General features: G+C 35.0%; 13 protein-coding genes across 18 annotated transcripts; 6 read left to right on the forward strand and 7 right to left on the reverse strand.

Moving 5' to 3' along the window:
• Positions 1-272: 272 nt before the first annotated feature.
• On the reverse strand, positions 273-1823 carry LOC109006604 (probable BOI-related E3 ubiquitin-protein ligase 3). Its single transcript, XM_018985939.2, has 2 exons — positions 1102-1823; positions 273-904 (listed from the first exon to the last, which is right to left on the reverse strand). The coding sequence occupies exons 1-2, from the start codon at positions 1447-1449 to the stop codon at positions 365-367; spliced, it is 888 nt and encodes a 295-aa protein (XP_018841484.1). The 5' UTR covers positions 1450-1823; the 3' UTR covers positions 273-364.
• A 14140-nt stretch (positions 1824-15963) lies between these two features.
• Positions 15964-17057, forward strand: LOC109006606 (heavy metal-associated isoprenylated plant protein 26-like). The gene is made up of 2 exons (XM_018985941.2): positions 15964-16210; positions 16573-17057. Exons 1-2 carry the CDS (start codon positions 16130-16132, stop codon positions 16954-16956), a joined length of 465 nt encoding a protein of 154 aa, XP_018841486.1. The 5' UTR covers positions 15964-16129; the 3' UTR covers positions 16957-17057.
• A 2516-nt stretch (positions 17058-19573) lies between these two features.
• LOC109006605 (basic leucine zipper 23-like) lies at positions 19574-22403 on the reverse strand. Its single transcript, XM_035686699.1, has 3 exons — positions 22089-22403; positions 21060-21863; positions 19574-19996 (listed from the first exon to the last, which is right to left on the reverse strand). Exons 2-3 carry the CDS (start codon positions 21847-21849, stop codon positions 19968-19970), a joined length of 819 nt encoding a protein of 272 aa, XP_035542592.1. The 5' UTR covers positions 21850-21863; positions 22089-22403; the 3' UTR covers positions 19574-19967.
• A 4698-nt stretch (positions 22404-27101) lies between these two features.
• On the forward strand, positions 27102-28089 carry LOC109006602. Its single transcript, XM_018985937.2, has 2 exons — positions 27102-27356; positions 27472-28089. Exons 1-2 carry the CDS (start codon positions 27128-27130, stop codon positions 27891-27893), a joined length of 651 nt encoding a protein of 216 aa, XP_018841482.1. The 5' UTR covers positions 27102-27127; the 3' UTR covers positions 27894-28089.
• A 203-nt stretch (positions 28090-28292) lies between these two features.
• LOC109006601 (probable serine/threonine-protein kinase PBL5) lies at positions 28293-31869 on the reverse strand. 3 transcript variants are annotated; one of them, XM_018985935.2, is made up of 10 exons: positions 31469-31869; positions 31273-31346; positions 31063-31181; positions 30856-30971; positions 30238-30767; positions 29868-30153; positions 29615-29778; positions 29298-29525; positions 29070-29219; positions 28293-28772 (listed from the first exon to the last, which is right to left on the reverse strand). In XM_018985935.2, exons 1-10 carry the CDS (start codon positions 31623-31625, stop codon positions 28512-28514), a joined length of 2085 nt encoding a protein of 694 aa, XP_018841480.1. In that variant the 5' UTR covers positions 31626-31869; the 3' UTR covers positions 28293-28511. The 3 variants fall into 3 exon arrangements, with proteins under 3 accessions (XP_018841480.1, XP_018841481.1, XP_018841479.1); XM_018985936.2 differs by having other exon boundaries at positions 29868-30116; positions 30204-30767; positions 31469-31868; XM_018985934.2 differs by having other exon boundaries at positions 29868-30767.
• A 3963-nt stretch (positions 31870-35832) lies between these two features.
• LOC109006600 (ubiquitin-conjugating enzyme E2 28-like) lies at positions 35833-37227 on the reverse strand. Its single transcript, XM_018985933.2, has 4 exons — positions 37008-37227; positions 36776-36903; positions 36547-36651; positions 35833-36321 (listed from the first exon to the last, which is right to left on the reverse strand). The coding sequence occupies exons 1-4, from the start codon at positions 37075-37077 to the stop codon at positions 36178-36180; spliced, it is 447 nt and encodes a 148-aa protein (XP_018841478.1). The 5' UTR covers positions 37078-37227; the 3' UTR covers positions 35833-36177.
• An 825-nt stretch (positions 37228-38052) lies between these two features.
• On the reverse strand, positions 38053-43083 carry LOC109006599 (rac-like GTP-binding protein RAC1). The gene is made up of 7 exons (XM_018985931.2): positions 42790-43083; positions 41287-41374; positions 41093-41202; positions 40576-40639; positions 38933-38997; positions 38714-38779; positions 38053-38622 (listed from the first exon to the last, which is right to left on the reverse strand). Exons 1-7 carry the CDS (start codon positions 42886-42888, stop codon positions 38518-38520), a joined length of 597 nt encoding a protein of 198 aa, XP_018841476.1. The 5' UTR covers positions 42889-43083; the 3' UTR covers positions 38053-38517.
• A 2853-nt stretch (positions 43084-45936) lies between these two features.
• On the reverse strand, positions 45937-50561 carry LOC109006598 (protein MCM10 homolog). 3 transcript variants are annotated; one of them, XM_035686330.1, is made up of 11 exons: positions 50337-50543; positions 49904-50084; positions 48731-48805; positions 48309-48546; positions 48097-48221; positions 47284-47317; positions 47116-47162; positions 46836-46979; positions 46679-46743; positions 46522-46594; positions 45937-46435 (listed from the first exon to the last, which is right to left on the reverse strand). In XM_035686330.1, exons 1-11 carry the CDS (start codon positions 50428-50430, stop codon positions 46270-46272), a joined length of 1242 nt encoding a protein of 413 aa, XP_035542223.1. In that variant the 5' UTR covers positions 50431-50543; the 3' UTR covers positions 45937-46269. The 3 variants fall into 3 exon arrangements, with proteins under 3 accessions (XP_035542223.1, XP_035542222.1, XP_035542224.1); XM_035686329.1 differs by having other exon boundaries at positions 49904-50093; XM_035686331.1 differs by lacking the exon at positions 48731-48805 and having other exon boundaries at positions 49904-50093; positions 50337-50561.
• Positions 50562-51610: 1049 nt separating this feature from the next.
• LOC109006597 (beta-galactosidase 13-like) lies at positions 51611-57070 on the forward strand. Its single transcript, XM_018985926.2, has 19 exons — positions 51611-51975; positions 52108-52203; positions 52535-52647; positions 52751-52817; positions 52921-53013; positions 53102-53245; positions 53385-53479; positions 53655-53760; positions 53855-53939; positions 54026-54144; positions 54234-54401; positions 54543-54721; positions 54853-54962; positions 55042-55151; positions 55231-55338; positions 55464-55568; positions 55783-55928; positions 56023-56368; positions 56481-57070. The coding sequence occupies exons 1-19, from the start codon at positions 51796-51798 to the stop codon at positions 56607-56609; spliced, it is 2499 nt and encodes an 832-aa protein (XP_018841471.1). The 5' UTR covers positions 51611-51795; the 3' UTR covers positions 56610-57070.
• A 768-nt stretch (positions 57071-57838) lies between these two features.
• LOC109006595 (E3 ubiquitin-protein ligase UPL3-like) lies at positions 57839-69760 on the reverse strand. 2 transcript variants are annotated; one of them, XM_035686612.1, is made up of 18 exons: positions 68441-69760; positions 68093-68203; positions 67857-67973; positions 67597-67767; positions 67298-67459; positions 66756-67004; positions 66547-66668; positions 65007-66438; positions 63612-63707; positions 61891-63420; positions 61552-61776; positions 61344-61448; positions 59405-59485; positions 59237-59305; positions 59012-59140; positions 58728-58850; positions 58406-58604; positions 57839-58169 (listed from the first exon to the last, which is right to left on the reverse strand). In XM_035686612.1, exons 1-17 carry the CDS (start codon positions 69341-69343, stop codon positions 58539-58541), a joined length of 5691 nt encoding a protein of 1896 aa, XP_035542505.1. In that variant the 5' UTR covers positions 69344-69760; the 3' UTR covers positions 57839-58169; positions 58406-58538. The 2 variants fall into 2 exon arrangements, with proteins under 2 accessions (XP_035542505.1, XP_035542506.1); XM_035686613.1 differs by having other exon boundaries at positions 57839-58181.
• Positions 69761-73293: 3533 nt separating this feature from the next.
• On the forward strand, positions 73294-78161 carry LOC109006593 (synaptotagmin-1-like). The gene is made up of 12 exons (XM_018985923.2): positions 73294-73698; positions 74137-74235; positions 74358-74408; positions 74495-74618; positions 74824-74942; positions 75046-75147; positions 76250-76324; positions 76621-76697; positions 76785-77031; positions 77115-77474; positions 77673-77807; positions 77890-78161. The coding sequence occupies exons 1-12, from the start codon at positions 73588-73590 to the stop codon at positions 78016-78018; spliced, it is 1629 nt and encodes a 542-aa protein (XP_018841468.1). The 5' UTR covers positions 73294-73587; the 3' UTR covers positions 78019-78161.
• Positions 78162-78814: 653 nt separating this feature from the next.
• LOC109006594 (L-ascorbate peroxidase 3-like) lies at positions 78815-84730 on the forward strand. Its single transcript, XM_018985924.2, has 9 exons — positions 78815-79077; positions 79800-79924; positions 80710-80759; positions 80941-81006; positions 81083-81131; positions 81593-81675; positions 81767-81846; positions 81953-82055; positions 84284-84730. Exons 1-9 carry the CDS (start codon positions 78965-78967, stop codon positions 84479-84481), a joined length of 867 nt encoding a protein of 288 aa, XP_018841469.1. The 5' UTR covers positions 78815-78964; the 3' UTR covers positions 84482-84730.
• Positions 84731-87026: 2296 nt separating this feature from the next.
• On the forward strand, positions 87027-88720 carry LOC109006592 (myb-related protein 308-like). The gene is made up of 2 exons (XM_018985922.2): positions 87027-87886; positions 88018-88720. Exons 1-2 carry the CDS (start codon positions 87624-87626, stop codon positions 88496-88498), a joined length of 744 nt encoding a protein of 247 aa, XP_018841467.1. The 5' UTR covers positions 87027-87623; the 3' UTR covers positions 88499-88720.
• The last annotated feature ends 19697 nt before the right edge of the window (positions 88721-108417 follow it).

Here is a 108417-nt window from a genome sequence, read left to right on the forward strand (position 1 = left end):
GATATCAATAATCAAATCAAATCAACCTACCACGACAAAAATAGAAAAAAATCTATAAAGGGGAAAGGAGTAAATTTGCATTTAGGAATGGGAAAAAAGATGCTCTGTACTTTTTGTGCAGTTGATTTTTGGTTGTTTAAGGTTGAAATTAAATCTAAAATTCGGGTGTACGGTTTCCTCATATTCAAAAAGGAAAAAAAAAAATTCTAAAAACAGATACCCTCAAAAGTAAAAATAAAAATCTAAAGAACTGAGAACAGTGCATCTGTGCATGTATCTAAACTGGTTCTGTTCATTCATCATATCATCAACACCAACCATATTTTTCGAGTTTGCCTTTCTTTACTTTTCCCGGAAAGTTTGCCTAGGAAATTAAAGCCTCTATGCTAGCCTTCTTTGCCATTCCACAGACGGGGCAAGAATCGAGAAGAGCCTCACAAGCTTTGCATGAACAAAGGTGCCTACAAGGAAGGAACAGCACACACGAATCCCGAATGTTACAGCTTTTACACAACATATACAACCCTTCTCTGTTTTGCTTTTCTTCTTCTTCTTCTTCTTCTTCTTCTTCACGTTGTTCCAGGTTTCTATCTACATCACAGCAAGACTCTGCATCTTCAGCTCCATTGTTGATGCCACAAGGGGACCTTTCTAAAACCTGTTCTAAAGTGTTGTTCAGAGATGCAACCATGGCCTCGTTTTCTTGAGCCACTCTCTGCCAAGCTTGGTTCTCTGCCTCCAATCTTCTCAAGAAAACTTCGAGCTCCATTGTTCTGTTAACCCCTTTTGCAATTTCCTCATCCTTCTGTCTCAGCAAAACTGATGTTTTTGATTCGATTTTCTTCAACAGTCCTGTAAGCTGTTGCTTTCTCTGCTCTTGCAATACTAATCTCAATCTCTCGTTCTGCTTCCAAAAGAAGAAAAAATAAATAATAAATCAGAACGTAAGTAAGAACTGTTCAAATTTGATCAAATGAGACGAAACCCAATGACTCAATTCCCCATATATAATTCGATAATCACATGGGCAAAACAATAGAATTCCAATTTTGATGTTCGGAAAAAGCCTATATATGTGAAAATGCTCGTATGATATCTTACCTGTATTCTAATATACTGATCGATCTCTTGCCTCTGACTCTCAAACTGAGAAGCTATGCTTTGAGAATGCTGCATAATTGGTAGATGACTATTGAAAGTGACGGCATTGGTATTGTTTTTCATAGCAGAAACAAGAGAACCGTTCTCAAAAAACAGATTTTGATTCCTCTGCTGCTGATTTTGTAGCTGCTGCAAGTGTTGTTGCTGTAATTGCTGTTTCTGCTGGGGATTATAACCGAAGTGATTGGGGACACCGACACCACCGCAACCATTGTCAATGATCCAATCCTGCGAGCTGCACAATGGAAACCCAAGATTCTCCGAATACATCTGCGCTTGAATGGCCATATTTGTGAAAAGAAAACCAACCCTCCAAGACCCACAAATTCCAGAACAAGAACAACAAGGCACCAACTATCGAACCACACCAAACCAAAACCAAATGAAAATAAAACCCTCTTTCCTCAGATCTTAAAGCCTTTCTCTCTACCAAAGGACCAAATGGGTTTGCCTGAAGCCTTGTGCTTGACTTGTTCTTAAATCAAAAGGGTTCTCTCTCTCTCTCTCTGTCTGCGTGGTGATTCTTTGGTATAATGCAATGGTTTCACGAAACATATAAAAAACAAAAGGCGGTGACGGTGAGAGCGTGGATATTGAAGATGTGGTTAATTTATAGTAGTAGATAATTCTGACTCAAGTAACTGAAAGCTTTGAAAGGAAAAGAGAGACGGCCTAGGATGCTGCTCTCTCTCTCTCTCTCTCTCTCCATCTTTTAACTTTTCTTCCTCTTTTTTCACGTTCGACCAAGACTCTAAGCATTAAAGAGAGAGATGTATGGGACGCGGTAAGCAACGACGTACACATGCAGATTTTGTGACTAAACAGTCGGGTCAGAGATTTCAGAGGGATTGTTTTTCTTTTCAATAAAGAGAAATTCAATTCAAAATACCAGGTGGCCGTTTGGTTGATAGACCTCCAGATCAGCCCTTTGAATAAATAATATTATTGCTTTTCATTTATTAAAATTGTATATATGAGAGGAAGAAAACCAGAAATTCAATAAATTTGTCGGTTTGGTCTTCTGGAAATTAGGCCAACTAGTAGGATTAGATTAATTTAATCTCTTTCTTTTCTGTTTTTTTTTTTTTATATATTAATTTATATCTCAGTGTTCACATATCAAACATTTAAGAATTTTACGATAATTTTATATAAAAATTAAATAAAATATTATTTTTTAATAATATTATTATTTTAATATTTAAAAAGTTAAATTATTTATTATATTTTATATATAAATTTAAAAAAATTATAATAATGAAATGAAATTATTTTTATATCCAAACAAAACCTTAATAAGATAAAGCATTCAAGTATATCGAAATTTTATTAGAAAAGATTGAGATTAGAAAAAAAATTTAGAAGATGATGATCAGTATTAATTAAGGATTTATTCTGATCACTATAATAATTGCTAGCAGCTTAGGTATTTGATTGCAATAACGACTAACCCCATGCACTACTTCATCCCTTGTCAAAACCTTCTCGAAATTGTTTCTCAATGGATCAAGTCCTATCCTTCTTTCTCTGTCTAAGGAAATCCGAGTGAGAAATATTATATATAAATCTCAAATATATAAATCATATGCATACTTTTATTCTATTAAAAAATAAAAATTTATAGTTTTTTTATTCTGTTGTTCACTTTTTTATAAAGAAATTGTGCATAATTTATTTATTTAGGGTTTGTACAAATCATTTCTCATTCTGAAATTTATAATAAAATTTATTTTCATATTTTTTTTAAGGAAAACTGTCATCATTCATTCATCAGAAAAATTTACATTCATAATCAGATATATTTTAAGATGTCCTCGTATTAAATATGACATCATAAACCAAAATAAATGTTTTTAGAGCTCTACTAATATACTATTTCTTTCTGTGACTGGTCTGATCTTTACTATTGTTAATACTCTCTACAGACAAACGTCCATAAGACAACATTATCTATCTAAACAAAGACTCAATCCTGCTACTCTTCATAAAAAAAGAGGACCCAATCTCTTTAGACAAACCTCTAAGAGACGGACTTTCTTTTTAAATTAAAATAGTTTTATTTAAATTAAAATAGTTTTATTTGAATTAAAATAGTCATATATAAATTTAAATGTTGGCTTTATTGCCTGTATTAATCTTCGGATCATTGATTTAAATGCTAAATGTTCGTTTAATAATTTTTCAAACGGGTCATTGAGGCGTGGAAAAAAAATCGATGACGTTCAGCAATGTAATATTTAACAGTGATTTCTATTTATATTTATTCTATGTATTAAAATGGATGTCTACTCTATGTAAATTGAGTAATGTTATATATATATGTACTTGTGAAGTGCGTAAGTGTCATGCAGTCACTTTAAAAAAAAGTTAAATCTATTATTAAAAATTAATTTTTTTTATATGAATCCTATATTTAATCATTTTTTTAAAGTAATTTCATAGCGCTTACACACTCATAATTGTAATTATTATTTCTCATCTAAATTATGTTTAGAGTTATTTTACTCGATCGGCACTAGTATTACTCTTGCGCATGCACTAAGTAGAATTTTTTTTTTTCTTAATATGCGTGTGCTATTAAGATTGTTGAGTATAGTTTTTCTTATGTTAATTTAATTATTGGTGAAATATTGCTGATGTGACAAGACAGATCATTCACTTGGTAAGTCACGACCAATCCCGTGGTAGTCCGATCCGAAATTGGGCTACAACATACGTGGTGGCCACTAATGCTTGATTTAATTATATAAAATTAAATTATTTTATTTCATATAATTATTATAATTTTATTAAATTTTTATATAAAATATAATAAATAATTTAATTTTTTTAAATTTTAAAATAAAAATAATATTATAATTTTATATTATAATAATATTTTATTTAACTTTTAATAAAATATTTCATCTCATTTTATATAAATTGTATAATCAAATGAGGTCTAAGAAAACCACTCTTGGGTTGGCTCATTGTTATTTTCGTTCTATTTTTAATTTACTTTTTTTTATTAATATTGACCTATTATTGACGCAAAAAGTTGACTGGGCATTTTTTTAAGCTGACTGTTATACATTTGCGACACTTGTTTGCCTGTGATTTGGCAAGTTGATGTCACAATAATAATTTTAATAAGAAAAAAATATAAATAAATTATATAAAAATAAATTCATAAAATGACGTGATTTTATATGATCTATTAAATTTATTTTATAATAAAAATAATTTTATAATCTGATTTATTATATCAATCATCAAATCACTTTAATTTATAAATTTATTTTTATATAATTAATTTATAACTAAAATATCTAAAAAAATAATTATATTTACAATTGTGGATCACACATTTAGTAAAACACAAGATTTTGACATTAAGATGAAACCGCTGGAGGCCCGTAACCAATATAATAATTTATAATCGTCTCCATAATTAAAAAAGTAAGCTGATCAAAAAACACATGAATAGCTGAGATATTTACAACTCATCATTATAACTTTTGGTTTATAAATTTATCTCAATTTATTATTATAATTTTTTAAATTTTAATACAAAATATAATAAACAATTCAAAATTTTCAAATCTTAAAATAATAATAATATTAAAAAATAATATTTTATTATCTCATATAAATTTAACTCAACTTAATTCAACATTCAAACACAATTTTAAATAACCAAGCTATGTTTTTCAAAAGGAGAGTGAAAATATGAGAAATCAACAATAATGCATGGCACGATCTGTTACAACATGCATGATCACAAACAAATTAATGAGGCCCACTGCAATCCATGATATCTTCATGATCAGTACTTATCATGAATGAATATATGGACAACTTCTCATCGGTTCCATTAATTGATGTTCTTTGATTTTTTTTCCACACGAAATTACTATATATATATATATATATATATATAAACTTAGCAGGAAAAGAAAAATCACGAAATATTAATTATAAGGACGTTCATTGTCGGCCTGCATGCAATATGCATGCCTCTAGGAAAATTATGACCCATATATATATATATATATATATATATGTATGTATGTATGTATATCATGGCCATATATATTCACGGCCACGTGCATCAACATGATATTTTTTCCTTGAATATCGCCATATATCGAACCTAATATATACTTTGAGTCTTTATCCACAAATTGGAAACGACCTCTCGGCAGGAAACTTAATTGGTTATCCTTTTTGTCAAAGGAAGTATATATTAACATCATGATCATTGGCTTTTTTTTGAAGTTGTGATTACTCTTTCTCTTTATATATATATATATTTATATATATATATATATATATATATACTTTTGCAGGTAGGTAGGTACAATATTAATTCGTGCGTGACTAATTTGCTATTTACTTTAGGTGGTTGAAACATGAAATCAATGATCATCGATATAATATCATGCCGATGATCATTCTTTTGACAAAAGAGTGTCATGTTATATTCAATCATTCATTTTCACGTACAGAAATTGATTTCCACCGCTCAATATATAAACAGCTTAACAAAAGAGTGTGTTATATCAATTACTGCATATATATATATATATATATATATATGTATGTGCATGCTTTAATTTATTGATCTCCATCTGGTTTTCAAAACCCCATCAAGAACATGAGTTAATATTGATCAAGGGGAGCCTATATTCTTATACTATGACTTAAGAATCTGGCCGGAAGATCGATCGATCCTCTCAAGACTTCTTATTTCTAGCCTACTACGTGCGCACACACACACATTGCTATTTACTTTAGGTCATATGCATTATTTTTATTTTTTTAATTTGTTATACTTAATTCAATCGGTAAAATTTTGGTTAAATGGGGATCAGTAGTGTTATTTGAAGGCCTTTACATTACACACTATCCACTTTGCATAATTTGGTTTATAAGATTCAAATTTTAAAATTTATCTTCCAAATCAAAGTATGTCATATGGATAGTGTGTGGTGTAAAGACTTTTAAATAAAACTATTCATTTCTTTGTAGGTACACTAGTGCTTGGAGGTCCAATTAATTAACTCTTAATAGGGAGAAATGTTTTAACCATAAAGAAATTTCATAAAAGTTAATTCACATACTGACATGATTTTTACATTCCATTGTAAATCTACTTTTATTGTAAATTAGATCTAACATATCATATGAATATGAAACTATGTGTCAATTTATGAATTTTCTTTTGTAGGATCTCTTTGTGGTTGTACTAGTACTTCTCAAAAAATAATTATAATATCATGTTTATATATATATGTATATATTGAGGAATGGTATTCATTGTAATTCTTTTAACCACAATCTTTTAATTATCTTCTGATATATGTATTAGTCAATAATTGAAAAAATCTAGTTAGTAATCAAAATTAAATCATCCCCAATCATATTTATTGATGGAAAACATAGCCTAAATGATAATTACTTAAAATATGTGCAATTAAGGATCATTATTCAAATTTAAAATGAAAAAGAACATCCCTCGCTAAAGAGTGATGAGATATTAAAATAAAATAGACATCTTATAAATTAATCCACAAAGCCATATGGGAGAAGATCAAAATAGAAAATTGAATATAAATATATAATTGAATGGTATGTAATCCATTGGTAAATGGCAATACTCTCATTCTCTTCAGGGAACAGTAGTAAGTACTAACACTTTTTCTTTTTTAGGAAAATGCTACTATTCGTGGAGCTCCCTCAAACTTACCACTCAAACATTTTTTTTTAATTTTTTATTCGTAATAATTAATAATATTACAAAAATACTTTAAAAGATTAAAATAAAAATAATAAAAAATTTATAACTAACGGTATGTCCAACAACAAACGTTGGGCGGCCCACTAACATGATATCCTTTTTTTAATCTCTGTGAATTTTGAGCTCTTTGATGATCACTCTTCCCATTTGGTACTCAAGAGTTAGTTATATAATTAAGGACTCGATAAGTATAAATGTATTTTTTTAATTTTTTTTTTCTTGTTCTTTAATTATTTTTTATATATCATTAAATATTTAAAAAAAATAAATTTATCAATATTTACTTTCTTAATTATTAAATAAAAAATTCAATCAATTCAAGTAGATTTTTCTATAATTAAAGATGGTAGACGTTGCTCAACGGGCAACACACGACGCCATATACCCAGGGCCCAGGCCACGTAGGATGGCACCATGCATGCATGTCATTCGGATTTCAAGGTCCACAACCCAGAAAAGAAGTCATTGGGAAAACTCCCCTCATGCTACATTTCCCCAAGTCTTTTGAAAACGGCCATCATCAATGTTTTTTGAAAGCATATGCATGCATGGTCATTTCTTCCGTTTGCATGCGAGAGAGAGAGAGATCGAGCGAGCCCATATGATGGTGGTGGACCCACGTGCAGCCCACCAACCCTGACCAAGCGAACCCCCTTCACTGCGCTGCTCTCTGCCACCAAGTGTGCAATCCATGTGAACACATCTCTCTCTCTCTCTCTGACCCTTTGTCTCTCTCACTTCATTGAATAGGTGTTTTTCTTTTCTTTTTTGTAATGAAAGACTAGGGTTTTATTACTATTGTTGAAGATGCCTGCCGAGGCGAGAAAAAAGCCAAAACCCATGTCTCGTATTTGATGAAAAGTCTTTTCTGTAACTCCCCAACTACTTTCTTGCTTTTGGCAAAGTGATATGATGCACTCCGTGAGCCTCACTTCCCTGAACAGGCCAACCCCACCAAACTGTTTTGAATTTGTACCGGATTTGGAGGATAACTTCCGAATATTCGGGGTGAAAATTTCAATAATATTGAAGTTTTTACTGTTTTTTTAAAGATATAATAATTGCCTGAATCTGGGGTACTTATGGACTATGAACAGTAATTTGGACATGCTATGATCCACCGTTTAGGGCTAATGGAGTGAGTATATATAAAAATGTGAACAGATCAGCACTTGCTAGCTTAAGCTAATTACATGCATCAGACATTAATTAATTAAATTACCCACCTTGGTATATATAATTTCCGTGAACTTGCATATATAGGAATTAGGACGTACGTACTCTGACAAAAGGGTGCTGGACGTTTATGCTGATCAAAGTCTTTGGAGAGAGATAACATTGAAGGAAAGAACTCTTGTGCAATTTGGAAAGTCATGCTTTTTTCGTTGAAGTTTCTTTCAAAATCCCATTCATTGAATGTTGAAACCATGCATTCTCCTATATATTGACAGCGCCAAAGGGAAAAGAAAAAGCAAAAATCATGAAGACCGTTCACTTCACCACCATCTGCCGTTCAAACTCAACCAACTACCAGCTTAGGCCTTTAAAAAAAACTGCCATCTTGGGGACATGACAATCCAAAGATTGCTGATTATAATCACACTTTATTCAGAACCATACCTTCTTCTCATAACATAGTACTTTTTTTAATTTTTTTTTTTTTAATTTAATAAAGAGAACGGAACTTCAATTTTATTTCCTTCACTTATGGCAGAAGAAAATCGTAATTACAGACACGACACCTGGAAGGTATATATAAGCTAAAAATTTAAAAATCCAGGCATCAAAACCATTAGATTCATATAGAGTACACAGCCTTAAAAAAGACACTTAACCTAAATCCAAACAATCCAAAAAGAGGAACATGCAAAAAACCAAGCACACAAGAAAAAAGAGAAAAACAAATAAACTTACCAGGCACAAACCTTACGTGATCCTCAGGTAGGGCATATCTAATTTGTCCATGTGGAGAAGTCCCCTCAACAGGCTAGGCAACTTGTGAAATTCAGACAAGTCAGAGTTCAAACCATCAACCCCACATTTAGCTAAAAAGTCAGCCACAACATTACCTTCACGAAAAATATAATTCAAAATATACTCCAGGCTATTAAGCTGTTCATGTAATTCATCCCATAAATCTTCTAAATACCAAATGGGACAATTATTATTAGTAATCCAGTTAACATAGTACTTAATCCATTACGCCTAAGCCTTTTTCACTGCGTTTAATGTATATATGTTGATGTCGTACTGAGGTTACAGAGGTACCAAAGCTACGTACGTGTGGTCTTGTATATATAAATACAGTAGAAAAAATATATATACTCGGTTGTGATCCACCAGCAGGACCACCACGAGAAATAAATAAAATAAAAAGGAAAGCTCGTACCACCTCATGACCCTGTGATAGAATATTGAGACTTTTGTGTGTGTGTGTGTGTATCTTGAATAGTATTAATGAATTGTTAAGGGTTGTATGATCTTCAGTTCACAACATTAATCGGAATTTCTGCTTTTCTTTTATTTTCTGTTCCCCAGTTTGTCTCTGTTAATGCAGCAGCTAGCCATGCACATATAATTAAGAGTATAATATAAATATTTGTTTCGGGTTAGTTTTAATATTAAATATATAATATTCATATAATTAGTCAATTTGGAGATATGCCAAACGCGCAATATATGCATGGTACGTACTGAGATTGGATCTAGAAATCTAGATCAATAATTAATGTAATATTAATTGATGCCCATTATATTCAAGTATTATCATCTAATTGATTTGTATATGTTATAGAATATTAATGGATTGAGAAAACAATATATATACAAAGAGGAAAAATCATGGGGGGGGACATAAATATTTTTATTCTTAATTTGTATTTATTAGTTTTGAGGGACTTCATGAAAATTGAAAGGTTGGTTTTATATGAATATATACCTATTGCTTATAAGTAGCTTACCTCTCTCTCTCTCTCTTTCACACACACACATATGCATTAGGCCGAGTACATGCAAGGGCAAGTATTTTAGTTATGAATAATGCTACTATGTCTCTTTATTTTGTCTCTCATTTTGGCCGTTCATACATTTAATTTTTTTTTACTTGATGATTAATTAAATGATTATTAATGTGTATTCTTTTTATATATTTTTAAAAAATGTTAAAAAAATGAATTTTGCCTAGGGGCACGCCCAACAATGACTGTTGGGCGGCACCTAGCAGCATTCTTTAATTATATATATCGTGTCGGGTAAAATTAAGGTTAATAATTATTAGGTTCATCTATTTTTTTAAAATTATATATAATATTTTTTTTAATAGACTTCTCAAAAGATAATTAGATTCTAAGAAGGAAATGAAAACCTCTTGAAGTTTTCATCCATCACTTTATTGCATTTCTTTTTTACTCGATCCTTTATCTTTATTAACTACGTACCTTTTTGAGCCGTGCATGATGCGTCTGATCTCGCGAGCACATGCATGCAAGTACTAGTAAAATATAAATAAACTAAAAGTACTCTTTTATATATATATATATATATATATATATATATATATAGCTCCCTCATAATTAAAGATGAGATCAGAGTTAATGGTTAATGCATGCGATCGGTCAGCAGGTTGATTTCACGATATTTTTCTACATTATTGGAGACCAATCGACACGGAAGTCATGTGAATTGTCTTTGGGGGTGAGGCCCAGATATCTGGTTTTTCTTTTTCTAGGATTGAAACCTCAAAAGAAAGGTAGCAAATTAAAGAAAAAGGACGCTTTGGAGTGCTTCTCGTGCAACTTTGACTGCTTGCTCATTGTTTAATTTTGTTATTCTGGGTCAGTACGCGGTGGGATGTGGATGACTCTCATGTGGGGTATTGAATTATCTATGTATACGACCGTTCGTATCATGCATGTGCATCATCTAACGTCGTACATATTCGCTTTTTCTAAAGCGTACTATTCATAATTCTGCCTTTTAATTTCAAATCTTGACTTGTTCAGCTTGTTTCCAAGAAGCTCATGCATGGCATCTATGCGCGCATGATCTAACACCGTGATTTACTTTCTGGCAAATTGTACATACATATCTTCAATATTATCTTCATTTTACGGGGGGAGAGACTAGAGATCAAGATCTTCATTGAAAGGGATATTCAGGGTCTCGAAGGCATAAACACGTGTTGGAAGGCCCAAATCTAAGATTTCAAGAATCAGGGTTAATATGCAAGCTCAGGAATTCAACCTATGGACATGTGGAGGATATATAATGTAGTGAACAAAAAACCTTTTCATTTGATAAGAAGGTTATCCTACCAATTTATTCGAGGGTTATTCAAGATAGACTTTGAAGTTAGTCATTATTATCATCTTCATATTCCTATAAATAATACCTAAATGTAACGTATTTAGTATTCATTCATATACTTATATATATTGAGACCAATTCACTCTAACTTAGGCATTAAAGTCCACCGGCATCTCTTTCATTGCAAGTCATCCGTGTAGTTGGTAGTGTGAAACATTTACTTAATTAACGTTCATGCGTGAGTAGCCTCTGGTTTCTGGTCTTTGAATGAGTAACGTCTCATGTACGTACGTGTTGCATGCCGGTCATGAGGATCTTCTGATAATTGTACGGGCAACTTCTATTTTTTTTTTTCCGATTTAAATATTGTAGCTGCTACTAATTCTCATGGACTGAACGGATCAGAACATATATATCATGTGATGATGGTTCTATGTAAATTACTAGACTTAATAAATAAATACCGAGAAATAAAAAGAAAATCTACGAACAAGCAGCTTGTAATTAAATAAGACCATGATCAAATGAAGTAATATATATATATATATATATATATAGACGTCTTTTAAAATAAGAGAAAAATCCTAAAACAAATTAAACATGAGTATTACAGAAGGTTAATACTATATATATATATATATATATTCATCTATCATTTTTTTTTTTACCACAGATCGATTCTCTTTCCATGTCATATATTTAATTATAAGCTATTCATGAAAATTATTTGTTATGTATGTTTCACATGATGTTTAACATTAATCATTTGACGTTATATATATATAATTTCATAATTATAAGTTTCGGGGATGATAAATATAACACTTTTCATTATAAACGCACGCACGCATCAATGAAAATCGTCTTTGGTACTGTGATTGACAAATTTACATATTAATTTAATTATTTCCCAATTAACATGATGTTGATCATGAAATTTATAATATTTTGCACTCGTACGTCAGCATGGATATATAGAATGACCTAGCTAGCTGCTAGCTAGATCTCGCTTTTTGATTGGTCGCTCGAATAACATAACCATGCATGGACATGCATGATCATCAAAAATCTCATGATAGCCCTAAACACGTCGGATGCCTCCTCATCAGATGCATGCACCAGGCCAGCTTCTTGATTCTGATCATCAATTAAGGATAAAGAAATTTATATAAAAATAAAAAATAGGGACAAAAAATTGGCATGTCAAACCTATTTATATAAACTGCAAACTTCAGACAAAAAAACATCTAAAAAATTTAATACACCATGCAGAATAGTACTACGTTGCGTTATATATGCATGCACTTCCATATGGCAACATTAATTGATGTTTATAGCCGTTGAAGGGAAACAGACAAGAAGAAGAGTACTTATATGCATTGTGGTATATTATTTGGCCCTTTGTATGTGTATATATATATATATATATATATATATACATGTATTTAATTTGTTGAACATTGACGCGAAAAAAATAAATGAAACCAGGCAAGGACAAGGTAACATTATGTCTCTAACTAGTACTATATATGATCGATGTAGTCATAAAATAAACTATAAGGTCCGTGCATGTTCATGTGAATATATATAATCACCAAACAATAAATTTAACAGACCCTTTATATATATATATATCTATATATATATATATATAGAGAGAGAGAGAGAGAGAGAGAGAGAGAGAGAGAGAAAGAGAGAGAGTCAAAATTAAACCGTATTTTTCGAAACTTCCAAAAGGAAACTTGGCCATTTTGCCATGATCAAAGGAACATAAAACAAATATCTGGTGTGTAATAATATCGATCCATGTGATGATCTGTACGTAGTCATGTATTATGTATATATATATATATATATGTATCCAACTGAATATTTAAGTTTTATTTATAGAATCAAACAACATGGAGACAGGCATATGGATCGATCCTAGGACAAAACGCTGATCTACGTACGTACCTAGAAACTAAAATATATAAACATGAGGTTACAGACCAACGATTACTAGTAGCTTATATATTCAATATAAATATTATTTATAATACGTGTCGACGTGCATGCGCATGCAAATTATGTACAGCCAAATTAATATGCTAATTACATATTCTTGGTTTTGACGATATAATACGTAATTAAAAAATTCTCTTTAATTTGCCTCACCACAGTGCAATATTTAGGATAAATATAGAACAGCAGACTGCTCTGTGACACGTTATAAACTACCGCATGACTTGGAGAGTGTTGAATTGAGTGGGCTGGAATTATGGAGCCCATCTTCTTCTTGAATTGGACGGGAAGCACTAAGCCTACAAAGAGTAGGCCTAAAGTAATGAGGTAGAGGCCCATGTCCAGAACTTGGGTTAAATTCAGAACTGAACGTGCATGCATGCCTAGCTAGATCTTCTCAAACAAGAACTGTCCCCCTTCCCCCCCAAATCAAATCCACAATGATCTAATACCACCTCATAATTAAATTATAAAAATTATATTTTTAAGTCGATTATGTAGAGATTATAGCCTTGTTTTCAGAAAACATCTCATTTCATCTAATCTCATCTAATCATTACAACTTTTCCAATTTCTAATACAAAATAAAATAAACAATTCAACTTTTTTAAATCCCAAAACAAAAATAATTTTAAAAAATATATTTTAACAATACTAACTTTTTAACTTTAATTTCATCTCATCTCATCTCATCTCTGAAAACAAACGAGCCCTATATCTTCTATATCTCTAGCATCTCGCAGATCAAATTATACCATATTAGCAGTACGGAGAGCACACCCTTCATATGGATTACAAGTAATAATACACAATATCATGGACTTAAAAGTATGATATGGGAAAGGGAAAGTGAGAGCTGAACTTATGAGTATGTAATCCTAGGTTTTCTAATTGAACCTACACTTGAGTATCTAAACAAATTCAAAATACGAACTAGATTGACGATAGAGATACTTTATCTATTCAGTTAAGAGGTCTTCTTTGCATGGACATAATTGGTTTTCCTTATTTGAGGTAATCAAAGTGAAGTATTTGGTTTTTGCTTCTCGTTTCTTTATTATTTTCTTATATGTGTAATCTGTTCATTTTCTTGCAAGTTGGTTTTTTAGGATTGTTATTTCTATTTAGTTTGTAATTATTTAGCTTTCTTAGTTTGTGGTTAGTTCTTTTAATTTTTGATTCCTAGATTCTGGTCTTTATGTTTATTTGTAACCCCCATATGTATGGTTGTAACCACGATTCTTCTCTGCCAAAAGTTAGAACTATCAATAAAATTGGGATACTGTTCTCTTCTTAAAAAAAAAAATCTAAACAAATTCAAAATATAATTGATATAATTAAAGAAAACAGAGATGGCCATTAACAATAGTGATTTGTGTTTCTCACCGCATTAATTAGATATTTTTTGTTATCTATATATATATTAATTTGCACTGATTGTCTTGTGAGATTTCAAGATTTGATTAATAGCATCATATTTCATTTATAAAAGCAAAATTTAATTAGATATTTCTTGCTTTGTGAACCGATAATTAATCAAGAAATGGTGGTATGCAACCAAGAGAGCTACGAACGTCTCTTCATCAAGCAGCTAAGCAAGTTATATTAACACTGTCACAATCTTAACGATCTAGTTAATACACAAAAAAGCTTGATCAATTAAGCTCCGAATTTCATCACGCAGTTGACATCATGATCATTAAGAAGCATGTCCCATTTCAAAAAAAGAAAAGAAAAAAGAAGCATGTCAGGAGTATGAACTTCATGATCCATAGATTGTTGTTACTATTCACTATAAATTGTTGTTCCAAATACTCTCTAAAATTCAGGTCCTTATATAGATATTGTTTACCTCATGGTACTTAATGCTAAGATCACAAGTCACTAATAACATTTAATATTATAGGATTCATATTTTATTATAGATAAATGATATTTATAATTTTTAGAATGTGCAAACTTCACACATTCTTTTTTTTTTTTTAAATAAATCTAGAAGTTAAATAATTTTTTTTTAATGATGATCTATTTTTTTTTTCAAAAATTAATTTTTATTTTAATTATCATATATAATATTTATTTAAGAGTAATTATATATATAATTATAAAGTGTGTAAATGTTACATAATAATTTTTAAAAAAATTAAATTTACTATTTAAAAATTAAATTTCTTCTTATAAATCTTATATTTTATTTATTTTTTTAAAACACTTATCGTTACAAATATCTTTTTCCCTTTTTCCTTTTCGAGATATACTCAGATAAACAGATGAATTACTTGACTCGGACCATCACCAACCCATACGCCCTTATCGAAAGACTATCAATTTAAAAGTGGGTCCACCATTCGGGTAACGCACCCCATCACGTGGGACCCATTTTAAAGCTCCGGTCCCACCCACTCTAAAAAGCAACCTAGGGAGCCGTCATTTCAGTTTCGAAAGCGCGTGGAAGTAACCTCTCTCATCTCGCGCCAAAACACTTACGTTGTAAATTGTAACGTTGGGGGGCCACTCCAGGTCGGTTGGTGCTTGGATTTCTCCATACACTGCTCAGTTACCGATATTTCTTAGCTCGACTGTTACCGTGTTGGACGGCTAATCATGACACGCGGCAAAATACCATTGACCCACGTCACAGTTTTGTTTTATTACGATTCTTAAACGGCGGACGATCCAGATTTGAAGTGGGAACGGATGGATGAGATCACACTGCGTGAGGTTGCTTATAAAGGCTGACGACGTCCCCTTCCAAACAACCGAAGTCAAGCATACTATCATCGTCACTCCAGATATTTATTTCTCTCGTTCATTCTTAAAGATTCCATTCCATTACCACATAAACCACTGGTTGGTTGCACAGAAAAGTAGTGGAAAAAAATGGGTGCTTTGGATCATTTTTCTTACCTCTTTGATTGCTCTTCTGGTCGTTCCAAGTACAGGAAACGCAAGCAATTGCAGGTAAATTCTCTTATTCCACCCTTCAATTTCCTTCAAATTTCATGTATTTTTTAAAGGGCCACAAGAGAAGAGTATATTATTTGTGTTTTCTTGCTTGTCGGCTCATCTTCGTACTGGGCCTACTGGCATGGAATCTCATGTGACGGTAGCTTCTCCCCTGAAGTGTGCCGTTCCAAGTACACCCAGTATAGTATTTTACAAAGTAGGTCCCGCCTAAACTAGAATACGAACCTATATTGCCGGACTTGACCGGCAGGGTTCCAGCGTATTCTGAACGAGGCCGGTAGAGTTTTGCCACGTATGGATTTTGTCTTGTTTTTGGGATCTGAAATAGTTGTTTTTTGGTTGATTGATTCAATCAGACGGTGGAGATCAAGGTGAAAATGGACTGCGAGGGATGCGAGCGGAAGGTGAAGAAGGCGGTGGAGGGATTGAAGGGAGTGCAGCAGGTGAACGTGGAGAGGAAGGCCAGCAAGGTGACGATCGTCGGGTACGTGGATCCGGGAAGGGTAGTGGCCCGAATCGCTCATCGGACGGGCAAGAGGGCCGAGCTCTGGCCCTACATCCCATACGACGTTGTCGAACACCCATACGCTCCTGGGGTTTACGACCGGAAGGCCCCATCGGGTTACGTCCGAAACTCGCAAGATCCACAGATATCGCAGCTGGCACGTGCCAGCTCCACCGAGGTTCGCTACACCACCGCTTTCAGCGACGAGAACCCCACCGCATGTGCCATAATGTGATCTTATAAATTGTCAACTTTATTAAATACTATTATTAGTATTAAGGATCAGATCCTTAATGGTTGAATTTTAGTAATTTGCCTGTAAAATTGTTTCAACATTTAAAAAAAAAAAATCTAAACAAAAATAGTAGTGCATTATGTTATTTTTATAAGTATTTTAATTAAATTAAATTAAATTTTAATAGGACGAGATATTTACCGTACTTAAAGCTTAGATTCGAGAATTAAATCGCTATAATATTTCTGGCAGCTACTACCACTTTCTTTCTTTTTGACGTCAGCATGCTCTCTGTCTCTGCGATCCTAGCACCATGAGAGATGTGGAGGACGATACTGATAGCAGTTGGAGACCATTATGACATTGTATACCCTGTCCCTTATTTAATCAAACCAATTATGAGCTGACACACCGCACTACTGTACTAAGCACTTGATGCATCCCACACAGTTTGTCTAGCGAAAACGACCGGATTCAATACATGCGTCGTTTCTAACAAATCCCGAGACATCAGGGCTTGGGGTTGGTTTGTTTTCTGAGATGAGATGAGATGAATTGAAATTAAAGTTAAAAAGTTGAATAAAATATTGTTAGAATATATTTTTTAATATTATTATTATTTTGAGATTTGAAAAAATTAAATTATTTATTTTATTTTATGTGGAGATTTGAAAAAATTGTAATGATGAGGTGAAATGAGATGCTTTTAGAACAAACAAAGCGTGGTAACTTTTGTGCTTGTCAAGACCTTCGGGCTGTTGATGTGATATCTCACCTCTTTTATTATGGGGTCTAGGCTTCTAGCAATGCATTTTTATGTGTTATTTTATTTTTTTATTTTATATAAAATTTTTTAATAATTTTAAATATTTTAAAAAATTATAAAATATTATAATATTATTAAAAAATATTTTTTTATTTTTATAATTTTTTATTTTATTTCGTAATTAATGAAATATTTTTTAATAATTCTTTTAACTTTTTGATTAAAAAAATATTTTCTTAATAATGTTATAAATTTATTTTATTTTCTTAAAATATTTAAAAATATTAAAATATCTATATAAAAAAAATTAAAAAAAATACATATAAAACAATTCTATACCCACCAAGAGCTGTAACATGACACTTTATTATTATTATTTTATTATTTGATTATTTTTTTGTTTTTTGCTATCTGAACGTGTATTAGAAGTTTTAAAACATAACTTTTTTTTATAATTTAAAAGAAAATAAATTGAATCAACTAACTAATTATGTAATTTAATTAAAAATAAATTTAATTTTATAAAAATTGACTTAAAAAATAGAAAAAATGTCAATTTTTATCAAAATAATTTTATTTTTAATTAAATTACATAATTAGTTAGTTGATTCAATTTATTTTCTTCTAAATTATATAAAAAAGTTATCTTCTTAAGATTTTTAATCCAGATTAAATAAGCAAAATGAAAAAAAAAATAGTTAATAGCTCGTTTGGATACAGAAATCATCTCATCTCATTTTATCATTATAATTTTTTAAAATTTTATATAAAATATAATAAATAATTTATTTTTTTTTAAATCTTAAAATAATAATGATATTAAAAGAATAATTGTATAATAATATTTTATTTAATTTATCTAAAATCATCTCATCTTATTTTACTATTTAAATGAGATTTAAATAGTAAAGTAAATAGTAAAAAAATTGTAAGGGTATCAATTACCCACTAAAATAACATGTTCTTTGTACAGGATATGAAAGACCCCCCCACATCTAATATACACGGTCCGGTCCTTCTCTCGTTGAGCAGAATCCATAAAACACCCTCTTCCTTTAAACTCTAGGAATTTTCCCAAAATTCAGGATCCGAATAAAATCAAATCTAAAACACATTGTTCGAAGAAGGTATAGCCATCAAAATAGATCTCTCTCTCTCTCTCTTTGCCGCCACCAATGGGGGGTGTGGCAATCAGGGAGGCCAGATTATTCATTTAAAGCCAACATACCGATCGAGTTGTTTATTTTTCTGTCACAATTCCTACAATCTCTTAGCTAAATTTCACTGAGAAGGCAGTCCTTCCTTCCTGTGAAGAACATCAGGCATACTTTTGTCAGGACGAATGCCAAGACCTTCTTAGCTAACAGAGTTTAACCAAAACAACAATTATTGGAAACAATGCAAGCAGTAAGCTTATTATATCCTTCACACAAATCAGTGTCTGGATCGGATCGCACAAAGTGAGACTTGTTCTCCACTGTTCACAGACTCACAGCCCATGACAATGAAAGCTGTAACTCAGCAGTCGAGAATTTGAGTAACTTAAATATGAAGAACATTGCAAATACATCCACTGAAAAGATAAAAAGTAACGAAAATTCTTGATTACAAACCAAAATCATAACCAAAAAAAAAAGTCCCAACATCTAATGATACCATTTTAATTGACCGACTTATGTGCGGCCATATAGAATACTAAAAGCTGTGTCAGTAATAAATGAGATAATTTTAGATGAATTAAATAACATATTATTTTTTAATATTATTATTATTTTTATATTTTAAAAAAATTGAATCGTGTAGAAATTAAGAAAAGTTAAAATAATTAGATGAGTTGAAATGATTTATGTATCCAAATGAGGCCTTAAAGGCATTCAACTTCTCATAAAATCATAAAGTTGGTCTTAACCACAAGTTCCACGAACTACGTTACACATCTACTAAACTTTTTTTTGATAAGTAACACATCTACTAAACTTTACGCTTTACGAAGCCTTCGAAGTAAAATCTAAACGCCATAAAGTTGCCAAAAACACCAGCTAAAACAGCAGCAAGCCCAGCAAATCTCATGCTTGATTATAGAGAGCCCATGGCAACCCCAAGAACCCAACAGTGGATACAACATAAAACAGAAAAAATAAAATCACAAAAATGACGATGCTGCAGTCCAACAAAACTACTTATTGGTAGACCATATGTACCCTTGGGGATAAACTATTAAACACACTGACAAATAGTCAGCTCTTCAACTCGCTTTTGCTGCCCGAGCTCCTCCTAATAAAACAAACATCATAATGATCAGATCATAAAAAGCTACCAAGCAATATGTTGCAAAAATCATAAACTACATTCAAGTACATTAATTTCTTAATCAAAAGAGACAAAAAGGATCATGCACAAGGCAAGCTAGACAAGTTCATTGCGCACATACCACCCTGCCCTCCCTTCTAGTTTCTCACCTTTCCTCATTTTCAGTTGAAGATAACCAAATAGACCTTTCTCTTCTTGCTGTCTAGTCTCACTTTCAAGCATCATATCCTCACACTCTCTAAGGACACGCTCAATCCAGACAAGTTCATTGCGCACATACCACCCTGCCCTCCCTCTCTAAGGACACGCTCAATCTGATTAGTTACAAACTTCCCGACCCCGACCCCCCCCATAAGTACGTCTGTGTGAGATAGAGAAGACAAATAACTGCAGAGCTTACGATATCTTAGACAGCAAACGAGATAATAATAATTTTTTTTTACGACAAATCAGTGTATTATCGACATTATTTTAAGATCTTCGCGATATATTTATACAACCAAATAACGTCCCTACTCACAAAAGCAAATAATAAGAGCACAACTAAAATTTTACCCGTTACAACTAGCTAGATTGCTTGACCCAATAACCATCAGCTGATTGCCACAATAATAAGCCCCATGCTCTTAACAAGTTATTAAAGTATTCCCCACAGGGGGAAGAAATGCTATACTACTATCAGAGTCATCAATTTGCGCTGCTAGTTAAAAAACAAGTTCCACGTTACAAAACTAATTCAAAGAACACAAGTAAATATATGACACTGATTCAAGATTTGGATTAGAGATGAGTTGAGATAGCTTCAGATAATTTGTAAATAGTAAAATAAAAATTGAATTATTTATTATATTTGGTGTCAGAATTTGAAAAAATTGTTTTGGAATTTAAAAAAATTGAATTATTTATTATATTTTGTGTAGAAATTTGAGAAAGTTGTAATGAAGAGATATGTGAGTTGAGGTACATTTTAAATCCAAACATCCCCTTAGAGATAATTAATCAAAAAGGAAAAACAATGAAGTATCACCTTTCCTCTTATTTGTGCCGGATGAATTGACATCGGATGCTTCATTCCCAACAGCACAACCAGGAAGCTCCTTGGATACCGAATTCTGATTTGCCAAACACTGGAGATTCTCAAATTCACAGCCACTAAAGCCTTGGCCGTTTAATGTTGCGTCTTCTCCACTTTTGCCATCCGCCACTGGATGAAGACAATAGACCTGCTCTCCACTCTGCATGTTACATGGGTTCATCACATATGCGCCAGCCATGTTCGGATTAGGAAAGTTGGGGGGGTTGACCGGTTTTTGATATGGAAACGATCCAATCTCCCCTTCAATTCTTCCTCGAATGTCCACAAGCAAACACTTCAGCCTTGCAATCTCCGCTTCCAATGCAGCTTGACCCTGCAACCTCTTCAACAACTGCTGATTCAAACCCCGTAATCTCTCAACCTCGTCTTCCAGTGATGCAGCTCGAGCCTTCTTCTTCTCACGGTACTTGCGAACCGCTTCCCGATTGCCCAACGGTCGTTTCACTTTCTTCCCTTTTTTTTCGGTGGACTCTGCAGTATCATCCGTCGCAACCTTTTCCTCACTTGATGCGGGAACAATTGTAGTGTGTACATGAACACAGGTGTGGGTATGCGAAGAATCAGGGCCGGGTGGGTTGCAAGTGTGGGTGTGAGTGCAAGCATGAGTGTCCTTGAGAAGTTCATCAAAGAAACTTTCCATCGAGCAACTACTCGGAAGCTCCCCCATATTCGTACTTGAAAACATTTCCTGGTTCGAGAAATCGAGCTCCCCGTCGTCCATTACAATATCAAAATCTACACCAAGCAAAATGTTAAGTCTTGTGGAAAGGTAACAAATTAATGGTTTTGATTTGACCCAGATAAGTTTTGAGCCCAAAATTCATTCTAGGCGGGAATTAAACAATAATCAGGTGGAAAATCGCCATTCCCAACAGATTCAAAAGGCCCAAAATCGAAGACTAAAAATTACTTAATCAAGCCAAGAATAACAGAATTCCAGCTGTAAGGAAAAAGGCTTACCACCACAACTACGGAAGATTCAAATCACAGTTTGAATCGATGGACTGGAAATGCGATTAAGGTTCTGGGAATTAAAAAGTGACGAAAAGAATCGAAGAAAGGTCGAGGCTTTACAAAAAGAACATGAAACCCTACTCGGCGGCTCAATACGAAACCCTAGGCGGGCTGCTAACGACAACATTACCTGACTCCATCAAAACAAAACGAAGAATGGACAATACCAGAGAGAGAGAGAGAGACGATTTGAGCGATTGGTTCAGAGTTCCCAGAGGCGCTTTCGCAGACTCGCAGTCCTAGGAAAAATTCATTAAGCCCTTTGCTTTATACGTATTTGGGGCAGAAGATGGAAAAATTAATGAAATTATGCAGTGAGTGAGGGACTACGATAACGTGATTATTGTGGTTCCCGAGAAGTATGATATATCAGTCAACGTTTGATCTTGACCGTTAATTAGAATGTTAGGACAAAAGTCTTTCTATAGAGATGTGCCTTATCTAGTTTTTTTTTTTTTTTTTGGGTCTTATATTGTGGCTTGTTACACCATGCTAGTACGATAATAATCTTGCCACGTGAGAGTTCTCCAAAATATGAATCAGCATTATGCCCTCGTGTATAAGAGATAGAGAAAAAAGAAAATAGCATATAAGAAGAAAAATTAAATAATAATAATAACAATAATAAAAGAGGGGTCCAATTATATAAGATGAATCTTGCTTTTTAAATACTACGATTTCTTATATTTTTGTTACCTAAGCATGTAGTATAATTCAATGGGAGATAATATCATATACCAAGTTTATTGTAGGGTGGAAGTTGTGTAGCAAAACCCTTCTTCTTATGAATTGTAGAATGTGTTTAGTGCAGAAAGTTTTACGTAATTTCTATCTTATTTCTACTGTTATATATAAGTAATGAAGATATAAAATACGAGAAGACAAAACAAACAATAAAATTAAAAAGAGAAATATTCTAATTATAAAGTGATTATACAAAAGTAATTTTATAAATTCATGTGATTTGATGTAGTTTGTCAAATTGTAAAATTATTTTTATTGTAAAACAAATCTGACAGATCACATGAAACTATACCAGTTAGTAAAATTATTTTTATGTAATTCTTTTGTAATTGTAGTATTTCTCAATTAAAAAATCTTACATGATATATGATGTAAGGATGATAAGTATAATTTTTCTAATAAAATATGGGTCTCATTATTTGTGATGATTCTTAGGTTACTTCCAATCTTCAACTTCTTTGTTTCTTGGAATACTTTAGTAAATTTAATATATATTCATTAACGTTGTAGAGTTGGAAAGTGGGTCACGAGACCAAGTTTTGGGATTTGGACTTTGGAGCTCTTAAAATGATATCAAACGTGTTCCAAACGGCAAGGACCAACATGCTTTTCAACCATCCACGAACGGTTATTCCTTGGAAATCCATGTTAATCTTCAGTGTAAGGATAAAGATAATGACATTTTGGTGTCAAGCATGATATTTGTCAACCAAATCATTTCTATAAAACATGACGACTTCCTTTTATTTATTTAAAGATTAGTTCTTATACATAGGAAGAAAGTCAACAGGGAGAAGTTACTTGGAAGTTAGAGGTTTTGTATTAAATAAAAAAGAAAAATATAATAAGGAAGTCTTACATCACATACTTTCATATAATCTGATATGTCATTTTTATTCTTTTATTTAAACACGTATATATTTAAACATTCAGATAGCCGGAACAAAAATGACAAATCAAGTGGATGTGTGTGGTGTAAGGTTTCCATATATAATTTATCTTAAAAAAATAGTAAGATTGGAGAATAATTATACTTATTATCCTTATACTATACACTACACATAATTTTTTTGATCTTTTGATCTTTTCTACCTTAGCAAATATGTATTTAAATAGAATAATAAAAATAAAAAATTACATGTTAATGTATGATATGGGAATGATGGGTAACATTTCTCATTTTCCTACTTAATACAAGTACCCGTACGTACAAGCCATCTACGATTCATATCAAGTTGGCATGCATTCATTGCATGGATTTCTACTACTATCCTAAAGCAATATTAAAATTTTATGTTTGTTTCGGTTGCTAGCTTGGTCAATATTCTTGAACAAAAGAAGAAAACATCTTGTATGGAAGAAATTGCGCAGATGATGATCGTGGTTAAGATCGAGGTCTTCGAGGAGATCAAGAAATTGCGCAGATGATGATCGTGGTTAAGATCGAGGTCTTCGAGGAGATCAAGGAGCCAGAACGAGTTTATCATGACTTTTGTAAGAGAGCCAGAACGACTTAAAAATCTTTGGGATTCCCCTCTTCCCTTTGTATCCTCCTCCTCCTCCTAGGAGTGGTTGTTTACTTAAATATGTATTTCATCTTACCAATATATAGGGGTTTTTCCCTCCCTCTTTAGTGGGCCCGGAGCAATTAAGAGAATAAGAAAAGAGAGTCTAATTCAGAACAAATAGGCTCCTCGACTTGGCCAAAGGTAGACTCTTCTAGACGCAACTCTTATGTGGGAGCATACTGCAGGGGATGAGACTCGCTGTCCTGAAGATTCCTTGAACAACGTCCAGTCTTTGAGTATCTGTTCACGTGAACGAATGGAAAGTAAGAGGGACCCTCTATCCTCTGATAATGTGACATCGACGGACCACCGATGACACCAACAGGGCAAGACAAATCGAGAACCACGCCATATTAATGATGTCTTCATAGAGGCACGCCACATTAAATGACTCTCACAAAAGGAACAGTAAAGAGGACATGAACTCTACAAGGGCAGGTACGATTTGTCTCCCCCAGACTCTCAGTATAAATAACAATTTTCAGGTACGAGAAAATTCTTTGGTCTCTAGACTCTCTCATTATTTACAAACTTCTAAAATACTTTACTAATTTTGACATTGGAGACTCTCCGGTCTCAAGACCGCCCTCTTCGAGCTACTTTTTTCTTTATTTTCACAGTCTAACTTTGAAGACCTAAGTTGCTAGAATCTTATCTAAAGGCATACAAACAGGACATTAACACATTAGATGTTGATAAGATATATTATTATTAAAAAAAGTATTCATTTAAATAACTATAATAATATGATCATTTATAATGATATAAAATGATATAAGTGTATCATTATTCTAAAATCTCTACACCACACACTGTTTGGATAGTGTGCTATGAAATAATTTATTGTACAAATATCACATCATCCATACTCGGTGGCTCTCATTTACCTTTCAAATGCAGGCTATCTTACCAAACGAGCACCAAAGGGATAAGAAGTAAATCAGTAAATTCCCACATGAATACTTGGGATGTTGAGTTGTGTATGGATGTTGAGTTAAGTTGAATTTTTTATAAATAATAATGAGTTGAATAGGTGGAATGAGATATATAGGATTCATTTGGAGTGGTTTGGATTTAGAGATGAGTTAAGATGGGTTGAGATGGTTTGTGAATAGTAGAATAAAAGTTAAATTATTTATTATATTTTGTATAAAAACTTGATAAAATTGTTTTGAAATTTAAAAAAGTTAAATTATTTATTATATTTTATGTGAGAATTTGAGAAAGTTGTAATGATGAGATGAATTGAGGTGATTTGAGATGGGTTACGAATACAAACGAGACCAAAAATAAGTTTAGATGTTAAGATGTGTTTAATATTATTTATAAAAAATTAAAAAATATTATGAATTCTACATATAAAGACGTGTAAAAAAATTTTAAATTAAAATGAATTTAATAATCTGATAATTAAATAATTAAATATTATATTTAATTTAAAATTAAATTAAACTAAATTTATTACAATTAAATCTTACAACCAAACGGGCCTAAAAGTCACCCGCGATCAAAGCATTCTTTTCCGTGCTAATTCGAACGGCCGAACAATTGTCAAGTCCAAGTCATCTGAAAGCCTCAAACCGACGAAACTCTTCAAATAACAATAATAAAGTAGAAAAAAATCCTGCTATACTCTAATAAGATAAGATAAACCGGCTGTTCCTTTACACATTCTGAATACGAATTACGAAGACCTAAACCTTCGTCATATTCATCTACATATATAGTGACTCTGTAACTCACATAACGTGTCTATTTTAGATTCCGTATGAATAACGATGAGCTTGGAAACCGAGATAGAAACGGTAGGGCCCAAGAAGAAATGATCCTAAGGGCGGGGAACTGCACGTGAAAGAAAAGACTCCAAGTTTAAACAAAGAGGCGTCAGAGAGATGCAGAGAGACTCTGTTTGTCATGTTGAAATTTCTGTTGTAAACCATAATTTTGGGATACATGATACATGTGGAGTGGTTCGCGTTTGGTATTTTATACTTGGAACCTGAAGTACTTTGAGCAGTTCTAATAAAGGGTGTTTGTTGATCGCCTTCAAGTTCTGTCTTTGAGAACAATGTCCCGTTGCATGCCATTCCCTCCACCGGGGTACCTGTGGAACGGTGTGGAGGGCGAGGCCCTTATAGAACTAATTAAGGTTTGTTTGGGAAGTTTGTGCTCTATCGCTACTGATTTTTCATTTCAGACTCATGAGCTTAATGGCCATTAATATCGTGAAAGTATGTGAAATTTGTTGAATAGTAATTATGTGAGAATATCTTCAATGAAGGGAGGTATAGGGTTCATACTCTTTGCATGTATACCTTTGGATGAGACCATGTTAAGAGTGTTGGAGTGGTAAAAAATGAATGATTTGTTCAGTTTAAATCATGTAGGCTTAATATTTAGGTTAAGATGATGCAGACTGCAGGGGTTTCATACCTGAGGTGAAGATTGTCTCATTTGGAGACTTCCCAATTGTTCATCTCTCATAACTGCTTTTTCCTTTTGTCTGTTTGGGTAGCTTATCTCAAAATGATGGTTTTTTTTAATTTTTTTCCTGCTTGTGTCCTGAAGCTCAACAGAGAAAGGGTAGAGGCTGAGAAGGAAAGGAAGAAGGAGAAGAGAAGAAGGGAGAAAGAGAGGAAGAAAAGAAGGAAAGATGATGAGATTATAGAAGAAATGGAGAGTCAGAAAAGTAGGCACAAGGATGACAGGAACAAGAGAAGTCGGGAGAAAAGTGACAATCAAAGGAAAAGGAAACATGAAACCGAAGGGTCGGAGAACAGCAGTCTTAGGTATGAGCTCGAGCAGCCCATGATTTCTTACAGGTCATATGACTCTTCTGACAATAGCCAAAACAGTGAGAGGGAAAAGAACAGATGGTCTGCCAATGGCTACCGTAACCATGGTATGTGTGTTTGCATTTGTCCTCCTTGGAAGTTAATTCGCTACTCTGGTTTACTATCTTTGCTCAGTTACTTGCATATTGTCTTTTTATTTTTTCTCAAAAAATAAAATTGCAGGGTTCATCGTTCATTTCGATTTTCAATGGCAAAAGCATAAGGATCGAGCTGCACAATCCATCAAACCATTTTGTGCTGATCCTACGTGGATGGATATACTTGTACAAGAGGAGTTCGAAATGGATTTTAGAACCAGAAAAGATCAACTTTGTTCTACTTCTCGTATGTCCACAACATTTGCCAAGAAAATGGCTTCTAGTGCTATCAGAGAGAGGTGCCAACCCCCTCCTCAAACGGAGGTTGTTACTGATCATGAGAAGGCTGAAAGTGCACTGCAGGTAGAATCACAATATAGAGCATTGATTGTGAATTGGGTTCCCCCTCCCTTACAGACTGACCACCATAAGTTTGATGATCAAGAGTGGCTCTTTCAGAGAACGCAGCCTAGAAGTGACATGACTCGAGAAACTAATGCTAGCTAGCACTGACTTCTGTCATGGAAGCTACGTCCTATACCCTTAATCTCATAGTTTGCCCTAGTATGGCTTGTAGCTTTGCCTCATTTAACACATTTCTGAAACTGTAAATGGAAGTAGAACTTATTAACATTAGAACTAGTTAGGTTTATTTGCTGTTATATATTTTTGCAAGAGAGTTTAGTGACTGCCACATAATATAGCAAAAACTTATTGGCTATGCCTACATATATGGATGCTGTGCATCTCTGTACCACCCGACTAGATCATATACTCTGGAACCTTGTTATTTTTGCAGTTAGAGATTTTAGTGCCAATAACTGTTAAAAGCTATCTAAGCAGATGCATCTATTCAAATTTGCACAGAAGTATGTTCACCTTTTTTCAGCAAGAACTAGTAGGCTATTAAGCATCCCAAGCTCCAGCATATTCTATTTCGTGTATTACATTACATGGGATTTATACGTTTTACATCTGCAAACCACCTCACTGTCGGGTGCCAACATTTTTCCCCTAACTGTACAAGTACAAACTACCGATCTGACAAAGTCCACCCTTTTATATTTTTGCAAAAAGTAAAACTAGAGCTAATATTTTTCTTCTTCTGTTCAAGTACAACAAAAGCTAATCAGAGCTGGATGATCTGCTCCATCTTCCTTTCAAATATTCCTCTGAAGAAAGACTGTTGCTCCGATCCACACTACTACTATATGATATGGTATCATCGTCAACATCAAGCAATGCGAGACTCAAATGTGACTCTGTGCTAGATTTTGGATAAACCTCATCGTCATTATTGTCCTGGTTTTCTGAATCCTTTATATTACCATTTCGGGAGTCAACCAATTCTTCATCATACTTATGCCCTTTTAGAAGCTTCAGAATCTGGAAAAGGAAGGAATTTAAAAATTCAGGCGGCTTTCATTCTAATATCGAAGAAAACTTCATTTAGAATATTGCGGTGCCATTTGGATTGTGAGTTGAGTTGATATAAAAGTTAAAAGTTAAATAAAATATTATTAGAATATTATTTTTTAATATTATTATTATTTTGGAAATTGAAAATATTTAATTGTTTATTATATTTTGTGTAAGAATTTGAAAAAATTATAATGATGAGATGACATGAAATGAAACATTTTTCCTATCCAAACGGGGCTGACTCATTTGAAAATTTAATACCTGACTCATTTTAGGGCGAAGTCTAGCTGACCGTGTGATGCAGAGGGTTGCTGCTAGAACCATTCTCTGCAACTGAACCTCATCATATTTTCCATCCAAATTTGGATCCAATATGCCTTTCACATTTCCACTCTCTATTATTGGCTTTGCCTGCACTAATTGTGTTAAAATTCATTCATTCACATAAATAATGCAAGCCGAAATTCTATTTATGGAGGAGGTTCTTACCCACATGACCAAGCTCTCTTGTCCTTTGGGAGTCTCAGGACCAATTGATTTTCTTCCTGTTAACAACTCAAGAAGGACTACACCAAAGGCATACACATCAATCTTGTCACTTACTTTCCCATACATGAAATATTCAGGTGCAAGGTAACCAAATGTTCCAACCACATCGCCTTGAGTAACAAATGATGAATTTGTTGGTCCCCATATTGCAAGCCCAAAATCAGATAACTGTCACACAGCAACAACAGTTAGTCATATCACATATCTGGGACAGTTTGTTTCTTTTAATTTTCATCCCTATTTGTCTGGTGGAGTACCTGCGGCTCAAAATCATCGGAGAGAAGAATGTTTGAAGACTTTACATCTCTATGAATAACAGGCTGAGAACATTCATTATGTAGATAATTTAGAGCTTCAGCTGTCCCTACAGATATATTAAATCTCACTTCCCATGATAATACAGATTTATCCTTGTTTTTACCTGCACAGCATATTTAACTCATATAAGTATGTTGTCTGATTATTTTTAGTAGGTGAAAATAACTGCATAAACCTCATTTTAAACTTTACCATGTAGGTTTTCCTCTAAGCTTCCTTTAGACAGGAAGTCATAAACCGAGATTAAAGCATTATCTTCAATGCAGACCCCGAGCAAGGACATGATGTTTTTGTGCTTCAACGAGGAGATGATATCAACTTCAAGGGCAAAATCCTTCCATGCTTCTTTGGTTGACTTCAGAATCTTTACTGCCACTGGCTTGCCGTCTGGAAGAACTCCCTTATATACATGGTTACAACCTCCTTTACCAATCATTTTTTCTGTCACAGAAGCGGTATATTCATGGAGAGCATAAGCCTGAAGGGAAAAGAGATTTGATGAGTAATTCAGGATAAAATGGTACTTACCTGAGGAGAATTGAGAAGTTGAAGTCTTCAGAACCTCACGACCGAAGCGTTTGCAACCTGATGAGTCGGTTTTGAGGAAATCCTCCAAGCCTCTTGGTAGCACACGCAATGCAGATCCACCATTTTGAGTATTCTCATCCAAAATCTCGCCAAGATCTCTTTCTGATGGGCATTCTTTAATGGTTGAACAATGAGGACTTAGCTGTGGGGAACGATCTGGTAAGCTCATTACCCATTGCACCACTGACATTTTTCTTCTAGGTAGGGCTTTTGGAATCGATGAACTAGTTCTAGGGAGTAATGGCCAACCAAGCCTCTGCTCTGAAGGGTCTCCTATGTATAAAGAAGTCGATATCAATGGAAGTTTGTTTCTTTCACGAAAAAGGTTGAAAACTTCATTCTTTAAGCCTTCACCAACATGTCTTAAACCGTCTCTGGAGTTTTGAATTACTTCAGAAACAGATCTCTCAGACTCTGCCTCGGAGTCACCAAATTCAGATCGGCATTCTTTCGAAGCAGGAACTTCTCTTAGATTGAAGTTTGGTTTTGGAACCCCTTTGAGACCTGAAATAATCGAAAGCAACATTATCAAATGATATTTGTGAATGATCTACAACCTTTTTAACCAGGACACTGGATAGGATTACCAAACCTGATAGCTGATTATTGGCGAACCTTCTGAAGACAATTTTCCCATTGTGGATGGCCAAAACATCGGTCGTTGCAGGCAGTCTCTTGGTGCAATATTTGGCCATGGAAGCCCAACTCCTGAAAATGATACCTGTTCAGATTAATAAGAAAAGAATCGCACAATCTACAATAAATGCAGAAGTAGAGGTTCTGGCCCTTCCACTCCTACCCGAGAGCACTTTGCTTGCTTATCCCTACAACTACGGCCCCAGCAGCATGGCTCTTTGCCTCTCTCACCAGAACCTTTCGGATTGAACTTCCAACGAAGATCCGACCGGAGAGACTAACCTGAAACCATGTATGCCAAAGGATAAGCAACCATTAACATTCCAATGAATGAGATAAAAAAGTGAACCTTGAAGCATTACTAAAAACTAACCTTCTTTACAGTACATAGTCCTCCATATACTTCAAGATAATCATCCAACAAGTTCTTGTTTTCCGAAGCCTGATCTGCATTGATAAATCATGTTGTTTTACCGAAGAAGGCACGAGAGTTTGAATTATGAAAGCATGTGTAGAACAAGATCATGATGTCGCTATAAAGAGACAATTTTTCAAAGGGTATTTATTACCAGGACTTCGACAAACATGAACCGCAACCACGCAATCTCCAGGCTTAGCTACTTTCACAAGAGCCCAGATGAGTAGCTCTCTGCTTTGGCTGTCCATTCGAATACCAACTAATACATTCTTCTTATCATTAGTATTAACTTCCACTTCAACTGTCATCTTTTTCCTTCCCTCTAATCAATCTCTTTCGCGCTTTCAAAACATGTATAAATTATGTTGCTTCTTGAACTCTTCTGGTCTCTAACCTTGCCACTTCTGAAATGGATCATTTCCTTCTTCGCATCACAAAGAATGAAACTTCCCAAAAGTCCAAATATTCTTAGCAAAAGATAAACAAGACCCGACAATTAAATTGTACCCAAAAGTTGCATTTCTTGTAACCACACGTTGTTGGAGCCAAACGTGTTTTAAATATTAAAATACCGCCCAAATAGCTTCACCCTAGCTACCTACCTACTGCAACAAATTTCCAGACCCAGAAATTGTATTAAAATATAAAAAAAAATTCTGGATTTTTTTAAATAATGTCTCAGGAGATATTTAGATTTAGAGATGAGTTAAGATGATTTATGAACAGTAGAATAAAAATTGAATATATTTATTATATTTGGTATGGAAATTTGAAAAAATTATAATGATAAAATAAGATGAATTGAGATGAGTTGAGATAAATTTTGAATTCAAACCTCTCATTAAGGCCTCGTTTGTATTTACATCCTATGTCAATTTATTTCAACTCATCTCAAAACATCTCATTACTATTCATTACTATTTAATAATTTTAATTTACAAATTTTATTACTATTCATAACCCAGCTCATTATTATTTATAATTCATCTCAATTCAACTCAATTTATCTTCGAATCCAAACCACGCCTAAGCCAATGGGGATGATTTTTAAAAATCAGAAAATGAAAAAAATGACGAAGCTTGGAATCATGGAGAAGATAGTGTCGGCAACCAAGTGAATCCCCATGAAGAGTGGGCAAAAGTCTTTTGGTGTACACAGAAAGAGTGAAAATAGGGGGGTAATTTTTTTATTTCTGCCCGTGGAAAAAAACCGGCAGTTTTCGCTGGATATCCGGTCATATTCCATGTTCCATAAGTCGGAATTAGAACAGTGGACCGGCTGTTGCGGATCGACAAACCCGGTGCCAGTTAAAAAAAATCGAAGATGAGTTTTAAAGCTACACAATTATTAAAAGTTCATGATAGAATAGATTTGATGTTATGGTAAATGAAAGTATATATAATTCACCTAAGAAAACTAAAATAGGATAAAAACAATTACTGTATATGCATTTTAACTTTAAAGATTAAAGTGGATGGTCTAATGTTTTGTATGAAGTTATCATAATTGCAAATTCATGATCATGAAACACAGTACTACACGTGTACTACTACTACAGTACTACATGTTTGATCACGACCTAAAAAGTTGTAAAACTTCATTGACTGTCTTCTTTCTACAATTATTTTGTCTGGATTTGGTCCCATGCATAAAGGATCAAAGGACCTACACATCTCTTTTTCTTCTTCTTGATCTTGTCTTTATTGTGATTATATGATATATAACACTACAGACGTGTCCACCACTAGCTAGCTAGATGAATGATATGCATCTGCATGTATGTATGTATACATGATGAAAGATGGGCTTTGCTTAAAGAAAATGAAAATCAACTGTACGTTGGGGTTGATATTATAAGTCATGATGCATGCATATATATTGTGCTAGCTTCTCCATTATATATTATTTGATATGCATGTTTGAGGTATGGGGTTTCAGTGAAAAAATAAAAAAAGGTAAAAGAGATGATTATATGTTTTGAATTTGAAGATGGTATGATTGTAAAAGAGTTGATCGGAAAGACAATATTCACAAAAAAGCTATGCCAACTCTTAAAGCTCAAGGAATTTCAGTTCCTTTCTTCTTCCCGTGAATCTTATCTAAAACCTGTTAGAACACCACACGTCAGTGGTTAGATATAGGAACACCCACTTCATCCTCACCGATTTAACTGCATTTATTTGCTTTATTCCATGTCATCTTTCCGTGGACGTTTTTATAGTTTTAAAATGTGTAAATTTTATTTTATTTTATATAAAAAATAAAATTTAAATTAAAAAAAATTATTTTTAATAATAAATTCTATTTTTTTAAAGTGAAACCTCGAGATTGAGGAATCAAAGTCCCTCAGTCATTGGCATTGGCGTAGGTGGTACGTCTCTTTTAACGTGTGTTTCCACGCCAGCATTAATGCCACCGACAAAAATGAAGGTTAGAGAGAGAAATCATATATAGCCTAGCATTAAGAGGGACTTGAAACAAAATTATTAACTTTTGCTTGCCTTTTAAACTTAAATAAATCTCATCTGAGTGCAGCATTGGAAACTATAGGATTGCCGATTGAGGAACAACTTCAATGTGTTTAAATTGCAAGCCTGAAGTGAGACAGGAGACAGGAACAGGTCAGATATGAGACAAACTAAGAAAGGAGGTCGGAGAACTAAGGGTACGTTTATTTTCAAAAGATGAATTGAGATTAAAATTAAAAAGTTAAATAAAATATTATTAAAATATATATTTTAATATTATTTTTATTTTAAAATTTAAAAAAATTGAATTGTTTATTTTATTTTATATGAGAATTTGAAAAAGTTATAATGATGAAGTGAGATGAGATATTTCTTAAAAACAAACGAGGCTGGTTGCATTTATGACTCCACCATCCGGGTAAACAGGTCGTATTAATCGTATTGTCACAGAATTACATTATATTTAAAGTAATTTAGATTTAAAGATGAATTAAGATAGATTGAGATGATTTATAAATAGTAGAATAAAAGTTGAATTATTTATTATATTTTATGTAAAAATTTAGAAAAATTATTTTAAAATTTAAAAAATTTGAATTGTTTATTATATTTTGTGTGAGAATTTGAGAAAATTGTAATGATGAGGTGAGATGAGATGAGTTGAGGTGGATTGACATGGATTACGAATACAAATAAGACCTAAAAGTTTTGACACAGTATGAAAAATGCAGACTTCATAAAAACATGCACGATTTGCTCCTCAAAACATATAATATAAATAGAAGATTTCAGGTATGAAAATATCTCTATGATCCTTAAACTTTTTTACTTATTTACAAACTTTCAAAAATATTTATTAATTTTGGTATCGGGATTATTCGGCCCCAGGCAGCCCTCTTCGAGTTGTCTTTCTCTCAATCTTTTACAAGCCCGTTTTTGAAGATTTAATTTGTCAAAACTTGATTTAAAAGTGTGCAAAACATAACGTTTATATATATATATATATTTTAAAATAAATTTCAAGGTCTAGAATTAAAGAAAAACATATAATGGAATTATTTTGAAAGAAAAAATAATGGAAGGATCTTTAAATTTCGCACTAAATATATCAAATTTTCAATGCTGCATGTATTAATAATAATTAACAGCAGTAATTAGTTTTGTTCTTCCTTGCGGCAGAGTGCGTTGTTGCGTGTATAAATGTTCAAAAATTATGTGTATAAATTAAACGGTACTGGCAGTCCCACTGAAATATTCTCTGTGGCTTGGCTTTACTTGGAATGGAATTCACATTACATTACTGTAAATATCATGTTTCGGTAGATCTGTGAGGCACGCACGCATATATATATATATATATAATATATATAATATTTTATATATATACATATTATGTGTAATAATTTTTGTATACTTTTTATATATTTTATTAATATGATTAATTGTATCATTTTTTTAAATATAAAATAACTATTTTAACCAATCACATTAATTGAATATGTAAAAATTATATAAAAATAATTATATGTAGCAGAACTTTTATATATATATATATATATATATATATATATATACACGTAGAAAGAGAGAGTGAGAGATCAGGGACTAAAGAGTTAAAATACATTTTGGTACTGTTTAAATAATGAGTTGATATGAAAATTTAAATTTAAATAAAATATTATTTTTTAATAATATTATTATTTTATTATTTGAAAAAGTTGAATTATTTATTATATTTCATGTAAAAATTTAAAAATTTTTGTAATAATAAGATGAAACATGTATTATATCGAAACGGAGGATGAATACCATTAATATGACAATCATTATGTCAAAGTTGTGATTGGAATTTTCGACTTTTAAATATTTTTCTGATTAATAGAGCTTGTTTGTCACGTCAATGGTGTTGCGCGAATGTTATGCGCATAGTGTTAGGATTTGTATTACTCTTGTTGAAAACTACTCTGTTTAGAATAATTTTTCCTCTGTATAATAATATTAGATAAGAAAAGGTGAAATGAGACAGTTATCAGGAGTCCTAAGAAGGATTAACCTTAAAACACAGATTCCTCTGTATTTGATAGAAACAGAGTACCAACTTATGAATGGGGTGTCCAACTTTGTAGCTTCCATGCTAAATTTGAAGTCTATTTTCTACCAATCTCAAGCAAAATAAGAAACATCATGCAGATTGGGAGATAAGCTCAAGGTTGGGTTGCCTACGGGTTGCCTACCCATTTATTCAAAGCTAAAAGATGCTCAAATTACAAAATCAAATCCTGACTTGGGTCATTCCTATACCTCACCAAGGCAATATGACAGATAGAAGGGAAGTTTAAAGAGCTGCAAGAATGGATAGAAGGTTTTATGAGTTGTAATAGACATCAGGGTCTATCCCATGGCATACTTTTGTGTCCAGCTCCGAGCAGACGAGTCATATTTCACTTTATCAGTCCTGCACATGTGAGCAATCTCAGGAACAAGTGGATCATCAGGGTTTGGGTCGGTAAGCAGTGAACATATGGAGAGCAAAACCTGAAAGAATCACTCCAATAAAAAAGGGAAGAGTGAGTGAGGGATCAAACTTTGAGCATTTGGATACAGTAAAAGAAATAAATTGATAGCAATCCTATCAAAATTGGAAAAAAAGAAGAAGACAAGGTTGTGATTGAAAGCGCCAGTGTTAGTTAGTACTAGATCAAGCATCTATAGACAATTAAAGAGAGTAATTGCTATGATGTGAGCCTTCAAATATATAACCTTGGATATTGTGAGTGCAGGGCTCCATTGTTCCTTGAGTATGTCCAAGCATATATTTCCATTACTGTTTATGTTTGGATGGAAGACCTTGGTCCTGAAGGCGACCTGCAAGCAATTTTATGCAGCAGAACATCAAACGTTTTTCCTTGTTCGTTTTCTTTTTTTAAGTCAGGTTTAAGATTTGAAGGACTGTAAGCAATGGTAGAGAGCAATGAACTAAACACTATACCTTTGGGGGTTTGAAAGGATAATCAGGTGGGAAATGGATTGTCACAAGGAAAACACCGCCAGCATAGGGACTGTCATTTGGACCAATTATGGTTGCTTGCCAATGGAACATATCCTCAGCCACAGGACCTGAAAATTCACCATCAGCAATCATGTAGTTTTTATTTTATTTTATTCAGGAATAAAACTAGTCCTTATTAAAGCTCATCTCCATTTTCTCTATTTCCTCTAACCTGCACTGCATGAAGTTGGTGGGTCTCTCTGCAAATCCTTGAGCTCCTTCAATATTCTCTTTGATGCCATTAAAGAAAGTTCAGAATTATAATTTCTCAAGCTGGGTATTGAGGAATTGAAGAAAGAAATTGGGTCTGCAAAAGAATGAAAACAAACTATGGGCACACTGCTGAAGGGAAGGTGCCATGTGGTGGTGTATTTAATAGAGGTATTGGAGGAGAGCTGGAAATGAAGAGGTCCAGAAGTCCTTTTGGACGGCTGAAAGTGGGCACAGTATAAATTCCATAATAAAGTTGCAAGGAAAGAACTATTAGAGATACTTGCTATGTTGATTTTTCTTTTCCTATCATACTTTGAATTTTTTTCACGTAATAAGAGATCAGCCAGGAGGCTATCAAAGATCCTTTTCTCTTTTAACTACTGCTGTCAAGCATAAAGAGATCTTACTTTGATACTTTCTCCCCAACTGAGCTGGAATCAGTTGACAGAAACTGATGCCAAAACAAGCGCTGAAAGTTATCGTGTTGGAAAGAAGAAAACTTTTTTCACAAATAAGCAAATCGTGGATTCTAATGGTAAAAGGCAAGACTTTTTATTGGATGACTAAAGTTTTGGTGAAAGGTCCTTGGGTACTCGTATCCCCATCAGATTTCTCGAGAATTACTACTATTGGTAGGCAGTGGATGCAATCCGCGTCCCAAAAGTAAATATATTCGTGCTTAGCTCAAAGAGTTGGCATGTTGAGAATCTCGGGCTGTACACCACAAATAATCTCAAAATCCATCGAAAGGAAAACGGAAGCAATATTCTGTCCATAATGAAAATTTTTTATTGTTCCTTTCCAGGGTAACTTTTTGACAAGCAAATGAAGAAACTGTCATGCTTCAGCAAGTTCCGTCTTGTACTGTCATGCTTCAGCAAAATCTCCAAGCAAATGAAGGAGAAAGGCCGAGGAAGAAGAAACTGGACAGTGCTTACTAACTTATTCGTATTTTTTTTAATATGCTAAACTCGGACCAAGAAACTTAGAACCAAAACCCTGCATTCAAAAAGCCTTGATACATTACTTGATCCAAGAACTTTAGTCCAAGGATGGCTATTTAATATATATTTTGATGCAAATCAATACACGTAGAGCTTAAAATATACTGAATCAAAACATGAACATTAGCATGTCTACACAAGGAAACAGTTGGGTTTTAGAATTAATGCATAAGCTAAATCTAGCCTGAAACAGTAAAGCTGTGCGATATACCAAGCAGTGTGAATCACTAATATACAAATCAGCACACAGCCAATAAAATGACAAAGGCAACTTGATGCTTCGAAAAAAGCTCGTACTTCTATCAGTTGATACTACAGCGCAGATTGTTTCTTCCTCCAGGTTTCGAATTGTTAGGGACACAGAGACTGTGAGAGACTGAAGGCATGCATGGCTGATTAGTGATAACATCTTCCAAGGGAACGATTTATTTCCCAATCACAATATATTTTGACCGAATTTCCCAATCACAATATGGAGCATGCCTTATGTCCACTTCTCTTTTTTTTCTTCTTCTGCTTCGGTGGCTGGAGAACCACCTTTATGGCCGCATCAAAAACAGCTTTGACATTCTATTTTTACCATAACACAAATCCTGTAAAAAATGAGGCCACACCATGCTTCCCCAAATATATTTGAAATGACAAAAATAAAATTACTTGCCTGCTGTGTTTTTGAACTGCATTCAACATAAAGTGGAGCCCCAATCAGCTTTCGCAGTTCCTCCCCCTTCAAAAGTATAAAAAGAAAAGAAAAGAAAATGAGACCTTTATACCACATTGACTATGGTCATAACACCAAATACAAACAAAAAACTGAGATAGATATATGTAAATGGCTGCTCAAAAGTAGGAGAAACAAACAGAAAATAGAAGCATATACCTGGGCCGTGGTTATGGGTACTGCACCAGGGTGTTCTACAAGGAACTGCTTATCATCACGAAGATCTACAAAAAGCAAGTTTAGTTACGAAAAATTTTGTGCCCAAATTCACATTCTTTTGGTATTCTTTTTCCTTCTTTGGAGACTAGAGAGTAAAGGATTCATATTATGTAATCAACTGGTCATGCCACAGCTTCAATAAAAATACTAAAAGATGAACTAAGAAAAACTTATGAAACATTTATTCTAATTGCATGATGATGATAGTTTCCAAGGTAATTATAACATAGACATGAGTTTCTTATCAAAATTTACGATGAAATTATACAGATATATATTTTTTTGATCGGTAAAAAGTAAATTTCATTAATATGAATGAAAATAGGCATGGCCTATTTACACAGGGAGTATACAATAGAAAACACCTAAATACATTCTTAAAGTAATTATACAGATATGCATCGAATTGGTGTTCAATGGGGGAAAACTTTAAATATAAATGTTCTAGAAGCATTTTTAGTTGAGCTAAGCTTGGATAAATATGCTGAAGTTTCTTTGTCGCAATTGTTTCCAAGTTTTTTGTGTTGTTTTGTTTTTCCTCAAGTCATACTTATCAGGCTCATTTAAACTTACTTAATGGCAGCAAGATATGAAGAATGAGGCAGCAGATATCTGAACTTTGGTAAATACATTCTAAAGCACAACTAGCAATCACCAATATGGTGGCATAGAGACATACATGGCATGCAAAAAATGCAGATCAACAGTGACACATGAATACGAAAAAAGCTAGGGGGGTGTGATACCCCATATGATAAGTGAAGGTGGTGTATGTGATCCTACATTGCTTAGAAATGAGAAGTTCTTATTCTATATAAGGTTCCAATGGGGCTTCAATTATATCATTTACTAGTCCTTTTGAAGTATAGGCTATGTGGTTTTGGATCTTCCATCGGGACGTTACAAATGGTATCAGAGCCTATCCCAAACAAAAATGTGGAACTTGAGCCGTGCCACCTACGACAGATGGGGCCCGACATCCTTGTCGGGAATTTAAGAAGGGAGATTGTGATACCCTAAATGATAAGTGAGGGTTGGTGCTGTATGAGATCCCACATTGCTTAGGACTGAGAAGTTTTTGCTCTTTATAAGGTTCCAATGAGGCTCTAATTGTATCATTGACTAGTCCTTTTAGAGTATAGGCCATGTGGTTTGGGTTTTTCATTGAGGTGTTGCAAGGGAGGAGATGTAGAAGTCATTTTTACATGAGCAATAGTTGGAAATTCCTTAAATCATTAGATACTAAAAACATGAATACAGAAGGAGGGAGGGGAGGTAGAGGTGGTTTTTATATAATTAGTACTTGGAAATTCCTTAAATCATTAGATACTAAAAAACTGGGACTAAAACTAAAATTTGGTATATTATGTGAGAAGGGAATCTCAATCTTGAATAGCAGCAACAGGATTGAATCCCCAACATAAAGATGTAAATAAATAAGCATTTGGAGCAACAGTCTTTCATATATAGCAAAAAGAGAGGGGTAATTGAGAAGAAACACCATCTTCATACATTATAAGCAACATTTCGAAACAAGCACATCATAGTAAAACAAACAAAAAACGTGAGCGTAAGAATCTAACCAAGTTTTGTTCCAACAAGTACAATTGGAACACCAGGTGCATAATGCCTCAATTCAGGAATCCACTGAACAGTAAGAAAAGAACAAAGAATTTATTAGACATCTTTAGAAATAGAGGGGGAAAAAGTATCCACACAGTAAACAACACTTAGGGGATGCTTGTGAACGAGATGAGATAAGAATTTTATAAATAGAAGTTAGATGATTTGTGAATAGTAGTGAGATACTTTGAGTTAAGTATTTATTGGGTTTTGAGAAATGAGAGAGAGAAAGTTGAACAAAAAATATTATAAAATTAAAATATTGTTAAAATATAATATTTTAATATTATTTTTGTTTTGGGATTTGAAAAGATTCAATTATTTTTTGTGTTTTATTTGAAAGTTTGAGAAAATTATAATAATTAGTTTGAAAAAGTTGTAATGATTAGTTTGAAATTTGTTATATTTGAGTGATATTTGGGAAGAAAATAAAATGGAATGGGATGGTATGAAAATTATTTCCAAACAACCCCTTACTTTCTTTGCAACATTTTCATAACTAGCCTTGCTTATGAGAGAGAATGCAAGTAGGAAGGCATCTGCCCCACGATAGCTCAAAGGCCTCAGCCTATTATAATCCTCCTGGCCTGTTCCATAAACCTAAAACATCAGACTCATGACAAGAAACCCTCAAAGTTTACAGAAGAAAAAGCTACAGGTCTTGAACTTACCGGCAGTATCCCACAGACCTAAATTTATAGTGCTCCCATCCACAACTACATTTGCGCTGAAATTGTCAAAGACAGTCGGCACATAATCCTGTTCTCCAACATATCGTAAATAAACACAGAAAGTTACTATCAGCCCCACCCAGAGGCATTCCCATTTATCAAGAGAATAAAAAGGGTATAACCGGATATTCATCATACAATGACCAAATCGTTTCAAACTTCCTTTTTTTTTTTAAATTAAAATTAAAATTAAGTACTAATCAAATTTTGGATAAGCGAGTGTCAATTCACTTTTTTATTTTAATTATTGGCACCGGGTGTCCGAGAACAGTGTCCCGACTAATCCCGTCCTCAGCAAGGAGTTTCTCGCAAGTCCACCTCAGATAATTTAAGGAAAAAATTTCACAATCCGATGGCCCATAAGAATTGTTTGCATCCAAGATATTCAAACTTTAGATCTGGAGGGAGCATACCACCAAGACTAAGGTCTTTACCACTTAAGCGTTGAGTGTCGATTCAATAAGAAAGTTCCCAAGGAAAGCTACAAGCGATGAATCTAGAAATTCTGAAAAAAAAAAAAATTCGAGAAATTCTAAATTCACCAATCCTGCAGCTACCTGGCTTAGTTAAGGTGAGCCTCTTCATTTAGTCTAGATTGAGAAACCAATCAAGGGATTAAAAGAACAGATCCATAAGAAAATATTCTCCGTAAAAGTAAAACCCACCCAATGAAAGCGGAGCCTCTTTCTTCAAGAAAGAATGATCCAGTTGCCATATGATAAGAGATGAAGCCCTGTTCTAGGCAATTAGAACAGTAATAGAAAAGATTAAGAAAAGGCATCAATCATTCCAAATTGTCCGAAACTACGAGTCCTCGAATTTCTAGAGAACAAACGAAGGTGATCAAGGCATTACCAAAGCTCTAGTCCTAAACTCTGTTTGTTCGGTATTAAGTTCAGACTTTCATATACCGAAGCGTCTCGCTTAAAAAACGGTGTACCATGAAAGCCTTTAATTGCAAGACAAAAACAAAAAGATAGCATCAGAGAATCCAATTCAATGAAATACACAGGCGTCAGAGTTTCGCAATCCTTTCTTCCACTTATCTTCTCTCAACTCTCAGCGATCATATAGAGAATCAAGAAACTAGACCCCATAAAACAAAATACCTTCCATTCCATTCAGTTCAGAAAGAACGTTAAAGGCCCTTTACAGAAAACCAAATTATAAACGAGAAAGAAATTGACAGACCCAGCAAAGTCTTCCGTCATCATTCAAAGCAAGAAATTACCATCGAAGTTGAAATCTTTCTCGTTTAAAAAAGATGAAAACTCAAGTGAAGCAAGCATTTTAAGACAAGAATGTAGTGCCAAATCACATTGACCCACCAAAACCCAAGAAAAAACCAACTCAAAGGAGCAAAATAGAGAAAAGAAGTAAACATTATGTTTTCAAGTTTTCCCATCAATATTTTTGCGGGGACCAAGTAGAAAAGACACTGACCGTAGGGAAAGTGTTGCTCGTGTAGGAGATGAGCATACAAGTCTTCCCAACGGCACCGTCACCAACTGTGACACACTTTATGAACCTTGAAGCACTCATTTTCTTTCCTTCTTTTCTTTTCTTGCTCTTGATTCTTATTCTTCAGCAGCTAAACACCCAGGTTTCAGATTGACATTACGTTGCCCCCAAACCCAAGGCACACACACTCTCGGAGAGAGAGAGAGAGAGAGAGACAGAGAGACGAGGCGGAGTACAGAAGAAGCTGGGCCTAAGGAGGAGCCAACGCTTGCCAGCTATATGTTTTATTTTACCTCAATTACCAATCCCAGGCCCCAAATCTCAACCTTGCTGACTCATGCCCCACCAACATGTGTCACCATTTCCTTTCCATTTTTTGGATTAAAAAAAAATCAAAATAAAATAAAAGCTCCTCTCTACTGGCAAAATATATATATATTATTTTGGATAGATCAGAAACAAAGTGAAAAATAGAGACCATGGATTTTGTAGGATTTTGAAGTTCATTTTCTGCTCACGTGTATAAACATGTACAAAGGATTTTTATTTTATTTTTATTTTTTTATAAATACAAAGGATTAGTTATGGCAAGTGGTCTTTCGTGTATTTAAAGATTAGCCTTTTGGGTTCTTTCAGTTATTTAAATTATAAGTAGTACTGGATTTTATGGGTTTTGAAAATCATTTTGTGGCAAAGACAAGGGATTAGTTTATGGCAAGTGGTCTATATATATATATATAAGAGCTTTATTTTTTTTTTTTTACAATCTAACGTTTTGTATTATATCCAGCCGATCAGGTTTGTAAGTTTTTTCTTTTGTAAGATATTCTCTTTTTATATCAAGTATGTCTCATCTTATATAATAATAAAAAGATAGTTAATTGTTATAATACTTCTTCGTAGTTCGTCCCCATAAAGATAAATTCTTGGATACATCCTGAATAATATATATTAAATAATATCAAATTATCTTTACAAATAATTACTATAAATCTTGAGGGATAATTCAACTGGTCCGGCCTTGAGTTTGCTCTCCAATGATTACTAGTTCGACTCTTCTTAGGACAACTGGAGATTTACCTGGTCGTTAATCAATAGGATTAGCGCTCAAGCTGGCCTGGACACCACAATTATAAATAAATAAATATATATATATATATATATATATATATGTAATTAGTCTCCAAACTAAACGTGCGTACGTACGTAGTATTATTGCTCTCGAACTATATATTCAATATTTATTTCCTAGTCATCTCTTGTTTTATAATTTCATTATGTACTAGATGATCATGAACATGATAATTTTATTTCTTCAAACGATCGAGATATTTATTTTATTATATATTAATGAAAATCTGCTTAGAAAAAAAATCATGTACTAGATGATCGAACATGAAGTAATTAATTAGTGGGTGAGATATCAATTGATTGAATGACATCGATCACTGACCTAACTCCCTAAACAACTTGTGCTTATAGAACATCGATCAGTTAGCACACAACACATGGGCAGGCAGCTGCATATATGCAATCTCACTGGAAAAATATTTTTTTATTTTTGGAATTATGAAATATATATATATAAATATAATATAAACTGACTTAACAATGGCTGTCGATGTACTCAAAGTGACTCTAGAATGCACACTTGAGTATAATTGGTTAGGCTTGCCTTCTTGAGGAAGCAAATATACATACATATCATGTGTGTGTATATATATAAAAACATCCAGCTTGGTTTCATATTGGAAAAGCCAATTAATAATATTCATGTAGAGCAAGCAAATTGCCAGATCGGGAGGTAGCCGCCACAAGGTGGAAAATAAGCCAAGTGCATGCAGATTGAAGAAGGATCGAGCAGTACGTACGTTGATCATTTGGTTGGTATGCATGCATGGCCCATACTTTCATGTCGTACGTGGAGAGTTTTCTGGACCTATCACACTCAAATAACAGAACCAGTACTACCTAAATTAATCCTTTTATGAAAAAGAGTGTGCATGGTTGTTAAAGAGTTGTTAATATCTTGTCCATATCCACTCACCTAAGCTCCAATTCGATGCATATTTATTTTCGTGAACACCCCCATCTATTATTATTATTATTATTATTATATCTATATATAAATTGGCTTAATTAATTAGATTAATTTTTTAAAAACTTGTGTGTTTTTTCTTTTTTTAAAATGGAAAATGTCACGACAACATAGGAGACTTGCAGGTACTTAATTCGATCACATACGAGGGTTAAGTACTACTGCATGGATGACAGCACATGATGCAGATGCAGATGCAGATGCAGACGTAGTGACTACGATTTGGTTAGAAACAAGCTGTCCGTGACACCTCTCCGTTTTGATAAAGAAGTATTTTTAAATATTTTGTAAATAATAATAAAAAATAATAATAAAATATTATGATAATAGAATATCTAAACTAGTCGACAATATATATATATATAAATAAAATAAAAAATAGGGTTAATTCTTGCTTTTGATGCGTACAGATAAAGCTTGATCTTTTGATAATCCCAATGTAGAACTAATTGATGTTGAAGTTATGTATAAACAAAAGGTTCAAGGGCACATCGAGAGGTCAATACCAACTCCACGTGCATGGATGACCGACTTTCCATCTCCTACCTCTGGATTCCACAATCTTTGTATCTTTCTGCCTCTCTTTGGCTAACTTATAATTTAGAGGAAGGAAATTCGTGAACGAAACCTAGTTGGTGCTAACTGTAAGGTTGCTGGTCTTGACTGAGAGTCTCTTCGAGTCGAAGATTTATGGTTTGTTTAGATTTTAAGAATATCTTAAAATATTTGTAAATATTAGTGAAATAATAATTGATAATTTACTAATAATAATGAATAATTTATAAATAGTAATAAAATAATTTGAAAATATCTTAAATCAGTTGTGTTCCCGAACAAACTCTTAAATTATTGGGTGCTAACAGTTTTTAGGAACCAGTTTTCTCGGTTGGAAAAGTTGATAAATTTATTTGATCCATGTGAAGTAAACACATAAGTCCGAGAATTATTCGGATAAAATACATTGCATTTGCACAATTTACTGGTTCTCGTCATGAAAAAATATAAGCTCTAAACCCAACTCAAAATGATTATTTTAACTTCTAGAATATATACTTAAGATACTTGAAAATGTGGAGCTAAGTATTTGCTACAATTACTTTATAAGGACGGGTTTTCATGAAGAAAGAGCTTCCTACGAGGTAGGTGTGTAGGAGAGATTCCAAAATTATCAAGACTCCGATCTTAATGATCTTCTGACTGAGAACTTTGAAAAGGAGCAGCTCCCTGAAATACATTCACTAGATTGCATCATTTGGGAGCTGTGGTTCCCCACCATCAAATATGAATTCTATTGTTCCCTGATGCTACCTGATCCCCATAGTCGGATTTCAACTTCCAAAGAGTTGGAGCTACATATAAGACGCTCACAATTCTTCATCTGAACTAACAATATCTAATTGAATCAATTTTCCTATATCTTGCCTGGTTTTGTTGACCACACCTATTCCATGCCGCTTGGCCTTCTTTCTCTTTGCATCCGGTTGCTGATTTCCAATTACAGATGACTCTTCTTCCATGGTAGATGATTTCCTGAGAAATGACAGATAAATCTTCCACAACTTAAAGCAAGCACCAAAGGCCTGTATATCACAATGACTCATAGTGCATTGATTCACCTTTTCTCGGACATGTTAATAGGTTGTTTTGGAACTGTTGATTCTTTATCTGGATTCGTTGAAATCATTTTCCCTGCGATTAAAAGGAAAAAAGTAGCTCAGAATGAAATCTCATGAAATCACAATGAGCATATGAAAAAGACCCGAGATCTTAAACCTGTAATTGCAGTAAGGAACCTTATCCCTTGTGAGTATGTTCTTGTCATCACTTTACCTGCATTACTGTTACAATTAAAAAAAAAAAAACATCTGCAATAAGTGAAAAAATGCAAATATTTTCACAACAGAAACAATCTATTGTATCCATGTCAAACCTAAGTGTCTTTCTGAGTCCTTCCACAGAAAGTAGTTTTAATGGTTCTTCCATAGGCTTTTTGAAATTCATTCTGTCTTCTAAAGAATCAACCATGCAAATCCCTTCCGGATTGAGGGAATCCCTAAATGCAGTTCCTAGGTTCCTGTTAAGGAAACAAACAAGTTGAAGGCACCTGTAGCAAGAAACTGAAGACGATTGAAGCGAGTTTATTACTGAAATAATACAATTAGTAGATAATGGCCTGAAGAGTTGTATGACACTACGCACTAATCACCCACCCTCCCTTGAGCTCAGCTCGATTTGTGACACATTTCTCTGAAGCTTTCTGTAGAAATAAAGCAGATGGTAAATATACATAGTAGAGTGGGAAAACAAAAACAAAGAATAAAACAGATGGTTGGCTTTGAATATAAATTAGTCAAACAGATTAAAGCATATATGCTTACCAATGTATGATATTTACAACATATTCCACTGAGCCTGAAATACCATGAAGACTCAAGATATCAAAAAACTTCGTGGGTAAGTGGATAAGAAGAAATATCATGCTACAAAAATACACACAACATCGATAATGGAATTATGGGTCAGCTGCTAATGGGAAGACGAATGATCAAGTTGCCATACAATGAGATGGTGAGTTTGATAGATGCACATTATAAAAATGCCATGACCTACCTTCATGACATTTTGACCGAGGACCTCTGATGAAAAGTTACAAAAGCGCTTCCTTTGGTTCATTTTCCACCCATATGCTCACCACACAATCCTTTGAGTGCAGACCAGAAGATGCTACTCACAAACACATGCTCTCATTACTTGACCTATCAACTAAAAGTAATTGTGCTAGTGCTACAGAATATCAGATCAATGGTTTTTAGCATTTCAATTTTCACCCGATATACCCAGAAAACTGCAAACCAGGAAATTTATCATTAAGATTAATCTCAGCAATGGTTCTGTGAAAAGTAACCACAGAACGGATATCCAAGGAGCTCATGGGAAACTCTCCTTTCCGGTGGTGGTGGATTTCAGTTTGTGTTTATCTAATCTTGTTAGTTGTAGGTCTAATGCTATCCCTATGTTTTACTGGTTGACAAGTACTTGAGAAAGGCTATTCTAGAACCATCTCATCATGGCAGATGATACACTTATGATTTCACACAACTAGATTTATTTCAAACTCAATTTCTGACAGTGAATGTTGTGAGCAGTTCATTCCATAATACTAAGAAATCAAAGGAGTACCCATAACCTACTTATTTATGCCTATTGTACAAGGCATCCCGTCCTTCCTTTTTCCCTTACAAACTCCATAATCAACTGCAGTTCCAATCTTTAAAATTTGAGTAGGAGAATACACACTCAGAGAAAACCCTGTACCCTGCAAAAACAGAAAAGGGAAATTTCAATATATCGGTGAACCTTAACAGACATTTCTATTGACACATGATGAGTTGATAGTTGATACCACTGCATCCTTGCGTACAGCACAATTGAACAATGCAAAGACTGTTCCAGCCTGCTCTTTCCAGTTCTTCTGATAAGCATAACCGAACAAGAAAAGAGAAACGGTATTTTCATCTAGACATCCCACCTTCCATATACAATAGTTCTTTCCTGTAGAACTGGTCTTTGAAGTCCCCTTCTCGGTCAACACTCCAACAGTTGCCCAACAACCCGGCAGAGTGTCCCCTACCAAGAAGTTCCTACAACATATCCAAGAAATCACTACCATCACTCCGTTTAAATCAAATTAAGCTTCATGCAACATTTTAAGTGCTCGTCTATAAAAGCAAAACCGAAGAAAAACTGTCCGCTAAAGCAAGAGAATCACTTCAAAGATTCCAAATATTAATGCCTATTTATACAATGCAAAGTGCAATCGCATACTTCATAGTTGATAACTGAACGAAACAAACATCTGAAAACAGCTCACCGAGCTCTGCTGCACTGACCAAGCGGTTCCTGATCGAAGGAGGAATAAAAACAAACTAGGCGTGAAACGATTAAAAAAACCTCCAAACTACTATAAATTTGATTTTACACTGCATACAATTGCTCAGAAAACTGCACATAAAGAATAAAAAATTAATCTTGTTTCTCATGTCTCAAGGCTGTTGTTAGGTAAAGTATGTGATGAGGGCGAGGAAAAGTTGATAAGCGATCAAAGATGTGTACACGAGAAGCCCAAGTAAAGGAAGGTAAGGATGGGTCGAATTAGGTAAAACACACCATTTGGCGAGGAAAAGTTGATAAGCAAATCAAAGATGTTTACACGAGAAGCCCAAGTGAAGGAAGGCGAGGAAGGGTCGAATTAGGTAAAAAGCACCATTTGGAGCGATCTTGTGAAGGTAACAGGAGCTGCTGTGTTTGACTAAGAGTTTTATTCAATAGGGCTTATATCTTGAGAGATCCATGCAGACAAAACAGGTCCTGCAAAGACACCTCTCCCAGAAGGACACCGTCATCTTCAGTGTCTTGCTCAAGGAAAATGGTTCCTTCATGTTGTATTCCTCAAATCCTATAAATCTCAGGCATGCATTGCATCTATCTAGATTTATTTAGAAACTCTTGCCTCTTTCATTGACTTAACTATCAGAGGAATATCCACTGGAATCACCTGAGGTCGTTTCTCTGTTTTGCAAGAACTTATTGTGGATGTTGCAAATGCTGCTGAGAATTGTCTCAAATGAATTAAATTCCAAAAGAAAATGAAACTCTCGATTGCTAAGCCATATTACGACGTGACCCAAATTAAAACAGTGCACCGAGCTCAACAATGAAGAGAAAGGACACTAACCTCAACAACACCACCCACCCCCCAAGAAAAAAGTAACATTCAAAACAAAAATGACAAATGAAATCACATAAACTACTAAAGGCTATATTTGGTTGTTGAACCAAATTCAACTCTTCTCGATCCAATCATTGATGGGATCCACGATTTTTTCAATTTTCCATAAAAAAGTTAAACTCATCTCAACTTACTAACATCCTAATCCAGCCTAAGTATCATACACTCATGCCTCATCTCCTTTTTAGGATAAGTAGCGAATCACTGACCTTATTCGCAAGCCCGAAAATTTCTCAACCTCAGTATAGTTGGAGGCCTTCGAGCCCTTCAATTTACCAGCTTTCTGAACCGGCTTGTACTCGTAGTCAAGGAAGTCTCGCACGGCGTCTCTAAAGACGGACATGTCCGACTTCTCACTTCGCCTCGGCGATCTATCCTCCGAGAGATATCCTGGAAAGTCTAGACCATTTTTTTTTAAATCAAACAGAGACCCAACGAACCAGCCACACACACCCCCCCCCCCCCCCCCAAAAAAAAAAAAAAAAAAAATCCCCAAAACACCAAAGCAGTGCATGATTAGATAAAAATGGCGGCACCCAAAGCTAGTTTTTGTAAACTAAGTGGAAACTGAAAAATACATAGGAAAATTAGAGAACTTCGACGCTGAAATGTAAAAAGAAAGAAAGAAGATAATATGAAAACCTGGTGAATGGGGTGAAGGAGAACCGGGAGGGGTATCCAAAACTCTCTCTCTGAGGGACAGAAGGAGATCGAGGTCGTCTTTGTGGCTCGACATAGGTGGAACTCTCTCTCTCTGCGAGACGGCTATACGTTGAGAAAGCTAACAGAGTAATGGGAAGAGTTTTGGTTTGGTCTTTGGAGGGAAAGTTGGAACTTCTTGCCGGAGGAGAGAAACACTAGGATAGTAGAGAAAATAGCCGTGCCGTAGCCTCATGCTAACTTAAAAACATATCATTTTATTTTATTTTTTTATCTTATTTTACCTTTTCTTCGTTCTTTTATTATTATTCTGTCGTCGTTTTCATAATTTCACATTAGATAATAAATTTATAAATAATATATAATATATAATTTTCAATTATTTAATATCACATAATAAAATAATAAATAACATTCCTCAAAATATTATCGACCATAAAATTAGATGGAGATCAGATCATTGAAATCGATATTCCTTTATTTGCTACATAATATTACGCGACAGATAATATAATAATATTCCTATACACGTATGAATGGATAGTTTTGGTGTGTATTAATTTGAATATTTGATATTTTTACAAAAAAAAACTAATAAAGTACTACCATAAAATGAAGTTAAATCCCTTTTCAGCGTTTATAATTTTAATAAATAGTACTACTTTTTATTCTAAATCTTATTATTTCTAATTATATCCCTATAACACATAATTAAAACTACTTAAAATGGACTCATTTCAATATCATGTACGATGAAAATGGTAAAGTATAGGATAAATTATTATTGCAAAAATAAAATTATATATATATAGGATAAATAATAAGATTTCTCACATTTCTTTTCATATTATAATGATTGTGGGTAAATCATGATATTAATTTGCTTTGTATTTTTTGCAAAATTCCCAAGACGAGGAAGAATTGCGGCTCCTGTTGGTGGTATAGCAAAGAGTGCCAATATAGAGGCCGCAGAGTAAGAAGCTTCCATGACTTACCCGCAGAGTACGGCCATCCTCGTATGCCCACGAGTCCGGTTCGCATTCCCAAGAAACTCTGCCAAGAATAGCATGAAGACAGTAAAATATGCTAACAAGAATTGAGAGGGAAAAAAAAAAAAGAACTTGAAGGAAACACAAGGCTCACAACTCTAACAAAGAAATGGCCACCAAGAGATCTCAAAACAGAAATTCAATATATGAGTTCCGAGCTTTCCTCCAAGCCCTCTATATTTACCATTTCGTTGACCCAATAGAGGCTTTTTCATGGAGTTTATGTTTCAGCTTTCGGGTACCTCCTCCTTCTAAGGCGGCTTCCCGAATTGTCTCACACTAGCTCTTTTTTTTTTTTCCTCTACTTTTCATTTTTGCTGTTTTCTGTGGAGTTATTTATCATTCTACTGATCTCCGAACTGGGTTCGGTTTCTAGTTGAGGAGGGGTTACAATGGCAGTACCAAGCCGCGTGCTCTTGCTAGCCGTTCTTTCTCTTTTAGTCTCAGTCGCAGTTGGCCATGGCGGGGACAAGTTTCAGAACGTGACTTATGATGGAAGGTCTTTGATCATCAATGGAAAGAGAGAGCTTCTGTTTTCTGGTTCGATCCATTACCCTCGTAGCACCCCGGAGGTAACTTAAACGTCAACTTATTGAGCTATCCTTTTGTTATGTGTTTTTCTTTTCGGGTTTTTGAGTATTTTCTGGAGGGGTGAGTTTTAAATGGATGAAACTGATGTGTAGTGTTGTTAAACTGGATTTTAGATGTGGCCAGACCTTATAGCAAAGGCTAAACATGGAGGTTTGAATGTGATTCAAACTTACGTTTTCTGGAACATTCATGAGCCCGTGGAAGGACAGGTAAGAAATGGTGTCGCAGACAAGAAATTGTTCTGATTTCATCGGTCAGAAGTAAGAAATGGTGTTGAAGGCAGACATTGTGCTGAATGAATAATTTTAAACATAAGCCCCACCATCTGCACACCACTTAAAAATATGTAATTTTATCTTTATCCTTTTACCCTCGTATGAAATATGGAATATGAGGATAAAAAAGTAAAATCACATATTTTTTAAGTGGTGTGCAGAGTGTGGAGCTTCTGTCTAGCACGACTCGTGCTGATCAATTCATCTATCAGAAATATTCTGTGTCTCAGTTTAACTCATCAATGATGTTCCCAATTTTCGGCAGTTTAATTTTAATGGAAATTATGATGTGGTGAAATTCATCAAGCTGATTGGGGAGCAAGGAATGTATGTGACCCTCAGGATTGGGCCATTCATCCAAGCTGAATGGAATCACGGGTATGCCTTTGGTTTCTCATTTTCTTCTTCCTCTTATATATGATTTTCTTGCTGCAATGTAACCTCCCTCTAAAATTCTGTTGTTTTAAACTTTAAACTTCAGCGGAATTCCATATTGGCTAAGAGAGGTCCCTGACATCATATTCCGTTCTAATAATGGACCATTCAAGGTACTCAATTTTGCACCATCATCTTAAGGGTGCAAATTTATTTTGGGAGATCTAATGCCAGAATCAAGGAACTCTACTGAATTGAGTTTATTCCTTTTTGCAGCAATACATGAAAAAATATGCGACAATGATTATAGATAAGATGAAAGAGGAGAAACTGTTTGCTTCACAAGGAGGGCCCATCATCTTGTCACAGGTTTGGTTCCAGTCTAATAATGCTCCTTTTCTTCGTAGGAGATCTTACCATCTTATCAATTTGATGCTTAAAATAACTCATAACGCAGATTGAAAATGAATACAATCACATCCAACTTGCATATAGAGATATGGGAAGCAGATATGTTCAGTGGGCAGCAAATATGGCAGTGGGACTGAACACTGAAGTTCCATGGATCATGTGCAAGCAGAAGGATGCTCCAGATCCAGTGGTGAGTTTGCAAAATCTTTTAATGTAACCTTCGGGATCGAAAGAATTACCTCTGAAAAGATTTTCAGGAATTGAGAACTAAGACAACAACCAAAAAAGTCCTCGTAATTTTGACTAAAAGTACACACTTTGATGCGCAGATCAATACATGCAATGGAAGACACTGCGGAGACACTTTCACAGGCCCAAACAAACCCCACAAGCCTTCTTTGTGGACTGAAAACTGGACTGCTCAGTGAGTGTACCCCTCGGTGATCTTTAGTGAACCATTAATGGCTGGTCATAGGCTAGGCAGTAAGAAAAGAAGAGCATGTCATAAACAAATACACGCACATGTTAATGGTTTATATAGCTGTTTTTTACCTTCATGGAAATGCTAATGGCTTTGCAATTGTTCTTTGTAATTACAGGTACAGAGTATTCGGAGACCCTCCATCTCAAAGAGCAGTAGAGGATATTGCATTCTCAGTTGCCCGCTTCTTCTCAAAGAATGGGGCTCTTGTCAACTACTATATGGTAGGAAGATACATGACCTTCTCATTTTTCTCAAGGGATGAAGTTTGCTTGAAAGGCTTTCTTCCCTAATGCACATCCCCTTCATAATTTGCAGTACCATGGTGGGACTAACTTTGGGAGAACGAGCGCGGTCTTTACAACAACTCGCTATTATGATGAAGCTCCTATTGATGAATATGGTAAAGATTTCTAGTATTGGGATCTCTAATATCTCAATGATTCTAAGGTTGCTCAAACATATGGGGCCCTTACACGTCTAACGCAGGTTTGCAGAGGGAACCCAAATGGAGCCACCTTAAGGACTTGCACAAGGCTCTAAATTTATGCAAGAAGGCTCTGCTTTGGGGTGAACATGGCGTCCAAGTTTTGGGCAAGCATACAGAAGTAAGCATCCGAATAGAGTAAACAATGTGACATATAGCTTCCTTCCAATCACTATTATTTGATATGTTTTAAGTTGTTCTACCATTTAGGCTCGACTCTACGAGAATCCCGGAACAAAAGTCTGTGCTGCATTTTTGGCCAACAACAACTCTAAATCGCCAGAAACAGTTGATTTCAGGGGTGAGAAATATTACCTGCCTCCACGTTCCATTAGTATCCTCCCTGATTGCAAGACTGTGGTCTTCAACACACTAACAGTAACTCCTCATCTCTTACATATCGTCTCTCTGTAACATAATTAGTACAGATTGTTTCTTCGGTTGTGTATTAGTGCCCCTAAATTACCGGTATTTGGATTTTGGGAATGTCTAAGGGGTTCTTCTATTATATAAAAACAGATTGTATCGCAACACAATGCAAGGAACTTGAAGAACTCGAAGGTTGCAAAGAATCTCAAGTGGGAGATGTCCTCAGAACCAATCCCAACTGTCGAGGAATTGCCAGTTGATTCCAAGACTCCAAAAGAGCTCTATAGTTTTCTTAAGGATACCACAGACTATGCGTGGTACACCACTAGGTAAGCAAATCTTAAGCACCTTGTGAGTGAAAGATAGATTGAGTAAAGATCTGTCTAACTCTAATAAGGATTCCGAACTGGAGCTAACAGTGATGAACCTGTCTGACATGTTTTGCATATTCTGATTGCAGCATAGAATTGGGTCCCCGTGACTTGCCAATGCGGCCTGATATTCACCCAGTACTACGCGTTGCAAGTCTTGGCCATGCCTTGCATGCATTTGTGAATGGCGAGTATGTTGGTGAGCGCACAATCAAGCACAACATTCTCTTTACTTAAAAAACTTCACATATCCAGCTCATTGTACTTGAGGTTTTCAGGATCGGCACATGGAAGCCACGATGAGAAGAGCTTTGTCTTTCAGAATGCTGTAAATCTCAAGGCCGGGGTTAACCATATAGCTCTGATTGGCATGACGGTGGGACTACCGGTGAGTAGCTAGCTTTTTTATCATGCAGTTTTTTTGGGATCTAGACAAGGCTCTTACAAGCTGTTCTTTACCTATGAAGGATAGTGGAGCCTACATGGAGCACAGGTATGCAGGCCCTCGTGCTATAACTGTCCTAGGTTTGAACACAGGAACTCTCGATCTGACAGTCAATGGTTGGGGGCATCAGGTACAGAGGAGCCTCTTAAAGTTAGCTGCACTTGCTGAAATAGAGAACTTCAAAAGAAAAAATGAATATGATTAATGGAAAATGACCAACAGGTGATGTACTCAAAACTACTGCCCATTTTGCAGGTTGGTTTAACGGGAGAAAAAATGAAGGTGTTCACACAGTCAGGCTCACACAGGGTAGAATGGAAGAAAGCTGATGGGCAAGGGCGAGCTCTTACATGGTACAAGGTATGCTAGGAGAAACATGTCCCATTGCAGCTCTTGATAAAGAATTCTAAATCACGGTTATTATTCGAAAATTGGCAACAATAATAACTTAAATTTTCATAGTCAAAGAAACTTTATTAGGAAATTACAAACTGAAGAAGAAAGATTCAAGTACATTCAAGAGTGTGGTGGGCTTTCAAAAACCTTCACACTTGTATGCATATTCTTGTTGCAGACATATTTTGATGCTCCTGAAGGGAATGACCCTGTTGCTATCAGGATGACTGGTATGGGCAAGGGAATGATTTGGGTCAATGGTAAAAGCATTGGCCGTCACTGGATATCCTTCCTCTCTCCTCTCGGAAAGCCTTCTCAATCAGAGTAAGTAAAGCTACAAGTAAACGAGTGATTGAAATATTAATGAAAAGCAATCTAAGTTTCTTTTTCCTCAATTATGTTTTGCAATTTTCATCAGCTACCATATCCCGAGATCTTTTATAAAGCCAACAGAAAATCTCCTTGTTGTATTGGAGGAGGAGAAAGGGAACCCAGAAGACATTGAAATCCTACTTGTCAATAGAAACACAATCTGCAGTGTCATAACTGAGTATCATCCACCCCATGTGAAGTCATGGCAGAGGAAGGAAAGCAAAATCAGACCTGTGGTGGACACTGTGAAGCCAGCAGCTCAACTGAAGTGTCCAAACCACCAAGAGATTGTTGCTGTAGAGTTTGCTAGCTATGGTGATCCTTATGGTTCCTGTGGAAGCTTCTTAATGGGCAACTGCAATGCTCCCATTACCAAGGAGGTTGTTGAACAGGTAAAAATACATTATTCCCCAAATGTTACCTTGTCATGATGTCACGTGAAACCATTTTCTTTGGTGAGCAAATTCAAATGCTAATTGTAATGCTGTATTGGCATTTGAGCAGAATTGCTTGGGAAAAACTAGCTGTTCAGTTCCGATTGAGCGCGAACTTTTCATCAAGGACAACGATGCATGTCCAGATATCATGAAGACACTAGCTATACAAGTGAAGTGCGACCACAAGAAACATTAGAGACGATCGGATCTCAGTCATACGAGTGTTTGCGATCATGGGTTGTGTTATTAAGCCCATGGTAGTTTCAAGAGCAAAGTAGAATCGAATGGTAATTGGATTTTAAAGTTTTGTTCTTCTTAAATACTGCAAGTTTTAAGGTTGTATTCACCTTTTTCTGCATTACCCCTTCATAAGTATACATACGGAATTACCATGTAACACATCCACTGGAGATGCAGGTTTCTCTCCGATCAATCTTGGCATTAATTTCGAACACCCCATTTTTCCTTTTCAACCTCTTCAATCTTGCCATTTTAATGCCAACATCAAAAAAACTTGGGAAAGGAGTAGAATGTTTGTATTTGAAAGCAAGCTCACTTTAAAGAAACAAAAGAGTACGCTTTTAAAATGGGATGAGGTCTTTGATCCCCCATGATCTGTATCTGCTATATATTTTTGGATCCTTGATAGTTCATTTACTCAGCCAAAAACAAAATAGATCTCTCGAAAATGAAACACAAACTAATGTAACTAGATTATGATACATTAGATTTACAAACTTTGTAATATAATGTATCACTATAATGTATCACGTCAAGGAACATCAATTTATGAGCCTTTTCTGAAGTTTCTTTGTAAGCCAAACATTCCTTATTTCCAAAATCCGTGATGATAAACAAAGTTCTTCGTGAGCATTTCACCCAACTATGGAGCACATGCTTTAGATTCGTTTCTTTAAGAACAAGATACATTTGTTAATCTCTAAAGAGGTAGAATTTATTGAAGACATTAAGTGCACACTGCGCGAATTAAGGAGGTTATAAAGTGCTATTTTTGGTGCCAATATCACTTTAGAAAGAAACCAAAGCGACATACCCTCAGAGATATCATTTGAGAAAGAGAAACACGGGGAAAAAAGCAAACTAAAGGACGATCCAACAACATACATACTCCCCAAAAATTGCAAGGCCAAGAGTGCCATGGAGCAATGGGCTACTCACCTCTTTCGTGTTATCTTGCTATTAATTGCTAGCGACCTTAAGGGGAACGAACACCTGATCACACCCTCATGGAGCATTCAGTTCAGAGGTTCAGCCCTAACTTTTAGTAGACTACTGTAATTAGGTACATAGATTTTTTTTCTACATCTCAGTAGAGGTAGGCATCAATGCAATTTATCAGAAGGGCATGATCCATACGCTTCTTTATTTTTTGTTTAAATACAAGGAAAGAAACAACTCTAGATAGCACCCTAGCAACACCCCCGTAAAAGGTTCATCTATAACACCATATTACTGCCCACAAAGGTCCAGCAGGGATATACCTAGTACAATCCAGATAGGACAGAAGGCACACCACAAAATTTAGGGGAAAAATAAAACAATAAATTCAGTCACAATAATTCTTCAAAATTATTTATTTTTCCCTTGAAACATTCCATGTCACGTATCCTACCACCAATGTGTTGAACATTGAGGAAAAAAAAAAAACAAAGTTCCTGATTATTTACAAGCCCTAACAGCTGAAAAGGTGCTCTCCAATTTCCTTTACAGCTTCCTGAAAATATGGCGGTCCAACCTGAAAACATTTCTGCTTTTGTTTATACCACCAATATACACATTGTTAATGAAGCAAATGGGCGAATTTTTGAAAATATCATTGACAGGAATGTAATGTGGCTGTTTTGAAGAAAGAAATGATAATTCCCGGGAGAAAAACTTCAGTATATGGGAAGAGTATAATGGAAGACTAACTGCAGAGGCCCTAACAACAAAATTTGAGTATGCAGCCACCATGCGAAGTTAGGAACTGACCTCCATTGTGCTCTAGTTTAGAAAGGTGCCCATGACGCTGCAATTATTTGACTTCCAACATCAAAATTATCTCAGGCAAGAGAATCAATGCGGTGATACAATATACATAGTTCGGTTGGTTAGTCGCAATAACTCATGACAAATCAAAAGATCCCTGCCCTTCACTGATTGCATAAAGTAGTTTCTTGAACATAATCTCCTGTATTACATATTAAACCAATCAGCAGAGATTTTTATTTTATCAAAAAAAAAAAAAAGTAATAGTAACTGGATAAGTGTAAAAGATCAGCATTAACATCGATTTTTATTCTATCTATAATACCTTCGTAGAGTAAGGAGGAAGCTTCAGATAGTTTGCACATGTCATGACACTTGGCAAGTCATCATCCGCTGATTCTGAAAGCCCAGTCCCATTGGCTGCTGTGTTGACTGCAGTCGAAGAATGCTGCACCCAAGATAAGCAAGTATTATCGCTATGATTATGTATAGGCAAGAGGAATTACTAAACAACTTAGGTAATTTCAAACAATCCGTGTCAAACAGCAAATGAATCAGAATCAGAACTTCCAAAGACATCACTTAAATCCAAATCAGCTGTGCTGCTACCTTTCTCACAATGGTCAGTTTAGGATTGAGCACTGCCAGCCCACCAGGTGGAAGCCTAGGTGCACCAGTGACAAACTGGCAGAAGGCCCGCTGCTGCTCTGGTGTGAATTCTACCATAATCTCCAGTAACTAAGAGCATCACATAAAACACCATAAGAACCATGTAAAACAAGCAAAGGTTCACTTCCAGTGGACTGACTTCTAAATCTAGGAAGAGAAGCATACATTTACTACTGCAGGGCTCTTGGCAGTGTATCCATGATCGAATTTTATATTATCAGCAAGTGTCTCAGCCTGCAAAAGTAAGAAATTAATGTACAATCACAAACATTCTACGAAATACATTCCAATCATATCTTGTAATGCAAAAATGCACAAACAAGGGAACATTACCTCCCATAACTCTCTACGGCCACAAAGCAGGTAATCCAATTCATGCGGAGTAAATATTAGTAAAGAAGAGATGTCAAAGACCTGATTTTCAAGCAGCGTCAGTACAAATCTGGGTTAACATGAGATCAAATTTTGAAACTCAATTATAGAAGAAAAAGACGAGCAGATCCAGAATCAAGAAAACACATCAGAAGATAAACTAAGATATGTCATAGTCAAAACCCTAAAATAAGCTCTATCCGAGAGAGAATTTTTAAAAGTTACTGAACAAATCGCAACCAAAAACCTGATGGACAAGAGATCTTAAAAGATTATCTTTTACTTCAACACTTGGATAAACATTTATCTGCATATGCTTGTTCCTAAATATCTCTACCAGTGACTTACCGATAAAAGAAAATATATATCTCTATCAGTGACATGAATGCCCACCTCACAGCCTCTATCTAACACTCCATACTCTATCTTAAATTTCTGGAGAAAAGCCCCAGGATGTTTTCCTCTAGTTCTCCAATATCCACAAACAAGACCTTGCCCCAGACAAAGTTTAGCCATCCATTACTACCATTGCCAGGTTCAAAGCCATCACGAAAATATCCAGGCTTTAAAATTATAAAATAAAAAATAAAAAATAAAAAATAAACCAGAGGGCTTATGACTCAAATCATGCTTGAAAAAATTGAACGTTATAGAGTACCACTGGTTGGAAACAGAACTTTCAGCTGCTGAAAATTTTCTTGGCAGCAGGTATTTTAGGAAAATTAAGGTTTTCTTGGTTACAATTTGCGGAAGAAACGCCGAAATCTTTGGTCGGGTTGAGGTTTATTCATGGAGTAATAAGTTGTGTATGTCTTGGAACCAGCCACCAGAATATTTATCACATGACCATCACCATAGGCACCACCTACAGCTCTTTCACCTAACATCCTATGTCAAATTCCAACTCAGTGGAAAATGAATGGGACAAAGAGAGAGAACCTAGAAGAGGTGGGGGAGGGGAAGAAAGGAGAAGGCTGAACTTTTTATCACCAAAAGGGTTATTAAGAACGTATAAAAAAAAAATGTTATTGTATACCAGTGAAATTCCTAATGGCACTGCAGGCTAGCATCACCCTGCAGAATTTGAACCTGACTAGTGTGACAATATGTCTGAAATACAGAACAAATGGCAAAGCGCAAGTCCACAAAGTTTAACTGTGTAAAAGATACAGTTGCATAATTTGCATTTGCCCGGTCTCCAGGTCCTCATCATCAAAAAAATTACAGAAACAGCTTATGACTATGTGCAGGTGGAATTTCAAAGGGAGTGTATGTGATGTTCAATATGAGTTGGTTTGTTACCGAGAAAAAAAAATTATGAGTTGGTTTGTTGATTGTTTATCATTAAATATGTGTTGTTGACTGATTAAAGAAGATATTCAAACGCATGTACAAAAAAAAAAAAATACAGGTACAAAATTATCATAGCAACAGGGAAAAATAAAATTAGATCAGTATGTGAGGAGTCTTTAAATTATTTCCTAGTCAATGGACAGGTTTTTAATGAATTACTTGCATAAACTTTAATTTTAGTTGCATTAGGAAACCTTCACAACATAACTCAAAGCACATAAACCCAAATCCAAATACCCCGGTTCTTAAAATTGAAGAATTAAGATAAAAAATTTGGTAAAAGGTGTTCAATTAGGGAGAAATGAGATTTCTAATTCCATGAATTGCTATTGGAGGTGCATTTGAAAACCTCCACAAACAAACGTCAAGTCAGATAGTCCAAGCTACATAAAAGCAATGGAAATCAACTTCAATAGAGAAGAAAATTTTAATAGACCCAATATTGGACTAATGAAGTGCAAGAAAATCCGAAACAAGCTCATGAATATATAAAAATATAGCAATCTTTGGATTACTAACTCAATGAAGGTCGGGATAGGAACTCAACCTGATTGAACCCTGCTCTAAATGCTTCCATTTGCCGCATTATTCCAGTCTTGACAGTCGCATCAACTACCAAGGAAATATACTCCTCCAAGTTATAAATATCAACCTGGGAATTGGCATGCATAAGATAAACCTTCACTGGAAAAGAGAAAAGAACAAAGAAATGACATGCAGAACATATATATTCTCAAGAAATGTATGTTGCCTACATTTTCGTCTCCAGATTTCAAAATATACTCTGGGTAACCAGGAAGTGTAAAATCGAAGCAGAGATCTTCTATTGGTGCCCCTCGAAAACGTAAATCCATAATTGCATCACTATTATCACCGCTAGTTGATTCTAGATATTGTTTCCGACAAACAATGACATGCAATTCTTGGAAAGTCTTCCCTAGCTCAGCATCGAAAGTAAGAATATCATGCAAATCAAGCTCCTGAAATGAATTAGAAAGCTGATTATCTTAACCAAAACAGAGGTAGACAATAAATAGCAACATTTAATTTTGACCAAGAAAAGGTAAGAATGTCTCATAATGAAATAAGCTTACTTGACCAAGCACAAGCTTGAAAAATGCTGTTGACAGTGGCAGGTCCAGTAACCGTCCATCTTCAAGAGCTTTGGCCATCACACGCCCTACCAACCGGAAATACTCGATGACTTTAGAAAACTGATTACCATCAGAAGCATCAGCATTTGGAGGCCAAGGACGAGGGAACAACCCAAGAGGGGCTAGAACAAGGTCCCCATCAGCATTGTTTGTTTTTCCATTTGGTGTCCCCAAGGAAGCATTTGTTCTCCACATTTGAAGTCCAACTTTTTGAAGGTCATGACTTAAAAGAGTGTAGAATTCAAGGGTTGGACCCAAACCCGTGCCGACTTCACCAAAATATTCTACCTCAAGCACAGCCTTCTGGCTACAATACATCTCCATTACTTTTGCAGCAGAATCCAAAATGTGATTTCTGGAGACACGGACCTTTTGGCGCCGCAATCTCCCAACCCTCACCTCTCTTTCATTTGCTGATCCATGACCATCAGCACCCTGCTGTTGCTGAAGACGGTATAGAGCGCGAGATAGCCCAAAAGCAGTTGAATAGAAGTACTGTCGCCGGATCTCAAAAGGAAATAAGAAGGGACATGCTTTTGTCAACTGGTAGCACCAGGAGGGAAGACTACCACTGCACAGTGCAAGCGCATCTTGAATTTGTCGAGCTAGTTTAGGAGTGAGCTTGCTGTTAGTAAATTCCTCTGAAGAAACTCTGCCACAAGTCGTATTCAGCTCATTCAGACTAGCGACTTTTCCCTCAGCAAAATCATCACATGCTATCTGGGCTCTCAAACGAGGTGCAAGTTGGTTCAAACCCTCTAATACACGCAAAAGAGCCAATATATTGAAAGTAGGATTGGATTTTTCCAGATCACAAGGAAGTTCTCCCTGCAAGATACTGTCTAGAAGTGACATTCGATGTAACTGGGCATCCGAGTTAGAAGTAGAAGCAGGACCAGATTTGGTAGATTTTGATACATTATTAGAACAAGATCCTCCAACAGATGCCCTATCAGCTTGGCTTTCTGCTCTATGATATGTGATAGTGTAAATATCACTCCACAGCCTGCTTCCATCATTAGATATGAGATCACTGCCAGCATACCTGTCATCATCCTCCTCATCCAGTACAAGCTGTCGCTGAACAGCCTGATAGATAGTCAAATGCTTATTGAGCTGCCTCCCACCAGCTGTAAATATTAATTTTGGAGGATCATTAAAACTTCCATACTGAGGGCGTCCTTGCCTATCTCTGCCTCCCCTAATACCTCTAACATTACCAGCTCCAAGGCCAGCCATGGCAGCAGCAGCAAATGACATGGCACCCCTTGAACCATATGAATTACCACTCCTAAAATCAGCAGAATCAGAACCCTTAACTGTAGCAGCTCTGCTGCTAGAACCAGACACTGGATTAGTTTGGCTATCACTTGCTGCAGGAGCAACAAAACTATCCTCTGCTGAGTCACCCAATTTTACATCATGTACTTTGTCAGGGATGCACACAGGAAGTGAATCATCTCTTAGCACCTGGAAGAAAACAAAGACAATAATATAAGCAAAAATCCGCAAATGACTCCACGACATGCCATACTACATACAATAGAAGACTGCTCTGCCACCTTCACACCATATAGTCGAGTAGCATATACAATATGAAGTATGCATCCTCCAACTCTGAAGAAAGCTAGAAAAAAAAAAAACAAGATCAAGAAACCTACATCTTCATGGTCATCGTCCTCATCATCTGAGATGTCATCATCCTCAATCACCAATGCCTCATCAATCTCAACAGGAGATATATCCAATTCCTCGTCCTGCAAGAGAGTTTTAAAAATGTTGATGGAAGAAAACTGCTATTCAGGAGTAATGTATCATAAAGAAATAGACAAAAGAAATTTGATATATTTTGAATTAATGTAGAGAAGGTCTGCAACTACCAAGTCCCGGAAGCTTTGTTAACCAACCATTACAAGTCCCGGAAATAACATTTACACCGATTAAGAAGTACCCCAACCTTAGCAGTCCCGCAAAGAAATTTTTATTTGTGCACTATCCCTATGCTGGAAAATGCCTATCTCTTAGTTCCTAGCTTTACTCAAATCCTAAAGCAACTACCATTGTCTAACCTTGCACAAGATATTTTTTTTAACCAACCAGAAGCAGCAGCATGTTGAAATGCCTACAGCTCATACAATACCCTGACACTCATATATTACATCCCATAATTCATAGGATATCCGAATTGAATTTTGAAATAAGATGCCACAACTTACAATAATGCACTAGAGGAAGTCTTGTGTGTAGTGATTTTCAATGTACCAAAGTGACCATTGAAAATGGTGCATCCTGTGTCTAAAAAAGATTTATGGTTAAACCAAACAAACTATTTAATGTTAGTCACTATTTTCAATAATAAATTATCCAATAATACCTACACATTTTAATTGACGAACGGATAAAAATCAGATACAAGGAATTATTTGAAAAGATGAACAACTATTAACAGACTGTTTGGAAATATACAAATTTTGGCTAGCCAGAAAAGAAAATTGCAACCTAAGGGAGAAGAGAATATATCCCAAATCTGTTATGAGGTACATAACCATAAATATACTTTAAATACAATGGTAGATATACAAATCATTTTGAGTAGGAATAAGAACTTCTCATTCAACAGCAATGATGGAGCTTCTAAGCATACCTCATATCAACATGCTAAATGGTCATGTATATAATTTTTTATCTAAGTTGTCTTTTTTTTTTTTGGGTTTGGAGGGGGGGCCGGGGGGTGTTATATATCTGAATCACCAATATCAGATATGAAGCCACTTTTCATCAATGCCATGTGCCAGATAATTTTGTTAAATATGGACTTCACTTCAAACCTTTTACGTCAATTTATCTTAATTTTTCAATTCTCTTATGATACACAAAGAGAGGTCACACTAATAACCTAACATTAGGCACGATAAGGGAAAAAACAAATAGCTGTTAGCACAACCTAAACTAATAAAAAAGCAGCATTCTAAACCATTAACTCCGTGCCTTTTATTTTATTCCCCTTCCCCCACAAACAGACAATTTTTTCATTCACCTAGAGGACTAGAATGTACCTCAGAAGTAGAGTCCCCATTTGTAGGTTTCATCTGAGCATCTTTATCTAACACTGCTCTTCTGCGAGCAGCATTTCTTGTTTGAGGTCCTCTAGCCTCCTCTTGAGCAGGTTTCAAAACAGCTTTACCCTTCCCCTTTGATGAACTAGTGCTTTTCTCTTGTGTTGCATCCTTCTTTGACGCATCTCCTATATTAACAGATGATCTGGATCTAGTAGAAGGACGACGAGCGGTGGAAGCAGGTGTAGAAGTAGATGGAGAAGAAGCACCAGCTCCTGTAGGAGTAGTTCCAGACTCAGAATTCCCCGCTGATGCCAAGGACTTATGACCAGACTCTCCTCTCTGAACTCGGGGCCACAGAAATTCTTCAACAGCAGCTAAACTTGCTAACGGATCGATCAGTACAACATTTGATGAATAGTCGCGGAGAGATTTTTCTCCCTGGGCTTTACAGAGACGCAACTTAAAAGGCTGAGACAAAGCACTCAGTCCAGAGGAAAGGCATGCACTTCCACTAGATGACCTAGATGAATGGCTCAACACAACAGGGAAACGCTCCAAGGAGGACAGAGCATTTTGAAGCTTCTGAACCAAGACAGTCATGGGAGCTACACTTTCTTCATCAATGCTGGAAGGAAGTGCAACAACGATAAACGACTTCAGTCTTTTAAGTGCTTGTTGGCGAAGCTTGGGCAGGTTAGCTTCTGAAATTTTCTCCTTGGAAAAGTAGCCACAAGAAAAGTAGTTCAGCAAGGCAGCAATGACACCACTGCCAATGAACTCAAAAGTGGAAACACCATCCCCTTTTCCTAGCTCTGCTAGCATCTCAGCTATAATCCCAACCAGATAGTCTTCCTTATTCACCAAATTATCAGCCAAGCGAGACCCAGAAGCTTTAGATTTTCCCTTTGATTTAGTCTTTTGGTCATCAACACCAGCATTCAACTTGATACAAAGATCCTTTAATTGCAAAAGATCATCCGTAACTCCCACTTCAACAGAACCGGGATCGGAAGGGAAGTACTTGTCTTTAAAAGCTTTAGCACATGAACTGACTGCCATACGAAGATTTGAATTAATAGAAGGAATTTCCACTGAACTTGGAGGCGATCCAATATTTACTGAACCAGGATTCTTAGATTCTTCTGAAGCACTTCCATCAGGATTGGTGTTTCCACTCCGTCGTCTGTAACGCCTAGAGCGTGATGATATTCCAGGGCCAGAATTATTATCCTTCTCCGTGGAAGATGCTTGTGCAGAAACAGAATTAGGGTTACCAGCCAAGATAAGTTGGTCCACAGCATGTACCACACCTTCTCTGACAAAAATCTTAGAGAAAGTACCAGGAAGCTTTTCCATGAGAATCTCAGCAATTTGAAGGGCAGGGATCAAGACGTGTGGATCTTTCCATGCTAAAACACCAGCCAAGAAACTAGCAGAGCAAAGCAAATAATCAAGTAATAATAAGTATTCCTGCACACAGCATGGTGTAAGCTGCAAGCACACCATCAAGAAATCATAATTCATTACAGTCATATACCTCGATATGTTTGTTGAACTTAATAGTGACTGAATCATCTCTGCAGGGCTGAAGTACATCAATTTTCCAACAACGGACAGACATTTGTGACGAACAGGACCATTCACGCTGGAACCATATATCTGCTCGAAAAGTAAACAAACGCAACTATCAGCTAACTAAACCAAGTAATAAAAAATCAGCAACACAGTAGATGCACAAAAACTTACCTGTATCAGAACGGGAAGGAGATCCATTCCGAAATGCTGAAGAAGCTCAGGCTGATCATTCAATAATTTCTCGCGAGCTGAAACCTCAGGGACATTTCCATTTGTGTCTTCCTGTTTCCCAGAACTGCCAGCAGAAGTCTTCTTAACAACAGGTCCTCTCATAAATAAATTGGTGCTAGCTGGGAGAGAAATGGTTCCTTGTGGCAATGGAGGGAGCAGTTCATTTGCCAGGTTGACAATCTCAAAAATCTGGATGGTATATTGAAAATCAGAAAATTAATATTTAAAAGGTAATGGCTAGGTCCCAAGACTCTGATGTAAGCATAAAAAACATAAAATAAATGCATATAAAAAGATCTAATATCAAGGAAAAAAAATGAAGAATGTATGTTGCTATTTAGATTTTGAATCATGAGGTGTATTAGTCAAGTAGAGTTCCACATAGGTCAAAATGCAGAAATTTCATTATGTTTCATATACCCATACAGCAATGAAAACGACCCTGTTAGTGTAAAACCAACATCAAGGGGAAAAAGCAATACCTGTTCTGATGGTCTACTCAAAGCAGGTGAAACTGAAGCATTAGTTGATATGCCTGAACCTACAAGAATATCTTTAAGGATACCACTGATGCCGAGGAGAAGCAAAGTTTTGGCTCCCAATGGAGAGCCACTTGCACAAGTGGAAAGAAGTCGTATTAAACCCTGCAAGCCTCAGAGGTCAAAATGAGAAACCTCCAATATACATAGACTCAAATCTTTCACTAAGCCTTAATCCCAATTAAATGAGAACCTTCCAATCTACATAACATCAAATTTGAAAGCTTAATTGCTGCACTTACAGTGTATGTAGGAGCACTGAGAGATGCCTGTCCACCTCCAGAATTGCTGGTTGAAATAAGCGAGGCGGCTTGCGTAACCAGACCATGATTACAGAGTTCATCTAATTTATCCGGAGATGATGCAAATGCTTCAGCAATTCGAGTCAAACAAACAGAAGCATGTTCCAGCACCTACAGACATACATATTCCGCACAATGAGAAGGAACTAAACCTAGAAGGGGATAGTTTAATTCACAAAATATGAAACAATAGCCATTACCTTCGAATCGTGATACTGAAGAAGATTAGTCAGAAGAGGGACAGCTTCCATCACAAAGTCAGCTGCATCTGAAGGGAGTTTCTTGCACATGTTTGCCGCCGTGGATAATGCCACTCGCTGAAACAAAGAGTGTGACAAACGAGAATCAGTCGTGCAGATTCAACATGCAAAATGGACCGTCCTCTGTCAGCAAAGTGAGCCAACTTAACACTTTGAAATTTCACTAGTTGAGTTACCTGAACTCCTGTAGAGAAGAAATCCAAATATGAAAGCACTGCCATAAGAGCACCAGCTCGCAAACAGGCAGTTGGGTGCTCCTGAGATATCTTCTTCAGAGCTTGTAGAGACTGTTTTACATCATAACGAAGCATGAATATCGCAATGCAACACTTACAATGTTCCATAAGTTTCATGGATAAAATTTAAAGGTCATAAATTTGTTCGCTTCCACCTAAGGTAAATAATTATGAATATATAATATCTAACGACAGCATTAGATCTGGTTCTTTTTAGTACAGTATCAAATTCCTATTGTTGTCACTCTCATTCCCTACTGATCCAGAACTAATAGAAAAGAAACCAACCTGTTCAGCTAAGTCCATGTATTCTATGGTAAGCAACCTCGCACAAAAACACGAAACCGCACCATAATGCACAACGGCAGCACAAGACGAAGGAAGCACATCACAAAGATGAGTCAGTGCCCTCGCAGCAAGTAGCATAATATCCGGATTGCTCTCGTGATTAAGCAACCCCACAAGAACCGGAACGAAGGAATCGACAGAGAATGTACTGAGCGACTCCTCGGTTCCAATTGAGAGCATCTCACAGAGCTGCGTCAACGCCTCAACCTGCCTCCCTTCCTCCCCCTCGGCCCTCAACCCAGACAGAATCTTCTTCAGACGCCCACTCTGATGAGAAGATGAGGCCGAGCCCATCGCCGATGAAGGCAATAGATCATCCAACCCCGCCCCGAGCTTCCTCAGTAAACCCTGGAGAGCACTGCTCGCTGAGGTCAGATTCTGATGCAGAATCCCCACGCCACCACCCTCGCTATCATTATCATCTTCGTCACCACAGCCGACAGCATCCACATTCAGACCCAAGCTACGATCGTTATCCCTGTCCCTATCTCTATCCCTATCCCTATCCCTAACCCTAACCTCGTGCTCTTTCTCCTTCCCCTTATCTGAATTGTCTCTATCGGAGTTCCGGCCACGGCGGCGAGACCCAGAGGATTCGTTGGTAGAGTCCATCGGGGCTGGCTGTCGGTCGTGAGCTTTAACGACAGCTACGGCAGCCGAGCGGGACCGGGTGGAGATCGAGGATTGAGCGGTGACGTTGGCGTTGGCAGCTGGCTTGGAGGAGAATGACGATGTGGCTGAGAGAAGGCGTGTGCGCTTGGAGGAACGGGTGGTGGGACCGGAGGAAGAAGAAGAAGGCGCTGCTGAGGTGGCCTCCGCCCGCTTCCGGCTCCGAGTTTCCATACAAAAGCCACAACCCCGAGGTTTCAAGACTCGCTCGCCACCCGTAGTCGGGCGGGGCGATCACGCGCTCCAAGATCGGGTACCACGCAGCATCTGACCACAAAAAGATTGCGTAGCGATCAGCAGGAAAAGTTCACAATCTTTACTATCAGAATCAGGAACAAACCCCTCTCCCCAATCCGAAACCCTAAATTCCAATTGTTCTTCTTAATTTGCAATACGACTTCCGATCAACCAAACAAAAAGCAACAAAGAAACAACGATCGAGATGAGATAGAAGACCTAAGACCTATACAATTACGTGATGCATCAGTGAATTTCAATAAGAATTGTGAAATTAGGGTAGAATTACAGACACAGAAAGAAACAGGGAGAATGAAACGAAAACCCTACTAGGCAAGGGTCGAACGAATAAAAAGAGGTGAAGACGTTCATATATAGGTTGATATAATATGCGCTATTATTATTATTATTATTATTATTATAGAGATTTTTGTAATGTGGGGCGAGGAGCCTCGTCGGCGGTGCATGCTTCTGCCAGGCCCCGGTCTTTGTCGGGTGAGTTAGTATCTTTGTGAATATTAGTTAAATAATAATGAAATAATTTGTTAATAATAATAAAATAATCTGAAAATATTTAATAACGTGTTCTTCAATTTACCTTAAATGTAATCAGTTGATATTTATGTGACATCATTATCTTTTATCGTAACATCAAATGCTACACAAAGATGTGAGTTCAGGGGCATCATCCTTTCACTTGTATAATCACTACTCCCATGGAATTCACTCATCCACCCAGAATTAATCATCATGGACCATATTGTTGTGTTGCTTTTATTGGGTCGAATTCGTTTGTTTAAAATTTAAAATTAGCGTTGTTGCTTGAGAAATATATTTGCAAGATATGTAAGTCTCGTGTATTCATTTTAAAAAAATTGATAAATTTGATACTCACATATAGGGATGTAAAAATAAAAATCCAGAATCAATTCATGATTTTTTAAAATTAGTATATACTAGTTTAGTTTCAAAATTTGTCCAAATCCATATTTAACTGGATAGTTACACCCCTTCCCACATAAAAATAAATAAATTCTTTTAATAGTATATTTTTATTTTTTTTAAATAAGTATACGGAACTTGCATATTCTATTATTATATACAATATTTCTCTTATTGCTTATCAAAATGACATGCGACAAGTTTCCTAGGTCATGCGATATCTTGTAAGTACCACATCGCATGCTTCTTAAAAAGACTGGCTGGTATAACATCACTTTCAAATAGGGGTTTAGAACTATAAAATTTATTGTAGACGAGAAATAGACAAATGAAAAACTTCAAGATACTTATTAAATATTTGGTAACAATATTTTTTATATCTATATTTTGGCTCTGAGTCTTATAATTTTATTAAAAGTTATATAAAATTAGGTTGGTTTGGATAGTAGATGAGATGAAATAGTTTTAAATAAGTTGAATAAAATATTATTTTTTAATATTATTATTATTTAAAAATTTTAAAAAATGAATTATTTATTATATTTTATACAATAATTTAAAAAAATTATAATAATAATATGAGATGAGATGAAATATTTTCTATATCCAAACAGAGCCTAAGATCTAACACCCTCACCTCCTCTCATGCCACAAAGAAGAAGGATGGTAGAACCTAGACTAGGTTTGGATATAAAAAATATTAGATCTCATTTAATAATTATAATTTTTTTAAATTACCATCTAAGATATAATAAATAATTTAATTTTTTTAATATTAAAATAATAATATTATTAAAAAATAATATTTTATTTAACTTTTAATTTTTATCTCATCTCATCTTATTATTCAAATTTCACTAAGTTAAAATTATGACTAGGAATTACTTAAATGCATAACTAGACAAGTCCAACCCTACCAAAGGAAAAAAAACAGGGAGAAACCAGGGGCCCGGGGGGAATTCCCAGCTGCTGAGCTCATGTTGTTGTGTGGTAGTGGACACTGTTACTAAACAAGTCCAAGTATTTCAGAACAAACAATAAAAAGACAATATGGGATGTCTGCGGCACCAATTCGGCATGCATGTCATGTCACCGTTCGGCTCTTCACATTTTATGTGGCATGTGTAAAACATCTCGCACGCGAGTCCTACATACGTCCTTTCAAGGGTGATGACTAGTAAAAGATTACATTCATAAATTCTTTTTTTTTTAATTTATAAATTCATTATTTATGTCCACACTTACCATGATGCGATTAATATATTGCCTAAATTTTTTGAATATATTATATATATATACATGGTGCTTCTATTCAGTCCCAAGTTACTACTAATTTATTTATATTTTTTATGAATTTTTTAAATATTAAAAATAAAAAAATACACATAAATGCAATAGTAGTACTTTTGAACATAAAAAATACAAAAAAAAAAATACATTAACGGTAATTTTGAGAGAGCTACTTGACATTTTACACACCTATGTTTTAAAATGAAATGCATTTTTATAGAATATCTTATATAAGTAATATCAATTTATAAAAATATCATTATTTTAAAACATGTGTTATGAAATATGTCGTGTGGATATTTTTTTTTAATTTTTTTAGAAAAATACTATTTTATTGGTCATTTATTCATGACAAATAAATAATGCATGAAAGGCAATATTCCATGTCCACAATTACATCATAAATATGTAAATCATTTTTAGCCAAAGTATGTGCAACTACATTAGCCTCTCTTCTTATGTGGTTCACAATCCATCGAGGAGGTTCTTGAGCTTTTGCTTAATATCACTTATCACTATTCCTGCACTCGTCCACCATTATTCTTCCTTTTTGATGGACTGAATTATTTGTAGTGAATCATCTTCTAGTATAATATCAGTTAACCTAAAATCAAGAACAAAGATGATGGCTTGGAGAGCTCTAGAGACTTATGATATGAGAGAGCCCGGGAATAAGATTTTGTTTATTCTCATTGTGGCCAATACTTTTACCTTCTCAATCAATTTTATCTATAACAGCATCTCAATTTATCTTTATACTATTATGAGGTAGAGGTTTCCATATTTTAGATGTAATCTTTTAGATCCCGTCGTTGATTGCAGTCCAACAAAAGTAGTGTTATGTGTGTATTATTACTCTTATATGTCAGTTTGCGTAAATTTTGTACACATAATTAAAAAAAGTAAAACACATCTAAAATCCATATAATTTTTTTTTCATAGTGTCTCCACTTAAAAAAAAAAAAATTGTACAAAATTTATAGACCATAAAGTTGTCTTAATATTTACATTGGCATAAAAAAGGCTAGGCTTTGTTTGTTTTTTTATATGAGATGAGATGAATTTTGATTAAAATTAAAAGTTAAATAAGATATTATTAGAATATATTTATTTAATATTATTTTTAGTTTGAGATTTGAAAAAGTTGAATTATTTATTTTATTTTATATAAAAATTTAAAAAAATTATAATTATTAAATAAAATGAATTGAGAATAATTATGAAAATAAAAAAATCAGAAAAAGAAGCGAATATCAGGCCAAGCCTCGTTCTTTTCACCAAAGTTTAATAATGTCAACCTTTTATTTCTTTAGTTTGTTCATTGTTGGGATTTGGTCAAACGGTCAAAGACAGATCCAAAAGGGGCCCACAGTCCATTCAACGCTGGAACCAATGTCAAACGCAGACGGCAGACCCAACACACAGAATCACCGCCCAGTCCGAAAAAGCACCTCGAGGTGCCAAGTGGCACTTCCGCATACTGACATCACTCCTCAGCCATTAGGACCTCGAGAATCGGCCACGTGTACAATCTCACCTGTACACGATGCACCTGATTGTTTCTTCCCGAGCCAGCTCGACAGGAATTGCGTGAACTAAACCGGAAGATGCACTAAACTTTCTATAATTAAAGAAAATCAAGATTTGTGCTTTGCGTTGTCCTTCCGTCTAAGCTCCAGTGCCAAGTGCCACCCATCTGTACGCCATCCTCAATGCATTCCATTTGACCCCAATCGACGACGACAAATAAGCCATTATATTATGTTTTTGCTTTATTATTATACCTGTTTGTTTTGGTGATCCGAGGAGAATTCGAGGGGATTGGAAGTGGGTTTTTTTCTCTCTTTGTTGGAGTTTTTGAGCAGTTAAGAGAGAGCGAGAGAAAGTTGTGATTCGGGGGTGTTTAGTTCGTGGGAAAACTTTGTTTGGATTTTGGAAGGAGGTTTGGGATGGGTTTCTTCAGTACCATATTGGGTTTTTGCGGTTTTGGAGTTGGGATTTCTATTGGTCTTGTTGCTGGGTATTTCTTCTTCATCTATTTCCAACCCAGCGATGTTCAGGTACCCCACTATCTCTTCATATATATATATATATAAACGCGCATTTTGTATATATATTGCTTTGTATGTTCTCATCTATGTATATAGGTTCGGAGTTGGAGTTATAGCCTTTTAATGCTCTGTTTGGTTGTCGAGAAAGCAAAAGGAAAGGAAAAGAGAACAAAGAAGAAGAAATAAATTGGATTACTAACACGTGAACTAATCATGTTGTATATTGAATTAGTTATTTGTCAATGTGGATAATTCAGTTTGTTCTTTTTTTGTTGTTGTTGATTAGACTACACATTAAAATAAGAGGGAAAAAAGGTGATATAATGCCTAAAGGATAAATTTTTTTACCTCCTGCAGTATGTATGTGTTGTGAAATATCGTGTTATTTTTGTTGACTTCGAGTTTTCTTGTTCCCGGGTTATGAATGGTACGGCACTGTCTGATCAGGATCCTGTAATACGTCCCTTGGTAGAGCAAGACTCAGAAACTTTGCAGCGGATGTTTCCTGAGATACCACTTTGGGTGAAAAATCCAGACTATGATCGGGTATGTAAAGTGGTATCCATAAACTTCTTTATTATGCTGCCACATATTCTGTGTTTTAATTTGGTTTTGTCTTGAAAATCGCAATTTTTTTTTATGTTCCAATTGTGTTTGTTTTTGTGAAGGTTGACTGGATAAACAAGTTTCTTGAGTATATGTGGCCATATCTTAACAAGGTCCAACTGCTCCTGAATTTCATTTGATCTATTTTTATGGTATTTAACTGCTTCATAAATATTTGATGCTCTTTATTTTCTCATAGGCAATTTGCATGACTGCAAGGAACATTGCAAAGCCTATAATTGCTGATCAAGTTCCCAAATATAAAATCGAGTCTGTTGAATTTGAAGCATTTACGTTAGGATCCCTGCCACCAACTTTTCAAGGTTTGTCTACCTGCATTCTGGATACATTTAGGGGGCTCTCTACTTTGCTATGAAATCCTTTATGCTTATTGTGTATATGGAGAGCCTTTCAAGTCTTTTATTTTATTTTTTTCACAATTGAGTACCTTTTCGCCTCCTTTCTCATAAATAAGTGAAAATTATTTTGTGTTTATAGTTTAACTTTCTGCAACTTTTGTTATTTCAGGCATGAAAGTTTATATCACTGATGAGAAGGAGTTGATTATGGAACCGTCCATAAAATGGGCTGCAAATCCTAATATCACTGTTGCTGTTAAAGCATTTGGGTTGAAAGCAACTGTCCAGGTGATTGGTTTGTTTTACACAGCGAGGAAGATTTTGTGATATGAGAGAAAGGGAGGGAGGGAGGGAGCTGATTCTAAATATTGTTCAGTTGGGATGATTTCAGGTGGTGGATTTGCAAGTGTTTGCTGCACCACGTATCACCTTGAAGCCATTGGTTCCAAGCTTTCCTTGTTTTGCCAAAATCTATGTGTCTCTCATGGACAAGGTTTGTGATTATAGTTATAGTTTTTTTTTAAAGCTTGATTATGGGTATAGTTATTTACTGTTGTCCGCATATATTTCCTTGGCCGATACTGCATGGATACTTAAATAGACATAGCCTTATCAGATTAGGTGTGGGGAGGTATTCTTGAGTCAGTCTCTGATAGGCATGTTAAAGAAGAGGAAGAGTTACCGATCAAAGAAGAGGAAGAGTTAAAAATTGTCTTCTGGTTGAAGAATCATGGATAGCTCCTGTTTTTTTCTTTAATCTTTTCCTGTTGATGGTTTTGAAATGCTTGGTTGACACCAAGATTTTGAGTGATCTTTGAAAAACTTTGAGAATTTACTTGTGTCCTGTTGTCTTTAACATCTGGACATTTATGTGTTAGATGGGTCCGAAGACTATATTACTGCACTTTGCAGTTTACATGCATACTTAAGTCCATGGAACATGGAAACCTGATATAGTTTGGTAAATATCGCTTTTATAGAATTGGTTGATGATTTTACTAAATCACCCGTGCCATTTTTGCACAAGATTATGGGCCTCAAGTTCCATCACCAATTGGCTGATGTAAGAACTAAAATCACCTCACTGTTGGTGGTGGTGTATAAGCCACTTTTTGAATTTTTATAGACATTTTCAAAATCTTGTGCCGCATTTAAACGTGTTGAGGTAATTTCAAACCACAGCCCAGCGAGCTTTAGTTCAAGATTCTGTGGGTTCAGATCCCATTGGGTGTGTGTCTAGCTTACCAATAAAAAATAATTTCAAATATCAGAATTCCATGTTCTCATGCCAAACTATTTCTTTCTTACTGATTTGAGTGATCAATATGCTTCTCGGTATCAGAATACTTTATTAGTACTTTGCAGCATTCTAACTCAGACAATGTGCCTTTTTATAGTAGTTTTGAAACACTTCCTATGTATCAATCTTACCTTTACCACGCTTTAAACTATCCATTCTAGTAGGCTCAGAAAATCCTGAAATTGGATTTCCAGGAGGGTCTTCCATTTGGAATCATCTTGGTCCAACACAATTTGTATTCGGTATGCTCTGTGAGGAATCCTTCTCTCCTGATTATGTTTTCTTCATTTTGCAGCCACATGTTGACTTTGGACTAAAGCTTATTGGGGCTGATCTTATGTCAATACCTGGCCTCTACAGGTTTGTCCAGGTACAAAACCTTATGGTATACATTTCATTAAGTCCTCCCCATGACCTCTTATTCTCCTTTTTGCGATCCCAGTACTTGGGATAAAAATTGGTGTCAACATTTTCTAGTTCCTTTCGCTTAAGCAGGGACGAGTTCCTTATTTGCATGGAGAATTTGTGTTTCATATCGTAGACAGATGAACGTGTGGACATTGTGCCTGCCTAGTGAAGATTTTGCTCATCCATCACAGCTACTAAAATTAGTACTATTTGTTATCATCTATAGTTTTAACGGTTTCAGAAGTGATTTTTCTGCAGGAGCTCATAAAAGATCAGGTCGCAAAAATGTATCTATGGCCCCAAACCCTGGAAGTGCCTATTTTGGATCCAGCAAAGTAGGTTTTTGCATTGTTTTCTATGATTGTATGTCTTCGGATTGCCAATTATATGATTTGGCTAACAAAAATATTGGAATTTTAAAGAGCCTTTAAAAGGCCAGTCGGAATTCTCCATGTGAAGGTAGTGAGGGCCATGAAACTAAAGAAGAAAGATCTTTTAGGTGCATCAGACCCCTATGTGAAACTAAAGCTCACTGACGACAAGCTTCCAGCAAAGAAGACCACTGTGAAGCACAAAAACTTGAACCCTGAATGGAATGAGGAGTTCAGTATCGTTGTTAAAGATCCACAAACCCAGTCTTTAGAGCTTCGTGTCTATGATTGGGAGCAGGTGAACAATTAAAAATATTTGGACAGAAGTTGTTTTTCCTGTTTCATGCCATGCGTCTGAAGCTTTATATTCACTTTCCGTAGGTTGGCAAACATGACAAGATGGGTATGAATGTAGTCCCTCTGAAAGAACTATCCCCCGAGGAGCTAAAAGTTGTGACTTTGGACCTCCTTAAAAATATGGACTTAAACGATGTTTCAAATGTTTCAAATGAAAAATCACGTGGGCAGCTTGTGGTGGAATTGACATATAAGCCTTTCAAAGAGGAAGACTTAACAGAAGGTTTCGAAGAAACTAAGACGGTACAGAAGGCGCCAGAGGGAACTCCTGCTGGTGGAGGGGTGCTGGTAGTTATTGTTCATGAAGCTCAAGACGTCGAAGGGAAGCACCATACTAATCCCTACGTACGGATTCTTTTCAGAGGAGAAGAGAAAAGGACTAAGGTTTGAAGATAACGGATCATTTATATATGTTTTTTTGTTCATATGGTTCAACTATATATGTTTCATGTTGCCTCTCTAGTTTTTGAAGTGAAGCAATGTTCCTACAAGTTAATAACTTTCACCCCGAGAACTATATGGGTTGGTTGCTGCCTCATGGATCTATGGATTATGATCCTCATTTTTCTTATTCTGGTACAGCACGTAAAGAAGAACAGAGATCCAAGGTGGGAAGAGGAGTTCTCGTTTAGGCTGGAGGAGCCTCCCATTAATGATAGAATGCATGTAGAGGTTGTCAGCAGCAGCTCATCGAGAATAGGCCTGCTACATCCAAAGGTTGGCGATGCAGCTGCTTTTTTTTTTTACAAGTATAACAAGCATTGTCATATAAAATGACATTCATTTTTTTTTGAAACAGGAATCACTGGGTTACATCGATATCAATCTGTCGGATGTCGTTTCCAACAAACGAATCAACGAGAAGTACCATCTTATAGACTCCAAGAATGGACGTTTACAGATCGAGCTGCAATGGAGGACTCTATGAGCTTACTCTCTTCTTGTTTTTTCTTTTTAAAATATTTTTTCCCTCTTTATTGGGGGATTTTTTTATCTTTTTTTAATATTATATACCATTTCAATGTGTTTGTTCTACATGTACATGGTTGTACTAATAATTCCCAATTGCGATTTACACCTCCATAGGTTTGATCTTTCACGAATAATCCCATTAGGAAAATCGTATTTCTATTAAAAAAAATTGGGGTGTTAAAAAAATATTTTTTTATATAAATTTTAAATTTATATAATTTTTTAAATGGTGTGTTTTGTAAAGAAAAATTCTTTACATTAATGACTATTGACTATTTCACGCTCTATATCTTATAAAAACTTTTCACATATTTTATGAAAAATATTTTTATAATCTTAAAATATAATTCTAAGTGTAAAAATGAGAACAAATAGTAATTAATGTATAACTTTCCTCAATTACAAATATTTCTCATTTCATCATGGACAAATGTTTAGAAGTATTTTTATTTTAGAAAAAGTTACGCTTCAGTCTGTAGTTGCAGCACACCTCATATTAATTTTTTTTTTTTTAAAAACTCAATATGTTAAATGTACTGCAGCTTCTGATATAAATAATTTTTCTTTTATTTTTCACGTCTCTATTTTAAGTCCTATTTGAAAACTGAAAATTAATCTATTTTTTAAATAGGCAATAAAATAATTTTTTCTACTTAATACTGAGAATTGGTCTGACTTTTTGCAAATTTGTAGGTCTGTATTATTGACACGTAGAGGTCGTTTCGAGTTGTGACATCATTTGTCATAAAAAACCTCTGCTCCTTGGGGACTGTGCCGCGGCTTCTAATCCTAACCAATCATCGTAATCTGCTTCATCCGTCTCTCTCTCTCTTCCCTCTCTCTCTCTCTCTCTCTCGTTGGCTGTAGTGCGAGTCGGTGACTAGATTGCGAGGAGGGTTTACATGGCGTTACCAGTCGTTGACACAGAGTACCTCAAGGAGATTGACAAGGCTCGTCGCAATCTCCGTGCCCTCATCGCCTCCAGGAACTGCGCTCCCATCATGCTCCGATTGGCGTACTCTCTCTCTCTCTCTCTGCTTTCATGTTTGATTTTGCCTAGAAATTGCGAGAAAAGGAAGCGAAGCAAAATAGAAATGATAATTGATAAGCATATAGCTGTTTTAGCGTAGTTCATGGCCCAAAAAGTAGAAACATGACAAGTAATTTATTTAGGCCTCTTTGATTCAGGGATAAGATGATTTTAGATGAGTTGAATAAAATATTATTAAAATATTATTTTTAATATTACTATTATTTTGAGATTTAAAAAAATTAAATTGTTTATTATATTTTATATGCGAATTTGAAAAAATTATAATGATGAGATGAGATAAGTTGAGGTAAGTTTCGAATCCAAACGAGATCTTTACACTGTGTGTTTAAAAGTAGAAAAGGATCAAAGGAGTTATTTAAAGTAGTTGTTGGGTCAACAATCGAAATGATAATGTTTAATTCTCGTCATAATTTTTATTTATTTTTCTTTACTTCCAATGAAGCAAATATATGTGTTTTTCTGTAAATAATTGTGTTTAATGATTTTATAAGCTGTTACATCTGTTACAATACCGATCGAGTTTCCTCAAATTTTAGGGTTATGGGAGAATTGATTCTTTATCCTAGTATTAGAGGCGGTAGTCCTAAGTTTAAGTCCCATCTTTTACTCGTTGTTCCCGCTCATTTTGTGGGATTAGTGTATAATTTGTCATTATGTATTTATATGCATTTTCTCCTTTGTAGGTGGCATGATGCAGGCACATATGATGCAAAGACAAAAACTGGTGGACCTAATGGGTCAATTAGGAATGAGGAAGAGTATAATCATGGTTCTAACAGTGGCTTGAAGAAAGCCATTGATTGGTGTCGTAAGCTTTTTTTTCTTTAAATACCACAATTTGTTCCTAGATTAATTTATTTGATAGATTAATTGGAGGCTTATTGAAAAGTTAGCCTTGTCTCCTTGGTTAGGAATCTCATGTGGCATCACTCTATAAGGCATTTCTCTAATAAGCTTCGTAGAATTAGGGTGGGTTTGGATAGAAAGTTCAGATGAGATGAGATGTTTTTTTGAAAGTTGAATAAAATATTGTTAAATATAATTTTTTAGTATTATTTTTATTTTGGGATTTGAAAAAATTGAATTGTTTATAATATTTTTGTATAGAAATTTGGGAAAATTGTAATGATGAGATGAGATGAGTTTGTGTAACAAAACCCACCCTTAGAGAGGCTTGGATGTTGGGTGCCCATTTCTTTTGTTATCACCACGCCCTTAAGGCTAGGCTGTATCTACTTTCATAAGGAAGTCACTAATAATAAGTTGATGTTTCCCCATCATTTAGTGATAGGTTTACTTATATAAAAAAAAAAATTTAGTGATAGGTCGATTGTTCTCGTTAACAAGCACATGTTGGGATATAGCTTTCTAGTTACAAGCTTGAGCTTTTAAATGTCTTCTATTATAGACAGGTACTTAAAGACAACTATGTTAGAAGAAAGAAAACTTGTTGAAAAAATTGGAATGCAAATGATTATATTTGAAGTTAAGGGAATCCTTTCAACTGTTAACTTTTCTAGAAAGTTGTATCCAAAAATTGATTTGAAAATTTTTTGTTGTTTACATTGACGGGTGTTCTCTTTCTGATGTCAGAGGAAGTGAAGTCTAAGCATCCAAAGATTACATATGCAGATCTATACCAGGTGATAATGGTGAAAAATTCATATTGCTTATAATCTATGCTTTATTGGTTGGGAGAACTGATGAAGATATCAACGTAGAGCTTAGAAAGAGAGGAAATGTGTTTCTTGATAAATCAGAACTAAATAGAGCTATGTATGTCTCAACAGTGAACTGACTTGTAATCAAAACTTGTGTTTTCAGCTTGCTGGTGTTGTTGCGGTCGAGGTCACTGGAGGACCAACCATTGCCTTCGTTCCTGGCAGGAAGGTATATTGTGGCATATTTTAGAATATAGCTTATTACACATTCATTTCTTTGCATTGACAATTTATCATATTTTTAGGATTCAAATGTTTGTCCCAAGGAAGGGCGACTTCCAGATGCTAAACAAGGTCTGTCCAATACTTAAATAATACTTAATGACTTTAACCCAAAAAAGCATTTGTATGAAGAAAAAAGCATTTTTTTTTACTTATCAAAAAAATGAAGAAAAAATTATGAATTAGTTGTTTTCTTTATATGATTCTTGAGTGACTTACAAATTCATTTGCAAAGAACTCTTGATGTGAAATCTTGAGTGAAATATTCCTAGGTGACAGTTGTCATGTGTAGGAGCCTAGATGATCTCTACCACCTGTCATGTCGAGCTTAGTGGTCAGATTCACTCTTTTAAGTTGTAAAGTGGCCATTAGCTGCCATTACTGCCCCCTTCTCTCTCCAAGCCTCTGTCATTTGATTAAGTTAAGTTTATCGTGATGGAGCCTGACGAGAAGTTTGCTGTGTGCTTGCACGTGTGGGATATAGGGTTGCAAAACACTGTGGAGTTTATTTTTTCCGTGACAATTGGTTGTAGGTGCACCACATCTCAAGGACATCTTTTACCGGATGGGTCTGTCTGACAAGGATATTGTTGCACTATCTGGGGGCCACACTTTGGTAGTTTTTTCCTCATGTTTCCATCTTTATATTGTTTGCTTTGGTAATATAAACACATGATTATGCCATTTCATTTTATCTGTTGCAACAGGGAAGGGCACATCCAGAGAGATCAGGTTTTGATGGTCCTTGGACTAAGGAGCCCCTGAAGTTTGATAACTCATATTTTGTGTATGACTTCAACTAGGGCTTGCAAATTTTTTTCTTCACCTTCTTTCAGGTGTTTTTGAGAGTTGTTGATTTTCTGTCGCCCATTCATAGTTACTCTTGATATCAGGGAACTTTTGGAGGGGGAATCAGAGGGTCTATTGCAACTTCCAACTGACAAGGCTTTATTGGATGATCCTAAGTTCCGTCATTATGTTGAGCTGTATGCAAAGGTAATTTGCTTGTTTTAGTTCAGTAACCAATATACAATTGTTACCCAGGTTATTTTTACGATCGGAAATATAGACAGGTTTTTACATTTATCATGGTACCATCCTGCTACTTAAAATTGCATTGGAGTTTATCATTGCCTGTTTTTCCTGATGTCATCATATATTGGTGTTCATTATGTACTTGGCATTATAGAGCTTAGGCCTGCCTTCATAGAGTAATCAAATATGGGTCACCCATGCCCTGAAAAATTCTGACCTGCCTACTGAGCAAAGTTTTAAATATCGTGCCGTACCGGCTGGTATGACTGGTATTTACCGTGTTGGACCAGTGACTGGCATGGGGGAGATAGGTGTTTCATACCGGGTCAAATTCCGGCCATTTCGGTGCGTTTTGGTCAATATAAGCTGGTTTTCGGTGTACTGGCCGGTTTTCAGTATGCCAACCGAAATTTTGTATTTTTGTATTTTCAGTGTATTTTCGTAATTTCAATTCAATTCTCACATCTGAAGACTATTTTCTTAACTTTTTTTATCCCCTTTTCACGAGGATTGAAAATCAAATCCCTACTTCCCTTTTCGTGATGAAGATGAGTGATTATTTTTTTTAATAGTTGGATTGAGAACTTAGAAATATTGAGTTTTATAAATATGTGTTTCAACTTTTTAAGACTTGCATTGATGTTATTTTAAAATATAATTTATACATATATAATTAATTTATCTATATATAGACTATTCCAAAACGGTATTGGTACTGAAATATTTCATTCCAGTACCTTAACCGAAACAGTATTCAAAACTTTGCTACTGAGTACTCATTTGATTCAAGTAGATTCAGGCTGTGAAGGGAAAAAAAGAAGCCTCTCTCTCTCTCTCTCTCTCTCTCTCTCTCTCTCACCCTCTGAAATCTTCCCACACCGTAAACCCTCGCCGGAGGGGAGGGAGGAGTGATCCCTCTCCTCCTCCTCAGCCGCTACTTAGTTTGTTTTCCGGTTTGTTTCTCCGGCGTGTTGCCGGTTTTCCTTTGGTTTTTTCTTTTTCTTTTACCACTAGATCGGACATGTCCGATATGTTGTAGCTTTCCAGCCGACGGAATGCCACACACGCCTTGCCACTGCGTTCACCAGCTGCCGATCTTCAAAAACCTGGTGGAGTTGCCAAACGATCGTCACATGATCCACACGCGCCACCAAAGCCGTGAGGCTTTCTTACGCGTTGGCACTTTTTCTGGCCTCCTACCACCACATGCGCGGCACAACTGGACTGCCCACCTCTAGATCCTTCGGACCCTAGTCCCTAGGCTCTGTCCACACCGGCGCGTGTAGCACAGACGTCGGCTCCACAGCGCGTACCTTTGAAAGACTGCCAGCAACTCGGACTGTCCGATTCTAGCTATCTGACTATGTTATTGCTTTTCCTAGCCGAGAATCTAGAGGAAAAAGATGTGAAGACCTTTGAGATCAGATGGTTGCAGTGCTGCTTTCATGGATGCAGATCAAAACCGCATTGCTATTGCAGCGGTCCCCTGGGTTTGGGTCCAATTTATTGGTCCCATCGCCAGTTTTTATTTTATCCCCTACCCTCTCTCCTCTTGTATTCTCTTTTTTAATTCAATGCAAGTTTGATGGAAAAAAAAAATTAGATTCAGGTTGAGTTATAGATTAAATGTGTCACTTTTATTAATCCCTTCTCACCAACCTTTTACCAAATTGTTGGGTTTGGAGCAAGACTTTGATATGGTGGACATGATCCTGGGTCCTGTTCCAATAAAACTTTTCTTAACCAAAAAAAAAAAACTTAGAAATTTCTGTTTTTTTTTTTTTTAAACATTTAATGGGACTCAGATGTTGGTTCTGCCTTTTTCTTTGCCTTGAAATAATCAATTTAGTCCATCTCTAAACTAAACTCTGGCCTGATCCTATAATCCAAATGAGTCAAAGGTCGCTCATTTTATGGGTAGGTTCTGTTTGTGCTGGTTCTTGGGCAGGGCAATTTGAGGCAAATGCCCAACTTCCAAATCTGGGCAAAATTGAACCATATGTGAGCGACTTCTGTGATTTTTTATGAGTGATGATGTATACACGGGCTGTATAGGTTTCACTTTTGTTTTTGTTTTTATTTTTCAAATAAGCTAACCTTGCTACTTTATATCTTTGGCCCCCTTTTCATTGGTTTATTAAATTTGATATGATGTTTCTTCTATTTGCTGCTCAATTTCACTTATGCAGGACGAGGATGCATTCTTTAGAGATTATGCAGAATCACATAAGAAACTATCAGAGCTCGGGTTTACTCCAAGTTCCCCTGGTTCCAAGGCAATTGCAAAAGAGAGCACAATACTAGCGCAAGGGGCTGTTGGAGTTGCGGTGGCTGCTGCTGTGGTGATCTTGAGCTACATCTATGAAGTTCGCAAGAAAATGAAATGAACATGGCTTATTTGATCTTCTCACACGTTGCAGTTTTTATCCCTATGATTCTGTGGCACTGAGTTAGTTTTTTTATACATGCAACACGAAAGCTACATGTTTTTTTTTTTTTTTTCTTTATCTGCTAATAATATGGGCCAGGACTTTACTAAATGCTTGGCTGCCAGATGAACAGGGAGAAAGATAAGAGTGAACATTCTCACCACCCTGAAGTAATATTAATGTCCCCAATTTAAATAGTTTTCTTCACATCCTCTTGAAAGGTTTCGTTCTTAAACTGTTCAACCAATGAGAAATGGAATATCTCTGTGAAGGGCTTACAAAATAAGAATGGCCAATGATGTCTTTTTGACAATTCAGATCTGCATGCATGTGGGGTTTGGGTGCAAAACAGACAGCTAGCTGTATGCATAAAAAAAGAGGAGGGACTGTGGCATTTTTTTAGTATGCCCGGTCGTGATATGATATTGAACAATTGAATTATTCTCTCTTTAAAAATGCCTCATCAATGTGTTGGTGGAGTATGGTAGAGATCTTGTTGGTTCTATAATGAATTAGGTAGTGTTCTTTCCCTATCAGCTCTGCAAGAAACCTTCAACAATCTTTCTCACCAAACAATGTTCTCTAGTTGGGTTTTAATTCATCCTGCTTGACATAAATTGAAGACAAGGGAAACGTGGAAGAAATGATGGATACAAAGAAAGAGCTCTATAAGAATCTGGGACCAGAGGAGAGTCCATTTTTCAGGCTCTATCCACTGTGTTGGGGCATTGAATCGGCAGTGTGTAATGGTCCATAGTGCCCCACATAGGTAGGGCAGCCGAAGAATTAGGTAAAGGTTTTTAGGACAACCCTACAAGCTTGGTTCCGTACCTAAGCACACAATATTCACGAGCTGCTGCATGTTCTGCCTATCACTATGCATTTCAGATCACTGAGCCTAACCAACCACGTTTTATGACGATTTTCATTCTTTTTGCCACATTTTGAAGTTTTGATTCATATATATGTGGATTCTTAACGTGTGTGTGTGTGTTTTTTTTTTCCTTTTTTGCTCATATTTTAGGGAAGATCGGTTAAGATAAGTTCATTATGCTAACAACTGGCAGTAAAGCGACCTCACCGATCGTGACGATTAGTGCCCCATGCGATTGAAACAAGAGAGAGTATATAGAGAGTAGAGGCACGTACGATTAATTAATATTCCTATTCATATGATCTTTCTTGTCCATTGTTTCCCCAAGTAGTTTTTATTATATATAAATTTCAACATCAAACACATTACTTTTTCCTAACTTTGATGACAAGTGTTGTTTATTTATTGATGTTTTGAAAGCAAAGTAAGCGTGCAACGTGCACGTCCTTAGATGCAAGGATGGTAAGGAAAGGGTTAAATAATGGAATATGTATTATATATTACACTCTTTCTAATTACTCCAATTCACTATGTTGGTGTGGTATTATCTATTGTTTAGAAAATGAGAATTGACCGAATACATAGTACTTGATGGGGGTAATGGCATTAAAAACACAGTTTAACATTCGAATTAGGATAGAATAATTAACTTGCCTCGTTTGTTTTTGCAAATGAGGTGAAATGAGTTGAGATTAAAGTTAAAAGTTGAATAAAATATTATTAAAATATATTTTTTAATATTATTTTTATTTTAAAATTTAAAAAAGTAGAATTGTTTATTATATTTTGTGCGAGAATTTGAAAAAATTATAATGACTAAATGAGATGTGTTGAAAGGAATTGTGAAAAACAAACTAGGCTTGTTATATATAATACATGATCACTCAATTAAATTTTACAAGTGGCCATGCGTCTCCCTCTTTGAAAACTTATGCCCGTGATCCAAAGCTCTTACATCCACTTGATCTTCATGATGAGAGAGAGAGAGAGGGGGGGGGAGAATCCATATTGTGGTGGTGGTGGTGGGTAACAAATAGCACCACACATTGGAGAGAGATAACAACAAAAAGATGAATCAACCTCTCCATCCCTAACCCTACTATTGCGGCTGAAACTTACACCACAAGGTTGGCAGAAAAGAAAGAAAAGAAAAGAGGAAGGTGAACCAAAGCCCACATACAACAACAACAACCACACTCACTATCGATCTATCTTTTCCCTAGATCTCCCCTTTTCTTTCATCATCCAGCTCCCTTACCCCAACCTCCAACTCTTCTAGAAACACCCCGTCCCCCCCCCCCCCCCAGCCTCTCTCTCTCTCTCTCTCATACATGATAGTCTACCAATAGAATAAAGATCCACAACTACCATCCCTATACTAAAGCACAGGTATAGATATATAAACCATGCATTGGGACAATCCTTTCCTTATATCATGTCCACTGCAACTAACCAACCAAAACTGACAAGATTAGATATTTCCTTGGTACCATAACATGAATCCAACTCATTAGATTCGTCTCCTGAATTTTTTTAAGGTGTGCTATCTGAGTGATGGCAGATAATCTACAAACCATAAATATCTAAAAACAAAGGAGTGAAGTGAAATCTTCATATTTAGCTGTAAGGAACAAGGGTTAATTGGCCAAGAAAAGAAAAAGTAGGGTACACCTTTACTTTAAAAACCCTAAATATGGGTGCTAGTTCCAACAACATGATAAAATATAAGTTGTACATATATTATGGTACATGTTCATGTCCAGTACTGAGTTAGAGAAGCTCATGAGATAAAACTAGCATAATTTTTCTGAAGCTGTCCAGAGACAGAAAAAGGAAAAGGCCGGCCAGCTGATATCACACACCTTGTCTTGCCCATACTTTAATATACCTTACTTTACACCTACCCGAAGGTAACCTATATTAATTTTCCTTTAACTTATTATATATATGATGATGCTAATGTATATTATCAAGAGAGAGGGCCACCAGCCACTCCCTCTAACCTGTCTCACCAACTCACATGATCTAGAAGCAATTAGGGTCACTTCTCTCACTCTCACTCTCTCTCTCTCTCTCTGTGAATAAAATAGCTCACATATAATAAAGCCATGCTGAGCTCCCTGCATAAAGCGCGTGCCTAGAGAAGCAGGAAAAATATAACTCCATTTTTGTAAATCCAAGCAGCACTAGTACTACTTCTACTCGATCGGTAATTGATCCACTCAAATGGGAAGGTCTCCTTGCTGTGAGAAAGCTCACACAAATAAAGGAGCATGGACCAAAGAAGAAGATGATCGTCTTATCGCATATATCCGAGCTCACGGCGAGGGGTGCTGGCGCTCACTCCCTAAAGCCGCTGGCCTTCTCCGATGTGGCAAAAGTTGCCGGCTCCGCTGGATTAACTATCTCCGTCCCGACCTCAAACGTGGCAACTTCACTGAAGAAGAAGACGAGCTCATCATCAAACTCCATAACCTTCTTGGCAACAAGTGAGTCTTAACATATTCAATCAGCTTACACATGCATGTGTCTAATATCATAGGAAAAAAATTTAGATTTTTTTTTTCTTTATAAAATGTTAATTATTAGCATCAATGAGGTTTCTTGAATTTTGCTGTAGGTGGTCCCTGATAGCAGGGAGATTACCAGGGAGAACAGATAATGAGATAAAGAACTACTGGAACACCCATATAAGAAGAAAACTTCTGAACAGAGGAATTGACCCTGCAACTCACAGGCCAATCAACGAGGCTGCTCAGGATGAAACCACCATATCTTTTGCTGCCTCTGCAGTCAAAGAAGAAGAAAAAAGTGGGGTTGGGGAGAAAGACACAAAAAGATCAGTAGTACTTCAAGAACGGTGTCCGGACTTGAACCTTGAGCTTACGATTAGCCCTCCTTACCAAAACCAGAATGAACCATTGAAGAAGACTGGTAGTCTATGTTTTGCTTGCAGCTCGGGATTGCAGAATGGTAAGGATTGCAGTTGCAGGATTTCTAGTATTGGTAGCAGTACCAGTGGTAGCAGTACTGCTCCTGGTTATGATTTCTTGGGGATGAAAAGCGCAGTGTTGGACTACAGAAGCTTGGAAACGAAATGAGATGGAACTTGGTTTGAATTATTTAACTCAACAGATTGGAGTGAAACTACATGTCTAGCTTTCTCTCTTCTCTAATTTGTATAATTAGTAATGAATAGTGATCATACAGTACCATTATATATTACATGAGTTGAACATTATTGGTGAATGTTTTCCACTTATTGGAATCATCATGTACGTTCGTTGATTTTTTTTTTTTTTAAAAAAAAAAAATTTCGAAAGGCTTTGTTTCCATCTGTAGGTTTAATATTTTTCCCTTTTCCCTTTTATTTTTCCAGTCAAAAGTTGGAGTTTTTCAGGCCCCTTCCAGACCATGCAGCTTCAAAAGGGTGATGTAATTGTTTGTTGCTACTTACTACTAGTCTACGATCGAGCAGGTAGAGATGAAGAGTTTTTAACAATCTAAGAACGGGCTCTTCAGTGGGAGAGAGGGATGGATTTTATTTATTTTATATATATTTTTTGAAATACAAGACGTTCGATCTTATCCCCTTTTAGAAAGATTAATATGGTACGTCCAAATTTACATGAAAAACATATATGTTTCTCTTTGATATATAGTATGATCAATCTTTTGATCAGATTTTATTTTTGATGATAATAAATTATCATATATGCATGGTTTTATTCATGTGATACATGGGATTCCACGGCTTCTTTCCTAGCTTTTTTTTTATCTGATCTGTCGAAAGAAAACAAAAACAAAAAAGAACATTTGATCAGATTCTTTAGGGTTTATCTTTTTGGAAAGACGGTTGGATTTTATAAATTTGAAGGTAATGGCATAATGTGGATAAGCAGTGAGAGGAGGAGAAATAAGGGGAAGATGGAGTGGTGGGTAACCAATCTTTTCCAAATTATAATAAAAGCAGATCTAAGAATATACGGCACATATATATAAATATATATATATATATATATATATATATATATTTATATGAAAAGTGTGAAGAAACTGGCAACTAATCTCCGTGCATGGTACCATCCCCTCTACCAACCTTCCAAGTCCTTAACATTAATTATCAAAGCGGCCATGAGCCAACAAATTAACCTTGTACTTGCTTATATATATATATATACATACATGTAACCCTATATATATATATTCTTGAGAATATATATGATCATGCTGATCAACAACATGATGACTAGCTAGCTAGCTTAATTAGTTTTATTGATTTGATAAACTTTATTTTGATCCTAGTATAGTTTATTTAACGTAGTTATTTGAGATAATAATGATTATTTGTGACGAGAATTGATTTATTTTATAGTAAAAATAACTGACAGCAAATAAGCGTGTATATTAATTTTTTTTATACAATAAATGGACAGATATATTAAATAATTCAGTCCATTATTCGGTATTCCTTTCACAAGAGGTTACAAACAGCTAGCCCAGAAGAATTGAGGATTGCAGGCCAAGAGATAACAAAGGGAAAAAAAGTTATGAATAATTTGAAAGTTTGCTTAGAAAAATTATATAAAACTCAAATTATTATAGCCTAGAATTAAAAATTTGCATGCATGTTTTAATCCAGAAACGCAAGTATATATATAGTATATAGCTTTCAAACATAGTTAATTTCTACAATTAATAAATGGAAATTATGGAACTATATATTCAAAATGGCTGGGCTCAGAAAGATCACCATGAGTGAAAAGAAAATATCCCAGAGATATATGGGCATGGGCATGGGCATGGGCAAAAGGACAAGGATCGAGCGAGCTCATGTGATGTATATATCAATGGCCAATGGCTCTTCCCACGTATATTAAAAAAGAGGTACTTTTCATCCCCTTTACCATTTTCAAAGGTGTTAGGTAGAGCATTAGAAGATTCTATAAGATATTTTCCCTATCTTTCGACTAAAAGATAGAAGATTTAAATATTTTTTATGATCGTAAATAATAATTAACTCATTTTAATATAAAATAATCATTTTAATCTTAAATAATTGGTCACGTTTATCCTGATTTTTAATAGCTTCAACTTTCACCAACATCACATGCACGAGCTTAATGGTGGGTCCTAGTCTCGGTTTCTTCGATCTGGATTCCTACAATAGCCAAGGGATCTTAATTATTAGAGGGTTCAAATTCCCAATTATATGAGTAATATTACACAACTTTTCAGTTTTTACACACTACATTTTTATAAAATTTTTAATATTTTTTTGAATTTATTCTTTTTAAATTAATTCAATTTTTCTATTCATTATTCATATATTAAATATTTAATAAAATAATAAAATAATAAAAATTAGAAAAACTATAATGTGTGAAGGTTGTGTGAATATTAAGAGGTTGTGTAGATTTATTATTATTATATATGAAAAATTAATGTGCACGGATTATTGTAACCTGCCGGGCATCCAAAGCCGCAGTACTCCTTAATTTGTTGAACCCCATTTTAATATAGAGAAATGATAATTACAGTCGTGAGAATGCAAGCGCCATGCAATCACTTTAAAAAAAATGAATAGATACGAAATTCATATGAAAGAAAATTAATTTTTTAATAATAGACCGTATTCTTTTTCAAAATAACTGTACGATATTTACACATTTTACATCTATATATAATATTATTCTTTAATACATATATGGGATTTTAATATTATAGGATTATTATACTATATGGGGACTGTCCAGTGAGGGATGGAATTGGAACATTTACTATATAGAAAGGAAAATATATATATATATATATATATATATATATAAAGTTTTTTGGGGGAAAAACGAAGTTTTATACTGTCTTATAAAAAATATCTGGAATATTTATTTTTAACATTTCTTGAAATTTTGGCCCACCCCTTTGAGCAGGGTAGGAACTTCGTTTGGTGAGGGAGTAGATATAATTGATAAGAGGAAAGAAACCCAGAAGGATAAGATCATGGAAGATAAAAGCGGGTCATGTGTGGCTGTGATGTCTTTGAATCCGTTTGGGAATATTATTATCTTCAAATATTTTTAATATTTTATTTTCAAATATTACTTAAATGTAAAATAGTTTTAATTTTTAATTTTTTTTATCTAATCAATTAACTAATCATTATAATTTTTTCATATTCTTAAATAAAATATAAAAAATAATACTACTTTCTTAAACTTAAAAATAATATTAAAAAATAATATTTAAATACTTTTTTAATTTTATTATATTTTTATTTAATTTCTTTTAGTTTTTAAAAATTTAATAAAAAATCTTAATTCAAATAACTTGAGCGAGATAATTAAGTATAAATCCTTGATGTACTGTCGTTAGGTGATGCATCCTAAAGTTCTCCTCAGTCCTCCACCATAAGGGTCAATCCCTCTCTCTCTCTCTCTCTCTCATGGTAATTGTTGGACCCAGCAGTATTCTCACTAATAACCTGAACCTTCCCTGTCCTATCCTTTCCCAATACTGATTTTAGGATAACGATAGATTTAACTCTTCTATTATTATTATTTTTAATATATATTTTATTATTTTTTTAATATCTTTAATTATTAAAATTTTTTTAAAAAAGATAAAATTTTATTAATAATTATTTTTTTAACCATTAAATAAATAAAAAAATTAAAAAGAGTAATAGAATAAGAGTAGTGATAAGGCAATCAAGGGCAGCTGCCAGGTCAACACTTTACTTATATTTGTATTTGTAAGTAAAATTAATATTAACACGTTCGTTCAATATATTATTGACGTGAAAGTTTATCACTTTAACAAGCATAAGAAAATATTACACCCATCTGTGTGGACAAATTGACCGTCATGATGTTATATGATGGGATTTTGATACAAAATCTTTAGCCGTTCACTGCGTTTATTATTCTGATCATCAGGAATGTATGAGCCGATCATTGGAATGAGATCACATGCTGTCTTCGTCTTCAATGAAGTGCATGGAGAGATTTTCTGTTTAAAACTGAAAAAAGGAGGAAATGTTTTTTTTTTTATTAAAATTAAAAAAGAAAGTAAGAAAATTTGTAGGTGAATAGTTTCCGTTTAAATTTAAAGTTGATCTCAACTTATTTTATTTTATTTTATTTAATCATTATAATTTTTTTAAAAAATTTTAAAATATAATAAATAATTCAATTTTATTTAATTTTCAATTTTCATTTCAATTCACAATCTTAAAAATAAATAAATAAAAAATTATTCTCATCAATTACTGTTTATCACTTTACACTATATCTTATAAAAAAATATATCTATATTTTATAAAAAATACTCTAAAAAAATTATAAATATGAAACGTGAAATTGAACAGTGACCGATGCGTAACCATCTTCAAAAATAATATTCTACCAATGCGACTCCACGTGGGAAAAAACTATGATGAGAGCTTGACTGCTAACTAAATACAATGTTGGATAATTAATGCAAATCTACCCTAACAGTACTCATCATGAAGAATGCACCTCGCCACCAACTACTACATCTTCCATCTTAATGTTTCTTCTAAAGAAGCGTACATGCGTACATTTTATAAAATAAATTTATAAATTATCGTAATTTTATATCATACATATTTTAAATTTATTTTATAATTAAAATAATTTTATAATCAGATATACCACATAAAATAATATTAGTTTATAAATTTACTTTTTAAAATCGTTAAATTATTTTTTTTGGTCCCGTTTGGTTGTTAAATTTATTTGAGTTTAAATTTAAATTAAATTTAACATCTAAACACTCAACTCTCAAATTATTAAACTCATGTCAATTCAAAACTGTGGATCCCACATTTTTTTTCAATTCAATATTTATTTACACATGAGATTTGTAATATTTTTCAACTTCTCATAAATATATCGATTTAAATTCATCTTAATCTCCAAACACATTTAATTAATAGCAGCAAGCTCACTTGGGTTAGCTTTCCTTAAACCTGTGAGCTGATCTTAAGGAAGATTTGGAGGAAACCACGTGTGTACTTGAGTTGAAAATTAACCATCTAATCTAAAGAGTAGTATGTTATGTTAGATATTTTAAAATGTCCAATCCAAAAAGAAAACCCAATTAAAAGGAGATGATCTCCAATTGCGGCTAGCTGCATGCCCTTGACTATTGTGTTTGATTTCATGAAAAAGAAAGAAGGCAAGTAGATCAAGTGACCAAATTAAGATCTTCTTCGCTATCAACAAAAACATTGAGGCATTCTACCTCGTCATGCTGCATTAGACTTCAACCAATACAAGAGCACATATAGTCACGCACGCTAGCTGGTTATGTTTGAAGATTTCAACGCACGTAAATTTCTTGAAGAATTATTGGAACAAGTGCAACGAATCATGAACAAACGTAACAGTTAGGGAAAGGCTGAGAAAAGTCTTGCTGATATATATATGGTGCTAATTAGTAAATTATATTCTGATTGGATTAATTAAATACGCAGTAGTCATAGCCATGCACGTCGTAGGATGAGATTTTAGGGTAATTTTCAAAGACTCTTTCTTTCTTGCTTGAGAAGTTTACTCTGTGATTGCTTCCTGCATTTCAGAAAAGTCAAGACAAAAAGCACATGCATTTAAAGAGCAGTTGAAGGCTTGAAGACAGGTAATTTAGCTATTAATTAAGAATTTCATTCTGGTCCTCTTTTGTGACCACAATCTTAATTGGGTTGAACATTTGTTTGGTGGTTGCATTTTGTTTGTTGGAATAATGAAGAGCTAACCTGGAAATTAGGATGACCACTTCGACCCTTTTTTAGTATATATTTTAAGTCACGGGCTAACTGCTTAATTTTTTTTTATGTGTTCTAGAAACTAGATGGGTTGGGTAGCAAATGAATACGACAGCAAACCTACCCTTGTGATGTTACATTTTGCTTTTGAATGTAATGCGCATCGACCCACAACATGGCACCACATAAAATGGGTGCAGATGTCACCAGGCTACTGCTTGCAAGTCCATCCTCGATACGATAAGATTTGATTTATAAAAAAAAAATTAAAATTAAAACTTCTTATAAATTAAGGCTCCGATTGGTTTCTTGAATTGTATTGAGATCAACTCAGTTTAATCTAATTTTAAGTTGAGAATAACATTTAAATATCCAACTCTCAAATCATTAAATTCATTTCAACTCAAAATATTTTTACATGTAGAACCTGTAATCTAAACTCATCTTAAGTAGGTCTCATAAAATTTACTATACCATCTTAACTCATTACTATTCATAAAGAATTCAACTCAACTAAATATCTAAACGCAACCTAAATCATGTTAAGTATTGGCTAAAAGAGAAATCATAGGAGATGAATAATGACAATAAATTTTCTAAGATGGCTAGCCTTATGAAGAAAAAAAAGAAAGAAACAACTTGCGCCTTGCCAAACTTGATACCTTCCGGCAGTGTCAAGCAATTTGATAGAGATCGTATATTATTTGGGGCATCACTAGTTGGATTTTGATGTGAACAGATTGTAGGCCAATGATGAGAACTTGCCCCGGATGTTGGGTGAAAATTTCTAGCAGACACAACTTGAGCTAGACTTCTCTGGACTTTGGAGAGCGGCTTTGATAATTCCTAAACTGATGTTGTTTCTAGTGATTGGATACAACATCTATTTCATGTTTCAGATTCAAGAGTAGTATAGAAGCATAACAGGGTGTACCCCGACTATCCATTGGTTGGGAATTTTGTGTTTATGTAAATGCAATTTTACAGGACTGTCACTGCATGCTAGCCTTTGTGGTCTCTTCCATTTTTCTTTTCTAGGCAATATATCTCGCTCACAGAATTAACTACTCTTCAGCATCTCCTAACTACTGTTCAACAATTTCACTAGACACTAGGCAGTGGGGTGGGGGGGAGAGATTTGAAGAGAAGTATCTAACTCAAGTCGTGATAAACCTAGAAATTAGATCTCAAGTTTACAGACAAAAGACAAATTCACCAGGAAGGTGCAGACGAAATATGAGAATGCAACAGAGCTGGGTCTCTTTTGCAGGGACTTTCTTTGCAGCCTCTGGCCCCTACTGCAGCCTTGGCCACTGCTGCTGCCTTCTCTGCTTCAATGTCAGCAAAAAATGGCATCAATTTCAGCTTCGTCGAGCTAGTGCAGTTCATGGTCCTTTATCAATTGTCATCGTGGCAGTTTCTATGTTCTTCCCTCCACCATATACAACCTAATTAATAAAATAAACAAAAGAGAGAAAAAAAAAAAAAAAAAACAACTAAAAACTTTGTTTCGGAAAAGAAAAGAGTTAATGAGATATATTAGTACCCAACCTTGTACCATATGCCAAATCTATTCTTCCTCTATGCTAACCCGACAACAAAAATTCAGCACAATCTAATCAAATGGGTTGACCACCACGTAAGGAAGACTGGGTTGGTTTAAATTGCAAGCATCAAATATAACCTTTGCTTTGGAGTGACCAAAAGCATTCCTGTTTAATTTGCATTCTTGTTTTCATGGAAATGCACCTATTGTAAAAGGTGATAAATTTTCAAAGCCTCAATGCCCTTAGGATGATAGTGAGAGGGCTCAAATGCAAATGGTTCCCTATTTGTCGGTTGTGGCCCTGTGGGTAGTTTGAACTTTGATGTGTGCTTAAGTACGTATACAACCTGATATTGTTTATGTTGTTGGTATACTTGAGAGATACTTAAGTGATACTAGTTTGGCTCACTGGAAAGTTACAAAAAAAGTATTTAGGTATTTGCAAGGCACTAAAGATCTAGTGCTTACATATCGGTGATCTGACATTCTTAATGTAGTTGGATATTCTGATGCCGATTTTGTGGGTTGTTTAGATGACATGAGATCCACTTTTGGTTATATTTTTATGATGGCAAGACGAGCTGTTTCTTAGAAAAGTGTCAAACAGACACTTACAGCTTCCTCTCCACAATGGAGGCGGAGTATGTAGTTTGTTATGAGGCTACATGTCAGGCTATACGGTTGCAGAATTTTATCTTGGAGCTAGGTATTGTGAACACCATTTCAAGACTACTGAAGATATTTTGTGACAATTCTGCAGCAGTTGCTTTCTCTCGAAACACTAGGAGCTCTTCTTGCTCCTAGCATATTGATATTAAGTATTTGTTTGTTAGAGAGAAAAAAGCCGAGTCCTATATTTGTGTTAAGCATATTTCCATAGAGTATATGTTAGCTGATCCAATAACTAAAGGTTTAGCTCCAAAACTATTTCGAGAGCATGTGACTCATATGGGGTTGTTAGAGTCTTCTATTCTATTAGGTTAGTGGGAGATATATCTTTGTATTTATTGTGAGTACTTGGTTGCTACATTTTATTATGCATATATTTTGTGTTAATTATGAGATCTTTTGTGTTTGAAAGTGAGACACTATAAAATAATCTCGTTGGGCTTCATTTGAGAATCTAGCAATTACTTTTGTGTTGATATGTGTGTTGTACTTGCATATTATTTGTCTAGATATCATGATTGTAGGTACTTGTTTTATGTTGTGCATCCTATCGGTGTACTCATAACTTGTTACTTGCAAATGCACGTGATCCAAATTGTGTTCTTTGAATGCAAGTTCGTATTCAATTTATGTGTGGATGACTTTGTTGTCCAAGTAGGAGTTTGTTGTATTTTTATGTGTGGACTAGTATAGTCATAATGGGTTGGGCTATTTAGTGAGTACTTAAGGAAGCCCTTACTCTCACCCCATATATATATATATATATATATATATATGAAGTTGGCCCATTAGACTCCATGAGAACCATTTCTGTGTCAGAAAGAGAAGAGAGTAAAAGTCTCCTCAATACACAAACACCAGATTATTTTGGGATACATGAAAGGGATGGCAAGCTCATATTCTAACCATAGAGGAGGTATGTTTTCTTCTGTTCATGAGTTTAAGCATAGACAGACATGATTTTATTTAAATGTTTCATCACCTTGTACAGAGTTTGAAACTCTTGTTTTATTAAGTAACATCCACAGCCAAATTAAACCGAGTTCAAGATGAAAGGCCAGTAATATTGGTTGTAGGGATCAGGATTGATAGCAGGTTATATCAATTGATTGAGCACTGGCACATTGTATGCAATGTCGATTCAAAATATGTAGCAGTCAAGAACAGTTATGCTCGGGTGCTTTTGGTATATACACAGGTAAAAAGTCCAGGATACATTCAGACGTGCGCACACAACTCATACACATGCACTCAATTGCAAGATAGGGGGAGTAACTTGTTGGGAAAATCAACATAGCGAAAGAAATAAAAATGGAAATAAAAGAGTACACCCACTCACTCAGTGACACCAAGAATTTAATGTGGTTCGGCAACTGCCTATATCCACAGAAAATAGTTTCACTAATAAATAATGGAACACAAGAAAATATTACAGAGGATGAGGATCACACTTCACTCAACTCAACTCAACTCTATTCTTTTCTCTCAGAGTTCTCTCTCTTTTCTTTTCTTCTTGGGTGTCTGAGGCTCTCGCTGGGAGCCTCAATTTATAGGCAAATATCAGTATTGCCTCACATATGAATGCATTTAATCTGCACTTTGCCTACTCCAACGATCTTCGAGGAACTGACGTTCCCCATCCTTACTGTACCAAAGATTCCTACTTTGTATGTAGTGAAAAATTCACTATGAGAAGTGGCGTGATATAATGCTGTTGTGTCTACCACCCACTCAACATCGTGGCTTGCAACATGCAGACATGTCTCATCACTAGTGGAGAATATTGCCACATCTCCTGAAAGAGTAATAAGAGTTTCACCATCTTCTTTCTTCATCTTACTGCTTTGACCTTACTCTCTTAAAAACTTGCGGCAATTTTTCCTCATGTGGCATTCTTTGCCACAATGGTAACACTTCATGTTACCCATTTGCTGGTTCCTGCTACTATTGGACCTTCCACGTAGTTGAAACTTCCTTTCGTTTTTGCCTCTACTTCTCCCTCTATCATTACCTTGAGGCCTTTCTCTACTCTCGGTGATAAGGACATGAGTTTGATTTATACTCGTCTCTTTTCGTTTAGCCTCCTCATTGAACAAGGCATCATTAACCATCGTCATGGTAAGTTTACCATCTGGAATAGAGTTATTACTTAAGGAGACCACTAGCTTCTCCCAACTGTCTGGTAATGAACTGAGAAGTAGCAAAACTTGTTCTTCATCACCAAGATTTAGTTTGACAGACTCGAGCTGGTTAACTAGATTTTGAAACTTGCTAGTGTGCTCGGCAATAGAGGTGTTGCTCTTCAACTTCAAGTTAACAAGTCGTCTCATCAAGATAACCTTGTTTCGAGCAGTCTTAGCTTGATACATATCCTCTAACTTTTTCTAGAGGTTATATGCATTTGTCTCTTGGACCACGAGGTGAAAGACACTATGGTCAATCCATTGCCTGATCTAACCGATAGTCTTCTTGTGCATCTTATTCCACACTTGATCTGTAAATTCATCTGGCTTATTCCCTTTATTTTCCAAGGGATCAGATAGATCTTTACAGTTTAAGAGATCCTCCATCCGAGGTATCCAAAGACTGTAGTTTGAGGTAGTCAGCTTTATCATGACGCCTGATGCTGAATCTTCCATAGATTTAGACTGATACTAAATAGAAAATGAAAGTACAGGATCTTCAATGTGGAATATTGCAAAACAGACAACACCTTTGTGTCTGGAACACCTAATTTTGTTAGAAACAAGTCTTGTTTCGTCAAAATCGGACTCAGATAGCACAAGGAATGAGCAAAAGAACCAAAACAGAAACTTTGTAGCGCTTGCGACACGAAAAAAATCTGTAAGCACGTGTACAGCACGCGCCCAAACTCTGTGGAGCACGTGTACTTGTGTGCGCGCGTGATTTTCACGTGCTAGGCAAATCTGCAGCGCGTGGGTTTCACACGCTAGGCACTCTAGAGCGCGTGTGGCGTGTGAGGAGCGTGGGTTTCACGTGCTAGACTCTCCTTTTGCGCGTGTAACGCGTGTCGAGAGTGGGCTCACTCTCCAATCTTCAGGCGGCACGTGTTGGCGCGTGCTGACAGTTTTCGACTTATGATTTTCATCACTTTTCTTGTCTGGATGATACGAACACGGTGGTATGCTCTAATTTAAAAACTGAGCAACGCACTAAAAATAAATTTTATGTAAAAATTCCTCCGTACAAGATATTACTTGTTAGAAAAATCAACACAGCAAGTAGAAATAATAAAAGTAAAAATAAAGAGTACACTCATTCACAATAACACTCAAATTTTAATATGATTTAATATGATTCGACAATTGACTATATCTACAAAAAGAACTTTATTAATAAATAATAAAATATAAAAAAATGTTACAAATAAAAATTATACTCTATTCAACTTAACTCACTTTTTTTTTTTTTTTTTTTTTTTATAGAGCTCTCCGACTTCTCTCTCTTCTTTTCTTATTGAATGTCTGAAGCTCACGTTGGAAGCTTCAATTTATAGACAAATATCAGTATCACCTGAATGCATTTAATTTGCATTTAATAGTGGACCGCTGAGCGTTGCATTTAATTTGCATTTAATAGTGGACCGCTGATCGTTGAGCAGCAGTTGTTGACTGCTCAGGGCATGGGCTCGGACTTTAACATAACTTACTCCAAGCAAAGCATGGATCGCCAACTTCTCAGTTTCTTATCCAAAAGTTTCTTTATAATTCTTTTACAGAAAGTTCCTCATGGAATTCGAGTTTCTCTCCTGTCACATTGGACTTTCCATGCTTGCTGATAAACGGGATGGAAGTGTAAGGGTTGAAACCTGTCAAAGCCCGAATGGTCTTACACCCCTACTTTGTTTAAAATTCCGTTGTAAACCCGCTATGTATGTAAGGTGATACCTATTCTACAGCTACCAGATCTTCAACCTTAAGCCTATGGCTCTGACACTCGATGCATGCCCTGTTTATTAAGACACAGGCATCTGCTTTCAATCCGGCATAGGCCAGCACAACATGATCATCCAATCAACCATCTGTCGAACCGATCTGGGAACAGAAAAAGATGATGAACATGAAGTGGGCAAGTATGCCAGACTAGGGCAATGCAATAGCTTCAGATTTTTTATACCCCTCGTGGACATGGGAAAAAGGTTGATGCAGTAACATGAGCAATTGCTAATATACAGTGCAGGAACAAAATGCAACAAGAGAATTAGTATCATACATTAGAAAACTAAGTTTAGCTCCTCGTATAAATCAATCCAAAAGCATCAAAAGTTCAAAGCTATGTCTTGAAAGTTTGCAAGAGAAAGGTGAACCTATTGGCCCATTTGATCCCCACAGAAAGCCAGGTAAACTGTCAAGCTTTAAATACAAGTATCATCATTTTCATTAGTTGAAGAGAATGAATTAGCGCTCATATTCATAGACATCTACTTTCTTTTTTTTTTTCGTTTCAGTGTCCGACAACATATTAGTCAGTCAAGCTCAAGTTTATCATAATCTCGAATTACAACAAACCTGGGATTAGAATCTAGCGCATTAATTTAGATATCTAATCAAACTGGAAAAAAATCCCATTACTGAAAAATCCGTAAATTAAAAATCAAGCTAAACTCTGGACCAAATTTAGACAAAACCAAAAAACGCAAACTTTCTTCGTCTTCTTCGTTCTTTTTTTTCTTTTTCTTTTTTTAATGGAATTCTTTTTTCATGTATGTGTATATATATGTACGTGTTGGAGCACGTACAGTCCTGGAGTTTTGGGGTGAACTTCTTTTCGAAGCCGAGAACGACGACGCTCGAGGCTCGGACTCCGACGGTGGAGCGCGTTTCCTTTGCGGACGGCTTCGTGGGCGTACTCCACCTGGAACAAATGCCAGTCCGAAGAGAACAGGCCCGTTATCGCCCGGTCGATCGTACCTCGCCATCTTCTTCTTTCTTCTGCTTTTGATTTAGCTTTTGCTTTCAGCTTTTACGCTTTTCTGTGTGCGACCTGAGAGTGGGGGGACGGCATCGTGAGAAAGACTATTACTGACCTCTTCTACGAGTCTGCGACAGGGCACGGTGCGAGTGACCGAGATCGTTAAGTTTGGTGTATTTGATATTGTCTAAACAAAAAAAACATATACAAATCAGAAATGATATTTAAGTTTATATTTTTTTAAAAAAGAAAATGAGTAAAATTGAGATTTATATAAAATAAAATAAAAATTATTTTTAATAATAAATTTTACATTTTTTTTACGAAAAAGTATTTGTAGCAGCTTGCAGCCGCAACACACCCCATTGTATTGAGTGGAAAAAAAAAAAAACACAACGTAGGTGTTCTGTGGCTACGGGCTGATGCCAAGAATTCTTCTTTTTTTAAATGAAGCACAAAGAGTTTGCATCTAAAATTACAAAAAACTTATTAACACAAAAGGGTATTTTTGCGTATGATCATATTATTAGAATTATTTTTGCATGATTAATCTTTTTAATAGTAATAAAGTATGACATATCATATTTATATATTTTAAAAATTTTAATAATTACTTTTTTATATATCTATTTTTTCTTGAAATCTAGACTTTTAAAATTTCAACAAATACTTTAAGAAAAACAAATATCCACCATCCTCTTAATAATCATTCCTTCACTATTTTCTTATTTGGCATTCAATTATAAATAATTTTGAAATCGTTTAATACCACACAAAAAAAAAAAAAAAATTGATGTATAGTTGAGGTCCCGTTCGGTTGTTAGACTCAATTGAGATCAATTCAAATTTAATTTAATTTTAAGTTAACTATAAGTTCTAAATACTCAACTCTCAAATTACTAAACTCATCTCAAATCAAAACTTCTTTATATTTAAGATCCACAATCTTTTTGAATTCAACACTTATTTAGTCACAAGACCCACAATCTTTTTTAACTTTTTATAAATACATTTAAACTCATCTTAAATAGATCTCATAAAATTTATGCCATCATTTTAACTCACTATTATTTATAAAATATTCAATTCAACTAAACATCTAAACGTAACTTTAAAGTTGGTCAAAGTCTAACTTTTAAGTTCGATATCATACGTTACGGAGAGAGCCTGAGCCCCTGCTCGGTATAGTTAAAATGGACTAAGCCCTACTACCCAGAAATAGGAGGCCGCTGCTAGTGGGCTTGGTGGGCCAAACCAAGAATGGCTGCGAATCACCGTTTATGCGACTTCTTCTATTTCTAGTGTTTTTCGTTCTACTTCTTAAAATTAATTGTATATTGACTGAAATTCTCGAGTTATAGACTTTTACTCTCAGCTCTCTTTAATTTTAACACTAGAAGGGATTAATAAAAAAAAAAAAAGAGATCTAGAAAATTATAGAGTAAACTCCAATTAAATGGTATCTCACCTATGATCACTACATATCATATAATTAAATTTACTAGTATTAAGTTTTGATAATGCACATTTTATGACAGGATGAGAGTGTCATGAACCTATATAACTTCAAAACTACCTAATAACTATTTTTAAGAAGAAAGATCGTAAATCATTGGTTAGCAACGACACATGTTGTCCCAGTGGATCATATTTCCAGCCAAAGTCGCCGGAAAAAGTCCTATTTTCACTGTAAATATATATTTTTGGCCATTTTCCCATCGGCGAAACGTCGTCGCTATTGTTGAGTCAAGACAACGAATCTCCAGCACTTTTTGTGACAGTCACAAACTATTGAGTTTTTCCGGTCATATTTTGTTGCCAGAAAAGGCCCAAATTTCGCCACACAATACGTTAAACTATATATGAATAATCGTTGCCGGAGGACTTTTTGGCAACTATTTTAAAGGGAAATGCGTATTTGCCGCCATATAAAACGTTGTGAATAATTTTTCTGTGTATTTTATTGTCGAAAATAATTATTTCCGGCAATGTTGGATTGTCGGAATTAATCTCATAGTAGCAAAAAATATTTCTAGCGGATTATTATTGCCGGAAATAGTCCCTTACAAAATTAAAGAAATTTTTTTATTAAATAGGCCGTCGATACATGAAAAATACAATACACATTCATATTATAGCCTTCCTATGAGACTATGGCGAAAACTGCCTCCCAGGATCTGCCCCAAGCATATACATTATTTTCAGTGCCTTTGAAGTTGGATGATTCATCTACAAACAAGTAACAATCACGTGGTTAAGCAAATGTAGGAGACTAAAACCCTCAGACTATAGGCATTTATAGGAAGGAGAAGATAAAAAAAATGTAAGGAAAGCCACTTTCCTAGGGTTTAAGCAGGTATTTGTTGATCTAATTAACAATAAATTCCACAATATGCCTCAGCAAATAGTTTTTATGGTCTTGCCATACTCTCCAAAAGTTCTTTTTATTCCATGATTTAGCACTTTCAAAGACAATATCGATAGTAAAATACAAACATTAAAAATATTTTAAGCTAAGACTACTTTGGTGCTTACTATTTTAGCCCTTACCATTGAATCAATCAGCATATACTAAGGAGAAGACTATGATGAGATCCTGTGAATCGTCTCTAATATTAATGCTTTCAATTACAAACATGAAAACTGATGCACAGTCCATTTGAATATGGTAACAGAATTCAATTGAATTTAGTAAAAAAGAAGAATAAAGTCATTCAATCACTGAAAAGAAGAGAAAATACAAGCAGCCCTGCATCCCAATGCCCAAAGTGGAAAATAAGATCTTATGCCCTTTTCACTCGTTAAAAAAAAAAAAAAAGAGATTATGAAATAGACATAATGGTTAAATATTCAAGTACATATATAGGGTGTTTATATATATTTATGGTGAAGGGGATGGGTCAGCAGGCCATAACTAGTTATGTGTCGCCACAAAAATCAATAAGTCTTTAGCGGCGTTCATGTGTCGCCGGAGAATAAAAATAAAATTTATTTGTGGCGCTATTATTTGCCACCTTATATTTTCACCCAAAAAGGTAAGTTTTTGCGGCGACATTACAATTTGCCATATGCAAAAACCCAGAACAGTAAAACATTATCATTTGCGTCTCCATGAATATGAGAGATGAGTGAGTGGTAGGACCATAGATGGGGCGCCTTGGGCTTGGAGGAGGTGGTGTGCCTTTGGGTTCGTGCGTGGTCCTGATAGATCAGGATCAGGGTAAGGTCAGCCCTCGTGCGGCAGCAAGCTTGATGCTAATACTCTATACATATTTATTTTGGCCGGGCAGGAGGGATCAGGATCAGGATCAGGATCAGGACTACTACTTAATTATATATGATAGACTACTTTTAATTTAATTAGGAGGTGTTGTTTCCTTTTCACAAAACCAATTATTCCGATCCTGAATGATCTCTATATGTATCTATCGATTAGCATATTGCAGAAAGTTGTCACCATTATTATTATTATTTGGTTCAGTGCCAAAAGCACTAAGCAGATTCCTTGTGCTGCATATCTACAATACACGTTTGTGCCTCACGTGTCCACAAAAAGTATAAGACCCAGTAAACCCTCAAGCTTTAATTTCCAGATTATAATTTGACTGACTTTTTTCTTTTTATTGACCAACACTAGCTGTGTATATTATAATATCAAAAATTTTATATGCAGTTAATTTTAGGTATTTTTTATGCACTTTATTAATGTGATTGATTGTATTACTTATTTTAATATAAAATAACTCATTTAACTAATTACATTATTGAAATACGTAAATAATACGTAAAAATGATTATATATAATAAAATTCATATAGTAAGTAATATATTGAGATGGAGTAAGCTTTGTTAGCGCACTCTCATTGGATTAGTTAAAAGTTAAATTCAATGAGTATTTAGCAATTAAAGAGTAAAATATGCTCAAATATATATTTTATTAATTATTTCTCTTTTCCTTTCTTTTTATCACATATTTTATCACAATTAATATATTAATTTGACTTAGTGATATATTAATTTAATAAGAACATGATTATTAATTAACATATAATAAGTAAAATAGTAAAATATGATAAAATTAAATAAATTAATAATTAAAAAAATTAAATATTTTTGAAATTTTTAGTTATTCATTATCATATAATAAATAAATGTATAATCTAATATGGAGATTTGATGTGAATAACTAAAATCAAATTCATCTTATATTATTTTATTATTATATAATAAAAAAATAGCTATTCCAATGTGGAGATTTATGTGAATAGAATAGTCAAAAGTTAAATTTATCTTACATTCATCAAAACTATCTTTTAATTTTAACTAATCCAATGAAAATGCACTAAATCAATACTATGACGCTGAAATTTGTATATATATTGATGGTAGAGGACATGATTTGGAACGATGAAAAACAATATATCGCACGTGCATGTTTATCATGATCTGATCATGTCATGTACAAGCCAATTAAATTGCATGCCCAAAATTTAATATTAATTAGCAGTACCATATATCATAAAATATTAATTTTTAGGTTATTAAACTCTATCTTTTATGTACGTCTCAAATAATAATTGGCAGGTGGCAATTAATTTAATTTGACTTTAAAATATATATAATATTTTTTTATAGCTTGGATTCGGATTTTCTTAATTTTTTTAGTGTAGACTCACTAGAAATGAGCATAGGTCGCACGTGAGAAAGGATTAAGATCATAATATTTTAAGTGATTATTATTATTATTATTATATGTGCATTTAGTTAGTTTTTTGAACAATATAATTGACTACTGATCAACATACCGTGAATAACGATCGATATTGATGATCATGATGAGGTTGATCAGATATTTAAGGTGGCATTGGATTTTTCAAGGATGGCGAGTGCATGTTATCAATACATGACATGAAGTGATAACAATGAATTATGTGGTGGGAGATCAGTCAGCAAGCATTAATTTTGGGAAGACCTAAAAAAAAAGCCTCCAGGAAAGTAGAGCTACGCATGAAGATATATAACTAATATTGAAAGTAGTGCTTGGATTCCCCGGAAACGTCTAGTCGATCGTTGACATGACGAAGATGATGAGGAGGACCCTCCACTTTCCGTATGAAGTAAACTTGGAATGATACATGTACATTATGTATTAAAACAAGGGCCACCATGCCCTCAAATGGGAAAAAAGGTTAACAAAAATTGTTATAAAATATATAACTAATTTGGGATGTAATAATTTTGAGTACTCATGCCATGTCTCTCTTAACCACACTACTGTCCCGTCCGGCCACTTGGGACAAAATGACTCTTGTTTTGGGTGCTTCTATGATATATATACCCCTCCCAATTATTTATATATATAATAGGTTGCATGTGGTTCTTGTGCGGTCCCGGTTCTGCCACATGCAAGGAATGGTGACCAGTTAATTTAATTGTACGTATGTAGTACCTCGAAATGGTACAAAACTGAGAAGTATCTCGTCTAAGGTTGTTCATGCCATGTATCTGTTTATTGATCATCGCGATCATGTTCTTGGTACGTACCCAAAATAAATTGGCAACTACTTATCCTTCCTTCCCTTATATATCAATGTCTATATATATATAAGCAAATTCGAGATGCTCCCTATAAAGGCCAAAATGATCATGGGAAGAACCAATATGCAGAACAGTTTTGCTACGGACAATCGAGGGTGGGAAACTCTTGGTGAATCGTTTGATGTGGCATTATGCCACGTCAGCTGAAATAATTAAAAAAAAATCGACTGAAGTAAAACGGAGGGAAATTTGTGGTCCCTGTTGTAGGTAAGACCCTTGGCATCACTCAAGGTTGCTACCTTGATTCTTTACATTGCAACCTGGGCTTTCTCTTCTTTTTTACTTGAGATGTTCCAAATCCCAATCTAACAAATAAATAGAATAACCTGAAGCTCTAATTCAATATCAATGATTCAGTATCACCCAAATCCTCCTGCAACATGCATTTGATACTCACATTAGTAATTCCCCCCTTTGATCAACTAATTGCATTTCAGAGTAAGCAACATAAGAAAACCAAAACTCGATGCTAAAAAGGAAGACAAAGCAAACACTCATAAAGGATCTGAGTAATAAATTTATGTCATTTGAAGAAGAAAGTTAAAAACACATAGAAGGTGCTCGAAAAAATATAACTGAGAGAGAACACTATGTTTCATAAATCCTGTTCATATATTTTCCATCCCTTTACATATAATTCCTAAGCTCTATTTATACAAGCAGTACATGGATCAATTAGATCATACAAAACTCAAATCTTACGGTTCACAATTATGCAGTTTGTTAGAAGGGAATCTTTTAGAATAAATTTGTTATTTGCAAGGCCTTAAATAATTTGTTACTGATCTGTTACTGCTCCTGCTTTGTGTGAGGATGTTGTCGTGGCCTGTGCATGAGAGATTCCCTCAGCTACTGCAACAACTTATTGAGAATTGTTTGTCTTAATACTGAGCACATACACATTTGCAAAACTGTTCATGTATTGATGAATGCAATGCAAAACCACAAATTGAAAACAAAAAAAATAAAAGACAAAATTGTGTTCTTCCAAGAGTTGAACAAATCTTAAAGAAACAAGCCAGATTATTCAGAAAAGTTCACAAACACCTAGTTAGCAACCCGCTAAACATAACAACATTCTTGCAATTAAAAATCCAAAGAACAACACATAAATTCAATTATATGGCTATACTTATAAAAACAATGTATGGCTTAACTTGTAGAACAATTCCAAATTAATTTTAAAACCAAAACGAGAAACAAAGAAAATAATACATCATTGCAATTTTCCCCCTTCCCAATTTCCTTGACAAGTCATACTCATCATGAAGAGATCTGCTTGAGAGGCAGAGGAGGGCCACTACCACCACCATCTTTCACGGCTTGCCAAAGCCCGGCGGCTACCATCTCTCCCCTCGCCGTCGGTTCCTTCTCCCCTCTCAATTCCTTCTCGTTGTCGGTTCCTACTTCAGTCAACCCATGTAATGTCTCCATAGAGATTGTGAGGGATGAATTTAGGATTACGATATGGAGAGGAAGAGGGAGAAGAA

Source organism: Juglans regia, chromosome 16, assembly GCF_001411555.2.
Source record: "Juglans regia cultivar Chandler chromosome 16, Walnut 2.0, whole genome shotgun sequence".
Lineage (NCBI taxonomy): Eukaryota > Viridiplantae > Streptophyta > Magnoliopsida > Fagales > Juglandaceae > Juglans > Juglans regia.

What these genes read in the sequence shown, in the direction of transcription:
- LOC109006604 (XM_018985939.2), bottom strand. Translation starts at nt 1,449, where the DNA reads ATGGCCATTCAAGCGCAGATGTATTCGGAGAATCTTGGGTTTCCATTG. An exon ending in ATCAGTATATTAGAATACAG is followed by an intron (nt 905 to 1,101) that starts GTAAGATATCAT and finishes TTTTGGAAGCAG; the next exon opens with AACGAGAGATTGAGATTAGT.
- LOC109006606 (XM_018985941.2), top strand. Translation starts at nt 16,130, where the DNA reads ATGGGTGCTTTGGATCATTTTTCTTACCTCTTTGATTGCTCTTCTGGT. An exon ending in GGAAACGCAAGCAATTGCAG is followed by an intron (nt 16,211 to 16,572) that starts GTAAATTCTCTT and finishes TGATTCAATCAG; the next exon opens with ACGGTGGAGATCAAGGTGAA.
- LOC109006605 (XM_035686699.1), bottom strand. Translation starts at nt 21,849, where the DNA reads ATGGACGACGGGGAGCTCGATTTCTCGAACCAGGAAATGTTTTCAAGT. An exon ending in CGGCACAAATAAGAGGAAAG is followed by an intron (nt 19,997 to 21,059) that starts GTGATACTTCAT and finishes TTGTTTTATTAG; the next exon opens with GAGGAGCTCGGGCAGCAAAA.
- LOC109006602 (XM_018985937.2), top strand. Translation starts at nt 27,128, where the DNA reads ATGGAGAGTCAGAAAAGTAGGCACAAGGATGACAGGAACAAGAGAAGT. An exon ending in CAATGGCTACCGTAACCATG is followed by an intron (nt 27,357 to 27,471) that starts GTATGTGTGTTT and finishes ATAAAATTGCAG; the next exon opens with GGTTCATCGTTCATTTCGAT.
- LOC109006601 (XM_018985934.2), bottom strand. Translation starts at nt 31,625, where the DNA reads ATGACAGTTGAAGTGGAAGTTAATACTAATGATAAGAAGAATGTATTA. An exon ending in GACTATGTACTGTAAAGAAG is followed by an intron (nt 31,182 to 31,272) that starts GTTAGTTTTTAG and finishes ACATGGTTTCAG; the next exon opens with GTTAGTCTCTCCGGTCGGAT. An exon ending in AGCAAGCAAAGTGCTCTCGG is followed by an intron (nt 30,972 to 31,062) that starts GTAGGAGTGGAA and finishes TATCATTTTCAG; the next exon opens with GAGTTGGGCTTCCATGGCCA.
- LOC109006600 (XM_018985933.2), bottom strand. Translation starts at nt 37,077, where the DNA reads ATGGCATCAAAGAGAATATTGAAGGAGCTCAAGGATTTGCAGAGAGAC. An exon ending in ACCAACTTCATGCAGTGCAG is followed by an intron (nt 36,904 to 37,007) that starts GTTAGAGGAAAT and finishes GTGAATTTTCAG; the next exon opens with GTCCTGTGGCTGAGGATATG. An exon ending in CTGCACTCACAATATCCAAG is followed by an intron (nt 36,322 to 36,546) that starts GTTATATATTTG and finishes TGATTCTTTCAG; the next exon opens with GTTTTGCTCTCCATATGTTC.
- LOC109006599 (XM_018985931.2), bottom strand. Translation starts at nt 42,888, where the DNA reads ATGAGTGCTTCAAGGTTCATAAAGTGTGTCACAGTTGGTGACGGTGCC. An exon ending in CGAGCAACACTTTCCCTACG is followed by an intron (nt 41,375 to 42,789) that starts GTCAGTGTCTTT and finishes GTTGGAGAACAG; the next exon opens with GATTATGTGCCGACTGTCTT. An exon ending in ACTTGTTGGAACAAAACTTG is followed by an intron (nt 38,998 to 40,575) that starts GTTAGATTCTTA and finishes TGCTTTTTGTAG; the next exon opens with ATCTTCGTGATGATAAGCAG.
- LOC109006598 (XM_035686329.1), bottom strand. Translation starts at nt 50,430, where the DNA reads ATGTCGAGCCACAAAGACGACCTCGATCTCCTTCTGTCCCTCAGAGAG. An exon ending in TCCTTCACCCCATTCACCAG is followed by an intron (nt 50,094 to 50,336) that starts GTTTTCATATTA and finishes AAAATGGTCTAG; the next exon opens with ACTTTCCAGGATATCTCTCG. An exon ending in CTGTACGCAAGGATGCAGTG is followed by an intron (nt 48,222 to 48,308) that starts GTATCAACTATC and finishes CTGTTTTTGCAG; the next exon opens with GGTACAGGGTTTTCTCTGAG.
- LOC109006597 (XM_018985926.2), top strand. Translation starts at nt 51,796, where the DNA reads ATGGCAGTACCAAGCCGCGTGCTCTTGCTAGCCGTTCTTTCTCTTTTA. An exon ending in CTCTTGTCAACTACTATATG is followed by an intron (nt 53,761 to 53,854) that starts GTAGGAAGATAC and finishes CATAATTTGCAG; the next exon opens with TACCATGGTGGGACTAACTT. An exon ending in TGTGAATGGCGAGTATGTTG is followed by an intron (nt 54,963 to 55,041) that starts GTGAGCGCACAA and finishes TGAGGTTTTCAG; the next exon opens with GATCGGCACATGGAAGCCAC.
- LOC109006595 (XM_035686612.1), bottom strand. Translation starts at nt 69,343, where the DNA reads ATGGAAACTCGGAGCCGGAAGCGGGCGGAGGCCACCTCAGCAGCGCCT. An exon ending in AGTTCAACAAACATATCGAG is followed by an intron (nt 66,439 to 66,546) that starts GTATATGACTGT and finishes TTGCTCTGCTAG; the next exon opens with TTTCTTGGCTGGTGTTTTAG. An exon ending in ATGGGGACTCTACTTCTGAG is followed by an intron (nt 63,708 to 65,006) that starts GTACATTCTAGT and finishes ACTCTCTTGCAG; the next exon opens with GACGAGGAATTGGATATATC.
- LOC109006593 (XM_018985923.2), top strand. Translation starts at nt 73,588, where the DNA reads ATGGGTTTCTTCAGTACCATATTGGGTTTTTGCGGTTTTGGAGTTGGG. An exon ending in CCTATTTTGGATCCAGCAAA is followed by an intron (nt 76,698 to 76,784) that starts GTAGGTTTTTGC and finishes GGAATTTTAAAG; the next exon opens with AGCCTTTAAAAGGCCAGTCG. An exon ending in GTGTCTATGATTGGGAGCAG is followed by an intron (nt 77,032 to 77,114) that starts GTGAACAATTAA and finishes CACTTTCCGTAG; the next exon opens with GTTGGCAAACATGACAAGAT.
- LOC109006594 (XM_018985924.2), top strand. Translation starts at nt 78,965, where the DNA reads ATGGCGTTACCAGTCGTTGACACAGAGTACCTCAAGGAGATTGACAAG. An exon ending in CCCATCATGCTCCGATTGGC is followed by an intron (nt 79,078 to 79,799) that starts GTACTCTCTCTC and finishes TCTCCTTTGTAG; the next exon opens with GTGGCATGATGCAGGCACAT. An exon ending in CATATGCAGATCTATACCAG is followed by an intron (nt 80,760 to 80,940) that starts GTGATAATGGTG and finishes TTGTGTTTTCAG; the next exon opens with CTTGCTGGTGTTGTTGCGGT.
- LOC109006592 (XM_018985922.2), top strand. Translation starts at nt 87,624, where the DNA reads ATGGGAAGGTCTCCTTGCTGTGAGAAAGCTCACACAAATAAAGGAGCA. An exon ending in CATAACCTTCTTGGCAACAA is followed by an intron (nt 87,887 to 88,017) that starts GTGAGTCTTAAC and finishes ATTTTGCTGTAG; the next exon opens with GTGGTCCCTGATAGCAGGGA.